This window comes from Artibeus jamaicensis, unplaced genomic scaffold, assembly GCF_021234435.1.
Source record: "Artibeus jamaicensis isolate MK-2021 breed Jamaican fruit bat unplaced genomic scaffold, CSHL_Jam_final scaffold_537, whole genome shotgun sequence".
NCBI lineage: Eukaryota > Metazoa > Chordata > Mammalia > Chiroptera > Phyllostomidae > Artibeus > Artibeus jamaicensis.
This window is the reverse complement of record NW_026522047.1, coordinates 1,036,598-1,153,601: the sequence shown is the minus strand read 5'-3', so window position 1 is coordinate 1,153,601 and position 117,004 is coordinate 1,036,598. Positions and strand designations below refer to the sequence as shown.

General features: G+C 64.7%; 3 protein-coding genes across 3 annotated transcripts; 2 read left to right on the top strand and 1 right to left on the bottom strand.

The window, feature by feature from the left end:
* The first annotated feature begins 4,960 nt into the window (after positions 1-4,960).
* MUC5AC (mucin 5AC, oligomeric mucus/gel-forming) lies at positions 4,961-28,156 on the top strand. The gene is made up of 50 exons (XM_053658244.1): positions 4,961-5,057; positions 6,629-6,688; positions 6,922-7,183; positions 7,475-7,589; positions 7,866-7,956; positions 8,732-8,847; positions 8,998-9,214; positions 9,312-9,437; positions 9,629-9,746; positions 9,889-10,027; positions 10,160-10,270; positions 10,675-10,744; positions 10,822-10,959; positions 11,054-11,218; positions 11,479-11,573; positions 11,921-12,047; positions 12,213-12,468; positions 12,547-12,599; positions 12,921-13,021; positions 13,209-13,360; positions 13,556-13,694; positions 13,795-13,908; positions 14,065-14,244; positions 14,797-15,036; positions 15,236-15,392; positions 15,800-15,928; positions 16,119-16,281; positions 16,639-16,682; positions 16,768-16,956; positions 17,521-19,271; positions 19,550-20,220; positions 20,270-21,492; positions 21,672-21,880; positions 22,224-22,398; positions 22,569-22,819; positions 22,918-23,101; positions 23,395-23,602; positions 23,837-24,015; positions 24,196-24,283; positions 24,386-24,489; positions 24,615-24,646; positions 25,196-25,367; positions 25,572-25,673; positions 25,838-25,875; positions 26,105-26,227; positions 26,310-26,408; positions 26,767-26,886; positions 27,047-27,110; positions 27,203-27,317; positions 27,563-28,156. Exons 1-50 carry the CDS (start codon positions 4,985-4,987, stop codon positions 27,825-27,827), a joined length of 10,113 nt encoding a protein of 3,370 aa, XP_053514219.1. The 5' UTR covers positions 4,961-4,984; the 3' UTR covers positions 27,828-28,156.
* A 2,363-nt stretch (positions 28,157-30,519) lies between these two features.
* Positions 30,520-80,237, top strand: MUC5B (mucin 5B, oligomeric mucus/gel-forming). Its single transcript, XM_053658243.1, is given in 56 exon segments — positions 30,520-30,646; positions 48,451-48,637; positions 48,915-48,985; positions 51,055-51,108; positions 51,586-51,642; positions 51,960-52,221; positions 52,321-52,435; positions 52,557-52,647; positions 52,751-52,857; positions 53,518-53,719; positions 54,109-54,234; positions 54,322-54,439; positions 54,541-54,679; positions 54,941-55,051; positions 55,177-55,246; positions 55,576-55,713; positions 56,028-56,192; positions 56,463-56,557; positions 57,415-57,541; positions 57,740-57,995; positions 58,444-58,499; positions 58,630-58,730; positions 58,838-58,989; positions 59,315-59,453; positions 59,545-59,658; positions 60,428-60,607; positions 61,102-61,341; positions 62,158-62,314; positions 62,525-62,653; positions 62,841-62,985; positions 63,274-63,317; positions 63,393-63,590; positions 63,803-67,290; positions 67,347-68,349; positions 68,390-70,067; positions 70,141-71,392; positions 71,394-71,477; positions 71,621-73,031; positions 73,191-73,372; positions 73,642-73,813; positions 74,391-74,647; positions 74,784-74,970; positions 75,166-75,382; positions 75,473-75,651; positions 75,722-75,791; positions 76,044-76,144; positions 76,477-76,508; positions 76,805-76,985; positions 77,308-77,412; positions 77,487-77,524; positions 78,055-78,171; positions 78,523-78,612; positions 78,723-78,845; positions 78,981-79,026; positions 79,157-79,259; positions 79,835-80,237. Coding segments are annotated over 56 exon segments (15,594 nt in total). The 3' UTR covers positions 80,040-80,237.
* Positions 80,238-83,006: 2,769 nt separating this feature from the next.
* TOLLIP (toll interacting protein) lies at positions 83,007-99,853 on the bottom strand. The gene is made up of 6 exons (XM_037146286.2): positions 99,678-99,853; positions 90,857-91,006; positions 89,575-89,757; positions 88,703-88,855; positions 88,225-88,315; positions 83,007-85,129 (listed from the first exon to the last, which is right to left on the bottom strand). The coding sequence occupies exons 1-6, from the start codon at positions 99,708-99,710 to the stop codon at positions 84,915-84,917; spliced, it is 825 nt and encodes a 274-aa protein (XP_037002181.2). The 5' UTR covers positions 99,711-99,853; the 3' UTR covers positions 83,007-84,914.
* Positions 99,854-117,004: the final 17,151 nt, after the last annotated feature.

Below are 117,004 nucleotides of genomic sequence, written 5' to 3'. Positions count from 1 at the left end.
AGCCCCCGGGTCCTTCAGGAAGCCACTGCCCGTGGCTCAGGGCCCCCTTAGCCACGTGAACGTCCCACTTGCATTTTGGCCCAACCAGGACACCTGGACGGAGCGAGGCCGCCGGGCAGGGCCATGGGAAGGACACAGAGAGGGGACCTCAGGAGACTACGCGGGGACCCCGCTTTAGTTTTTCCACTGAAAAGCGATTGTGGTAAAAATGCAAGTAACTGAATTTCCTACCGTAACCATCTTAGGCGCCCCACTCAGCGGGGTTAGAGCTCGTTCACATGGCTGCACCACCGGCACCACGACCATCGCCAGAACTTTCTGTCTTCCCAAACTGACGCTCTGGCCCCACCGAACACTCACCCCCCGCAGCCCCGGCTGCCACGGTCCTACACCCCGTCTCTGTGGCTCTGACTCCTCCAGGGACCTCCTGCGAGCGGGTCACACGGTGTCTGTCTGTCTGTCTGTGTCTGGCCCATCCACTCAGCAGCGGGGCTCAGAACGTCCTTCCCCTTTCAGCCGAGTGACACCATGTGGACGGACCACGTTCCGCGTGTCCGGCCTCCGTCCGTGGGCACTGGCTGCTGCCGCTGCGTCTCACCCCCTGAGTCTCTGCCGGGGACCTGGGTGCGCACACGCCTCATCGAACCCCGGCTTCTGGTCCTTTCGGAGATGTGCCCAGAGCGAACGTTTAGAGTATGGTTTTATGCTGAGAAAATACCTTTTAAACAAGCTGACAGGTGAGGCAGCCCCCCCCCCCCACTGATGTGCCTCCGGTGCTGGGGTGAGGGCACCGGTGGTGTCCCCTCCAAGGTCCACGCTGCCTGAGGGACAGGAGGGACGTTGGGACACGGAGCAGGCGCTGCCTTGACCTCCTCTCTCCCGAGGCTGGAGGGCGACGGCGGCCGCTCTCTGTCCCGATACAGGCGAGCGCCTGGCAGGCCCCCAGGTGACCGGGCTGCAGGGTGGGAGCGGAGGGACTCTGGGTGGCCTGAGAGCCACTCCCTGACCCCTCGGTGCCCTGACCGCGGGGCAGGCTGGAAGGACACACGTGTGCTCAGTGTTAGGGAACAATCCTGCAGACAGTGGCCCCCGTCGCAGAGCCTGGGGTCAGAGGGTCAGGGGTGAGAGGGCACTGGCCTCGTCTTGGGAGAGGGGTCTAGTCTGTGAACAGCCCCCCAGCTCCAAAATTAACAGCAGGTTAGGAGCACCTGTGGGGGGAGCTGTGGCCTCCTCAGGGGCCTGAGAGATGGGGGTGTCACAGCGGAAGGGGCCTGGGGGAGGGGCCGAGCAGCCTGTGAGCCCAGGCAGGGGAAGGGACGCAGCCCAGCGGCCCTCCCAGGCCTGGGCAGAGGCCAGCGGAGCCCGAGAGGAATCAGGCAGGGCCTCGCTGTGGCAGGGGGCGGCACAGGGGGTGGGGGGCGAGCCTCGGGGCCTGGGCCGGGGCCTGGGAAACCCAGCTGAGCCTGGGAGGACCCTGTTTGCCCAGTGACTCAGATGGGCAAACACACTCACGGAGGCCCCGCAGGTGCCCCACTCCCCTTCCCGGCAACTTGGGGAGCACCCCAGCCCGCGGCAGCACCGGGACAGAAGCCGGCCCCACCCGTGGGCAACGGGACGGCTCTCCCTCAGCCCAGAGCAAAGCGGAAGGGACCCAGGTGGCTCCCCCGTGGGGACGCTCTGGCTCAGAGACAGTGGCAGCCCTGTGTCAACAGAGGCCAGGCTTCCCGAATCTGTCCCCGCCCGCACGGAGCCCACCTCCTCCTGCTGGTGTGAGGGCCGGGGCCCCCGCTGTCCACACCCCTTTCCCCTCACACGGGGAGAAGCGAGGACCCCTCCCCAAACCTCCAAGTGGCCACAGGCAATTGCCGGGGGTGGAGATGCCGCCCCCGCCGCCCCTGCCCCTGGCCGGGCATCTCCCACCTGTGTCCCCCAGGCAGCGGGGGTGACCTGTTGCTACCACGCAGGGCTTTGGGGCTTTAAGGTCTGAACCGGTTGGACCATGAGAGGCTGCCCAGTGACACAAATAGCCCTGTGTCAGGGCCACTGCTGTGTCCAGAGACCAGAACAGAAGTGGGCACCAGTGGGGGGGAACTGGGCACCTCGGCCGGCAACAGGCCTGAATCAGGCTGGGGCCGGGGTCGGGGTCAGGCCAGCCAGGCCAGGGCTGGCTGAGCTGGGGCCTCGCTGCCCCCTTTCCTGGCGGCTGTCAGGGCAGCAGGAGGGCCGGGGTGGGGCACCCAGGGCTGGTGGGTGGCGGCCCCGTGGCTCTGCCTGCGCAGGGGAATCCCTGAGGGGTTGGGGGCCGCTTCTGTCCCCTCCGGAACCTGAGGAGAGAGCTCCGAGGACCCTGCTGCCCTCAGGGTCCCAGGGTCCAGGCCACATCTCGCCCTGTCCCTGAGAGGGGGCCCTGGAGGGACAGCAGCATGGGAGGCCCAGGGGAGCCCCGGGGCCCAGGCTGCGCCCCCACCACAGGGTCCGTGTCCCCTGCTCAGGCGCAGAGGTGGGCTGGGGGGCACCTCGTCCTCACAGGGCTGGCGTCCGTCCAGATGGGGCGCCTGGGGCCGTGTCCCATCCCGAGGCACAGCACCAGAGTGAGTCAGTGAGAATGTGACAGCAAGAGTGACACCCTGGGATGCCGCCAAGGCCTCCGCCCTGTCCCCACATCCCTCTGTCCTCCCGTCTCCACGGCAACGCCTGGGCGCTCCCGGAGGGTGGGACCCCAGCCCTCCCTCTCCCCACGGACTCCAGCAACCCACAAGCTGGTCAGATCCGGGAGGGGTCTGGCAGCCACCCAGGGACAAAGGTCTTCTTGGGCCGGTGTGCCCACATGTGCTCCCTGCACACAGCCCCCGACTGAGTCCCCTGCCAGGGTGACCTCCCTTCCAGATGAGGAAACTGAGGCTCAGAGAGGTGGTGGCTTGCCCCAGCCTCCCCCCCCCCCCACACACAACGCCCTTCCCTGAGCGCGAAGCCCCCGTGGGTGGGGGCAGGGTCACGGCCAGGCCACTTTAAGGGACCCCTTGTCCCCCACCTGCCACAGCCCCCACTGGGCTTGGGAGGTCACGGGAAGGACCCTGTTTTCTGACCCCAGACACTGGCCTCACACCAGCCCTGACTCTGGGCCCCTCCCGTGGGCCCCCCAGAGCTGGGAACCCTCAATGTGAGCACCAGGCCTGGGCCTCCGTGGGGTCCGGTCTGGGTCGGGTTTTCAGGGGGTTGGCGGGTGGCCCGGTGGCCTGTGTCAGGTGGTTCAAATGGAGCCTTGGGAGGAAGTCCGGTGCGGCTGCAGCTCCAAAGCCAGCGCACCCGGTGCCGGGCCGTTACAGCCGCGGTTACAGCCGCCCCGGAGGCCGGCAGGGGCCTGGGAGGCGTCCCATGAACGCGCTATGCCGGGCGAGCCCGGGGGGTCAGCTCTGTCTAACGTGCAGGGTGTGACCCCTCTGAGGGCCAGGCTGGTGACTCAGGTGGGTCAGGGGTTGTGGCATGGACACAGGCCAGTCCCTGTTCTGGGAGCGTGGGAGCGTGGACAGTGGCTGACCCGTCACCTCCTGGACTTTCTGGGGCAGGAGGAGGACTGGGCCTCATCACTCATGCTCCGGGCTGCCTGGGCCCTGGCCCCGCCTGAAGGCCCTTGAGCCTCCCCCAGGCACCGGTCCCCAACGTCCAGACCTGTCCACCTTGCCTGCCCCTTCCAACCCACCTCTGTGCTGCTCAGCACCAGGTGACCTGGGGCCCAGCTCTGAGGCCCGGCAGGGATTCCAGCTCAGGCCCCTGCCCCTGCATGTGCCCCTCCTCCTGCCCGCTCACTCATCATTCTCCTCATGCACTCACTCATTCATTCCCTCACTCACTCATTCATTCATTCATCCACTCACTCACTCATTCATTCATTCACTCACTCATTCATTCACTCATCCACTCATTCACCCATTCACTCACTCATTCATTCATTCACTCATCCACTCACTCATTCATTCATCACTCACTCATTAGCCGTTCATTCATTTTTGTTCATTCATTTGTTTATTCCCTTATTCACTTGCTCACTCATTCATTCTCTCCTGCACATGTGAGCAGTTCTGTCTCCCACGTACAATGACCAAGTCAGGCCATGGGGCAGGGACAGCTCAGATAAGGTAACCAGGTGACCAGGGACATTGGAAGAGGCCCTCGGAGAGCAGGAAGCAGATTCTCAGAACAGCTTTCGGGCCTCTCAGATCCCGGCCCCCAGCCCAGCCGCCCCCGCGGCCTGACTGCCCCCTCCCCAGGCAGGGCCTTCTGGTCAGGCCCACCCGTGGGCAGTCCACCTCCTCGGCAGGGTGTGCGTCTGCGCAGGAAGGGGAGGCCGGCTCCAGCCCCACGCAGCGCTCACACCTGGGGTGGGGGCCAGGCGACCCGCCCTTCCCTGCCGGGGCCCGTCAGGGCCAACCTGGGCAACGATGTGTGGGCCTCTCCCCACCACGTGGGCACAGACACTCCAGCCCCTCACAGCCACAGGCCCACATGTGGGCTGAGCTGCCTGTCACTCGCGTGGGGCCAGGGGCCAAAGCGGCACTGGGCCGGGGCTGCACGGCGGGGAGAGTCTGTCCCTGGGGGCCGCCCCCGGGCCCGTCTGCAGTGAGGCCGAAGTTGGCCCTCCACGAGGTGTGGAGCCCGTGGCCTCCCTGGGCACCAGGAACAATGGGGGCTGGCTGTACGGACACGTGCACAGAGAAAATCTGGGGGGGGAGGGGTCCAGCAGGAGGACACCTGGGACCAGGATGTGGGGAGCCCTCAGGAGGCCCGCCCCCACCTGGCACACAGGCTCCGGCTGCCGGCCAGCCCAAAGCCAGCACCCACTGTTTACCTGGACGAGGGGGGCCGGGCCTGCCCCTCCCACCCAGGTGAGGTCCGCAGGGCCACGGCTCTGGGGCTACAAAAGCCTCCTGCCGACTCCGGTCCGTCCTCAGAGGCGGCCGCCGGGCTTCTCCCCTTCCTCCACACCATGGGTGTCGGCCGCAGGGAGGTGGCTGCTCTCTGGGCCCTGGCCCTCGCCCTGGCCTGCGCCCAGCACGCAGGTGAGGCTCCTTCTCCCCGCTCTTCCCGCTGGCCGCGGGGCCCCTGCCCCTCTGAGTCCAGGGTGGCCCTGGTCTGGCCCCAGATAAGCTGAGTGTCCGAGAGCAGCTCCCGGGCCTGGGGCAGCCCTGCCCGGCTCCAGCCGCCCACACTTTCCCACTCCTGGGGTGGGGGTGGGGCGTCGGGCCGCAGGGGGCCTGAGGGGGTCAGCTGCAGTCCACCCTCCCTGCAGTGGGCGGCCTTCCCTGCTGCTCACAGCTCGCGGCCCCCACTCCCTGAGCCCCTCGCCTTCGGGGTCCCGGGCTGGGCCTGGTGCCTCTCCTGCGCCCCAGAGGTCAGCCTCGGGGTTCTCTGAGTGTTCTTGGGACCCACACAGCTGTCCCTTGGCCCTGCCCTGGCCTCCTGTGCCTGAGCCCCTGCTCAGTGGCCCTTAGCACCCCATTTAGAGAAAGCCCCTCCCCACTCTGGGCCCCCAGGCCCCCAACCTGCTCCGAGTGTCCCTGCAGAGCCCTGGCTGCCTCCTGACACCTGCCTGTTACCAAATGGCCCCTCGGAGGCCGTGGCACTGGGCGGCTGCTGCCCATTTTGTCCCTCGTTCCCAGCTGGGACCTGGGGCCTGGCCTGTGGTGGGCCCTCATTGTGAATGAGGGGCCGGCCCTGAGGAAAGCAGGTCGGGCCGGGGACCCCCAGATGCTCGTGGGCCCAGCTGAGGGGCTGCTGGAGGAGGGCCGTGGCTCAGCCACAGGCCTGGGCAGCACGCCCTGCACCCGCGGCTGCACTCGGGGGGCAGACCCCGGCCCTCCAGGTGCTGCCTGACCGCTCAGGCCCTGCTGGTCTTCCTCCCGAGGCAGAGCCCACACAGACCCTCGGGGCCGGGAGAGGAGCGGCGCCCCTTCCCTCCCGTCCCCTGGGCACCCTTGGGGACTCTGCCCCACCTATCGGAGTTGCCCCAGCGGGCGGTCCCTGAGGGGCCGCTCACCTTGGGTGCCCCCCAGCCAGCCCCACCGAGGCCGGGACACCCCCACATACACGGCGTGGCTGGTCACCCGCAGGCCTTTACTGTCTCCCCATCGTGCCGCAGACGGGGCCGGCTGAGCTCCCACGTCTCCCTGCTGAGCCTGGTCACCGAACTGCACCTGTGGCCCCTCGGCTGCAGGCGGGGCTGGCAGGCGGCCCCTCTGGGCATCTGTGCCCACCTGCACGGTGGTCCTCATGGCTCTGGGAGAGGCAGGGGGTGAGGGCGCCTCCCCCCACAGCTCCCCCAGGAGCTCGCCTGCCAGCCCTCTGCGCCCGCAGGACTGTCTCCAGCCGTGGGTGCTGATTCCGGCATCCTTGAGATTCTGGGTGCAAGGAGCCCCCACGTGCGAACGCCTCTGGGCCAGGCGGCCCGGGCAACGGCCGAGCAGAAAGGAAGGTTGGGGGGAGAGCTGCCTGCCGGGCCGGTGCCGCTGCTGCCCGAGCACAGGTGCCGGACAGGCCGGGAGGCGACATCTCTCGGGGCAGAGACTCCCCCCCTCAGCCGGAGCTCCGCCTGGCAGCAGGGGGCTGTGCCTCAACACCCCTGTTCCCCCAGGCGACCCGCTCCTCGGGGTGACCATCCTCCCGCCTCTGAAGACCACCGCCGTGGTGCGAGGTGAGTGAGACCACCCCCTAACCCGAGGCTGGGCTGAGGGCCCCGCGTTTAGGGTCCTCCTCCCTCAGGCCTGGGGGCGCCGTCTGGGTGGACATGGGCCAAGTGCTGGAAAGTGCCACCGGGTCCTGGCAGGACCTCCCCAGACACCTGCCCCGTGGCGGCAGCACGCCCGGGCTCAGGCACGTGGGGTGCGGGTGGGGGCGCCCTCAGCATGGCCGGTGCTCCCCCCGCAGCCCTGAACCCGGCCCACAACGGGCGGGTCTGCAGCACCTGGGGCGACTTCCACTACAAGACCTTCGACGGCGACATCTTCCGCTTCCCCGGCCGCTGCAACTACGTCTTCTCCGCGCACTGCGGGGCCGCCTACGAGGACTTCAACGTGCAGCTGCGCCGCGGCCAGGAGTCCAACGCCACCACACTGAGCAAGGTCACCATGAAGCTCAACGGCATGGTCCTCGAGCTGACCAAGGGCTCTGTCCTGGTGGACGGCCGCCTGTGAGTCTGGGCCCCTGGATGGCCTTGGGCGTTTCCAGGTGATCGTGGGAGGGACATGGGGTCACCCTGGGAGTGGAGCCGGGGAGGGTGCACCCCAGGCCCTGCACTTGGCCCCCCGGGCTCCTGGCCACCCCTGAGCGGTCCCCTCCCAGAGCTCCAGGGCCCGTCCTCGTCACGTCCACTGGCGTGCACTGTCCCTGGCATGGTGACCTCGTCCCGGCCGTGGCTGTGGGACCCGCTGCCGCTCTGCCCTCGCACATGCCTGGTGCCTGAGCCGGCCCCTCTCCGCAGGACCCAGCTGCCCTTCAGCCGGGCCGGCGTCCTCATCGAGCGCGGCGTCAGCTCCCTGAAGGTGGCGGCCAGGCTGGGCCTGGTCTTCATGTGGAACCAGGACGACAGCCTCCTGGTGGGTCTGGGGGCATCAGGGGCCTGCGGCCCGGCAGCCACCCCCGGGCGGGGGGCCCTGGGCGAGGGTGGGTGGGAAGGTCAGACCCCGTCCCGCACGGAGTCCCCCTCAGGACCAGGTCTTGCGTCCACGGACAGCGCGGAGACCTCCACGGCCCAGGTCTCCCCTGGGCAGCCCCGGCGCCCCCTCGGGGAGGTCCGGCATCCATGCCTCCCCTGCCCTTTCTGTCCTGGGCGTCCCTGGCGGGCCAGGCGTTGACGGGTCCTCTCGTTCCAGCTCGAGCTGGACCCCAAATACGCCAACCAGACCTGCGGGCTCTGCGGGGACTTCAACGGTGCCCCGGTCTTCAACGAGTTCCTCTCCCGCGGTGAGCCCCGGTGTGGCCGCCCCCCATCCGCTCCCGCCCCGGCCCCACAGCCCTGTGAGGCGGGTCCCAGTCAGATGTCCCCAGCGCGGGGGCACCTGCACCTGCACTCATCGGCCCCCACACGTGCCTGCACTCAGCTGTGCACACACCTGCCCAGACACACCCACTCACACACAGCGTGCACACTCGCTCGCCCACACACGCAGGGTCCTGGCAGGCAGCCTGCTCCCTGCAGGGCGGTGCAGGTCCTCCGTCTCGGCCAGGCCACTCTGACACGCACCCTCACCGGAAGTCACACCTGTCACTGCTCTGTCTTCCAGTCTCGGCCACCAGGCCTTGGTCTTTCGTGCACAACCCCCAGGTTCCCCCTGCTGGGCCCACGAATCCCACCCACCAGGGGTTTTCCCCTCAGGACAGGCCCTGCGTGAGGTCCAGGGCCCCGGCTCTGCGCTGTCCGTGGACACAAGACCTCGAGCAGGGCCTGTCTGAGGGGGACCCAGCCCGCCCAAGTGTCCAGTGGCCCTGGCCAGGGAGGCCAGGCCCCGAAGGCCGGCAGGAGCCCCGGGACACCCTCCTGCCCTCTGGGCTGTGGGCTGAGCTCAGCCCTGTGCCCGGAGGCTCCTCCCTTCCCCGCAGACCCCTGGACGTCCCGTGGAGCTGTGGCTTAGCCTGGCAGTGCGGGAGGGGGAGCAGGGCATAGCCGGGACACCTCAGGCTCCGGGGGCGGCGAGGGCGCCCGGGGGACCCGCGGGAGCCGGCACCGTGCTTCCCGCAGGCGTCAGGCTGAGCCCCGTCGAGTTTGGGAGGCTGCAGAAGATGGACGGGCCCACAGAGCAGTGCCAGGACCCCGACCCCGGCCCCACGCCTGTGACGGGCTGCTCCACCGACTCGGTAAGTCCCAGCACCGGCGCGGTGAGTCCCAGCGTGGACGGGCCGCGGTGGGGCGGGGGTCCTGCTCCCGGGCGTGGGGGGTCAGGATGGGGGAGACGGTGGACCCCGCAGCCTTGAGAGGCGGGACTCAGCCAGCCCCGCTCCACCCAGGGCCTGTGCCAGGAGGTGCTGCTCGGCGAGCAGTTCCAGGGCTGCCGCCCCCTGGTGGACGCCAGCAGCTACGTGCAGGCCTGCCAGCAGGACCTCTGCCTCTGCGGGGAAGCCGCCAACCTCACCGGCTGCGCCTGCCACACCATCGCCGAGTACTCCCGCCAGTGCGCCCACGCCGGGGGGCTGCCCCTGGACTGGAGGGGCCCGGGCCTCTGCCGTGAGTGTCCCCAGGGCCCCCACCCCACCCCGCTGTCCCACCGTGCGCCCCGGGGCCCGGGCAGCAGGTGACATGGGCCCCGCCCTCCTCCCTGCAGCCGAGACGTGCCCCCTGGACATGCAGTACCGGGAGTGCGGCTCACCCTGCACCGACACCTGCTCCAACCTGGAGCACTCCCAGGCCTGTGAGGACCACTGCGTGGCCGGCTGCTTCTGCCCCGAGGGTGAGTCGGAGCCCTGCCCCCGGCGCTGCCGCCCTCCACCCTGACCCCACCCAACGTGTCCCTGGGCCCCGGGGTCTGAGGAGCCCCCGCGGGGCAGGGCCGCCAGGGGCAGAAGGCCGGATCCTCCCGCACGCTCACACGGTGGACTCAGCCCACCCAGCAGCTGCCACACAGACCACCCACCTCTGCAGGGATGGTGCTTGATGACATCGGCCAGAAGGGCTGCGTTCCCGCATCTCAGTGTCCCTGTGTCCACAACGGAGCCACCTACGCTACGGGGGCCAGCTACTCCACAGAGTGCAGCACCTGGTAGGGCCCTGCTGTCCCCCAGATGAGCCCTGGGACGGCCCCCCAGGGGCTGCCCGGGCCTCCCGCGGTGCAGTGATGGGGGGCAGCCAAGTGGAGGAGGCGGGGGGGGGGGCTGGGACCCAGGGCCTCTCCCTGCTCTCAGCACCTGCTCTGGAGGCCGGTGGAGCTGCCAGGAGGTTGCCTGCCCCGGCACCTGCTCGGTGCTGGGAGGCGCCCACTTCTCCACGTTCGACGAGAAGCCCTACACGGTGCACGGGGACTGCAGCTACGTGCTGGCCAAGGTGCGGCTTCCGAGACGGCGTCCGCGTGGGTCCACCCCCAGCCGGCCCCCGCCGGCCCACAGTCTGGCCCTCCGCAGGGTTGCCAGGGTGGCGGGCAGAGGGGGCGGGGCCTGACCACCCTGTCTGCTGCAGCCCTGCAACGGCAGCGCCTTCACCGTGCTGGCCGAGCTGCGCAGGTGCGGGCTGACCGACAGCGAGAGCTGCCTGAGGAGCCTGACTCTGAGCCTGGGCGGCGGGCGGACGGTGAGTGTGGAGCCGGCGGCAGGGGGTGGCCTGGCGGCCAGTGACACGGCCCGGGTGTGGACAGCAAGCGCCAGGCGTGGCCCCAGGACCCTTCCACTCATGCTGTGTCCACCTCTGTGGGTCTCCCCGTGACTGTCCCAGAGAAGCCGCTCAGGCTGCAGGGCCTCCGTGCCCACCGGCCCATGAAGTGGGTGGGAGCTTCTCTGCTTCATGAATCGCATGGGCTTCTACATGATTGAAAAATTCCCCGTCCTTGGCCCTTGGAGGAGGGCTTGGGACGGACACGGCGCCCCAGGGATGCGGGTCCTCGGCTCCTCCTTCCGCGCGGGGTTCACAGCCTCTGGGGAAGGCGGGGGCACCGGCAGCTCTGCCCATCCAGCTGCCGACGCCCCCACTGCCCCCAGGTCGTCACGGTCCAGGCCGGGGGCGAGGTGTTTGTGGACCAGGTCTACGCACAGCTGCCCATCTCAGCAGGTGAGAGCGCTGGCCCCATGCCCCGCGCGCCCGTGCGCCCCGCCCCTAGGACGTCACTGAGACCCCCTTGTCCGCAGCCAACATCACAGTCTTCAGACCCTCGACCTTCTTCATCATCGCCCAGACCAACCTGGGCCTGCAGGTGGACGTGCAGCTGGTGCCCACCATGCAGGTCTTCCTGAGGCTGGCGCCCGAGCTCCGGGGGCTGACCTGCGGTAAGAGGCGCCGCGCCCCCCAAGGGGCTGGAGCCCGCCTTTGGCGGCCAGGCCTCCTGGGTCTCACGGGCGCTCCCTGTCCCCACGCCCCCAGGTCTCTGCGGGAACTTCAACCAGAACCAGGCGGATGACTTCCGGACCCTCAGCGGCGTGGTGGAGGGCACGGCCGCCGCCTTCGCCAACACCTGGAAGACACAGGCCGCCTGCCCCAACGTCAGGAACAGCTTTGAGGACCCCTGCGCCCTCAGCGTGGAGAATGGTACGTAGGCCCACCCGCCCACCGCCAGGGCCAGGAAGCTCTGGGCCTGGCCTCCAGACGTCCACCAGGTCCTGAGGGGGGTCAAACCTGCAACTCACCAGCAGGTGTGTATCTGTTTCGGCCGTGGAATTCTGGATAAAGAGAAATGGGAGTCTGGGGGTGTCCGGCAGGAGCCCGGGGGCCTGCTCGCAGCAGCAGGCAGGGAGTTCGGGGTGAAAGGGCCTTGGCTGCCCCCGACGCCCTCCGCCCTCTGTCCACAGAGAAGTACGCTCAGCACTGGTGCTCACGGCTGACGGACCCGCAAGGCCCCTTTGTCCAGTGCCACGCCGCCGTCAGCCCCGGCCCCTACTACTCGGTAACGCCTCCCACTGCCCCGCCCCTTGGCCACACAGCCGCCTGCAGGGTCCAGCAGGGCCCAGTGTGGTCCGCAGGGCCATGGCCGGTCTCCTGGTGTGCTTCCCCCGTCCTCCTTCCTTCAGTCTGACCCTCACCACGTGCGCCCGAGTCCCTTCAAGCCTCTGGCTGAGACTCAGCTGCGGCCCAGGTGCTTCGGCGTCTGAGGCTGCCGGGCAGGGCTAGACGCGCCAGGTGGCTTTGTGCGGGTTCTGCGGAGGGAGGGTCCCAGAGGAGGCCGGGGTGGCCGTGTGGGGGACGCCCCCTGACTCCGGACGCCCCGTTCCCCCTCCCTCCCCCCACCCACAGCACTGCCTGTTCGACACCTGCAACTGTGAGAACAGCGAGGACTGCCTGTGCGCCGCCCTGTCTTCCTATGTCCGCGCCTGCGCCGCCCGCGGCGTGGTGCTCCGCGGCTGGAGGGCCGGCGTCTGCGGTGAGTGTGTGGGGCAGGCGGCCTCTGTGGGCCCCTGACCCCTGCATAGAGGCCAGGGAGCCTCCGGACGCTGCCCAGGAGGGGGGGTCCACTGGAGACAGGGAGCCAGGGGCCCTGGAGATGCCACTCTGTCCTGAGAGCCACTCCCTTCCTGATGTCCCCCAGCAAAGCCCACAGAAAACTGCCCCAAGTCGATGACCTACCGCGACCACATCAGCACCTGCCAGCCCACCTGCCGGGCCCTGAGCAACAAGGACCCCACCTGTGGCATAAGCTTTGTGCCCGTGGACGGCTGCACCTGCCCCCAGGGCACCTTCCTGGACGACACTGGCAAGTGTGTGCCAGCCGCCAGCTGTCCCTGCTACCACGGCGCCTTGGTGATCCCCAGTGGGGAGTCTGTGCACCAGCAAGGGGCTGTCTGGTAGGAGCCCTGCAGGCAGGAGGGGCGGGTGGGAGGGGCAGGGCCGGGGCAGACCCCTCTGACCACACTACCCCACAGCACCTGCACCAAGGGAACACTGACTTGCATCGGAGGCCACACCCCTGACCCAGGTGAGCCGGGAAGTGGTGGGAAGTAAGGAAGGAGGGGGCTTAGTTATTTCCCTGTGACAGTTCGAAGGTAGACTCCCCTCAAGTTCGTGTGGGGGAGGGTGGAGATCAGTGTCTTCTTTCGGCAGCCTCCGCCCTCTGGGCTCAGCGAGGGGGGTCGGGGGGGGCTGTGGGCACGTGCACGGCACACACAAGCTGAACACACACACGGGTGCACAAACACACACATGAGCAGACTGGAGTGAAGTGAAACACACATGGGGAGCGGGCAGCAGTGTCCCTGAGAGCAGGACTGGGGCGGCCCTGAATGGCTCTCCTCCGCAGCCTGCGCCCCGCCCATGGTCTACGCGGACTGCCGCAACGCCTCGGCCGGGGCCGCCGGGGCCGGCTGCCAGAAGAGCTGCCACACCCTGGACATGGACTGTGTGAGTGACCCACGCCCCCCACGCCCCCGCTGACCGCTGGCGACCCCACGCCCACTCACCCCTCCTGGGCCCCTGTGGAGACCCCCGCCTGAAAGCTTGTCGGGCCCACTGTCCCTGGGGCCCCCCCCAGAGGCCACCGGCTGGGTGCGGGCCGCATCCACTGAGGCGTCTGTCTGTCCACCCCCAGTACAGCCCCCAGTGCCTGCCCGGCTGCGTGTGTCCTGACGGGTTGGTGGCTGACGGCGAAGGCGGCTGCATCGCCGCGGCTGACTGCCCCTGCGTGCACAATGAGGCCAGCTACCGGGCGGGCCAGACCATTCGGGTGGGCTGCAACACCTGGTACGTGGCGTCTCGGGGGGCCCCATCTGGGGGGGGAGTTCCTGCAGCAGGTGCTGCGCCCAAGCTGGCCAGGCCTCGGGCCTGAGACTGTGCCCCAGTCAGTGCCTGGAAGGCCCCTCGGAGCCCCTCGGAGGGTACCCTGCCCTGCCTGCCCCACCCTCCCGGCTCTGGCCTGACCGGCACCCCCCCTCTCAGCACCTGTCAGAGCAGGATGTGGAAGTGCACCGACGAGCCCTGCATGGCCACCTGTGCTGTGTACGGGGACGGCCACTACCTCACCTTTGACGGGCAGCGCTACAGCTTCAGTGGGAACTGCGAGTACACGCTGGTCCAGGTGCGGTCACCGCGGCCCCCAGCCCCCAGAGGTCCCACAGCGCCGCCCACCTCAGCCTGCCTTCTCTCGGGAAGGTGAGCGGGCCACCTTGTCCCCACAGGACCACTGTGGCGGGAACGGCAGTTCCCAGGACGCCCTCCGCGTGGTCACCGAGAACGTCCCCTGCGGCACCACAGGGACCACCTGCTCCAAGGCCATCAAGATCTTCCTGGGGGTGAGTGGGGGGCCAGGTGGGAGCGGAGCACGCCCTGGGAGGCCCCAAGGAAGGCCGTGTTCCCATGCCTCGGCCAGGGTGGCACCAAGGGGCCGGTGGACCCTCTTGGGAGGTCGCCTGGGGTCCCAGACTCTGAGGGCCCCCCTCCTTGTGAAGAGCTACGAGCTGAAGCTGAGTGACGGGAAAGTGGAGGTGCTCCAGAAGGCAGCGGGCCAGGAGGCGCCCTACACCATTCGCCAGGTGGGCATCTACCTGGTGGTGGACACTGAGCCCGGCCTGGTGCTGCTGTGGGACAAGAAGACCAGCATCTTCCTCAGACTCAGCCCTGAGTTCAAGGTGAGACTCCGCCCGCCTACCTCCACTCTCGCCCCGGACTCCGGGGGCAGCGTGGGGTGCAGGGCTGGGGAGAAGGACGGAGACAGGGAGAGGCAGAGAGAGATGAAGACCCAGAGGGACAGGCCGAGACGGTGGGGGGGGCAGCCCAGCAGCCTGCCGGGAGGAGGCCGGGAGGAGGCCAGGAGGAGGCGCTGTGCCGTGCTGCCAGGGTCTTGTGGCTGCCGGGACAACCTGACACACCATCTGGACCCAGAAGTCCAGTCCCGGTGCCACAGGGCTGGCTCCCCGGCGGCTCCTTCCAGGCTCGTCCAGCTTCTGGGGCCACCGGCACCTGGGCTGGTGGCTGCACCACCCCAACCTGTGCTCCCGTGACCACGTAACCTGCCGCCACGTGTGTCTCTGTGCTCCTGTCCTCATCCCAGAAGGACACCCACCCCCTGTCCCCTCCAGGAGAGGCGGGGGCACAGCACAGGTGTCCCGCACTCACCCCTCCCCAGCCAGGCTGCTCCCTGCAGCCCCAGCCCCACGGGCCCCCTGTCTCCGTGTCCACAGGGGAGGGTCTGCGGGCTGTGCGGGAACTTCGACGACAACGCCCTCAACGACTTCACCACTCGGAGCCAGTCCGTGGCGGGCGACGCTCTGGAGTTCGGCAACAGCTGGAAGTTCTCCCCGTCCTGCCCGGACGCCCCGGCCCCCAGGGACCCCTGCACCGCCAACCCCTACCGCAAGTCCTGGGCGCAGAAGCAGTGCAGCCTGCTCCACGGCGCCACGTTCCAGGCCTGCCACGCCCACGTACGCCGGACGCTCCCCTGGGTCCCTGGGGAGGAAGGGACGACCTCGGGGTGCAGGCGCCTCGCTGGGGCGGGGCCACCCCTGGGACTGGCCACGCGGGACCCAGCGCCTGCTGCTCCTAAGCCCCACGAGGCAGGCGCGGTTCCCCAGGAGCCTGCGGGGCTGGGGCCCCGGAATCTGAGGCCTGTCCCCCCCGCAGGTCGACCCCACCAAGTACTACGAAGCCTGCGTGAGCGACGCGTGCGCCTGCGACTCGGGCGGCGACTGCGAGTGTTTCTGCACGGCGGTGGCCGCCTACGCCCAGGCCTGCGGCGAGGCGGGCGTGTGCGTGGCCTGGCGCACCCCCGACGTCTGCCGTGAGTGCCCTTGCTCCCCCGCGGGGGGTGGGGTGGGGGGCAGCTTTGAAAGGAGAACGAAGGGGTGTGTTGCTGACAGACGCGTGGCAGGTGTGGTGGAACGTTCTGGAACTGAAGGGTCCGCAGAGCACCCGCCCCCATCCCCGTCCGGCACAGAGAGTCTCGCTAGAGGGCGGTGTAGCTGGGGGGCCGCTGCGGCCGGAGCCTGAGCCGGCCAACTGCCCCGCTGCCCACCCGAGCCCCAGAATTCTGGCCCCGCGCCCACCGAGGCCTCGTGCGGAGTCATGGCAGGGGCAGCCCACAGACTCGGCAAAGGATCGGGGCACACGGAAGCCTGCAGGGTTGGGGCCTGGGCCGCCCCTCCGGGGCGCTTTCCTGGGCCCGCTGAGTGTGTCCCTGTTCCACAGCCCTGTTCTGCGACTACTACAACCCCGAGGGCCAGTGCGAGTGGCACTACCAGCCCTGCGGGGCCCCCTGCCTGCGGACCTGCCGGAACCCCCGCGGCCAGTGCCCGCACGACACCCAAGGCCTGGAAGGTGGGCTGCGCCGGGGCCTGGGACCTGTGGCGGGCTGAGCTCCTCCTGACCTCTCGAGGCGCCTGTGGGGCTGCTTCCCGGCACTCCCCGTGGCGTGGCAGGGGGCCCAGGGCTGGGGGTGGCGGGGGGCTGTGGGGGCGAGGTGGCTGGCAGCCCGTCCGGCTGGGACTCAGGCCGCTCTGGCTGGCAGGCTGCTACCCCAGGTGCCCCGAGGAGGCCCCCATCTTCGATGAGGACGACATGCAGTGTGTGGCCGCATGCCCGTCCCCACCCCCGCCACCGCCCTGCCAAGTGCAGGGCAAGTCGTACAGGCTGGGTGCAGCGGTGCCCTCGGACAAGAACTGCTACTCCTGGTGAGCGACTCCGCGGCGGGGAGCCGGGGGCTCGGGGGCAGTCTCCTGGGCCACCACCCACTGCCACCTCCCGGGGATCCCTGTGGCCTGGGTTTCCTGAAGGGCCTCCCGGTTGCCGGGCAGGGTGGGGGCCTGGAAGGGGCGGGTGGGGCGGGGGCTGAGCCTGAGCCTCCGAGACTGCAGACAGCTGTCCCAGAGGGGAAGCTGTCATCAGCGTGGGGCTCGCTGGTCACGGAATGGGAAGGTGTGACCGCAGGTGCCCCAGGGCACCCCCGTGGGGCGGCTCCTGCCTGCCCCGGCCTCCGCCCCGGCCGGGACGCCCTGCAGACCAGACTCACCTCTCTCCTCCTGCCGCAGCACCTGCACCGAGAGCGGCGTGCAGTGCACATACGATGCAGACGGTGAGAGCTGGGGGCCCTCCTCGAGTCCGGGGTCTGGGGGTGCCCTCCGCGCCCTGGCCCCTGACAGGCCGCCCTCCCCCCACAGCCTGTGTCTGCACCTACGGCGGGCGGCGCTTCCGCCCGGGGGACATCATCTACCACACGACAGACGGCACAGGGGGGTGCATCTCCGCCCGCTGCGGGGCCAGTGGCTCCATCGAGAGGAGGGTCCGCGCCTGTGGCCCCAGCACCCCCGCCCCCAGCACCACCTTCTCCTTCTCCACACCGCCGATCGGTAGGCAGATGCGCTGGGGGCCGCCCAGGGCCGCCTCTGGCCCTGAGAACCGATGGGGGGCGCCCAGGACTGAGTGGAGGGCGGTCACCCCGCAGTTGCAAAGAGGCGGCCCCCCGGGTCTCCCCCGGGGGTCTGGGGTCCCCCAGGCAGCAGTGGCCAGCAGAGGTGCCCCGGGTTGGCTGGGAGGGGGGCACCTGGGGTTCTGCTGTCATCACTGCGGGCCTCGCCTGACTCCGGGTGTGTCCCAGGAACTTCTCTGAGGTCCCCCCCAGAGAAAAGAGTCCCCAGAACTCTGGCTCTCAGGGCCACACACCAGATTCCACTCCGGATGTGCGTGAGGGGCAGGATTCCCTTCAGTGGGACCCACTCGCCTATTTATTCAAGGCTGTGCCACGGCGGCCACGTGTGGGGCACACACCAGGGACGGGGCGCCCGTCAGAAAGACAGACCCCCGAGTGGCTGACAAATGGGGGGCAAGGACAGGGTCAAGGTGCAGGGCTCAAAGGCCCCAAGTGAAGGCCGGCCCCTGACACCCGGCCCCTCTGCCCCCTCCTCTGCACTCAGCCGCCAGCTCCACGGGGCGGTCCAGCACGCTTCCCAGCGCCGCCACGAGCCCTGCGCCCACCGGCACCGTGAGCAGGGCCCCGCCCACCGCTGCGGGCACGCCGTCCAGACCACAGCCTTCCACAGCCTCCATCGGCCCTCACCCGGGCTGCGGGGAGGACTGCCGGTGGTCGCCCTGGCTGGACATCAGCCGGCCAGGACGGGGCATCGACAGCGGTGACTTCGACACACTGGACAACCTCCGGGCCCACGGGCACCCCGTCTGCCGAGCGCCGAGGGCGGTGGAATGCCGAGCAGAGGATGCCCCGGAGTTGCCGCCCCAGGACCTGGGGCGTGTGGAGTGCTCGCCGACGGTGGGGCTGGCCTGTTACAACAGGGACCAGGCTTCCGGGCTCTGTGACAACTACCAGATCAGGGTCCTGTGCTGCACGCCCCGAGCCTGCCCCACCTCGAGCGGTGCAGCCCCGACCGCCCCACGGACAACCCGCAGCACCACCCCGGGGGCCACGTCCCTGCAGACAGGGGGCACGGCCCCGGTCCACACAGCCGGCCCGAGCGCCTCGGCGAGCACTCGCAGAAGCCCTGCCCCCGGCACCCCCACGCCTGGGGGAACAAGCCCCGGCGCCCCCGGCACAGTGCCGGTTTCAACGACCGCTGGGACGGCGACCTCCGGGGCCAGCACCGCGCCCGGGCCCTCCACGGGCCCCAGCCAGACCCCCTGCGCACAGGAGTTCTGCAGCTGGACGGCCTGGATCGACAGCAGCTACCCCGCGGCGAGTATTGACAGCGGAGACTTCGACACCTTTCAGAATCTGAGGTCCAAGGGCTATAAGTTCTGCGAGAGGCCCAGCCAGGTGGCGTGCAGGGCGGTGAGCTTCCCCAACACACCGCTGGCGGAGCTGGGCCAGAACGTGATCTGCAACAACAGCGTGGGCCTGGTGTGCCGCAACCGGGACCAGCTGCCCCCGATCTGCTACAACTACGAGGTGCGGATCCAGTGCTGCGCGTGGGTGGACGTGTGCACGGACAGGACCCCCACGGGGACACCAGAGGCCACACGGTCCTCTACACAGGAAGCCATGACCCGGCCAAAGACTGCTCTGACCGTGGGAACCCAAGTGGCCTCCACACAGCACAGGAGTGACAGCTCAGTACATGTGACCCGGGGAGCCACCGTCACAGCCGGCACACACCTTACATACGCCGGGACCACCTCCTGCCAGCCACAGTGCACCTGGACCAAGTGGTTCGACGTGGACTTCCCGTCCCCAGGGCCCCACGGAGGAGACCTGGAAACCTACAGCAACATCGTCAGGAGTGGAGAGAAGATTTGCCGCCGGCCAGAGTACATCACTCACCTGCAGTGCCGCGCCGAGAACCACCCCGAGCTCAGCATCGACAGGGTGGGCCAGGTGGTGCAGTGCAACCCCGACGTGGGCCTGGTGTGCCGCAACCGGGACCAGAGGGGCCCCTTCAAGGTGTGCCTCAACTACGAGGTGCGCGTCCTGTGCTGCGAGCCCCGAGAAGGCTGCCCCACCTACCAGCCCGTCACAGTTGCTAGCACCCAAAGTGTGAGGGTCACCAGTACAGCTGAGACCACCTCCTATGTGGTCACAACAAGGAAAACATCTCTGCCAGGAACCAGCTCAGCCCCTGTGCCAGGAACCAGCACGACCCCTGTGCCACGAACCAGCGAGACACCTGTGCCAGGAACCAGCACGACCCCTGTGCCAGGAACCAGCGAGACACCTGTGCCAGGAACCAGCACGACCCCTGTGCCAGGAACCAGCACGACCCCTGTGCCAGGAACCAGCACGACACCTGTGCCAGGAACCAGCACGACACCTGTGCCAGGAACCAGCGCGACCCCTGTGCCAGGAACCAGCACGACCCCTGTGCCAGGAACCAGCGCGACCCCTGTGCCAGGAACCAGCACGACCCCTGTGCCAGGAACCAGCGCGACCCCTGTGCCAGGAACCAGCACCACCCCTGTGCCAGGAACCAGCGCGACCCCTGTGCCAGGAACCAGCGCGACACCTGTGCCAGGAACCAGCACGACACCTGTGCCGGGAACCAGCACGACCCCTGTGCCGGGAACCAGCACGACCCCTGTGCCGGGAACCAGCGAGACACCTGTGCCGGGAACCAGCGCGACCCCTGTGCCAGGAACCAGCGCGACCCCTGTGCCAGGAACCAGCGAGACACCTGTGCCAGGAACCAGCACGACCCCTGTGCCGGGAACCAGCTCGACCCCTGTGCCGGGAACCAGCACGACACCTGTGCCGGGAACCAGCACGACCCCTGTGCCAGGAACCAGCGAGACACCTGTGCCGGGAACCAGCACGACACCTGTGCCGGGAACCAGCTCGACCCCTGTGCCGGGAACCAGCGTGACACCTGTGCCAGGAACCAGCACGACCCCTGTGCCAGGAACCAGCACGACACCTGTGCCGGGAACCAGCTCGACCCCTGTGCCGGGAACCAGCGTGACACCTGTGCCGGGAACCAGCACGACCCCTGTGCCGGGAACCAGCAGGACCCCTGTGCCGGGAACCAGCAGGACCCCTGTGCCGGGAACCAGCGCGACCCCTGTGCCAGGAACCAGCGCGACACCTGTGCCGGGAACCAGCGTGACACCTGTGCCGGGAACCAGCGTGACACCTGTGCCGGGAACCAGCACGACCCCTGTGCCGGGAACCAGCAGGACCCCTGTGCCGGGAACCAGCAGGACCCCTGTGCCGGGAACCAGCGCGACCCCTGTGCCAGGAACCAGCGCGACACCTGTGCCGGGAACCAGCGCGACACCTGTGCCGGGAACCAGCGTGACACCTGTGCCGGGAACCAGCACAACCCCTGTGCCGGGAACCAGCACGACCCCTGTGCCGGGAACCAGCACGACCCCTGTGCCGGGAACCAGCACGACCCCTGTGCCGGGAACCAGCTCGACCCCTGTGCCGGGAACCAGCGTGACACCTGTGCCGGGAACCAGCACGACCCCTGTGCCAGGAACCAGCACGACACCTGTGCCGGGAACCAGCTCGACCCCTGTGCCGGGAACCAGCGTGACACCTGTGCCGGGAACCAGCTCGACCCCTGTGCCGGGAACCAGCGTGACACCTGTGCCAGGAACCAGCACGACCCCTGTGCCGGGAACCAGCGTGACACCTGTGCCAGGAACCAGCACGACCCCTGTGCCAGGAACCAGCTCGACCCCTGTGCCAGGAACCAGCTCGACCCCTGTGCCGGGAACCAGCGCGACCCCTGTGCCGGGAACCAGCGAGACTCCTGTGCCGGGAACCAGCACGACCCCTGTGCCAGGAACCAGCGAGACACCTGTGCCAGGAACCAGCGCGACCCCTGTGCCAGGAACCAGCGCGACACCTGTGCCAGGAACCAGCGCGACCCCTGTGCCAGGAACCAGCACGACCCCTGTTCCAGGAACCAGCACGACCCCTGTTCCTACACCTGCTACCACCCACTCCACACCTGGGACCACCTCCTGCCAGCCACAGTGCACCTGGACCAAGTGGTTCGATGTGGACTTCCCGTCCCCAGGGCCCCACGGAGGAGACCTGGAAACCTACAGCAACATCGTCAGGAGTGGAGAGAAGATTTGCCGCCGGCCAGAGTACATCACTCACCTGCAGTGCCGCGCCGAGAACCACCCCGAGCTCAGCATCGACAGGGTGGGCCAGGTGGTGCAGTGCAACCCCGACGTGGGCCTGGTGTGCCGCAACCGGGACCAGAGGGGCCCCTTCAAGGTGTGCCTCAACTACGAGGTGCGCGTCCTGTGCTGCGAGCCCCGAGAAGGCTGCCTGCTGAGTCCTGCCACCCCCGGTATTCCTTCATCCATGACGTCCCCCCTCACCTCAGAGCCCACCTCCTGGGTTCCTGCTGTGACCACCCTCAGCCCGTCAGCCCCGCCCACCACAAAGTGCTACTGCAGCGTGTCGCACCAACTCTACCCTGCAGGTGGGTGGCATGTGTGTGGTGGTCTCTGGGTTAGTCTGGAGCGCCCCCTTCTCCTGGGGCAGAGGTCAAAGGGTAGGGTGTGTCTCTGATGGCGGCTGCGCCATGGACAACAGGGTCGTTCTGTGGACATCTGGCGGGGAGGCCCCTGCGCTGCCGACACCTGTCCCATTGCTGTGCAGGGTCCATCATATACCAGGAGGCTGACCTCGCTGGCCATTGCTACTACGCGGTGTGCAGCCTGGACTGCCACGTGGTGAGGCAGACTGACCACGCCTGTCCCACCAGCACGGTCCTGCCCACGCCCACGCCCTCGATGCCTGGGTCCTCCCCTTCGGCCCCCGTGCCTGTCACTACACAGGGATGCCCCAGCGCAGTCCCCCCAAGAATGGTAACATCCCCTTCCTGCCTTTCGTGGGGCTCCAGGACTAGTTGGGGACTCCAGCCTCCTTCCAATCAGTCGTGGCTTCAGTGAGCGACTACTGGGCTTTGCAGGCGGAACCCTGGGTTGTGGCCCGGTAGCCAGGAGAGTGGGGCCGGAGCTGAGACTCTCCTGGTTGTGAGTGACAGGGGACCAGTGTGCGTGGTCGATGCTCTGGACACGCAAGATAGCCAGAGTGGGTGTGTGACGTCAGAGCGTCAGAGGCCAGGGGCCCTGAGGGGCCCTGAGGGGCCCTGAGGGGCGTGCCCGGGATGCCGGTGGGCGGAGCCCCCAGCTGTCTTTGCTTCCACAGAGAGAGGAGACCTGGGCCATGCCCAACTGCTCGCAGGCCACCTGCGAGGGCAACAACGTCATCACCCTGCAGCGGCGCCCGTGCCCGCAGGTGCAGAAGCCCACCTGCGCCAACGGCTACCCTGCCCTGAAGGCGGCGGATGAGGACGGCTGCTGCCAGCACTACCAGTGCCAGTGTGAGCAGAGAATGGGGCGGGGCCCGGGCGGGGCGGGGACTCGGCAGGGGCGGGGCTAGGGGCGGGGACTCGGCTGGGACAGCCGGAAGGACCTCCCAACAGCGGGCACCCTCCGCCTGGTGCTGAGGCGGATGAGGAGCGGCCGGTCTGAGCCGCTGCGGTGCCCCCAGGTGTGTGCAGCGGCTGGGGCGACCCGCACTACATCACCTTTGACGGCACCTACTACACCTTCCTGGACAACTGCACCTACGTGCTGGTGCAGCAGATCGTGCCCGTGTACGGCCACTTCCGCGTGCTCATAGACAACTACTTCTGCCACTCGGAGGACGGGCTGTCCTGCCCGCAGTCCATCATCGTCGAGTACCGGCAGGACCGCGTTGTGCTGACCCGCAAGCCCGTCCGCGGGGTGATGACCAACGAGGTGGGGCGCCCCCGCCTGGGCTGCACAGGGGGGCAGGGGACGCGGGCGGCGGCTGACGGCCGCCCACCTGTTTGCTCCCGGCCTGCGGCTGCATCTAGATCCTCTTCAACAACCACGTGGTCCGGCCGGGCTTCGCAAAGGACGGCATCGTGGTCTCCCAGATCGGCATCAAGATGTACGTGAGCATCCCGGAGGTCGGCGTCCAGGTCATGTTCAGCGGCCTGATCTTCTCCGTGGACGTGCCCTTCAGCAAGTTCGCTAACAACACTGAGGGGCAGTGTGGTGAGCCCCACCCCAAGGCCCCTGTTCGGTCTCAAACGCCCGCCCTGTCCCTGGTGGCTAACTGTCACTTCGAGTGTCCATTGGGAGGAGGACTGCCTTGGCCAGTCCCTGGGTGGGGGGCTGGAGCCCCCAGCCTGCAGGGACGCCCAAGGCCCACACCTGTCAACCCTCCACGGGAATGGCCCCAGGGTCCAGCTTCCTGGGGGAAGGAAGCACAGGGAGGTCAGGGGACCCATGGAGTGCAGCCTGGGGACACCGCTGTCCCAGCTGCCCAACTCTCATACCCACCCCAGGCACCTGCACCAACGACCGGAAGGATGAGTGCCGTCTCCCCGGGGGGGCGGTGGTGGCCTCCTGCTCTGACATGTCCCGGTACTGGAAGGTGACCAACCCCGACCAGCCGACCTGCCACGGGCCGCCCGCAACGCCCCCCAAGGGCGGGCCCATGACCCTGCCCACCTCCTGCCCGCCCCCGCCCATCTGCCAGCTGATTCTGAGCGAGTGAGGTTCCAGGGGCGCTGGGCCCCGGGGAAGCAGGGAGACTGCTCTGCCAGAACCCAGGCAGGGGTTCTGGCAGAGTGGTCCTCACCCAGGCTGGGAGGGTGCAGGGAGACAGGGCCCTGCCTCTGCCAGAGGGGCAGGGCTCTCGAGTGGGCTCAGCGACTGCATCCCTCCCTGGGGACCCCCCGGGGGACTCCTGGGACACCCACGATACCGTGTGTGCCTGTGCCGCAGCACCTTCAAGCCCTGCCACACCACGATCCCCCCGAGGCCGTACTACGAAGGCTGCGTGTTCGACTGGTGCCACATGCCTGAGCCGGACGCAGCGTGCTCTGGCCTGGAGCTGTACGCCTCGCTGTGCGCGGCCCAGGGCCTGTGCATCGACTGGAGGGGCCGGACCAACCACACCTGCCGTGAGTGGCCGCCTCCTGGCAGCAGCCGGGGCAGCCTTCCTGGTGGGAAGAAGGGGGCGGACCCCAGGGCCGAGCACACTGGCTTTGGGACAGACAGGAGGGGCTTTCTGGCTGCAGGGACCAGGGGGCATCGCCCCAGGCTGGACCCCTCCCCTCAGGGGCGGTTTCTTTCTCCTGCAGCCTTCACCTGCCCCGCTGACAAGGAGTACCGGCCCTGCAGCCCCTCCAACCCCTCCTACTGCTACGGGGGCAACAGCACCAGTGTTGTGTGCGTGTCTGCCCCTCCTGCCTGTTGCCCCCAGAGCCACGGGGGGGCCCCTCCCTGCCCAGGAGGGCGCAGGGGCCAGGCTGACCCTCTGCTTCCCTGCAGGGCCCTCAAGGACATCAGCCCCATCACAGAAGGCTGCTTCTGTCCAGAGGACATGATGCTTTTCAGCGCGAGCACGGAAGTCTGTGTACCAGCAGGCTGCCCCAGTATGTCCCCTCGGGCTGGGCGGGGCCTTCCACCTGAGCTTTTTGTGGCTGCTGGGCCCATGGTCCTGGCCTGAAGGCCGGGTGGGCCATGGCTGCCCGCAGTGACCTTGGCTTCTGTCCCTTAGGGTGCCTGGGGCCCCACGGGGAGCCTGTGGAGGTGAGTGTGGCACTCTGGACGGCAGGGCTGCCTCTCGGCCTCGGGGATAGGGGCACGGCTATCCCAGCAGAACCGGTGACACTTCTGTGTGTGGGCACCCAGGAGGCCTGGCCCTGTACAGGGACCCCTCCTGCTCTGCTGGGACAGCGAAGTCGGAGCTGGTCATCCACAGAGCCACCTGCCCACCCTTCTGCTGGCCCCTGGGGGCCACAGGCCTCCCAACTGTTTTTTACATTTTTATTTATTTATTTTTACAGGGAGAGGGAGGGAGGGAGGAAGAGAGGGAGGGAAACATGAATGTGTGGTTGCCTCTAGCGCGCCCCCTACTGGAGACCAAGCCTGCAACCCAGGCATGTGCCCTGACTGGGAATCGTACCAGTGTCCCTTTGGTTTGCAGGCCGGCACCCAATCCGCTGAGCCACACTGGCCAGGGCGACCTCCCACCCTTTTAAAGCCCCTTCCCTCAGGTTCCCCTGCATCCCAGACTCTGGAGCTGCCTCTGGGACAGGCAAGTGACACAGGGCCGGGCTCCATGTGCCTCCCTTGCAGCCGGGCCACACAGTCACCTTCGACTGCCAGGAGTGTACCTGCGAGGGCACCACGTGGACCATGAGCTGCCGGCGCCAGCCCTGCCCCCTGCCCCCTGCCTGCCCGGAGCCTGGGTTTGTGCCTGTGCCTGTGGCCCCCCAGGCCGGCCAGTGCTGTCCCCAGTACACCTGCGGTGAGCCCCGGGCTGGGGGGTGGGGGATGGGCCACTGCGCTCACATCTGCCAAGGTCTACATACACGTCACCTCAGGGCTGGCAGCCGGGACATAACCAAGGGGGACAGGGCAGCCCCCGCCCCTGCGGTGGCCTCATGGGCGACTCCAGTGGGTCTGAGGATCTCTCTGTATGCTCCCTCCCCCTCGCCTCCCCCCCCGACAGCGTGCAATGCCAGCTACTGCCCAGCGCTCTCCGGCTGTCCTGAAGGCTCCCTCCAGACTGTGAACTATGAGGAGGGCGCCTGCTGCCCCAGCCAGAAATGCGGTGAGTGTCCCGCCGGGCGGCCCTGGGGACCCGGCCTCGCTCGAGGTACGGCTAGGAGGGGCCACTGGGAGCTGGGCACTGTCTGTGCACAGGAAGCCGGGCAGCGCGGCTGGGGGACGGCAGGGCAGAGGGTGGGTCTGCAGGTCTCCCCTCCTCCCGCACAGGCTGGACCGTCTGCAGTGTGAACGGCACCTTGTACCAGGTGAGGAGGGGCTGAGGGTCAGGGCCCCGCTCTGGTCTGAACATGACGAGGCCCCCAGCCTCAGTGTCTCCCAGCCGGGACCCCGGGGACATGACCCCCACAGAGGCTGTGCCCCTGAGACAGGGCCGCTGAAGGTCACGGGGTCTGGGGTGAGAAGGTCCCCGGGGAAGGAGGGGCGGCCCTGCCGGCACAACGCCCACTCGCTGACGCTGGCCGCCCGGACCCCCAGCCCGGTGCCGTGGTCTCCTCCAGCCTCTGCCAGAAGTGCCGCTGTGAGGTGCCCGGCCGCCCCCATGCGGTCGCCTTCAGGATCAGCTGTGAGACGGAGACCTGCAGCACGCACTGCCCCGCGGTGAGCGCCGGCTGCTGCCCCCACGCCCGAGCCCCCCACGCGGCGCACACAGAGCTCAGGCGCACGTCCACCCCTCCCCTAGGGCTTCGAGTACCAGGCGCAAAGTGGGCGCTGTTGCGGGTCCTGCGTGCAGGTGGCCTGTGTCATGAACGCCAGCGACGGCTCCGCCCACCTCTTCCAAGTGAGTGTTGTCAGCAGGGCCGGTGGGGGCCTCAGGGCCTTCGGGGAGTCCCAGGCTGGGCAGGACACTGCTGCCCACTGACTGGCTGGGGACCCAGGGATGCCAGGCTCAGGCCAGGCCCACCTCAGCCTGCGGGAGGGCCTCGTGAGGACAGCGACGGGGCTGAGCGGCGGGATCCCTGTGGGTGGGTGGGGTCAGGGCCCGGGAGCGACGTCACTGCAGCGTGTGCTCCTGGCAGAGGCTGCAAGTTGGGGGAGGGGGGCCCCTCGGGAAGCCGCAGAGTGGGGGCAGACAGGCAGAGGCGGCTCGCACCCCGGCTCTTGGGGAAGGACTCACCTGCTGGCCCGGCTCCCTGCAGCCTGGTGAGTCCTGGTCGGACCCTGGGGACCGCTGTGTGACACACCAGTGTGAGAAGCACCAGGACGGGCTCGTGGTGGTGACCGTGAAGAAGACATGCCCCTCACTCACCTGCCCGCGGGTGAGTCCCCAGAGCCCCGCCCAGCCTGGCCCACTGCCGACGGGGCCTGCAACACGCGGGGCTGGCAGTGGCGCCACTGTCTTGCCCCGGGCGGAGCCTGGCCCTGCGTGCTCTTCTGGGTGGGCTGCCTCAGCACTAACGGCTCCCCTTGTTGACCCAGGACCAGGCTGGGCTGAGTGAGGATGGCTGCTGCCTCTTCTGTCCTGCACCCGAAACCCAGAACAGTGAGTGGGCGTGTCAGGGGGCGGGGTGGGGGTCTTGGAGAGCACCGGCCAATCCTGACCACGCCCCCACCGCCTCCTGTGCCCCTCCCCAGGGTCGACCTGTGACATCTACCACAAGCTCGAGGTCATCCGCGTGCAGGGCTGCAGCTCCGCGGGGCCCGTGCCCCTGGCCTACTGCAAGGGCAACTGTGGGGACACCGCCTCTGTGTACGTGAGCCCCCCCCCCCCCCCCCGCCCCGCTGCCCGCCCGTGGGCTCCTGCGCGGCAGAAGGGGAGGGGCAGCAGCCCCCGAGTGCCCTAGGCGGGAAGGGGGCAGCGGGGGTCTCCCTGGGCTGAGAGGCTGGGCTGGCAGTGAAACGGGCCCTGTGCCTGTTCGGAATGACCGGCCTCGCCGGTGGTCTCCGCGGGGGGTGACCCGGGAGCACCCCGGTGCTGAGTGGCCCCGCCTGCAGGTTTTCCCTGGCGGCCGGGGAGCTCCAGCACAACTGCCGCTGCTGCCGGGAGCTGCGGGCCACGCCCAGGAATGTGACCCTGAGCTGCGCAGACGGCTCCCGCCGGGCCTTCAGCTACACCCAGGTGGAGGAGTGCGGCTGCGCCGGCCTGCAGTGTGACACCCGCAGCGGCCTCGACCAGGGTCTCGAGGAGGGGCCCCTGAGGAGCCAGAATGCCGCGCGCGGGGGTTGGAGCCGCGGAGCCCCCGCCACCCCCGCAGCCTGATGCGCCTCCCCTTCTGAAGATCCCCCTTCGTTCCCCGCAGTCCAGCTTCCAAGGCAGCAGCCTGAGCAGCTAGCTGGGAGCTGAGCCCCGGATGCACCGTCCAGCCCCCTTCCCTGTCCGGTGCCCAGGCGGGTGGGCAGGGACTCCTTTGGCCGTGGGTCCAGTCACCCCTCCCAGCCATCAGCATTGCGTGGGGTCCCGTCCATGCTGGTCACCTGGACAGGCAATTGGCTGCTGGCCAGCTGCAAGGAGGCAGAGCCCCACCTCTCCTCCTCCTGGGCCTCTGGAGAGGCCAGCTGTTCCAGAAATACATGTGTAGCATTTTGCAAGCCCTGGTCTCTGTGTGCTTTTTAAGCTTGTCCATAAAACCCAGGAACGGGGAGGGGCAGCCATTCATTCCCAGGAGGGAGGGAGGGAGTCGGGGAGGGAGTCCAGCCTTCCGGGCTCTCCCACCACCTGGAAACCCGGCTGTGTGCGTGTGCGTGCGCGTGCACCTGTGCACCCACGCAGGCACTTTGAGCCGCCCCCTGCAGAGGGGTGGCTGTGGCCCCAGAAGCCCCATCACGCTCCCAATTCAGCCCGCAAGCCTGGCGCTGCCCTGAGAAGGTCCATATCCTAAAGCCCACCCTCCTCCCATGGAGGCCCCAGGGGAGCCTCAGACACCCCCAGCCACTCGATGACAAAGGCTCACTGGGGAGGGTGCCCATCACCTAGACAGAGGGAGCGGAAGGTGGGGGCACAGGGAAACCCGAGGTCAGCCCCAGACCCGGGCTGGTCCTGTGCATGGGTCACGGTGGGGGCTTCCCGAGTGTGGGGAGGGCGGCCCCAGACCGCTGAGCCCTGCGCTGCTGGGGCGCCGCCCGGGCTGGACATGGATGGGACTGGGGGCCGGCAGGCTGGGCAGTGCTGGCCACAGGGCACATCCTGGGGCTCAGGGTCCTGTGGACACCGGGCAGGGGCCAAGGAATCAGGAGTGGACTCTGGGTGGAGGGCGATGTCCAAGTGCACGTCCTCCCCGGTCTCACAAAGGGAAACTGAGGACCGGGCACGGCAGTTGAAGGGAGGCCAGCGGCCCAGGGCAGGGCACTGGCCCTGTGTCCCTGTGTCTGATGGGGCTTCCCAGTCTCAGGCCCTGGACTTCGATGCCCAGGGCTCTGACCCCAGAGCCACACTGCCTCTGTGGCGAGGCCGGCCCCAGCCTGAGAGGCGCAACTGTGGCCACAGGGCCAACCTTCCACCCCCAGGATTCGGCTGCCTCAGGGGCAGCACCATGGCCCGCGCACCTCTGGCTTGGCCGGTGGCTCCGGGTGCTGTGTCAGGGGTCCTGGGGGTGCTGTGCGTCCATCCAGGCCAGCCCACCCCCTGACCTCAGGGCTGAGAGGCCCCAGGGTGAGGCCGGGGTTACTGGTGGCCTCCACCCCTGTCCACCCCATCCCTGAGTCCATGCCTGGGCAGGAAGGGCCATGTCCTGGCCCAGCTTCCAAGCCATCCCTCTGACAGACTGCACGCAGCAGAGCTGACCTCAAGCCTGACCCCTCTGGTCAGTGACCAGGTGGGGCCTGACCCTGGCCTCGCAGGAACAACCTGGGACCGGCAGCCCCTCGGGCCCCCGAAATGGCCGGAACTTGGGGGCCCATGGGGCCGCGGGACAGCAGGACACCTGGCCAGGAGCAGGGCATTCGCAGACCTCAGCTCTGGGGCTGCTGCCCCAGTGTCTGTGACCCCACAGCCTGGAAGGCACCCCATCAACGTCACTGTCCCCCGGAGGGGATCGGGTGTCTGAGGGCGCCGCCCCTTCCTCCTGGGCGGTGTGACCGCCACCCATGGGCACCTAATCCCCACCTCCCACTGAGCACACGGCCCCCCTGCATGGAACCAAGGCGGCAGGAAGTAACCAGATAGCACGCCCGCCCACCACGGCCGCGCGGCCCCTGGCCTGGTTGTGCAAGTCGCCTTTCCTTTCCGGAAAGGGCTGAGAAGCGGGCGGGGCCCACAGAGGCCCCCACGCGGCTCTGCCCGCAGGGGCGGCTCCTCCAGGCCCAGAACTGGGCCCTCACTGCGTCCCGGACACCAGGAGGGGTGGGGGGCGGCCTGTCAGCCCTGGGGTGTGGGCACAGGGCCAGAAGAGGCCCCAGAGCCCCAGGGCTGGCCTGGGCATCCCAGGAGCCCACTTGTCACGGCCCCCCTGGAAGGTGACCGGGGGCGTCCTTTGGAGGCCTGGCGAGAAGCTTGTGGGGTTCTGGGTGCTGTCTGTCTCCGATGGTGAAGGGGTGTCCCTCCCTCAAGCTTGGGGAGCCCAATTTGGGACGACATACGGCAGCTTCCAGAGAAGCCCATGACCATGGTGGGCAGGATGGGTTGCAGCCACCTCCTGACCTTTGCCCCTACCATTGGCCCCATACCCAAGACACTCGGAACTGCAGCCCCCACCCTGGCACCAATGCACTGAACGAGGTCGCTGGGCCCGAGGCCAGAGCTGGGCCCCGCACTCACACAGGCCGCAGACCGGGGCCCCGGGTGGGGGTGACTTCTCCGACAGAGCGGGGCCCTGGGCCCTGTGACCCAGGGCAGCTGGCCAAGCTCTGGGAGAGAGACCCAAGAAGAACGATTTGGGGGACACGTGAGGACTCCTGGACTTGGGGAAGGGGCAGGAGGGCAGCTGGCAGGTGCTGGCCGTGCCCCTCAGTGCCCGATGGCCTTCCTCGTGGGCGGGAAGACGAGGGACATCGTGAGAGGAAGCGGCCTGCAGATGAAGCCCGGGGTGGGGGCCGGGGGCCGGGGCCAGCAGAGGAATGAGCGCAGCCCCGAAATCAACAGGGGTCCGCAGCCCTAGCGCGACGGCGACCTCGGAACGCAGCCTGCTCTGAGGCCACATCCGAGCAGCCCAAGGCCCCGGCGCTACGGCCACACGCTGGGCAGGGGCAGGGGGAGTGCGCAGAGCAGGACCTGAACCCCGGAGGGCGAGGCGCAGCTGTGGGTGAACGCGGTCCCCACGGAGCGGCCGGGCGCGGTCTCCCGAGGAAGTTGGCAGACGCGCTGCGGGGCCCGCACGAACGTCAGCGTCCTCAAATACCCAGTCAACTGTGACAAGGAAGGACAGGGAGGGCGTTGCCCTGCCAGCGGGAGGGGACAGTGACTGTGGGACCGGGGCTGGGGGTGCAGCACGGTGCCGGGCGGACCCCAGGAGCCAGGAGCCAAGGTCAGGCCTGTGCCCGCTGCCCGCCGGGGCTCCGGGTGCTGAGTGCTCACGGCGTGAGCCGAGGGGACAGGCCACTGCCTGGGGAGTCAGCAGGAAAGGGGAACTAGGAGTCGGGTGGGGGTGGGAGTCTGCCCTCAGTGTCTGAAGGAGGGCCGCCACCAGGGCCCCACCCAGGCTGGTGGGGGATCGGGACCTTCAGTGCCTCCGGAGGGGGTGGAAAGGGCCAGGCGCACGGGGCACGGGCCTTGGCTCTGAGTGAGGGGATCCCAGCCTTGTCTGACAGCCCCTGGGTGACGGAAGAAGAATGAGACCAGCTGGGGAGGGGGACTGTCAGGAGGGGTCGGAAGTGAAGGCGGCAGGTGCCATGGCCCTGCCGTGGGGGTGGGTGGAGGGACGGGACCACGCCACAGAGAAGGAGATGGGCGCTGAGGGAGGGGCTCTGCACAGGGCCCCAGGGCCACTGTCCTGCAGAGGAAGGTGCAGACCGAGGCAGGCGGGTGGGGTCAGACGCCAGGGTCAGGGCCACAGGGGGCTCCCAGCTCTCGACAGGGGAGCCCACCTCAGGAGAGTCAGCAGAGTGTGGTCCTTGTCCAGCTTGGACGCCGGCTGACTCTGGAGCTGGGGCAGAACTGGACACCACGGGGAGGGCGAGGCTCTCGGCCGTGCAGGCGGGGAGGCCCCGCCCTCAGACTGAGCTGCGGCACCGCACTGTCCCAGAGGCCGGCCTGTCCCCTCTCGGTCCCCCCCTCCGAGCACCTCCCAGAGGGTCCCTCCAGGTTTCTATTCCTTTACAGAACGGAGTAAAAGCAAGACATAAAGTGTCGCTGTCACGCAACCCGTGAGTCCCCGGCCCGGGGGACAACGTCCTGTCGAGGAAAGCTCCGAAGAGCAAGGCCGGAATGGGATGCGCCCAGAGCCGAGAGTCGAAACCTCCCGGCCAGGCGGACAAAGGACCTGTAGGCTGTGGGGAGCAGCCCAGGGCCCAGGGCCCCCACCCAGGCCTCGGGGGCTGGCAGGAGGGTCCAGGGAGTGTCCTCCGGTGGCTCAGAGCCGACACAGCCAAACACAGGCCGGTCCTGGTCCACGGCGAGCGGCCCACGGGGTGCAGGGAACTTGGTGCCCTGAGCAGAGGGTGGGTGGCGGAGCCCACACCCTGTCCACAGGCCCCGAGGGGTGTACACGAACACCCCCGCCCCACATGCTGGGCACAGGGCCACCCTGTCCTTCGGTGAGCAACACGGCCCCTCCCGCACCTCAAAGAAGCGGGTGAGGCCTCCGGGGGCCCCCAGCTTGTCAGTGGGTACGGCCTACCTTGGAGGGCCCTGTCTAAGCAAGGGGACCCAGCCCACCAGGGAGGAGGAGCACGTTCCCTAAATACGAGAGGTTCAGAAAAAGCAGGCGGCCATGGGGGTGGGGGCGGAAGGAGGTGTGCACGCATGCACCTGAGCAAACAGGGAGGGCGAGGGCGGCCGACGCGGTGATCTGGCGGGGGGTGGACGCGAGCCCTCCGCGCCGTCCTCACCCTGGGAGTCACATGCATGTGCCGTGCTGGCTGGGGCTTGAGTGGACGAGAAGGAGTCTCAAGGCGGCGGCCCCAACGGGACATGGATGAGGGGGCACGGTAGTGCGTAGCAGGGGAAGGGAAAGGGAGGGACGTGGGGAAGGGGGTTGAGCAAGGGGAGAAGCTTGGGGGGGGGGCAGGGAGGACACAGGGAGGTCTGGGGATGGGCGCCCAGACCGCGTCCTGGGCAGAGCCAGCCTGAGTGGTCGGCAGAAGAGCGTGAGGTGGCAGTTACTGGGCGGGGCCCGAGGCGCCTCCTCTCCCGCTTTTTGCTTTGCCCGCTCCCCTCCGTCTTCCCCTCGCCCAGGTTTGGTGAAACAGCGCCCCGAAGCCTCCCAGGACCCCCCCATGGGGAGCAGAGCCAGGTCGGTGGGGACAGGCCCGGCCCAGGGAAGCCAAGAATGGCCCCCGCACGGGCAGGGCGGGTGTGGACCGAGGAGGAGGAGGTCAGGTGGGCCCCCGGGCCCTCATTTGCCCAGGATTAAGGTGGCTCCGGGCAGAGCAAACAGGAGCCAGGCCTCTGTGCCCTGAGGCCAGGGCAGAGATTAACCAAGTGTCGGCGGGCAAACAGACCCGCCCTTCCCTCCAGGAACCCCAGTGTGGACTCAGCACCCACAGAGCTGGCAGAGCGGCCCAGACACGGACCTTGTAGCCCCGGGCCACCCCCTCCCCACAGGGGCTGACAGAGCCGCCTGGCACCAAGGCCGGGCTCACACCCTGCCCTGCCTGCTGCCCGGCCCATCCTGCCAGCCGCAGGGCCCCAGCAGTGACCAGGAACTGGGACAGGGAGACTTTGGGACACAGCACCGACCTGGGCCACCCCCACCTTGACCCGGCCAGGCCCCAAGTCCGGGAGGCAGAGCGGCTGGGCACAGCCCCCCTGCAGGGCCTGTCCCTGGGGAGGGACTCGGGCCCAGGTGTGATCTCAAACACCCCAGCTTCACCCTGTTGTGTTTTGGGGGGATGGCCGGCAGGGGTTCCCTCGCACCAGATGCCTTGTTTGCGTCCTGTCAGGGGCCCGGCTGTGGATGCGGCCCCCCGCCCCCCCCCCCGACTCCGTAAGTGTGTGGGGCAAACAAGGAGCAGGGATGGGAGCCGACATCCCAGGTGCCGACCCACAGAACCACAGCCCCGCTTCGAGGCGCCCCTGGCCTGTGGTTGCGGAGCTGAATGCTGAACGGCAGCCCTGCTCTGGAGGGGCGGCCGCTGGTGCGGGGCAGGCGGGCAGGGAATGCCCGAGGGCCGCACACAGAAAGCGGACTCTGTGGGTGGGGGTGGGCCTCCATGCACAGCCCCCAGGCCGGCCAGAGGCTGTAAGCTCTGGAGCGGGGCCGCTGTCCATCCAGCTGCCCGGCCCTCCATCTCAGGACACCGCCGGGACCGCGAGTGACGCATCCCGAGTGCCAACGAGCGAGCGCTGCCCGCGCTTCCTCAGACACGGAGCTGGAGAGACTCGGTTTCCCTGAGGCCCCGTTGGCGGCGGCTGCCTGTGCTGCCCCTCGGACGAGAGGCCAGTCCCGGCGGATGCTCAGGTGGGCGCGAGCCCGAGTTCTGGCCTTGGGCTCCGGGCCTGGAGCTGGGTCTGCTCCTACGTGCGCCCGGGGACGGCTGTCCCGGGCCTCATGGCAGGGCCCCGGCAGGACCTGGGTTCTTCTCTCAGGGACCGCTCCCGGTCCTCCAGAGGGACTGAGGGACTGAGGGAGCCTGGGCCGAGGACAGCGGGAGGCAGGCCCAGGCCGGCGGGAAACACGGGCCCCACCCCCGATTTCTGCTGAGACCTCCTGCCACAGCAGGGGGGACCCCAGTTGGGTTTCGCGGGGCAGGAAGGGACCTGAACCTGGAGACTGGGTGGGAAGCCCCCACCATGACCCGGGAGGTTGGCAGGACGGCCCAGGGGGTGTTGGGACACAAGAGACTGAGCCTCGGGGTCGGGAGGCCCAGGCCGGTGCGCTCACCTGGGGACCGTCTTCCACGTCCAGCTGCCACAGGCCTCCTGGCTCCAGGCACAGCTGTGGGGCTCCCAGGGGGGCGCACGCCTCCTAGGAGGGCAGGGCTCACGCAGCTGAGTCAAGAACGACACCCTCGGCCTCTGTCCCCTGTTGTCCTGACCACGTTCCTGTCTCCCAGCCCAGGACCGCGTGTCCGTGCGCTGCGCCTCACCCCTCCTCTGACCTGGAGCCCGCCCTCTGCTTCTCGACCTGACCTTCGTGAGGGGCACGGGCAGCCAGCCCCAGCCCCACTGGGAGCAGGAGCTTCCCAGGGGCCTTCTCGGGGCGTTGCGTCCAAGGCCCGCGGAGGCGGGTGGACCCGACACCGGGTGTTCACCTCTGTGACTTATCTGCCAGGTTTCTCCCCCGGAGAGTGACCGTGCCCCCCCTTGAAATCGCTAAGGGTTTGGGGCGATGCCTGGGGACCCCGTGAGTGACCACTTGTCGGCCTGCTGCCACTGGCCCATCGAGAATTTTCCAGCCACTTCCGCTCCTCTCTGTCGGCACCCTGCGGTACGAAGGACTCCCGCCGATTTATTCTTCTGTATTCATTCACGTCAGTATGGCCTTGTGAAATTCTGTTTTTCAGAATAAATCCTTCTAGAAATATAAATCGATGAGTGACATGGTGGACCCGGAAGCGCTAAGGGCTTGTTTTGCCAGAAACATGTAGAAAAAACAGAGAGAGGAACTGTCTGAACCCACTTTTTCAGAACTGCAGAAGAAAGTCAAAGGTTTACAGCCACCAAGCTAATGTCCAGTCAGGAAAAGCCGTCTTCAACATGGTAGGAGAGCTTTGTGGCATTTTAAACAGTTGCTCAGCCTTGCACGCCCCCCCCCCCACCCCGTGCAGGGGTGGCTTCGGTCTTGGATTGCCCGGCCAGTTCCTATTCCACCGCCCACCACCCAGAGCTGCAGGCATAGACACCGTACTTGCACATCACCATTGCTTCTGTTCCAAATTGCTCAGCAGACCTCTGAAGGACTAACGCGAGGCACTCGCCTCTCCTTTGCTTTACTTGAAATTCGGGTGGCAAAGGCAGCAGGCACTTCCCATAAAAGCTACTAAGTGACTACAGACCCTCAGACTCCTGGGGCAAGAGGGGGGGGGCACACCATGAACCATCTAATGCCTGAAGCTGTCAGGCCTGTGGGCGGTTAGAACACTCTGAAGCAGCCATGTGTACACAGGAGTTTAGGAGGCCATGCTCATGCCCAACCACCTTGGGCTGACCTCCAGGCTCAGAGCAGGTCCACCACCTACGTGCTGTGGGGCTGCCTCTGCAGAGCCAGGCTGTAGGGGAAGCCCCCGGGATTTACATAAACTGCCCAAACATTAGCTAAATGTTTGGCTAAGTGACCTAAGGGAAGAGAGACTTCAGTGATCACATACAACAGGGAACAGTCTTTGTAAAAATTGTCTGGAAAAGTCTTAAAACACATGGACCAACACAGCCTTTGACAATAACAGCAACAACAAGGAAGGAAGGAAGGAAGGAAGGAAGGAAGGAAGGAAGGAAGGAAGGAAGGAGAACATTGGAAGAGGAAAATAATCTGATTTCCAGAGTTACTGCATTATAATAGTGAACTCTCCATTTTTCAACCAAAAAAAAAAAATCATGACTCACAAAGAAACAAAAAAGTATGGCCCATTCAAAGGAGTAAAACAAATGTACAAGTCTTCCCTGAGGAAGTGCAGGCATCAGTCTGACTAGACAAAGACTTCAAAACAACTGGCTTAACAGAGCTCGAAGCAGCAGGAAGAAGGTGGGCAGAGAACCAGAGGGAGTCAGGAGGAGCATGTGCAAAACAAGACACTGACGAGAAGATGTTACTAAAAGACAAACAGAAACTTCAGAGCTGGAAAGTATACACAGCTGAAATGAAAAGTTTGCTAGAGGGCTTCGACCACAGATGTGAGCAAGCAGAAGAAAGATTTAGCCAAGCTGAAGACAGGACAATTAAAACTATTATGTTTCAGGGGAAGAAAAAAGTATAAAGAAAAGTGAATAGAGCTGAAGAGATGTGTGGGGCACCACCAGCAGGCAAAGTCCCAGCAGAAAAGAGAGAGGGACAGAAATATTACTGAGGAAATAATGCCAAAAATTTCCAAGAAGCTCAACAAACTCCAAGTAGGATAAACTCCAAGAGACCCCTTCTGATGTACATTGTAACCACACTGTTGAAAGAAAAAGCAAAAATTGTAAAGGCACCAAGAAGGAAGCCAGTTGTCACTTACAAGACGTTCTCAAGAAGACTATGCACCCATCCATCATGAGAATTCTCAGAATCAGAGAGGCGGTGAGTGCCGTATTTGAAGCATGGAAAGAAAATACCATGAACAAAGAAGTCTATTCCTGGCAAAACTTTCCTTCAAAAATGAGAGAGAAATTAAGACACTTCCACATACACAAAAGCTGAGGGAGTTCATGACGACCAGCTCTACTTACTCTACAGGCAACGCTAAAGGAAAAAAGGTCCTTCAGGTTGAAATTAAACAACATTAGGCAGTAAATTAAAGTTGTGTGAAGAAGTCAAGTCCCAGTAAAGCTGAAGATGTGAGTAAATATAAAAGCCACTATCCTTGTAATTTTCAGTTGTAACTCTACTTTTTGTGTTCTACATGATTTAAAAATGCATAAAAATAATTATAAATCTGTTATTGGGAACCTAGGTATAATTATGTAATTTGTTACAGTGATATAAGGAAGAAGCAAAGCTGTATAAGATTAGAGTTTTTGTGCCACTGAACTTAGGTTGGTGTGAATTCACACGAGACCATTCTGACTTAGGGCATTATGAGTAATTGCATGAGAACCACAAAGAAAATATCTATAACATAAACACATAAAGAAGTGAAAAGAAAAGAAAAGTTGGTTACCACAAGGAATCAATTAAATATAAAAGACAGCAGTTCTGAAATAAATGAACAAAAACGTCAGGTAATATATAGAACCACACAGAAAAATGGCAAAAGTAAGTCCATCCTTATCAATACCTTTAAACGTAAATGGATTTAAACTCTCCAGGGAAAAGGCAGAGATTGGCAGAGTTGATTTAAAAAACACCGTAATCCAACTGTATGCTGTCTACAAGAGACTCACTTTAGAACTAAAGACACACAGGTTGAGAGTAAAATGATAGAGAAAGACATTTCTACAAAAAAATGTAACCAAAAGAGAGTGGGGGTGGCTACATTAATACCAGACAAAATAAACTTTAAGTTTAAAAAGTTTACAAGAAACAAAGAAGGATATGATTTATTGATAGAGAGTCAATTGAACAGGAAAATATAATAATTTTAAACAAATGCATCAAACAGCATAGCCCCAAAATATTTGAAGAAAACCCGGACAGAATTAAAGTGGGAGACAAATATTTCTAAAGTAAAAATTGGGGATTTCAATACCAAACTTTCAACAATGAATGGAACGACCAGACAGAAGATCAATAAGGAAATAGAAGACATGAAGAATATTGGAAACCAACTATACCTAACATCTATATACAGAATACTCCACCTAATTACAGAGGAATGCACATTTTTCTCAAGGACACATGAACCGTTCTTCATGATGAACTGTATGTTATACTTCAAAATAAGTTTTAATAAATTTTAAAAGATTAAAATCATGCAAAGTATTATTTTCCAACTGCAAAGGAATGAAGCTACAAATCAATAATAGAAGTAAAATTGTAAAATGCACAGATATGTAGAAATTAAACAGCACACTTTTAAGAAGGCAATAATTCAAAGAAGAAATTAGGAAACACTTAGAGATAAATTAAAAAAACGACATACCAAAACTTGTGAAATTCACTAAAGGAAGTGCTAAGAGGAAAATTTATGAATGTCAATACCTACGTTAAGAAAGAAGAAAGCTGTTAAATTACTAGCCTAACTGTACACCTTACAAAACTAGAAAAGAAGAGATAACTAAACCTACAGCTAAAAGGAAGGAAATACTTAGGTTAGAGCAGAGATAAATAAAATAGAGAATAGGAAGCAGTGGAGAAGGGCAAAGAAACCAAAAGTTGGTTGTTTGAACGATCAACAAAATTGATAAAACTTTAACTAGACTGACTCAAAAAAAAAAAAAAAAAGAAGACTCAGGTTTCTAAAGTCAGAAATGAAAGGGACATTACTGTTGATTACAGAAAACTATTATTATAAAAGAGTATTTTAAACAGTTTTGATAACCTAGGAGAAATGGACCCATTCATAAAACACACACAATCTAACAAAACTGACTCGTGAAGAAATAGACCAAAGGAATAGACCTGTAACTAGTGATGAGATTGAATCAGGATCCAAAATCCTCCCAACAAATAAAAGCCCAGGAAGAGGGCGTCAGGGGTGAAATCTATCACACATTTACAGAAGAGCTAATACAAGTACTCTCAAACTCTTCCACAGAACTGTAAAGGAAGGTACACCTAAGTCCCCTCTGTGGCCCTCTCGCCCTGGAACCAAACTGAGGGAAAGACACTCAAGGGCGCGGTGGACTCGCACCCCTTGTGAAGACCGATGCAGGAATCCTCAGCAGAAGGCCAGCAAACAAATTTGGGGGCTTAGTAAAGGGATTGTGCACCATGGCCAAGTGGGTTTTACTCCTGCAATGCAAGGATGGTTCAATGGACAAAATCAGCCAATTGCCACGTTAATGGAGTGAAGGGGAGGAACCTCACATAATTATCCGAACTCATGCAGAAGAAGAACATGCCAAAATCCAACACCCTTTCATGATTTAACAAAAGACACTCAGCAACCAACTAGTGCCACGTCCACTGCCGCGTCCACTGTTGGATCCCTCTCTCCGTGACAAGGTCCTGAGAGGGGGTGTAAGACTTCAAGGAAGCAGTTTCCAACCTGGTGGATGTGGCATGGAAGGCCCTGCAATACCTATTGTGATTGTGCTTGCTTTGGGGATCATGACCCTTTTTGCTTTAATCATTATGAATACCCTGGCAGTGATTCAGATAGTGTGCCTGGACCTTTCCCGGCTCAATGAACAGAATAATAATATCATACTAGAACGTCAGGGAATATAGGTACAAAGAAACAACCAGAACAATCTGAGAATTCAAGCTTAATCAATAACAGATCATTGGAAAAACACCCAAGATAAGATAGAATACTCTAGGAAATCAAGAGATAATCTCACTGCTTTCTTAGAAGGTATCAAAGTACAAAACATGTCTATAAAAGAACTCCTAGAGAAACTTAAAAGAAGTACTCTTAAAAGCCCCCTGCAACATAGGAATAGCCCCTCCTTTACCTTGAATAAGAATATATATCAACTAGACAGGCAAAGAAATAACAAAAGCTAGTTAGTTATTACAAACTAAACAGTCACTAGGGAGTCAGAATTTATAGTACACAGAAAAACATTTTAAGCAAAAAAAAAAAAGGTAGATAGCTAAGTTAGACATCACAAGGGCCTTATAATAAATCTCCTATTTTCTCTACTCAATTTAGCGTATCCTTATGCCCTATACCAAATTCTGAGAAACTTTAATATACAATAAGATATTTCTAATTGTCTGATTAATGGCTCTTCTAGTTAAAATAATCTTTAACTAAATCTATGGGAACTTTTGTACTTTTACTGATTACCTTTGTATTGATTTTTTTCTGCTTAAATGATCATGTTATAGTGCAAATATTAATCACTACCTGAAATGAAAATATAAAAACCTGCTTGTACTTGCAATAAACGGAACAGAGCTTCACTGTCCTTTGAGGCGTGTTGTCGTCTGTTACCCAGCGCCGACGCCTACCCTCACCTGTGGGACCCCTTGACCCGCTGCGGCTGGACCGCGGCAAACTAGGAACAGAACTAGACTATCTCAATACAATAAAGCCTTATAAGAAAAACCCCCATCAAACACGAGGTCAGTGGCGAACCACAAATGTTTTCCCTCCGAGAGGAGGAACGAGCCAATGATGCTGCTCTCACCACGGCTGCTCCGCACAGCCCTGGACAGTCTGGCCAGAGCCGCGGGGCAGGACAGAGAGGAAAGGCACCCGGCTGGAAGTGAAAAAGTAAACCTCATCACAGACAACACGGTCGTATACGTAGAAACCTTTAAAAGTTCCACCCCAAAACCCCACCTACTCAGGCCTGCTACAGTCTGAATGTGTTTCCCCTAAATCCACGTGTTAAAGTCCTAGCTCCAAAGGCAATGGTATAAGGGGGGGTCTTTGGGAGGGGCTGCAGAGTGAGCCCCCACCCTGCGGCCCAGGAGAGGGCCTTCCCCAGACCCTGACCACGCCGGCCCCCGACCCTGGATTTGCACCCCCCCAGAACTGTGAGAGATAAATTTCTGTTCTTTATAAGCTGCCGGGGCTGTGGTATTTTGACACAGCAGCCTGGACACAGTAAGGCTGAGCTAATAAGTGAATTCATCAAGTCGCTATATACTAGCAGTGTGAAAAGGAACATAGGAAAATAATTGCATTTACAGTAGCAAAAAAGTTACAAAATATTAGGAATAGATTTAACCAAAGAGGCAAAAAAAACCTCGTACATTGAGAAAAACAAAACATTGCTAAATCACAGAAGACATACATAAGTAGAAACATATCCCACGTTCATAGATTTGAAGACTCACTGTATTTCGCTGTGTCTAGTGCACCCCCACGTTTTTGGCCCAAAAGTTTAGGGTGAAGAGTCGTCTTAATTCTTAAATTCAATTATTTATTTATTTATCTTTTGATACTTGTTGTTTGTATTATGAAGGAATTTTAGCATTTATTTTTGAACATATTATAGTACAAGAAATGTTATGTAACAAATAGTTACAAAACACAAGACCAGACACAAGTTACAAGAAATTTTAAAAAAATTAAAAACATATATAGATACAGAATTAACCATTCATGACATGAATAAAGCGCATCCCTATCCCTGAAAAATGTCAGGTCAAAAAAGTACATTATACACAGCAAACTATGGTAATACTGATAAGAGAATAATATCCAAAGGTATCTACAGAGTTAATATCATTCCTATCAAAATTCCAATGGTGTTTTTTTGTAGGAATAAAAAAATCCATCCTTAAATTCATACAAACTATTCTTGAGAAAATGAGTAAAGTTGGAGACTTCTGGCCAAGATGGAGGTGTACGTAGATACTCTTTGCCTCCTTGCACAACCAAATGAAGGACAACAACAAAATTAAAAACAAAAAACAACTAGAACTGACAGAAAATCAAACTGTATGGAAGTCCAACCACCAAGGAGTTAAAGAGCAAACATTCATCCAGATGGTAGGAGGGGTGAAGATGGGAAGCCAGGGCACAGAGGACTCACGGCAAGGTGGCGGCTGGAGGACAGGGGTGGGTGAGGTGGCATGTGGCAGACTGGGAGGTTCCACATTCCAGTGTGGCTAAACCGGGAGGTGCAACTGGAGAGAGAGACAGACCACACAACCCAGGGCTCCAGTGCAGGGAAATGGAGCCTCAAAACCTCTGACTGTAAAAACCTGTGGGGGTTGCAGCAGTGGGAGGAACTCCCAGCCTCGCAGGAGAGTTTGTTGGAGAGACCCACAGGGTCCTAGAACTTACGCAAACCCACCCACCTGGGAATCAGCACCAGAAGGGCCCACTTTGCTTGTGGGCAGCAGGGGGAGTGACTGAAAGCCGGCTGAGAGTGGAGCAAGTGTCCTTGTTCCCTCTCGGACCCTCCCCCACACACAGCCTCACAATGCAGCCACATGGGCTGCCCCACCCTGGTGAACACCTGAGACTCTGCCCTTTACTATGTAACAGGTGCGCTGAGACAAAAAGAAAAAATGACCCAAATGAAAGAACAGGTCAAAGCTCCAGAAAAAAATACAACTAAGTGATGAAGTGATAGCCAACCTATCAGATACACAGTTCAAAACACTGGTAATCAGGATGCTCACAGAACTGGTTGAGCGGGGTCCCAACATAGAGGAAACAGTGAAGGCTATGAAAAGTGAAATAAAGGAAAATGAACAGGAAACCAACTGTGAAGGGAAGGAAACCAGGACTCACATCAACGATTTGGAGCAGAAGGAAGAAATAAACATTCAGCCAGAACAGAATGAAAAAACAATTCAAAAATAAGAGGGGACCAATTATGGACTTCTGTCAAGATGGAGGCATAGGTGGATAAGCTGTGCCTTCTCACACAACCAAGTTTAGAGACAACTTAATATTAGCAACAGAAAACACAGCCAGAACACAGAAAATTGAACTTTTCGGAAGTCTGTTAACAACAAATTCTTGAGCCTGACCGGTAAGGGGCAAAACCAGCAGCTGGTGGAGCGGGGTTGCACAGGAGGTCTCGGTCAGACAGACTCAGGCGCGCGGAATCCAGGCGCAGGGTTGGACGTAGTGAGCGACCGAGTGAGTGACCAAGGGGAAACAGCGAGAGAGCAGGGCTGCGGGTTGACTGTGGTCGCGCATTTGTGTGCGGATAGACAAGCGAGGGAGTGGGTGATTGGACCCGGACCCAGCCGGGCCCCGCGGCTAGCGGCAGCGGAGGGCACCACCATTTCCCTGCTCTGACCCCACCTCCACCTACAGCGTCATAACCCAGCGACTCTGAGTGGCCCAGCCCAGGTGAACCACCTAAGGTGCTGCTCCTCACCCAGTGCCAGGAAACAGCAGAGGGGGTCCCCATTTCCCCGCTCTGACCACGCCCCCACATACAGCCTCACAACCCAGCCACCTGGGAGTCCAAGGCTCCACTCCTCACACTTAAAGTGTGTGAACAGACCAAAAATGGCTCAAGAAGATCTCAAAGCCCCAGAGCCTATAAATCTAAGTGATGAAGAAATAGCAAAACTCTCAGACCCACAGTTTAAAACACTGGTCATCAGGATCCTCACAGAACTGGTTGATTATAGCCACAAATTAGACAAATACATGAAGCCGAAACTAATTGAAATGAATGGAATTGCACAGGAAACCAATAGCGATGAAAAGGAAATTTGGGACTCAAATCAATGGAGTGGACCAGAAGAAAGCAAATAATGGCCAAACAGAAAAGAGTCAAGAAGCAAGAATTCAAAGAAATGAGGAGAGTCTTAGGAACCTCCAGGACATCTTTAAACGCTCCAACATCCGAATGATAGGGGTACCAGAAGGGGGAAAGGCACAGCCACCAGTGGAAAACTTATTTGAACAAATAATAAAGGAGAATTTCCCCAATCTGGCAAAGGAAATAGACTTCCAGGAAATCCAGGAAGCTCAGAGAGTCCCAAAGAAGTTGGACCCAAGAAGAAACACACCAAGGCACATCATCATTACATTAGCCAAAATTAAAATGAAGGAGAGAATCCTAGAAGCAGCAAGAGCTAAGGGGACAGTCACCTACAAAGGAGTGCCCCATCAGACTGTCAGCTGATTTCTCAAAAGAGACCTTATAGGCAAGAAGGGGCTGGAAAGAGGTATTCCAAGTCATGAAATCCAAAGACCTACAACCAAGATTGCTCTATCCAGCAAAACCTTCATTTAGAATGGAAGGACAGATAAAGTGCTTCTCAGATATGATCAAATTCAAGAAGTTCATCATCACCAAGCCCTTATTCTATGAAATGTTAAAGGGACTTATCTAAGAAAAAGAAGTTAAAGAAACATGAACAGTGAAAGGACAACAAACTCACAGTTATTAACAACCACACCTAAAACAAAAGCAAACTAAAAGGACAGCCAGATCAGGAGTGGAAACATAGAAATGAAGATCTCAAGGAGGGTTAGCAACAGGGGAGTGGGAGGAGAAGGGGGAGAAGGTACAAAAAATAAATAGCATGGACAGTAGATAGGAAATAGATGTGGGGGCAAGAATAGCATGGGAAATATAGAATCTAAAGAACTTGAGACACATGGTCATAAACTAAAGGGGAGGTAATGGTGGGGATGGGGGGTAGGGTGGAGGGGAGTGAGGGGGGGAAGAGAACAACTGTAACAGCATAATCAATAAAAAAATAAAAAAAATAAGAGGAGAGCAATAGACAACTTTAAATGTTCCAACATCCGAATTACAGGAGTACCAGAAGGAGAAGAGGAAGAGCAACAAATTGAAAACTTATTTGAAAAAAATAATGAAGAACTTCCCCAATCTGGCAAAGGCAATAGACTCCCAGGAAGTCCAGAAAGCTCGGACAGTCCCTAAGAATTTGGACCCAAGGAAGCACACACCAAGGCCCATCATCATTACATTACCCAAGATTAAAGATAAGGAGAGAATCTTAAAATCAGCAAGAGAAAAGGAGGCAGTTACCTACAGAGGAGTTCCCATAAGACTATCAGCTGATTTCTCAAAATCAACCTTGAAGGCAAGAAGGGGATGGAAAGAAGTATTCCAAGTCATGAAAGGCAAGGACCTACATTCAAGATTGCTCTGTTCAGCAAAGCTTTCATTTAGAATGGAAGGGCAGATAAAGTGCTTCTCAGATGAGGTCAAGTTTAAGGAGTTCATCATCACCAAGCCCTTGTTATATGAAATGTTAGAGGGATTTATCTAAGGAAAAGAAGAAGAAGAAAACTATGAACCGTAAAATGACAACAAACTCACAATTATCAATAACCAAACTTAAAATAACAAAAACAAACTAAGCAAACAACTAGAACAGGAACAGAAGCACAGAAATGGAGATCACATGGAGGGTTACCAGTGGGGAGGGGAGGGAGGAGAGAGGGGGAGGTTAAGAATAGTGTGGGAAATGGAGAAGCCAAAGAACTTCTATGTACGCCCCAGGGGCACGAACTAAGGGGGAGATGTGGGTGGGATGGAAGGTGCAGGGCTGAGGTGCATAAACGGGGGTGGGGATGGGACAACTCTAATAGCATAATCAATAAAATATATTTTAAAGAAAGGAGTAAAGTTGGAAGACTCAAGGTAGCTGACTTCAAAACCTAGTACAAAGCTAGTACGAAGCCCTTGGAGGGTGCACAGGCTCCGGAGGGAGCAGGGCAGGCAAGACCTTGGAGTAAGCCACCAGAGGGACCCTACACGCAAGGCAGCATCAGCTGAGCCGCAGCCCGCTCAAGGCCAAGGGGAACACCTTGCCGCCTAGTCTGAGCTCCGAGTCTCCACCCCCAGGGCTGGTGCATTCCTCCACACCCGACCCTTTCCGCCTTTGGGAAAGTCCATAAAAACTGCTCTCTGCACTTTCTCCTCTTGGCAAATTCTTGTCCCCGACTCCCCTCAGAGGGGAAAGGGGCCAGGGAAGGGATCTATGCGAAGACCAGCCAATCAGAGATGTTAGGGGTGGGGTCACAGTCCACTCGTGGGGTGGAGGGCCTCTTGGGAGAAAGTCTGCTGCCCTGGGCAGGACCCATCTCACAGCAGAGCAGCCCCAGGATGGAACATGACCTGCCCATCCCCCACAGCCTCACTGCCCAGCAGGGCTGCCACAGCCCCCTCACTGCACCCCACATCCCAGCACAGGGGGGAGATGCTCGGTAATGTTGGAGGCTGTGGGGGGCCACGACGGCCCCACATGTCCTCCATCCATCTCTTCTGGACCAGGCTGGTGCTGATTCTCGCTGGGAACACCCCGAGTGTGTTCAGGGCAGGGGCTGGGCTGGGCCACCCCAAGGCCCAGGGCTGGGGCATTTCCCTGCCGGGACCACCCAGCCCTGAGCTTGTTTGTCTCATAGCCCACTGGTCACGCCACTGGGCCCTTCAGCTCACTGGGACTGTGGCCCTTGGCACAGAGCCCAGGGCTGCCGGGCCCCCAGGGCCACCCCCGTCCACGGGGGCAGCAGGTGTGGGAAGCCCCACCCTAGCACAGCTCCGAGCAGCCCAGCAGCCAGCCACACCTGTGACTCCCAGGGCTGTGCCCGGTCCTCCAGACCCTCTATGGTGCCCGAGTGACAGCTGGGCACACAGCCCGCACTTGTTAAATGCCGGAGGCTCGAGGCACCCAGGGACCCTTGTCCTGGAGTTCGCGCTGCACGGGGGAGTGGGGGGGGCGCGGCTGAGAGGCCCGGGAGAGGCCCTTTTCCACCGGGGCTGAGGGTGGGCTGGGAAGCCTGCCTCTGAGCCAGTGGGGGGTCTTCAGTCCAGTCACCCCTGGGCTCTGCGGGGGTCCAGTGAGGCCCCCCGTGCCGACCGCGCCTGGACTGAAGGAGGGGCAGGGCGTGCCCGCGGCAGGCGCTTCCTGGCACTTGGCGGAACTGCAGATCTGCCCCTGCAGCCAGCCCTGCTGCCTCTGTTCTGGGCTCCCTCAACTGTGAAGGGGTAAACTCGCTGAGCAAACAGGCTGGGCCGGGGCGCATCCGGGATGTCTCAATAGCCGGGACTCTGAGGCCGGCACGTCTCTGCCATCTGCGCCATGAGGCGCTCGTGGAGGTGTGAGCCGAGGGCCCCCACCCGCATGGAGCCCACCTGCCCGCTGCGGTGGGGGAGGCAGAGAGGTGCTGTGCCCCCGTGGACCCAGACGGGGCTGCCCGAATCGGGCCAGCGGGTCCCCCGGTGCTGGCCGTTGGCGGAGGCAGAGGCAGAGGCGTGTGCCAGTCCCCAGGGGTACGACCGGGAGTGGGAGCTGACCAGACAGGGAAGGAGGTGGGGGGCCCGGCTGCAGGCTGACCGAGCCCCTCCCCAGGCCTCCGCAGGTTCATAGACCACAGCTCCCGTGGGGGCCTAGTGGCTTTGCCACCAGCAGTCCAGGCGGCGTGCACCACGCTGACCCCCAGGGACTGGGCGTCACTGAGCGATGGCTATTCAGCAGGGGAAGGACAGGGTCTACCGGGGCCTGGGCACAGCCCCCAGGCCTGTCCCTGGAGGACTGCCCCGCCCTCCCCCAGAGGGCCCCCCTCTTGTGCCCTTCTGCCTGTGGGGGGACAGCAGGGCTGGATGTGACAGAGCTTTGGAGACCCCAGGCCCCAGCCCTGAACCCTCCACCTGGGGAAGGACAGCAGTGATGGGGCAGCTGTGGCCAGAGCACGCCCCCCGGCCCTGGGCTGCAGGGAGTGGGCGCCAGGTCTCACGGGGATGCCAGTGCCTCCCACCCCAGCCGAGGGCCCAGCTGGGCAGGCCCAGCAACTACACGGCAACAACTCTGGCCTTGGGGGTACCAGGTGCCCCCTTCTGCCCATCACACAAACCCGCCCAGAAACCACCCACCGGCTGCCCAGGGAGGGACCCTGTGCTTCCCGCCTGGTCCCTTCCGAGGGACAAGGCGTGTTGCGGGCTGTGGGGCGATAACCCTGTCATAACTGCCAGAGTGAGAAGGCTGGGGTGTTCGTTACCATATGACCCCGAAACCCGACCGGCCAGCTGGGAAGCCCGGCTGTTGTAGCTCGGACTTGGGGCAGGTCCTGGTGGAGAGATGCCCCTGGCCCTCCAAGGGGACCCCATCAGACCTGCTGGGGACTCGAGGGGCGCATCGGCATCACCCACGGATCCATGCGTGGCCTGCTGTGGGCCCAGAACCCCAGGCGGGTCCAGGAACCTCGACCTTGAGAGTGTGGTGGGGTCACCTGGGACCCTGGCTTGGAGCCCCCGCGCTGCCTGACCAGGCCGGCGCCGGACCGGTACCTACCTGCCAGTTCCGAGCAGCAGGGCCAGCGTGTCTACTCTCCAAGCCCTGTTTCCCCTTGAACTTGAGCTTGGGAACAAACAGGAGCCCAGAGACCTACAAAGGGCACTGGTCAGCATGTGGGTTCCTAGGCATGAGCTCCCTCCTAGGACCCCCAGAAGTGGCATTGACCAGGAACCCCGCCCTCCACATCTGACCGACCAGACCCCCAGCTGGGCCGCAGAGCCCAGGGCCCTCACCTGGCCAAGCGAGCAGTGAGCTCTCGGCCTCGAAGCCCCCTCCCCATCCTGGGACAGGTGGTGGGCCGAGGCCTGCTTCCCTCAGACCCCCTCAGACCCCCTCGGCCTCCACCAGGCTCACAGGAGGGGCTGGACATGGGGCTGAGTGTGAGGCTGCGTGCGAAGCTGCGTGCTGACCACCCTCCCCCACTGAGTGAGGGGCCGGCTGCGGCAGGCAGGACCCGCCTGGGTAGCTTTGCAGGAGCTCTGCCGGCCACGGGGGCTGCCAGCACCACTGCCCTGGTGTGGCTTCGGGTGGACAGGCACCCCTTTCCCTGCTTCCGATTCTCGGAAGCTGCGGGGGGCAGGGGTCCTGTGCTCCGGGGCCCGAGCCGAAACCCTTTCTCCTCCACACCACCTTCCTGCTTTGGCCCCTCCCCAAGAGCAAACACACGTGGCTGCCGAGGCGGACAGGACAGTGCCCCCGTGGCCAGGAGCCAGGCTCAGGGCCAAGCCCGGACGCTACATAAGCCCTGGGGCCCCCAAGGGAGCGAGCACCTTGACCTGCTCCCTCTTTACCGCCTGCCCACTGGTCCCCAGGATGGGCCCCCCAGGCGGGTGCCAGGCACTGGCATGGGCCCTCCTGGCCCTGCTCCTGGTGCAGAAGGCAGGTAAGGTGTAACCCTCACCCGTGGTCACAGCCTGGGCAGCCTCCGCGGGTCGCTCACCTGGGGCTTCTCCTGCTGAGAATGGAGGGGCAGGACTGCACCCCAAGTGTCCAGGAGATGCCGGGGACCCCGGGGAAAGTGCCAAGAGGGTCTGGGCCTCCAGGACCGGGCGGGGTGAGTGCTGGTGAGCGGGCTGAGGCTGGGGGTCTCCCTGCTGCCCCTGAGGCCCCCATCAGGGTGGGCAGGGGCAGCCACAGCACCGGCCCCTGCCTGGTGTCGCACCTGCATTCTGCCCCCAGGGAACGGAGGTCCCTCCTGGACCCAGGGCTGCCACCGGGTGGGCAGGAGGCCCAGCAGCGCCCCCACACCACACCTGCTGCTCAGCCTTCCTCAGCTGCCTCTGTCTGTCTGTCTGTCTGTCGTCCCTCCACCCCAAGGCCCCATGACCCCAGCTTCTCCAGAGCGGCAGGAGCCCTAATATTTACAGTCAGCGACAAAGATGCAGCCTCAGGGGCCGTCTGGGTGACACCTGTCCCCACCTGTCCCCAGCTGCACCAGCTCCCACAGGCTGTCCCCACAGTGCCTCCTCCTGAGCTGGGGGTCTGGGTGGGTGAAAGGGGGGTGGTGAAGGGGAGCGCTCGTCTCCCGGAACCCCTGCTCTCGGCCCCCTTTCCCAGGGTGAGCCAGGCTGGAGGCGAGGGGGCCTTTCCTACAGCACCTCCCGGCCGCAGTGCAAGTCTGGCCTGTGGCTCCATCTGGGGTGCCGGTGTGCACAGCTGTGGCCCCACACGGCAGGGCTCCTCCAGACTCCTGGGGGCCGCCAACCTTGGGCCCTGCACCTGAGGGGGGTCTGCAGCGAGCCCCACCCTCCTCTCCACTCACTGCCTTTTTCTCTGGGGCAAACCCCTTGAGGCAAGGAGAGGGCGCCGTGGTGGGTGGGGTCGCCGTGGGCCGAAGCCTCCGTAGGGGGTGGGTGCGGGTGGGCCCTGAGTGGAGGGCCTTCGTGCCTGGGGATGTGCAGTGACGGGGGGTTGGTAGGGTGTTTCTCTGGTGAGTGATGGAGCCCCAGGCTCCCTGGGCAGCCTGCCCGCCCCAGGAGGGCCCCGCGTGGAGCTGATTCTCCTGGAAAGGAGCTCAGAGGAGGGTGTGCCAGGTGACCGGGTTCTCTCGATGAGGCCAGGGACAGGCAGGAGGTGCGGCAGGTCAGGGGTCAGGTGGACTGACGGGTGGAGGGCGCAGCTGGACTCCCAGGTGAGGACAGGGGGACGTGGGCCGGTGCCGAGGGTGCCAGGTCTGGCCGGGAGAGCCGGGCAGGAAGCAGCCAGCGCTGTGATGGCCGCCTCGGGGACACTGGGGCCCCACCGTGTCCCGTCCCCACCCCCACGAAGCACAGGCTGGGGATGAGTGAGAAACTACTCTCAGGTTCGGGGAAAGGGTCCTGGGCCATGTAAAGGCTCCCCCCCCAGCCTGGTAGCAAGGGATCTGGGGCCTCAGGTCTGTCCACTGAGGCAGCAAGAGGTCACCGGGGCTCGGCCCAGGTCAGGCTGGCCAGGGAGGCCCTGCCTGGAGGTGGTGGACACAGGCCATCCCAGCCACCCCCGCTCTGGGGCTCCAGGCCTCGCCCCGGTCTTGGGTTTTGCTAAGTCGCGCCTGGAAGCCTGCCCAGCTGCGTGCGCCCTTCTCCCCAACAAAGCCTGCCTTTGTCCTTCCCCAGGGGTGTGGGATGGGGCTGCGCCCTCCCCCTGAGGGGGCTGGGGTCAGCGGGGCCAACGCCCCTTCCTGATTCCACTCTCCTGCCCCGTCACCTGCGAGATGAGGGATGAGGCGCCACCTGAATTCGCAGCCAAGTGGGGGGGGGGGTCAGCACAAGGACACTGAAGAGGTGCAGTCCCTGCCAGAAACTCCCACCCTGGGGGGGCCTTGCGTCTGTCTCTCTGAGAGACCTGGAGACCAGAGCCCGCTCCCGCAGCTGCCAGCCTGCAGCCCTCGGAGACCGGCCCCTGGGCCCCCAGGCAGGCCTGGGGTGGGGGGACAGGCCCACTTCTCACCGATCTCATCCCCTTTTCCCACAGAGATGCAGGACAGCGGGGAGCTGAGCTGGGCCAGCGCAGAGGCCACCAAGAACGGTCAGAGGGTGGACACTGGCACTCGGCCTGAGCGGTGGAAGGGCCGGGGTGGCGGGGACAGGCCCTTTCCCACATCAGCTCCGTGACGCATGGCGACGCTTCCCAGGCCCCATCTGCCCAGGGGAGGGGACAGTGGAGGGGGCTGAGCGAGAAAAGGAAATGGAAGATTCAAAGCAGATGCTCAAATGCTCACACACACTCACACCCACCCACATGCTCACACATGCATGCACACACTCACATGCACACACGTGTGTACACACTCAGGGCCATGCACACACAGAAAAGTGCAGGGCGGGAGCCTGCCTCAGGTGCACAGGAGGCTCCAGGGGGGGTCACCATTAGTCCTGGGCTCCCTGGGCTGGGTCAGGGTGGGCGAGAGGCTCCTACCACTCTCGGGTGGCTGTGAGGAGGTGAGGCCCCAGGCAGGGCGACACAGCTCAACAGTTCCTGCTGTGACCCTCGCTCCCCCTGCAGCCCGGCCCATGGTCTTCCTCCCACCTGTCACCATCGCTGGCTTCCCCACCATAAGCCGTAAGTGGACACCTCTGCCGATGGGGTGGGGGGGTTGCTAGCCCTGGGGGTCGCCGATCTAGGGTGAAACTGGGACAGTGAGGGGCAGCTGGGCAGCTGGATGGCCTCAGGTGCAGGTGGGGGCACCCCCTGGGGACAGCTCCCCGGGGCCTGCTGGGGCGCTGGGCCCTGTGTCAGGTCAGGAGGGTCAGAGGCAGGTGCCGCGGCTGCAGGGTGGCCACCCTCTGGGCTTCCCGTTCCCCCGTGGCATTGCCCCTCCTGTGGGGGCTGGGTGCCTGCAGCCGTGTCCCGGGGGCCCTACCACGCTCCCCCCGCAGCCCTGAACCCGGCCCACAACGGGCGGGTCTGCAGCACCTGGGGCGACTTCCACTACAAGACCTTCGACGGCGACATCTTCCGCTTCCCCGGCCGCTGCAACTACGTCTTCTCCGCGCACTGCGGGGCCGCCTACGAGGACTTCAACGTGCAGCTCCGCCGCGGCCAGGCCGGCTCCAGGCCCGTCATCACCCGTGTCGTCCTCAAGACCCAGGGGCTGGTGCTGGAGGTCTCCAACGGCTCCATCCTCATCGACGGACAGCGGTGAGCCCGGCGTGGGTGGGTGCAGGGGTCAGAACCACAGGGGGCACTGGACCTGGCCCTGAGCCAGGGCCCAGCGGGGACCGGATCTTTGCGCCGCAGGGAGGAGCTGCCCTACAGCCGGGCTGGCCTCCTGGTGGAGCAGAGCAGCAGCTACATCAAGATCACCGTCAGGCTGGTGCTGACCTTCATGTGGAACGGAGAGGACAGTGCCCTGGTGAGAGGCCGGCTCCCTGCCCCTCCCGCCCTGGCCGCAGGGGCCCCAGCAGGTGGGCTGGGGATCGGCGGGGGTCCTGGCAGGCCTGCAGAGGCTGGAGCTGCCCCTCCCTCCCCGGCAGCTGGAGCTGGACCCAAAGTACGCCAACCAGACCTGCGGCCTCTGTGGGGATTTCAACGGGCTGCGTGCCGTCAGCGAGTTCTACAGCCACAGTGAGCACCGCCGGGGCAGGGCTGGGGGCTGGTCGCCGCGGGGCCTGGGCACGAACAGCCGCCCCAGGGGAGCCCCCACCCACGGAGCACCCCCTCTCTGCAGACGCCAGGCTGACCCCGCTTCAGTTCGGGAACCTGCAGAAGCTGGATGGGCCCACGGAGCAGTGTGAGGACCCCCAACCCTCCCCAGCCGACAACTGCACTGTGGAGGTGGGTGCCTCTCGGGGCCCGGCCCCCTGCAGCCCCTGCCTCCCGGGGCGCTGGGATGGCCAGGGGACAGTCTCAGGCTTCTGGGGTGGAGGGACGGGGGGGGGGGCAGGTGGGGGAGGGTCTCGTGGACTGGGGGCACCCTCCGTGCCACCCAGGCCCGCGCACATCTGAGTGGGTGAGCATCCCCATCTCCGTGAGCATGTGCGTGTGCAGACACGCCCCCACCGTGCTGCCGAGCGCAGGGCGCACCGGGAGCCCTTCCGCTGAGCTGGGAGAGCTGCAGCTTCGGCAGAGGCGTGGGAGCTCGGGCACCCTCAGAACCAGCTGAAACTCTGAGCGTTTAATCGGGACATTGCCGGTCGGGGTGTGGCTGGGGAAGGAGGGTGTTCTGCTCGTGGGGGGCCAGGCACTGCACCTTTCTGGGGAGCCTCACGTGTGTCCTGCAGCACCAGGTGGAGATGGGACAGCGAGCGGGAATCTCTCCAGAGCCCAGTAGGGCTCTGCCCCAAGGTCCACACATTCAGCGACTGAGCAGGGCGGGGGGGGGGGGGGGACGGGGGGGGGGGACAGGCAGATGGCAGACTAGGTGGGAGGAGCCACAAGGGAAGAAGGGATGAAGGCTGCAGGGCGGGGACCCCACGCAGCCCCTGTGCTCCTCAGGACGGCGTCTGCCGCCGCACCCTGTGGGGCCCAGGCTTCGAATCCTGCAACCAGCTGGTGGACGCCGAGGCCTATGTGGTGGCCTGCGCCCAGGACCTGTGCCGCTGCCCCAGCTGCCCGTGCGCCACCTTCGCCGAGTACTCCCGCCAGTGCGCCCACGCCGGGGGCCGGCCGCAGAGCTGGAGGGGCCCGGACCTCTGCCGTGAGTGCCAGCACGGGGCCTGGGCTAGGGGCCACCTCTGGGCAGCCTGGGCCCTGCGCCCACCCTGAGGAGGGGGTGATGCAGGGGGCACACCTGGCATCTGTGGACACAGGACAGGCGAAGCCCCTTGGGGGCCACAGAGCAAGGGCGGGCGGAGAGCTGAGGGGAGTGCGCCAGGCGGAGGGGGCAGGGACACCCCAGGGAGGGCCTGACTGGGGCACGGCCAGCTAAGCTCACGGGAACCCAGGAGACTAGACAAGCAGAGCCGTGGCTGCTGAGACCCGGCAGTGGCTCTAGGGCACCCTCGCTGGAAGGTGGGAGTGCAGGTGGCCCTTCTGTGCACCCGGCCACCTGACATGCCCCCCTCCGACCCCCCCCCCCCCACACAGCCCGGACATGCCCTCTCAACATGCAGCACCAGGAGTGCGGCTCGCCCTGTGTGGACACCTGCTCCAACCCCCAGCGCTCCCAGCTGTGTGAGGACCACTGCATAGACGGCTGCTTCTGCCCCCCAGGCAGGTGCCCCGGCCCTCAGGGGCAGCCCCGCCCGGACACTTGGCCCCCATCCCCCACACCAGCCTGACCTGCTCACCCACCCCCAGGCACGGTGCTGGATGACGTCACGAACACCGGCTGCCTGACCCTGGACCAGTGCCCCTGCAGCCACGGCGGCCGTACCTACACCCCGGGGGCCTCCTTCACCACCAGCTGCAGCTCCTGGTAGGAACCCCCGTCCCCGCCCCGTCCCAGCTGGGGTGTGGTGCGTGGGGTGGGCCCGCCTGCCCCTCACGCCTCACTGGCTCTCTGCTTGTGGCCCCCAGCACCTGCTCCGGGGGGCTGTGGTGGTGCCAGGACCTCCCGTGCCCCGGCACCTGCTCTGTCGAGGGCGGCTCCCACATCTCCACCTATGACGAGAGGCTCTACGACCTGCACGGGGACTGCGGCTACGTCCTGTCGAAGGTGCGGCCAGACCCTCAGCTCCCCCGTCCCAGGAAGGGTCCCTGGTGGCCGTGGGAGGGGGCGAAGCCCCCACAGCCCCCTCCTGGGTCTCATCCCAAAAGGGATGCCCCCAGGCTCATACTCACAGGGCACTGAGGGGCTCCCAGACCCCAAGATAAGCTCCTGGGGGCGACAGCAGGTGCAGAGACCCCGAGAGCCCGTGGCCTGTGGGGGGCACCACCCACAGGCGCACACTCAGCCCCCCGACCCGGTCGGCCCTAGAAATGTGGGGACAGCGACTTCGCCGTGCTGGCCGAGCTACGGAAGTGCGGCCTGACGGACAACGAGAACTGCCTCAAAACTGTGACACTGAGCCTGAACGGCGGGAACACGGTGAGGGTCCCGCCCCCACGCCTGCGAGAGCAGTGGGGCCGGGTGCGAGGGGAACAGCCTCCAACTCCCTCCCCAAACCCCAAGGCCGCTGCCCACGCTGACCGTGGCCCCACCTCCCTTCCCAGACCATCCGGATCCAGGCCAACGGCGGGGTCTTCATGAATTCCATCTACACCCAGCTGCCCCTGTCAGCAGGTGCGGGCCCCCGGGGACAGCGGGGCCCTGGGGACGGCGGGGCCATGTCCAGGGGGAGCCTGTACGGGGCCCGCTGGGCCCCCTACTGGCTCTCTGTGGCCTGAGGCAGTTCCGGAACATCCCGGGGCTGGTTTGCCGGGGTGGGGCGGCGTGTCAGGGGTCTTCGGTCATGACTCGTGCCAGCATGGGAGCTCCTGCCCAGCTCCCGGAGGACAGGACGCCTGTCCCAGCCTGTCCAGCCTCCCGGGCTGTCCCAGGAGTGCGAAGCCTCAGGTGCTGGTGGTCAGTTTGGCTGGGCCTGGCCTCGGACTGTGCCCCTCTCCCTGCAGCAAACATCGTGGTCTTCAAGCCCTCGACCTTCTTCATCCTGGTGCACACTGGCCTCGGGCTGCAGCTGGAGGTGCAGCTGGTGCCCCTTATGCAGGTGTTCCTCAGGCTGGACCCTGCCCACCAAGGCCAGATGTGCGGTGAGGCTGGGCGGGGCCCGGAGGGGCTGGGGCAGTGGGGGCTGCAAGCAGGGAGGGCAGAGGGTGGCAGGAGGTGGGGACTGGGGAGGCGGGGGCTGAATGGGCACCGGATGACCGCTCGGTCTGACCCGTGGCGGGGCGTGGGGCGGGGGGATAGAGAGCAAGCCAGGCCGCCTTCACTCAGGGGGCTTCACACAGGCACAGACCCCCACCGGAGCTGCAGCTGCAATCATCGGGTGGGAGAGCCCACTGGGAGGGGAGCGGTGGCTGGCTGGGCTGGGAGGCCTGCCGACTGGTGGCCCTCCGACCCCCAGGTCTCTGCGGGAACTTCAACCAGAACCAGGCGGACGACTTCCGGACCCTCAGCGGCGTGGTGGAGGGCACGGCCGCCGCCTTCGCCAACACCTGGAAGACGCAGGCCGCCTGCCCCAACGTCAGGAACAGCTTTGAGGACCCCTGCGCCCTCAGCGTGGAGAATGGTACCCTGCCCCTGGGGCCCGTCTGCACAGGGCACTGCTGGCGGGGTGGGGGAACCCTGATATCTGCCTGCAGGCGGCGGGGACTCGGGTGAGCAGGCTGGGGTGCTGGGACGTGTCTCTGGACAGAGTCTCCGGCTGCCCATGCAGTGGTAGGTGAGCCCCACGGCCAAGGCAGGGCCTGCGTGGGGTGGGGCAGAAGCTGGGGCCCAGGTGCTGGGGCCGCGGCAGCGAGCCGTGCCCGGTGACAGTCCCCTGTGTCCCTTCTCACAGAGAAATACGCCCAGCACTGGTGCTCCCTGCTGACCGACCCCGCCGGCCCCTTCTCGCCCTGCCACTCCGTCGTCAGCCCCGGGCCTTTCCACTCAGTGAGACCCCGACCCCGCTGGGCCTGGGCCCAGCAGGCCTGCAGCTGCCCCCCCCCCCACCTGAGCCTCCCTTCTGGGTTCTTCTGTCAAGGGCCAGCTCCTGTGGAGGGGTCCGGGGGGGTCTTTCCTGCCCCTCCCAGCTTCTTGGGCCCCAGGCCTGGGCTTCCCGGGCTTGTGGACACCTTACCCCAGCCTTGGCATCTGTGCGTCGCCTGGGGACCCTCTGTCCCCTGGGTCTGTGTGCAAGTCTCCTCACGGGGGTGCCGGTCGTGTCGGGCCAGGGCCCGCGCTAGAGACCTCCTCTTTGCTTAGTCCCACTGCCAGGCCAGGCCACCGTTACAGGCCCTAGGGGCTACCTTTCAGGGGGACACAGTCCAGCCCCCAACCACTGGCTCCCCAACAGCTTTCAGGAAGCTCAAAGCTCTGAAACCCACAGGACTCCGCCCCCCGGGGGGCATGCACACAAGGAGGACGGGCCTGCCTCTGGAGTGGGGGGGCCCCACCCTGCCACACTCTCCCACCCCATCCAGGACCCCCAGGAGAAACAGCCAGAGCCACGCCAGGGGTTCTCACTGGACCTTGTCCCGGTCCTGCAGAGACCCCTCCTGCAGACCCCCGCTCAGCCCAGCAGCACGCCTTTTTCCTGATCCCCCCTCCATGGCCTGTCGGGTCCCTGACTGGCAGGAGGTCCCCAGCTTCTTTAGTCTGTGCCGTGGGTCCTTCTTGGGGGCGGAGCTTGGGGCTGGCAGGGTGTCCCTCCCCCATGGGGTGGGGGTGGGGCCCTGGCGGGCGGGGCGCCGGTGGGCGGGGCCCTGACTCCGGACGCCCCGTTCCCCCCTCCCTCCCCCCACCCACAGCACTGCCTGTTCGACACCTGCAACTGTGAGAACAGCGAGGACTGCCTGTGCGCCGCCCTGTCTTCCTACGTCCGCGCCTGCGCCGCCCGTGGCGTGCTGCTCCGCGGCTGGAGGGCCGGCGTCTGCGGTGAGTGTGCGGGGCACCAGCTTCCCAGGCTGGGTGGGGTGCTGGGGACCCCAGCCACCCCCACCCAGGGTCCTCAGCAGGATCTTGGCACTTCCTTTCCCTTGGTGCCCGTAGCACCCCACTTCCAGGGGGGAAACTGAGTCCCGGGCCACTTACACCCCAGCCCAGCCACTGACCTGAGTGTTGCCCCGCCCCCAGCCAAGTACATGAGCTCCTGCCCCAAGTCCCAGAACTACTCCTACGTGGTGAGCAGCTGCCAGCCCACCTGCCGGGCCCTGAGCGAGACTGATGTCACCTGTGGTGTCACCTTTGTGCCCATGGACGGCTGCGCCTGCCCCCAAGGCACCTTCCTGGACGACACGGGCAGCTGTGTGTCTGCCGAGGCCTGTCCCTGCTACTTCCACGGCTCCATGGTAGCCCCCGGGGAAGTGGTGCACGACCACGGCGTGGTGTGGTAAGGGCGCGGCCCAGCTCCCTGAGCACTCCCTCCCTCCCGGCGTCCCGCCCCCACCGGGACGGCAGGGGGTCCTCGCCTGCCTGCCCCACACTTAGGGGATAGAGCCCCCAGGGGAGGGAACTTCCTGCCCACCACCCAGCCCTTCGGTAAAGAAGGGCCCCTCCCCGGGCCCAGAGCCCACGGAGGGGGCTGGATGGGTGCAGCACCCTCCCCAACTGGGCACCTTCACCGGCCCGGGCCAGGTCCTCCACATCCCGAGGCGGGCTGTCTCCTGCCTCTTTGCTCACATCCTCGAGAGCCTCTTTGCGAAGTTTGGGGCCTCTGCCACAACCCCACCAGTAGGCAACACCCTCTCCTGGGGACCAGGCCCCCGCCCTGCACCCTCCTGGCCGGGGTCAGCTGGCCAGTGGGCAGCAGCCCAGGTTGGTCACCATCTCTCTCACAGCTCGTGCACCCGGGGGAAGCTGAGCTGCCTGGGCACCGCGGAGCAGACCAGAACGGGTACTGCCCCCTGCCCCCCGTGCCAGTTGCCAGCCAGGGGCCCTACTCAAGGGGGAGCGGGAGGAGCCTCCGGCGGTCTGGGGCGGGGTCCCAGCTGCGAGACGAAACCCAGCGAGCTGTCCCTGCACAGGCTGCGTGGCCCCCATGGTGTACCTGAACTGCAGCAACGCCTCGGCTGGCGCACTCGGGGCCGAGTGCCTCCGGAGCTGCCACATGCTGGACGTGGACTGCGTGAGTCAGCTGGGGGGGCGGCCACGTCACTGCCCTGAGGCTGTGCACCCCAGGGCTGCAGCGGGGGTGGGGCATCGCCGACCAGCTCCCTTCCCTTCTGCCCACAGTTCAGTGCACACTGCGTGTCCGGCTGCGTCTGCCCCCCGGGGCTGCTGTCCGATGGCACCGGGGGCTGCGTGGCCAAGGAGGACTGCCCCTGTCTGCACAACGAGGCCTCCTACCGGCCCGGGGACACCATCAGGGTGGACTGTAACACCTGGTGGGTCCGGGGCCTCTCAGAGGGGGGGCTGCGGGTGGTGGGCAGAGAGTGGCAGCGGAGAGGCCTCAGGGACAGTGGCCCGGTGGTCCTCAGCAGGGGGCAGAGAGAGGCTCAGGCCTGGCACCGCCCCCACACTGGGAAAGCCCCGCTCGGTCCGATTTGTCCTCTGGAAGGTGCCCCAGGGGCCCAGCGAGTGGCAGGGCGGCCAGTGCCGAGAGCTGCCGAAGAGGCTTCCTCTGACTTCTCACCATGCGCGGCAGCCGGGTCCCCGTCACTGCTCCTGCTGCAGCCCAGTGAGCAGGGCCTCCCTCTCTGCCCCTTGCAGCACCTGCCGGAACCGCCGATGGGACTGCAGCCACAGGCCCTGCCTGGGCACCTGTGTGGCCTATGGGGACAGCCACTTCATCACCTTCGACGGCGAGCGGTACAGCTTCGAGGGCAGCTGCGAGTACACGCTGGCCCAGGTGCGCGGTCCGCCCTCACTCCCCCCTCGCTCCCCCCTGCAGGGCCACCGGGCTCTGGGCCTGACCAGGGTGGCGTCTCTCCCCGTCCCAGGACCACTGCGGCGGCAACGGCAGCACCAACGGCACCTTCCGCATTGTCACCGAGAACGTTCCCTGTGGGAGCACGGGTGTCACCTGCTCCAAGGCCATCAAGCTCTTCCTGGAGGTGAGAGGGTGACGACGAACCTTCTCCTTCTCTCAGCAGCTGACTGGCTCACCCTGTCGGGGTCCCCAGCCCTGGGGCCCCTGGCCCTTCCGCTGCGTTGTGACCTGGGGTGGCTGTAACAAGTGGCCACAGCCACTGAGACCGGGGAGATTGACTCCCTCATAGTTCCGAGGCCAGGACTCTGACATCCAGGTGTGGCACTGCTGTGCTGGCTCCGGGCTCCTGGGGCTCCAGGCGTCATTCCTGGCCTCGGGCCGTGTCCCACTCCTCTCTGACAGGGACTCCCGCCACTGGGCCCAGGTGCCCCCAAACCCAGGTTATCTGCAGACCCAGTCACGTCTGCAAAGTGCTCTAGACCAGGCCTGGCGCCGTTTCCAGGGTTAGAACAGGGACTGTGTTCTGGGGGCCTCCATTCCGCCCACCACAGCCAGGCCACCCCCTTCCCGTGGAGGGAGGCCGGCACTCACAGGGCGGGGAGCAGAGCTGAGGACTGGGGGCTGCTTCCTGAAGGGGCAGCGGGAAGAAGGGCAGGGAGGCAGCCCGAGTGGGCATGAGGCGAGTGGGGGGGGGCGGAGCGCTGGTCAGAGGGGCAGGGCCTCGGCTGGGCCCAAGGCCTCCCACCGTCCGCCCCGCACACCCTGCCCAGCTTCTCGCCAGAAGGTCACTGGCGAGTCAGAGCCTGGTGCCTCGGGCCCCTGCCCACCCGTGGGCCCTGCCCTGGGCCATGGGGTGGGCCCTGGCCCCTCAGCCCCCTTGTGCCCCTCCACAGAACTATGAGGTGATACTCCATGAAGGCACCTACAAGGTGGTGCAGAGGGGGCTGGGCGGAGACCTGCCCTACAGGATCCGATACATGGGCACCCATCTGGCCATCGAGACCCGCAGAGGCCTGGTCGTGTCCTGGGACCGGAAGACCAGCGTGTTCATCCGGCTGCACCAGGATTACAAGGTGAGGGCAGGCAGGCTGCGGGACCCTCGGGCAGAGACAGAGCCCCTCACAGGCCTGGCCTCCAGGACCCTCTGCTGAGGGCCAGGGCTCTGGAAATGGGTGTGGAGACCAGACGGACCAGCATGGGAGTCACCGTCCTGTCGGACGGCCGCTCCGCTCCCAGGACTCCCCGCTCAGCGGTCCCACACCCACCAGGCTGAGGTGCGGGGGAGAAGCGCGTGCCTGCCCACCTGCTCACCTGTCCACCTGCCCCTCTGCCTGCTCTGTCCACATACCCACCTGCCCGCCTGTTCACTCACCCATCTGACTACCTGTCTACCAGCCTGCCTGCTTGCCTGGCTTCCTGCCTGTCTTCCTATCTACCTGTGCACCTGTCCTCTTGCAAGGTCACTGGGTGCCGCCTGAGTGGACTGAGTGCCCCACACTCACCCCTCCCCAGCCAGGCTGCTCCCTGCAGCCCCAGCCCCACGGGCCCCCTGTCTCCGTATCCACAGGGGAGGGTCTGCGGGCTGTGCGGGAACTTCGACGACAACGCCCTCAATGACTTCACCACTCGGAGCCAGTCCGTGGTGGGGGACGCTCTGGAGTTCGGCAACAGCTGGAAGTTCTCCCCGTCCTGCCCGGACGCCCCGGCCCCCAGGGACCCCTGCACCGCCAACCCCTACCGCAAGTCCTGGGCGCAGAAGCAGTGCAGCCTCCTCAACAGCGCCACATTCGAGACCTGCCACTCTCAGGTGTGGGGTGGGCAGTGGCTCTGGGCGTGGGGGCCAGGGGCTGAGGGATGGTGCGTGGGGTGGCCCCCTTCCCTCCGGGAGGAAGCTGAATGTGGCCGGGCTGGGCCTCAGTGGACAGACGGTTTTCTCCCCACTGACCATCCAGCATGAGCAGGGCACACCGTCTGGACCTCCCACCGGGCAGGCGCTGGGGTGCCCACTTCCAGCACAGAGCGGCCTCCCTGTCCCTCCGCCCCTGGAAGCGGAAACAGGGCTGCTGGTCCTACAGCCCTGGGGTGACCCCTGCTCTGCCCTGGCCCCCCACATTCTCTGACCTGCCAACGCACGTGGTGCGAAGGGCGGGGATCAGCCTCAGAGCCTGCCCAGGGGGCCTTCCTGTGACAAGGACACCGGCTGTTTGCCCACTCACCGGCTGTTTCCTGACCCGGGACCCACACAAGGACAAGCGGGCCTGCTGTGCTGATGCCCCCACACCCGCCCTCTGACTCAGAAAGTCCTTGGAGCCTGCCCCCCGACCCCACCTGACTGGGGTTCCCTGGGCTCTGCCATCTGGGAGGGAAGAGTGTGGTTGGGGGGTGGCTCCCTCACCCCAAAGAGACAGCAGTCTCCCATTCGTCAGGACAGCACCCCAGGGAGATGCTGAGCAGGGCAACAAATATCAGAGGGGACCAGGGGAGGCGCCTGGTGGGCGGAGCCTCCCTGCTGCCTCCCGCCCCAGTCACAGGTCTCAGCGGTGGGCTGCTGCCCACCCCCCCAGCCGGTGTGTGTTGGTTGGTTCTTCCCACCACTAAGTGCCCACCTGCCCTCGGACCGCAGGTCGACCCCACCAAGTACTACGAAGCCTGCGTGAGCGACGCGTGCGCCTGCGACTCGGGCGGCGACTGCGAGTGTTTCTGCACGGCGGTGGCCGCCTACGCCCAGGCCTGCCGCGAGGTGGGCGTGTGCGTGGCCTGGCGCACCCCCGACGTCTGCCGTGAGTCGGGCTCCGTCGCGGTGTGAAGGGCGGGTGCGCGGCGGCGGGAGGAGGCAGGCTCACCGGGCTCAGGCCGTGAAGACCGGGCACCCAGGTCACCCCCAAGTGGGACGGCTCCGGGGAAAGGCTGCCTCCCAGGACAGGCGGGCTGGCGGCGTGGCCCTGGAGCCTTAGCCTCTGCCGGCCTCGGCCTCTGTCCCCCACGCGCAGCCCTGTTCTGCGACTACTACAACCCCCGCGGTGAGTGCGAGTGGCACTACCAGCCCTGCGGGGTCCCCTGCCTGCGGACCTGCCGGAACCCCAGTGGGCGCTGCCTGATGGACCTGCCCGGCCAGGAAGGTGAGGGGCAGGCGTCCTGGGGAGCCCCGCCTCCTCATCCCGGGACACTGCGCAGGCGTCGGGGGGCAGGGTGGGCGCCGCGGGGCTCGCGGCCTGCTGCTCCCAGCACAGGGCGCCCCCGGGGGGCCTGGCGGCGCGGACCCCTGGCCCGGAGGGTGAGTCTTCTCCCGCCCCGTGCCTGCCCCAGGCTGCTACCCTAAGTGTCCGCCCAACAAGCCGTTCTTCAGCGAGGATCAGATGAGGTGTGTGGCCCAGTGTGGCTGTTACGATGACGACGAGAACTACCACGAAGTTGGTACCAGGGTCCCCACGGAGGAGAACTGCCAGAGCTGGTGAGGAGGCGACTCGGGCGGGGCCCAGAGAGCTGGGCGGGGCCCAGAGAGCTGGGCGGGGCCCAGAGAGCTGGGCGGGGCCCAGAGAGCTGGGCGGGGCCCAGGGAGCTGGGCGGCGCCGGAACTGCTGAGAAGGCTGGGCCGAGGGCGGGGAGGGGCCAGAGTTGGTGAGGGGTGAAGAGGGGTGGGGCAGGACCGGAGCTAGTGAGGGGCGTGGTGGGGCGGGGCCTGGAGGGATGGGGGCGGGGCGGGGCCGGTTAGGGCCTCAGCTTCTTTCTCTCCTCCCAGTAACTGCACCCCAGACGGCATCCGGTGCACACACAGCCTCGCGGGTAAGGATGGGCTTGGTTGGTTAGGACGCTGGGGGCTGGGGCTCCTCTGAGCACCGTATCTACCTTGACTCCCAGCCTGTAAGTGCACCTACGAGGGTAAGACCTACAGCTACGGGGACGTCATCTACAACACGACCGACGGGCTGGGTGCCTGCCTGACTGCTGTCTGCGGAACCAACGGCACAATCACCCGGAAGACCACGGAATGTCCGGGAACACCCTCCACCACACCCTTCACCTTCACCTCCACTGCGGCTCCACCCTCCACAACAGGTAAGGTGACCTTGGGGAAGCCACTGTCTGGGAGAGGGAAAGAGACCCGACAGTTGCTCAGTGCAGAAGTCCCGGGGCCAGGGACGGACCGAGATTCTGCAGGGACCCTCGGGTCCACCCTGGGGCAAGGCGACATGGGTCACCCTACCTCCGGGGCATGCTGACGAGAACGCGGAGGAGGGTAACGAGGTCTCCTGCCCTCACCCCCACAGGCTCGGTCCCCACCCTCTCCACCGTGTGCGTGCATGAGCTGTGCCACTGGTCAGCCTGGTATGATGGCAGCCGTCCAGAGCCTGGCATGGGAGGTGGAGACTTCGAGACATTTGCGAACCTGAGGCAGAGGGGCCACCACATCTGCCCAGACCCCAGTCGCATTGAGTGCAGGGCGCAGCTGCTGCCCAACACGCCCCTGGAGCAGCTGGGCCAGAAGGTGGAGTGCGACCCAGCGCGGGGGCTCACGTGCCTCAACAGCGAGCAGAGCCCCCCACTCTGCCACAACTACGAACTGCGGGTGCTCTGCTGTGACTACGTGCCCTGCAGCACCTCCCCAGGCCCGGCCCCCAGGCCCTCGTCCACCTCCGCCGTCCAGACATCAACACCCTGGGCCACAGAGACCCGGGGGGCCAGCAGCTCCCAGGCTCCAAGCACCACCTGCCAGCCCCGGTGTCAGTGGACGCAGTGGTTCGACGAGGATTACCCGCAGTCCGAGGAGGCCGGCGGGGACGTCGAGTCCTTCGACAGGATCAGGAGTGCGGGTGGTGCCGTGTGCGCGCGGCCTCTGGACATAGAGTGCCGGGCCGAGGGTTTCCCCGACAGGCGCCCGGAGGAGCTGGGGCAGCGAGTGCACTGCGACCCCGGCTTCGGCCTGGTCTGCAGGAACTCGGAGCAGCAGGGCCTGTTCAAGATGTGTTACAACTACAGAATCCGCCTGCTGTGCTGCACCTACAGCCACTGTGAGGGGCACGGGCCTGTCACCACCAGCACCGCTGCCACCACCGGCACCGCGGCCTCGAGGAGCCCCACGCCTCCTCCAGCCTCCACAAAGTACACACCCGTGCTGTGGACCAGCGGGGGCCCCTCACAGGGAAGCACCAAGGAGCCAGAGACCACGCATACACACACAGCTCACCCCAAAACGAGAACACCAGGGGGCTCTTCTGGCACGGTCTCCACCCGCCCGCTGTCTCCATCACACACTGGGACCAGCACACCCAGCACAGGGACCCAGGTGCCCACGACCACCGCAGAGGCCACCACCAGTCGTCCCGTGCCCGGCTGTGAACCCAAGTGCGAGTGGACAGAATGGTTTGACGTGGACTTCCCCACTTCTGGGGTTGCAGGCGGGGACATGGAGACCTACGACAACATCAGAGCCGCAGGTGGCAAGATGTGCCCAAAGCCGCGAAAGATTGAGTGCCGGGCAGAGAACTACCCGGAGGTCAGCCTGGACCAGATCGGCCAGGTGGTCAGCTGCAGCCTGCAGGCCGGCCTGGTGTGCAGGAATCAGGACCAGAAGGGTCAGTTTAACATGTGCTTCAATTACAATGTCCGCCTGCTCTGCTGCCAGGAGGCACTTCACTGCCCCACTGCTGGGACACTGACGTCTCAGGGCCTCTCATCCACCCAAAACTCACCCACCCCCTCCCAGACGCCCGCCACCACAGAGCAGGCCCCATCAAGTGCCCCAGAAACAGCCCCGCTGCACACAGCCACCCCCAGGGTCCTCACCAGCAGTGCCATCTTTGGTACCACCCTGGTCTACAGCACCCAGAGAACCAGCCCCCTCTTGACCACCTCAACCTCTGTGACTGGGGTATCCAAGGGCACCACCCGGGTCCCAGGGCCCACCCAACAGACCCGAGGCCCCGGCACCTCAGCCAGCACAACCCGGGCCACCTCCAGCCCAGGGCCCAGCACCTGGGAATCACCGTCGCCCCCCGGTCCTCTGACCACCAGCCCCTTGCCGGGAACCACCCAGGGCCCTTCATCGGCGGCCCCCACTCCCACGGTGACTCCGGTGGAGACCCGGACCTCACCCAGGCTGTCCTCGGCCACCGCCACCACACCGGGCAAGGCCCCTGAGTGTGTGCCGCGCTGTGTCTGGACAGACTGGCTGGACCAGAGCTACCCCATGCCGGGGCCCTCGGGCGGCGACTTTGAGACCTTCGACAACATCCGAGCGGCCGGCAGGCTTCCGATGTGCGCGGCCCGCGGGCCTGGAGTGCCGGGCCCAGTCCGAGCCCCGAGGTGCCCCTGCAGCAGCTGGGCCAGGTGGTGCTGTGCAGCCTGGCGGAGGGCCTGGTGTGCCGCAATCGCGACCAGAGCGGCAGGTTCACGCTGTGCCTCAACTACGAGGTCCGCCTGCTCTGCTGTGACGCACTACCGTCACTGCCCCTCAACTCCGGCCACCAGCACGGCCCCTTCCTCGCCTCCCGGGAGCACCGGCACCTCCGGGCTGCCCTCCACAACGGCCACCACCCTAAGCGGATCCTCCCGGGGCACCACCCGGGTCCCAGGGCCCACCCAACAGACCCGAGGCCCCGGCACCTCAGCCAGCACAACCCGGGCCACCTCCAGCCCAGGGCCCAGCACCTGGGAATCACCGTCGCCCCCCGGTCCTCTGACCACCAGCCCCTTGCCGGGAACCACCCAGGGCCCTTCATCGGCGGCCCCCACTCCCACGGTGACTCCGGTGGAGACCCGGACCTCACCCAGGCTGTCCTCGGCCACCGCCACCACACCGGGCAAGGCCCCTGAGTGTGTGCCGCGCTGTGTCTGGACAGACTGGCTGGACCAGAGCTACCCCATGCCGGGGCCCTCGGGCGGCGACTTTGAGACCTTCGACAACCTCCGGGCGGCCGGCAGGCTTCCGTGTGCGCGGCCCGCGGGCCTGGAGTGCCGGGCCCAGTCCGAGCCCCAGGTGCCCCTGCAGCAGCTGGGCCAGGTGGTGCTGTGCAGCCTGGCGGAGGGCCTGGTGTGCCGCAACCGCGACCAGAGCGGCAAGTTCCCGCTGTGCCTCAACTACGAGGTCCGCCTGCTCTGCTGTGACGACTACCGTCACTGCCCCTCAACTCCGGCCACCAGCACGGCCCCTTCCTCGCCTCCCGGGAACACCGGCACCTCCGGGCTGCCCTCCACAACGGCCACCACCCTACGCGGATCCTCCCGGGGCACCACCCGGGGCTCAGAGGGCACCCGCCAGACCCCAGGCCCCGGCACCTCAGCCAGCACAACCCGGGCCACCTCCAGCCCAGGGCCCAGCACCTGGGAATCACCGTCGCCCCCCGGTCCTCTGACCACCAGCCCCTTGCCGGGAACCACCCAGGGCCCTTCATCGGCGGCCCCCACTCCCACGGTGACTCCGGTGGAGACCCGGACCTCACCCAGGCTGTCCTCGGCCACCGCCACCACACCGGGCAAGGCCCCTGAGTGTGTGCCGCGCTGTGTCTGGACAGACTGGCTGGACCAGAGCTACCCCATGCCGGGGCCCTCGGGCGGCGACTTTGAGACCTTCGACAACCTCCGGGCGGCCGGCAGGCTTCCGTGTGCGCGGCCCGCGGGCCTGGAGTGCCGGGCCCAGTCCGAGCCCCAGGTGCCCCTGCAGCAGCTGGGCCAGGTGGTGCTGTGCAGCCTGGCGGAGGGCCTGGTGTGCCGCAACCGCGACCAGAGCGGCAGGTTCCCGCTGTGCCTCAACTACGAGGTCCGCCTGCTCTGCTGTGACGACTACCGTCACTGCCCCTCAACTCCGGCCACCAGCACGGCCCCTTCCTCGCCTGCGGGGAGCACCGGCACCTCCGGGCTGCCCTCCACAACGGCCACCACCCTAAGCGGATCCTCCCGGGGCACCACCCGGGTCCCAGGGCCCACCCAACAGACCCGAGGCCCCGGCACCTCAGCCAGCACAACCCGGGCCACCTCCAGCCCAGGGCCCAGCACCTGGGAATCACCGTCGCCCCCGGTCCTCTGACCACCAGCCCCTTGCCGGGAACCACCCAGGGCCCTTCATCGGCGGCCCCCACTCCCACGGTGACTCCGGTGGAGACCCGGACCTCACCCAGGCTGTCCTCGGCCACCGCCACCACACCGGGCAAGGCCCCTGAGTGTGTGCCGCGCTGTGTCTGGACAGACTGGCTGGACCAGAGCTACCCCATGCCGGGGCCCTCGGGCGGCGACTTTGAGACCTTCGACAACCTCCGGGCGGCCGGCAGGCTTCCGTGTGCGCGGCCCGCGGGCCTGGAGTGCCGGGCCCAGTCCGAGCCCCAGGTGCCCCTGCAGCAGCTGGGCCAGGTGGTGCTGTGCAGCCTGGCGGAGGGCCTGGTGTGCCGCAACCGCGACCAGAGCGGCAAGTTCCCGCTGTGCCTCAACTACGAGGTCCGCCTGCTCTGCTGTGACGACTACCGTCACTGCCCCTCAACTCCGGCCACCAGCACGGCCCCTTCCTCGCCTCCCGGGAGCACCGGCACCTCCGGGCTGCCCTCCACAACGGCCACCACCCTAAGCGGATCCTCCCGGGGCACCACCCGGGTCCCAGGGCCCACCCAACAGACCCCAGGCCCCGGCACCTCAGCCAGCACAACCCGGGCCACCTCCAGCCCAGGGCCCAGCACCTGGGAATCACCGTCGCCCCCCGGTCCTCTGACCACCAGCCCCTTGCCGGGAACCACCCAGGGCCCTTCATCGGCGGCCCCCACTCCCACGGTGACTCCGGTGGAGACCCGGACCTCACCCAGGCTGTCCTCGGCCACCGCCACCACACCGGGCAAGGCCCCCTGAGTGTGTGCCGCGCTGTGTCTGGACAGACTGGCTGGACCAGAGCTACCCCATGCCGGGGCCCTCGGGCGGCGACTTTGAGACCTTCGACAACCTCCGGGCGGCCGGCAGGCTTCCGTGTGCGCGGCCCGTGGGCCTGGAGTGCCGGGCCCAGTCCGAGCCCCAGGTGCCCCTGCAGCAGCTGGGCCAGGTGGTGCTGTGCAGCCTGGCGGAGGGCCTGGTGTGCCGCAACCGCGACCAGAGCGGCAAGTTCCCGCTGTGCCTCAACTACGAGGTCCGCCTGCTCTGCTGTGACGACTACCGTCACTGCCCCTCAACTCCGGCCACCAGCACGGCCCCTTCCTCGCCTCCCGGGAGCACCGGCACCTCCGGGCTGCCCTCCACAATGGCCACCACCCTAAGCGGATCCTCCCGGGGCACCACCCGGGTCCCAGGGCCCACCCAACAGACCCGAGGCCCCGGCACCTCAGCCAGCACAACCCGGGCCACCTCCAGCCCAGGGGCCAGCACCTGGGAATCACCGTCGCCCCCCGGTCCTCTGACCACCAGCCCCTTGCCGGGAACCACCCAGGGCCCTTCATCGGCGGCCCCCACTCCCACGGTGACTCCGGTGGAGACCCGGACCTCACCCAGGCTGTCCTCGGCCACCGCCACCACACCGGGCAAGGCCCCTGAGTGTGTGCCGCGCTGTGTCTGGACAGACTGGCTGGACCAGAGCTACCCCATGCCGGGGCCCTCGGGCGGCGACTTTGAGACCTTCGACAACCTCCGGGCGGCCGGCAGGCTTCCGTGTGCGCGGCCCGCGGGCCTGGAGTGCCGGGCCCAGTCCGAGCCCCAGGTGCCCCTGCAGCAGCTGGGCCAGGTGGTGCTGTGCAGCCTGGCCGAGGGCCTGGTGTGCCGCAACCGCGACCAGAGCGGCAAGTTCCCGCTGTGCCTCAACTACGAGGTCCGCCTGCTCTGCTGTGACGACTACCGTCACTGCCCCTCAACTCCGGCCACCAGCACGGCCCCTTCCCTCGCCTCCCGGGAACACCGGCACCTCCGGGCTGCCCTCCACAACGGCCACCACCCTACGCGGATCCTCCCGGGGCACCACCCGGGTCCCAGGGCCCACCCGACAGACCCGAGGCCCCGGCACCTCAGCCAGCACAACCCGGGCCACCTCCAGCCCAGGGGCCAGCACCTGGGAATCACCGTCGCCCCCGGTCCTCTGACCACCAGCCCCTTGCCGGGAACCACCCAGGGCCCTTCATCGGCGGCCCCCACTCCCACGGTGACTCCGGTGGAGACCCGGACCTCACCCAGGCTGTCCTCGGCCACCGCCACCACACCGGGCAAGGCCCCTGAGTGTGTGCCGCGCTGTGTCTGGACAGACTGGCTGGACCAGAGCTACCCCATGCCGGGGCCCTCGGGCGGCGACTTTGAGACCTTCGACAACCTCCGGGCGGCCGGCAGGCTTCCGTGTGCGCGGCCCGCGGGCCTGGAGTGCCGGGCCCAGTCCGAGCCCCAGGTGCCCCTGCAGCAGCTGGGCCAGGTGGTGCTGTGCAGCCTGGCGGAGGGCCTGGTGTGCCGCAACCGCGACCAGAGCGGCAAGTTCCCGCTGTGCCTCAACTACGAGGTCCGCCTGCTCTGCTGTGACGACTACCGTCACTGCCCCTCAACTCCGGCCACCAGCACGGCCCCTTCCCTCGCCTCCCGGGAGCACCGGCACCTCCGGGGCTGCCCTCCACAATGGCCACCACCCTAAGCGGATCCTCCCGGGGCACCACCCGGGTCCCAGGGCCCACCCAACAGACCCGAGGCCCCGGCACCTCAGCCAGCACAACCCGGGCCACCTCCAGCCCAGGGGCCAGCACCTGGGAATCACCGTCGCCCCCGGTCCTCTGACCACCAGCCCCTTGCCGGGAACCACCCAGGGCCCTTCATCGGCGGCCCCCACTCCCACGGTGACTCCGGTGGAGACCCGGACCTCACCCAGGCTGTCCTCGGCCACCGCCACCACACCGGGCAAGGCCCCTGAGTGTGTGCCGCGCTGTGTCTGGACAGACTGGCTGGACCAGAGCTACCCCATGCCGGGGCCCTCGGGCGGCGACTTTGAGACCTTCGACAACCTCCGGGCGGCCGGCAGGCTTCCGTGTGCGCGGCCCGCGGGCCTGGAGTGCCGGGCCCAGTCCGAGCCCCAGGTGCCCCTGCAGCAGCTGGGCCAGGTGGTGCTGTGCAGCCTGGCGGAGGGCCTGGTGTGCCGCAACCGCGACCAGAGCGGCAAGTTCCCGCTGTGCCTCAACTACGAGGTCCGCCTGCTCTGCTGTGACGACTACCGTCACTGCCCCTCCACTCCGGCCACCAGCACGGCCCCTTCCTCGCCTGCGGGGAGCACCGGCACCTCCGGGCTGCCCTCCACAACGGCCACCACCCTACGCGGATCCTCCCGGGGCACCACCCGGGGCCCAGGGCCCACCCGCCAGACCCCAGGCCCCGGCACCTCAGCCAGCACAACCCGGGCCACCTCCAGCCCAGGGCCCAGCACCTGGGAATCACCGTCGCCCCCCGGTCCTCTGACCACCAGCCCCTTGCCGGGAACCACCCAGGGCCCTTCATCGGCGGCCCCCACTCCCACGGTGACTCCGGTGGAGACCCGGACCTCACCCAGGCTGTCCTCGGCCACCGCCACCACACCGGGCAAGGCCCCTGAGTGTGTGCCGCGCTGTGTCTGGACAGACTGGCTGGACCAGAGCTACCCCATGCCGGGGCCCTCGGGCGGCGACTTTGAGACCTTCGACAACCTCCGGGCGGCCGGCAGGCTTCCGTGTGCGCGGCCCGCGGGCCTGGAGTGCCGGGCCCAGTCCGAGCCCCAGGTGCCCCTGCAGCAGCTGGGCCAGGTGGTGCTGTGCAGCCTGGCGGAGGGCCTGGTGTGCCGCAACCGCGACCAGAGCGGCAAGTTCCCGCTGTGCCTCAACTACGAGGTCCGCCTGCTCTGCTGTGACGACTACCGTCACTGCCCCTCAACTCCGGCCACCAGCACGGCCCCTTCCCTCGCCTCCCGGGAGCACCGGCACCTCCGGGCTGCCCTCCACAACGGCCACCACCCTACGCGGATCCTCCCGGGGCACCACCCGGGTCTCAGAGGGCACCCGACAGACCCCAGGCCCCGGCACCTCAGCCAGCACAACCCGGGCCACCTCCAGCCCAGGGCCCAGCACCTGGGAATCACCGTCGCCCCCGGTCCTCTGACCACCAGCCCCTTGCCGGGAACCACCCAGGGCCCTTCATCGGCGGCCCCCACTCCCACGGTGACTCCGGTGGAGACCCGGACCTCACCCAGGCTGTCCTCGGCCACCGCCACCACACCGGGCAAGGCCCCTGAGTGTGTGCCGCGCTGTGTCTGGACAGACTGGCTGGACCAGAGCTACCCCATGCCGGGGCCCTCGGGCGGCGACTTTGAGACCTTCGACAACCTCCGGGCGGCCGGCAGGCTTCCGTGTGCGCGGCCCGTGGGCCTGGAGTGCCGGGCCCAGTCCGAGCCCCAGGTGCCCCTGCAGCAGCTGGGCCAGGTGGTGCTGTGCAGCCTGGCGGAGGGCCTGGTGTGCCGCAACCGCGACCAGAGCGGCAGGTTCCCGCTGTGCCTCAACTACGAGGTCCGCCTGCTCTGCTGTGACGACTACCGTCACTGCCCCTCAACTCCGGCCACCAGCACGGCCCCTTCCTCGCCTCCCGGGAGCACCGGCACCTCCGGGCTGCCCTCCACAACGGCCACCACCCTAAGCGGATCCTCCCGGGGCACCACCCGGGTCCCAGGGCCCACCCAACAGACCCCAGGCCCCGGCACCTCAGCCAGCACAACCCGGGCCACCTCCAGCCCAGGGCCCAGCACCTGGGAATCACCGTCGCCCCCCGGTCCTCTGACCACCAGCCCCTTGCCGGGAACCACCCAGGGCCCTTCATCGGCGGCCCCCACTCCCACGGTGACTCCGGTGGAGACCCGGACCTCACCCAGGCTGTCCTCGGCCACCGCCACCACACCGGGCAAGGCCCCTGAGTGTGTGCCGCGCTGTGTCTGGACAGACTGGCTGGACCAGAGCTACCCCATGCCGGGGCCCTCGGGCGGCGACTTTGAGACCTTCGACAACCTCCGGGCGGCCGGCAGGCTTCCGTGTGCGCGGCCCGCGGGCCTGGAGTGCCGGGCCCAGTCCGAGCCCCAGGTGCCCCTGCAGCAGCTGGGCCAGGTGGTGCTGTGCAGCCTGGCGGAGGGCCTGGTGTGCCGCAACCGCGACCAGAGCGGCAAGTTCCCGCTGTGCCTCAACTACGAGGTCCGCCTGCTCTGCTGTGACGACTACCGTCACTGCCCCTCCACTCCGGCCACCAGCACGGCCCCTTCCTCGCCTGCGGGGAGCACCGGCACCTCCGGGCTGCCCTCCACAACGGCCACCACCCTAAGCGGATCCTCCCGGGGCACCACCCGGGTCCCAGGGCCCACCCAACAGACCCCAGGCCCCGGCACCTCAGCCAGCACAACCCGGGCCACCTCCAGCCCAGGGCCCAGCACCTGGGAATCACCGTCGCCCCCCGGTCCTCTGACCACCAGCCCCTTGCCGGGAACCACCCAGGGCCCTTTTTCACCGTCCTTCACCACCTCCTGCTTGTGCCGGGCGTTTGGGCAGCTTTTCTCACCAGGTCAGTGAGGGTCCATCCCCTACCGCTGCACTCCGGGGCCTGAATCTTGATTCCGCTGGTCAGTGCCCCCAGGTCATTCTTTGGGCGGTTACATGTGCTTCTGGGGAGCCCTCCTTTGCTGGCCTGGGTGTCTTATATTTGTACTTTTGTCGTTGGCAGGGGACATCGTCTACAACAGGACTGACCAAGCCGGCTGCCAGTTCTACGCCGTCTGCAACCAGCACTGTGAACTGGACCGCTTCCAGGGCCACTGCCCCCTCCCCACTTCCGCCCAGTCCCCGACTGCCGCCCACGTTAGCCCCCTGCCCCCCGGCTGCAACCTCATCAACCCTCCCCGGCAGGTGGGCGCCCTGCTTCCTCGCTGTCTGTCCTCGTTGTGTGCTTGGGGTCAGGGGCTGCTGCTGCGTCCATCTGGGCCACAACCCCCAGCCCTGAGTGCGCCCTCATGGGGGGTCCAGCAGGAGGGCAGCACAGCGTTGGGGACGTGTCAGGTCGGAGGACAGCCCTATGCTGGGCCACAGGGGCCGAGGCTGCAGCAGTGTCGGGGGGGGCAGGTGCCCAGCGAGGTGTCCTGCACCTGCCCAGCGAGCTGGTGTCCACTGTCCACCAGGTGAACGAGACCTGGACGCTGGAGAACTGCACCGTGGCCCGGTGCGAGGGCGACAATCACATCTCCCTGCTGAAGCCGAAGCCGGTGGACAAGGGCACCTGCGTGAACGGGCACCCGCCGGTGAAGGTGCAAAGCCCACTGGACCCCTGCGATTTCCACTATGAGTGCGAGTGTGAGTGGTGGCAGGGAGGGCGGGGGCGGGGCCGGGTATGGGAGCTTCCGCCTGCTTGAAGGGCGAGTGGCCATGGCAGTGGGTTCGCGGGGGGCGCATTTCCCGAGGTCTTGAGCGACCTTCTGTGGCATTGGTCCCAGGAACTAGCCCACAATAGGTGCTTTAATGGCTGACCTCGGCCTGGAGGCCCGCGGCGACAGTGTCACGGGTCCACTCTTCCCCAGAACGGGAGGGGAGGGCCCTTCCTGCCTCATCCAGTTGCTCCTGGGTGGTGGCTGTGCCCCCCCACCCCGTTCACGGTGCCCCTCCGGTCTCTGCATCTTCTCTAAGGACACTCGTCATTGGGTTCAGGGCCACCTAGCTGGTAACCTGGGGGACTTCATCTCATGACCCTTCACTTAGCAAGAGCTGTGAAGACCCTTCCTGACGAGGCCGCACCTGCAGGGTCTCAGTGGGCAAGTCATTGAGGCCGGGAGCCTGCACGCTCGCCCGTTTCATAAGTGCAGCCGCTGATGCCCCAGGGGCCCCCCAGGCGGCCTCGGGAGGCACTGGGTGAGGGCGCGGTCTGTGCCCACAGGCTCCTGCAGCAGCTGGGGGGGCTCCAAGTACCTCACCTTCGACGGCACCCCCTACACCTTCCACGACACCTGCACCCACGTGCTGGTGAGGGAGATCCACCCCCGCCGCGGGAACCTCTCCATCCTGCTCGACAGCCACTACTGCGGGGCGGCTGCGGCCGCGGCCTCGTGTCCCCGCGCCCTCATCGTGCACTACGCGTCCGTGGAGGTGGTCCTCACCACCACCGCCAGCGCCAGCGGGCAGGAGGAGAGCCTGGTGGGTGCAGGGCAGCAAGCGGCACCCAGGCAGTGGGGGACAGGGACCCAGCCACCAGGGGCGTGTCAGCACCGAGGGGTGAGTGCAGAGGTGGGGCCCCCGGGCCCCTGCGACAGGTCCCCCGATGTGTCCCCAGGTCCTCTTTGACCAGGTCCCGGTGAGCCATGGCTTCAGCAAGGACGGCGTGAATGTGTCCGTGACCGGAAGCACCACGGTGCGTGTCGACATTCCCGCCATCGGCGTCAGCGTCACCTTAGATGGGCACGTCTTCCAGATCCAGCTGTCCTACAGCCACTTCGGCAACAACACAGAGGGCCAGTGCGGTGAGTGGGGAACGCTCCGCCCTCCGCGCCCGCAGCCAGACGTGGCCACGCCCCCGGTCGTCTGCCCCGGGCTGTGATTGGTGGTTCGAAACCAATAACTCCAGTGGGGCGAAGGGAAGGTGAGAGGCCTGTGGCCGGGCAGCCGGGTGCCCAGCCTGGTCCCCAGGGTGACCCTCCCGGCCCTTGACTCCCCAGGCACTTGCACCAACAACAGGACGGATGACTGCCGCCGGCCAGACGGCACCGTGGCCCCCACCTGTCAGGACATGGCCAAGGACTGGCTGGTCCCCGGGAGCTGCGGGGCACCAACAGGCCCCCCCACGACCACCGCCCACTCCCCGGCCCCGTGGCCCACTGCTCCCTCTGCTTCCTCGTGCCCCCCTGCGCCCCTGTGTGAGCTGCTGCTGAGCCAGTGAGCCCCTGCCCCCTGCCCCCGGGCGGGTGGGCCTGCTGGGGCCCAGCTCCCCACGCTGGTGCCAACCTCTGACCGCCCTGCCCACAGTGTCTTCAAAGAGTGCCACAGCCTCATCCCGCCCGGCCTGTTCTTCAGCACCTGCGTCAGTGACACCTGCCACAGCAGCCACCCCCAGGCACCCTGCCAGAGCCTGGAGGCCTATGCGGCGCTCTGCCGTGTCCGGGGCGCGTGCAGCGACTGGCGGAATGCCACCGGCGGGCTGTGCGGTGAGTCTGGGGCCGCCGCCAGGGGCCCTGGCCACTTTGGCCCACCTGACACCCTTCTCTGTGCCCCCAGACCTCACCTGCCCACCTGGAAAGGTGTACGAGGCGTGTGGACCTGCGCAGCCCAGGTCCTGTGACTCCAGGTGAGCGCCAGCTGGGGGGTGGGAGCTGTGGGGACCGTGTCCAAAGGGCCTGGGAGCAGCCTGGAGGGGCCAGAAGGCGGGGCCACAACTTCTGGGGTGCTCTTCCCCCACCCAGACCTCCGACCTGGATCCCACGGGGTGTTCAGGGCAGCTGACCAGCCCAGCACCCCACCCATGCCTGCGGCCCTTCTCCCTCCTGCTGCCTGTCCCCTTGGACGGAGGGTCCTAGGGCCACCCCCCCTCACCTTGCAGGAGACAGTTCCCAGAGAGCAAGAGGCTGGTGGAGGGCTGCTTCTGTCCCGACAGCCACATCCTCTTCAACTCCTACACGGACATCTGTGTGCCCGAGTGCCGTAAGCACCGCCCGGGACCAGGGCTGCAGAGGGGGCAGAGGGCACATAGGGTGGGGTGGTACCCGACGGACACCTCCGTCCTGGGCCCGTCCTGCCTCGGCCTCAGACCGCCCGCGGTCCCAGTCCAGCGCCGGCCTGTCCTGCGGGCAGCAGTGCGGCCGCCCCCCGAGCTCTCCAGGGGTCTCTATTCCAGGTGGGAGGGCAGTGGCCTTGGCTGGGGGTGTGGCTGGGCGTGGCCAGGCCTGAGAGGACCTGTCCCTGCGGCCGGGGCCCCTGCCAGCAGGCCACAAACCCCAGGACCTCCAGTGACCGCCTTTCCCCTCTCCTTCTAGCCTGCGTGGGACCAGACGGGTTTCCCAAATTCGTGAGTGGTTCTGCCCCCACCTGGCCCCACCCCACTCAAGCGGAAGGAGGGAGGGAGTGTTCTCTGGTTGGAGCAGCCGGCTCTGCCCGGGCGGCTGTGGTGGGGCTGGTTGGGGGAGGTACCTGGGTGTGTAACACGTCTGTTACGATGGCTGCTCCCGAGACGGGGCTGGAAAGAGAGGCCAAGTGCTGACCAGGCCAAGCTGAGGGCCAGGGTCTGGCCTGCGGCGGGGCACAGCCCAGGAGGCGGGGGCACCGTCCGGGAGCCCTCGGGGACCCTGGCCTGCTCTGTTCCAGCCTGGGGAGCAGTGGATCAGCAACTGCCAAACCTGCGTGTGTGACGAAGGCTCCGTGTCGGTGCGGTGCGTCCCGGTGCGGTGTGAGGCCCAGGCCCAGCCCCCGGACTGTGGCCGGCCTGGCTTCGTGCCTGTGATCAGGCCCCAGGCTGGCAGCCCGTGCTGCAAGGAGATGCTGTGCGGTGAGCCCCGCTCCCCAGTGGGCTGGGGGGTGGGGCAGCCAAGGGGGGGCACAGCATGCCCAGCCAGCAGGGCCCGTGGGCAGGTCTGACCACCGCTGGACCCCTGAGGCGGGGTCGTTTTTCCTCCTAAAAGTGAGGCTGGTGACCTCTGGCCTGTCCAGGGACATGGGAAGGACCAGGGAGGTGACAGTGAGGGGACCTGAAGAAAACGCAGAAGGGCCAGAGAAAAAAACCACTTCACTGGCTCCTGTGTGGGGACCCCCGGGCGCGGGCGCCGCGGGGAGCGCAGGGTCACCGCAACGGCGCCGTGCTTCTCCCGCAGTCTGCAACACGAGCGCCTGCCACCAGAGCCCCCCGCAGTGTGGGCCCCGAGAGGAGCTGGTGCGCACCCAGCAGGAGGACCAGTGCTGCCCCACCTACTCCTGCAGTGAGTGCCCTGGGGACGTGCCTGGGGCGCCCTCCCACTGTCCGGCAGGTCCTCAGCCCCCCCTTCCCTTCCAGGGCCCAAGCTGTGCGCCTACAACGGCACCTCCTACGGGGTAAGGAAGGGCTCGGCGGCCCGGGGGGGGGGGGGGCGGGGCCGATCGGCTCTGCGCATGCACCGAGGGGCACCCGGGGCCCTGGGGACCTCCGCTTCTCGGTGCCACACACTCAGCCATCTGCCCCTCCAGCCCTGGGAGCAGAGTTGGTGGGGATGCAGGGACCCATGGGTGGGGCACCCTGTGTGGAGTGCTCAGCAGGGCTGTGGCCCCACACCTGGCAGCCTCCCAGACGCCCCCTCCCGGAAGGTTGCTGGGGCGTCACACACCCTCCTAGTCCCCTCTGTCTGTCTGCCCAGGACCCTGCCACTCAGGGTCCTGCCTCTGCCTGGGCTCCTGCTGCTCTCCCAGCCTGCCCCCGGCCAGGGGCACACCGTGACTGCGTCTGCAGAAGGAAGAGCGCCGCTGTGGGCCTCGCTGTCCCCTGGCCCCCCCCAGCCCAGGCAGAAGCCCCAGCCCTGGGCCCTGCCTGGTGCCCTCACCACCAGGCCATCCACCCACGCCCTCCTGTCCCCTCCCCTCCCCTGCAGATCGGGGCGACGTTCCCAGCGGCCATTCCCTGCCACACATGCACCTGCCGGTCTGTGGACAACCAGGAGCCAACCGTGCACTGTGAGGAGGACACCTGCAACACCACCTGTCCCCAGGTGAGCGACCCCTGGCTGGCACACCTGGTTGCATCTCCGTCACTGGCATCCAGACCCCAGGGCAGATTCTTTAGCTCAACCTTTGCATAGGCCTTGTTTTTCCCTGAAAAGAGGTCACAAAGCAGGAAGAGAGAGAGAGTGAGAGTGTGTGTGTGTGTGTGTGTGTGTGTGTGTGTGTGGAGGGGACAGGGCCAGGCGGGGCTTGCAGGCTGCCGGGGACTGGGGTCGGATTCTAGGAAGGCAGAAGTAGGTGGAGAGGGGGCTGGAGGAAGGGGTGAGGCTAAGGAAGGACTAGGGGGCGCCCTCCTCCCCTCAGCGCCAGGCCCGGACAAGTTCCTGTCTGACCCCCAGGGTTACCAGTATTCGGTGGCGGCGGCCGGGCAGTGCTGTGGGAAGTGCTTGCAGACAGCCTGCCTCACACCTGATGGCCGGGTACTGCAGGTAAGGCGGGGCTGGGTCTCAGCCCTCCACCAGGGAGACCCTCCCCTCCGGCCCTTCCGGACCACGAGATAACCCTCACCCCGGTCTCCACTCGCCCCCGTGCATTTCAGCCCAACGAGACCTGGGTCAACAGCCTCGTGGACAACTGCACCCACTACCACTGCCAGGTCGAGAGCGGGGTCCACGTGCTGATCCCGAGGCCCGAGGCCTGCCCAGACCTGTCCAGTTGCAGGGTGTGTGCCAGGGGTATCTGACAGCTTGGGGCCGCCTTTCCCGGGAGGCCCCGCCCACCTGCCCTGGAATCCCCGCCCAGGAGGCCCTCTGGAGCTCACGCCCACCCCCAGCCCTCTCTCTGTCCCCTGCTGCAGGGCCTGCTCCGGAAAACAGGCTGCTGCTACTCCTGCGAGGAAGAGGGTGAGTTGGGGCTGCCCTCCCGCCCCTGCCCTCCAGCTCCGTCCAGCCTCCGCCCATTGGCTCAGTGGCCAGCTCCCCAGGGTCGGGCCCACTGAGGTGCCCCCGCCTCCACCGCCTCTCCTCTCTCCAGACTCCTGCCGGGTCCGCATCAACAGGACGGTGCTGCGACACCGGGGCTGCGAGGCCCCGGTGAACATGACCTTCTGCGAGGGCCCCTGCCCAGGAGTGTCCAAGTGAGTGGGCTGCGGCCACGCCTGCCCACCCCGCTGCGGGCCCGCAGGCCAGTGGGAAGGTGCCCTGGCTGCACAGATCGCCACCCGGTGACCCCGTGCGGCCCGCCCTGGGCCCGACAGCCTGCGCTGGGTCCTGGGTGGTCCGGAAGGGGAGGGGGCGACCACGGAGGAACGCCCCTCTGTCCACATCCATCCGTCCATCTACACAGCGCCCCTCAGAGCCGGGCACAGACGGCCAGCTGCGCTCCCGGGCAGACGCAGGGCCCTCCACCTGCCGGGCTCTCCGGGCAGAGCCCGCCCCCTGGCCTGGGCTGTGACCAGCTGTGAGCCCTTGGCCAGAAGAGGCGGGTGGACTGGCCCAGGGCCGGCTCCCGGAGGAGGGGTCTGTGGGGTCCGAAAGTTCAGTGCAGTGAGAGAGGGTGCCCGGCCGGAAAAGCTAGGGGTCCAATATGACCTGGACGGCCCACAGGGCCGCCCCGGCCGGGGCCGTGAAGCCCGAGCATGCAGACGAGCACAGGGCTGCTCGGGGCGGTGAGGCTGTGTCTGAGGGTCTCTGAGGGGTCGTGTGTCTGCAGGTACTCCCCCGAGGCCCAGGCCATGCAGCGGCGGTGCACCTGCTGCCGGGAGACCAGGGCCCGCGAGGAGGTGGTGGCCCTGCGGTGCCCCGATGGGACCTCCGTGCAGCACTCCTACACCCACGTGGAGCAGTGCAGCTGCAACCCCGCCTGCGTGCCCTCGCCGGCCGCTCCCACGGACCCCGCCTCTGTTGTGCTGTCCTAGGGGGCCACCACCGTCTGCTGCCATTCTGCCCCACCCACCTTCCCACCTTCCCACCTTCCACCTGCCCTGGGTGGAACCCACAGCCCGGCGGGGGACAGTGCAGTGGGGGTCCAGCTGAGGAAGGCACAAGCCAGGGAGGCCCTCCTCCGCCCCCCCATCCAGGTCGCCCGACTGGCCCCGCCCCTGCATCAGAGGGGCGGGGCGGTGCTGCCCTCACCGCAGGCCTGTGGGCCCTGGGAGTGTGGCCCGCCCCCCACAGCTCTGACACCTGCCTGGGCGGGGCCTGCTGCCTCCCCGCAGCGGCGGTGCAGGCTGGGTGGCTGCCTGCCTGCGTTTGGATCTGGGGCTGAGCAGCCCCGGCCACAGGGCGGCCGGGGGGGGGGGGCGGAGGGGAGGGGTCAGGGCCGAAACACCACCTTTGCTCCCCCAGCCCCGACCTCGGAAATAAACGCTGAGCATCGTGTACACGTGGTGGTCCTGCTGCCTCTTTAGCCGACTGGGCCCCCTGACCCCCTGGGGACTGGGCTGTGCAGGGGCCCCCCGGGCTGTGCAGCACCGGGGGCCTGTGCGGCACCTGCTGGGAGGGGCAGCAGGGCAGGGGGCACGGAGGCCGGGGTCAGTCACCAGCCGGCTGTGGGGGCCCTGGCAGGAGCCAGGGGTCAAAGTCTCAGGTACACTCTCCCCGTTACTTCAAACGCAGGGGGTTCGAGACTCTTTAGGGAACGGGCTGCAGGTGGAGGCTGGGGGTGGGGCAGCATGTGGATCCGGCCCTGAGGGAGCCACTCCCACCGCCGGCAGGGCGCCCCCCCTCCCTCCTCGGGGTGCCCTTTCCTCAGGGAACCAGGCACACACCAACTTGCGGACTTGTCCTCTCTCCCGGGCAGGGACTCCCCTCTCCTTTCTGGGCTGCACCTGAGCAGGGCTCCCTGTCTGCACCAGCCAGGGGTACAGGCTGTGAACGTGCCAGTCAGGAGCAGGCGAGGGCCCCGAGATGCGGGGGCTTGGCCCTCGGAGGAAGGAGAAATGACTCCAAGGGGACAGGACAGCCAGGGGCAGCAGGCCGGTGGGGTAGAGGCCCGGGCTCTTCAGTGACAGCCTGTCCTCAGGGAGCCTGGTCGGGACAGGCCCCCTGGAGCTGGCCCTGCAGGTTGCCGAGGTTGTAGGTTTGTTGCAGGTGAGGCCACGCCCCCTGGGTCGCCCCTGAGGCCACTCCTGTAAGCTCGCCCTGTGTCTGTCTGAATGTCCTCGTCTCCCATGTCCACCCCCTAAAGGGGTGCAACGGGGAAGGTCAAGGAGGATGGGCAATGGCCTGAAGTCGCCTCAGGCGGGGGCAACGGCCGCCCCCGCCTTGTACCCCCAAGAGGAAGCCCCGGGTCTGGAGCACGGCACCCTGCTCCCACGCCAGCTCCCACACGCTGTGCCGGGGCTCCAGGAGGGCGGGCGCCATGGTGGGGCGGGGGAGACAGGCAGCAGCTGCCGCGCTGAGAGCTGACCTCCCCTCACCGTCCAGGTCTCCCCGAAGCTGCCAGTCTTCACCCAAGAGACGCGGCTCCAAAGCAGGTCGGCCAGGAGAGGCTGCCGGCCACTCCTGCTCCTGCACCCCCCACGATTCCCACCCACCCAGGACTGATGAGCCCGAGCGGCACAGAGCCGGGGTCTGCCTCCACTCCTCCCCAGTGTCACCTACCCCTGCACTGTCACCCCGAGCCCTGCTCTCTGCTCGGTCCCCTGGGCTCAGTCTGTCACCTTACTATAGACCCGGGGTGTCAAACTCATTGTCACCGGGCCACATCCGTCTCGTGGTTGCCTTCAAAGGGTTGAGTGTAATGTTCGGACTGTACAGTTGTAACTGCTCCCTAGCAGTTCAAACGCGAGCTCGGCGCTGCCCCAGGTAGAAACGAGCTGCCAGGCCGGACAAGGGGGCGGCTGACGCGGCCACGGGCCTCGGGTCTGCTGCCTGTGCTGCAGACGACAGTCCTTTGCGCCCTGGCTCGTTGTTTAGTTTTTAACAGCATTTATCTTCAGAGAGGAGAAGGAAGGGTGAAGGAGAAACAGTGTGTGGCTGCCTCTCCTGCACACCCCGCCCGGGACCCGGCCCACAGCCCGGGCGCGTGCCCTGACCCGGAACGAACCCCCGCTCAGTGCCCTGGTCTCTACCGAGCGCGTCTGGGCAGCTGTGCCGCCCCCACGGTGGTGTCACGGGGTTTCCTCGCCGGCCGGGCTTCCCGAGAACCGACGGGGACGCCGCCTGCACTGCCAGTCCTGTGACTCCCGTCCCTGCTCTCCAAACGAGGGCCACTGCTTTGGTGCTGCTGACGCCTCACAGCTCAGGGCCACGAAGGCACTCATCTCGGGGGTGTTCTGGGGGGTGTTCAAACTCAACTGAACACTAAGACCGCGTCTCCCACCACTGCGCCAGCGGCGGGGAGGCCAGCCCAGCAGGCCCCTCCCCTTCGCTGGCAGAAACGTGGGGCCCGCCTTTTCGTGGGGGACTTAAAACCCTAAGGATGCCAGGGGCCTTGCTCCGTGCTGGGGGAGGGAGTCCTTCTGGGGCTCCCTACTTACAAACCCCAAGTTTCAAAGGAAGCCCAGCTGCAGCTCCGTGCTCCCCCAGAACCCGCTGGCCAGAAGCCCACGGCTCCCACAGGCGCGTCAAGACCAGCTCTGAATGTGGAACCAGAGAGGCCACGAGGGCACAGGGCGGTCTCCTCCAGACAGGGGCGGCGGCAGTGGCCCCGGGGTCTGCGTGGGCCTGTGCTGCGGGGATGGCAGGGGCTGTGCTCCCAAGTGGCTGCCGCTTGGTCTGGGCCGTGGCGGGGGCCTGGCCCAGGGCCCCAACGGCCCACTGGACGTGAGCCTTGTTCACGTGAGCCTGCCGCGAGTCCACTGCAGGGCGCTTGTCCCAACCCGGTCGCCAGCCATGTGGCTATGAGCTGCTCAGTTACAGACAGTCAGGGACAACAACAATCAATTTCCCTGAAGGACTTTAATTCTCTATCTTTATATAGATCATTTGTTAAATTAGAAGGCTGAAAAGTAAAAATATATTTTACAATCAAAGAAAAATCTGGACACTGGACCCACGAGAAGAGCCAGACACATGAGGCCTCGCCTGCGCCGACGCGGAAGGAAGCTGGGGATGGGGGTGGGGGGGCCGCTCAGGAGACCCGAAGAGAAGGTGGGAAGGACCGCGGCCTGCACACAGGTGGGCCCTGAGGCCCGTGTCTGCAGGGACCTGCTGTGCCTACGGCAGGCCTGGCGCAGCGGGGCCTTTCTCGGATCAACAGGAGGTGTCCGTGGGAAAGGAGAGCGGGATGTGCCAAGCGCAGGCCCCTAAATCATCGTGCCGACACACCGGGATCACACCGGGTCACCTTCTGGCCGAGCGCGGCCTCCCCGGGACCTGGCTGCGGGAAGACAGGGCGCAGTGCTGGTCTCAGCCTGGGCCCGGCACACTCACGAGCCGCAGGCGGCCTAGTGCTTCACCGGCTGGGGAGCACCCGGCGTCACGGGCACAAGCCCCACCGCTGACCTGTGCTGGTGGGAGCAGGAGAGGGCGGCGTTCACCGGGCTCCGGCCAGGGGTCAGGACCTCTTGGGTGGCGGTGGGCCTGCGTGGACGCCCCCTCGCCAGTGCCACCCAGACCCCACTTTCTCTAGACTCACGGGAACACACCGCCAGCAGGGCCCCTGACCGGACACAGCCCCAGGTGGCAGTCTTCTCAACGAGGACCCGCCCGCACGGGCAGGGGGGGCAGGAGCCTGGAGCCCAGACCTAACTTCCTCCTGCCGACCCTGCCGACACCCCCACCAGGAAGGCCGCGCGGCTGCAGGCCGGGGCCGGGGCAGCTCCTGGGGGAGGGAGGTGACTGCAGCTGGACACAAACTGAACCCCCAAACGCGCGGACACGAGAGGCCAGCTCGCGGGTGTGAGTTAAAGTGCGTTGTTTCTGGGAAACCTCCAACATCACTAGACTTCACCCAAACTGTCCCTGCCCTGTATCCACGGCCGGAGCAGGGCCAGGGTGCAGGCCGCCTCGTGCGCCTCCCGCAGGTCAGGGGCCCCCGCAGACCCTGCTCTGCCACCAGGCTGAGCTCCCAGGACAGCGGTGCTCCCAGAACCAGCGTCGGCAGGCAGCCAGCAGCCCCGACGCCCCTCGCTCAGCAGAGCCCCCTGCCCACCCCTTCTCACCCCGGCGTCAGCTTCTGGTGCACACGGCAAACCAGGGCAGGCGGTGCAGCCCCACGGGGAAGGGCAGAAGGGACCTCTGAGCTCAGGACCGCTCTGGCCCGACACCACCTGGGACTGGGACAGGGCCGGGCAGCTGGCTGTGCTCAGGCAGTCATCGTGGTTGAGGCCTGGCCGAGCCATGTCACCCCAGGACCCGTGGAGCAGCCAGGCACACAGAGAACACCCAGGGAGGGAGGGAGGGAGGGAGGAAGGGAGGGAGGGAGGCTTCCAGCTGGCGAGATCCGGCACAGCCCTCCAGGGAGCATGTCCGACCCTGCAGGTCACAGGGCTGCAGGCCGTTCACCAAGCCAGGGGCTGCTCGGCCTCTGGCTGCAGCCGAGGCAGCTGCTCCAACAACACCCTCAGGGACAGCGGGGGGAGGGGTGGGTGGCAGTGGAGCACGCACGTCCTGGCGGGAAGGCAAGTGGCTGGCGCGCAGGGCACTGCTCGTCCCCCCCCAGAGGACAGCCCGAGAGTGGCCTTCAGGGGCCAAAAACCCACATGCATCCCCAACGGGTATGGACTTGGGCAACACGGGCTTCCAAGGCCGGGCTGCACAGGGCTCTGGACAGGAATCTCACGGGGAACCCTGGGCAGGCGAGTCCAAAGGGCTGGCGGCGCGGAGGGCGGGGCGGGGGGCGGAGTCTAGGACTCTTCGCCCATCTGGAGCAGTGAGTTGACGGCCGCGTCCTTGTTCCCTCTCTGGGCTTCCAGCACGGAGCGGATCACCTCGCGGTCCATGTTGGGGAACATGTCCTGCACAGCTCTCAGGTCCTCCTCGCTCCAGCGGGGCGTGGTGCTCACAGTGGCCGGGGGCAGGGCCATGGGCACCACGCCGGGGCCACACACGGCAGGCACTCCTGCAGGCACGAGACAGGATCAGGGGACAGGGTCAGGGGACGGCTGCTCTGAGGCACGGCACAGAGGGGGCGAGGCGAGGCCCCCTCCAGACCCTGCCGGGCTCCGCCCTGTGGGGCACGAGCCTCCACAGCTGTCCCCACCCCCGGGGCGGCCGACCGCAGGTGGGTCACCTCAGCCTGGAGGTGAGGGGTGCCCTCACCCCTCCTCACAGTGGCATCTGGCAGGAGCAGGGTCACCCAGGTGGCACCAGAGCAGAAGGAAACTGACCTTGGCTGGTGGTGATGAGGACACTGTGGGGGCGCCGTGACCCCTCTTTCCTCGTCAGAGGACCCAGGATCGAGGGGCTGCCTGTCCCATCACTGAGGCATGTGCCCCCAACAGGAGTGACCTCTCCTGGGGTTCTGAGCCCACCAGACAGCTGTGCCGCAGCTGCAGCTGCCTCCTGGAGGCCCCCCAGACCGCCCTCTCCCCCGGTGGGCCGGTGGACAGTGGAGGAGAGAGCGCTTCCGCGGCCTGTGAGGACCACTGCAGTGTGACCAGTGCAGAGTGACAGCGTTGCACTCTTGACCGAGGGAACAGCCTCCGCCAGCCTGGCTGGGAGTCGGACAGGCCAAGCCCGTGTGCCCGAGCGCAAGGGCTGTGTGCTGCTGGGCCGGCGTCCCCCAGCTCCCGGGGGCCTGCACTGCTGTGGGAGACACTGACCAGACCACTGGAGTGGGCACTGCGGGGTCCCAGCAGGAGACTCCGGGGGAGCCACCCCTTCACTCTCGGCCACACAGATGCTGGGACCACACGGGCACCGGCAGGGCTGTGCACAAAGCAACGCCCAGGACAGGGCTCAGAGATGCTGAGGGCGCAGGCCCCTCGGGAAGGGCACCTGACGGAGGAGAACCTGTGGGCGTCGGAGCCTCCCCCTCACCGGCTCACACCCGGCGCTGCCCCATACCATGGGCGGCCTTCAGAGTCGGACGTCTGTCTTTGGGAACTCCACTGGAGGGAGCCAGGACGGGGTGGCACTTTGACCCCACTTTTGAGCGTGGTTTGATGCTGTCGGCCAAGCCAGAAGTCTCGGGGCCGGCCCAGGCGGACACGCAGCGGCTTCACTCTGACCTCAGCCCAAGGTGTCGGCACTGCCGCTCCTCACGCAGGGAGACCAGGTCCGACAGCACGGCCGTGCCCGGGTGCACAGGGGTGGCCGGGTCAGCCGCAGGCTAGGGACGCGCCGCCCTGGAAGGACCCACAGGACTTGGGCCCGCCCTGCCGCTCAGGACAGCGAGAGACAGCGGACACTCAGAGGGCACCGGGCTCGACACTGGCCTCCACTGCGACAGCAGCTGAGGACCTGGGGGCGGGGCACCAGGCATCACACGGGCGACTTGGTGGCAAAATTTCGTCCCCCTCTTTGTAACTTTTCTGTTAGTTTGGGATTGTTTCAAAACTTACAAAGGGCGGCAAAAGAGCCTCCGTTTAAGGAATCTACTCCCCCCGAAACACACGCTCCAGGGCAAACTTTAAAGGCAGGCACGAGCGCCGAGGACGGCAACCACAGGCACACGACACACAGTCCGCCTCTGGCTCGGAAAGCGGACGCCCCACTACCCAGCCCGCTGGCGTCGGTGACCTCGAGGGTGGAGCTGCCGGCCCGGCAGATGGGAGTGGGACTTCACTGGGCACAGGGTCTTCGCAGACGCAATCCAGGGACACAAGTCACACTGGGAGGGGCTCAACCCACCAACGGGTCTCCTTGCAAGCGGGCAGGCACGGGCGCACCGAGGGACATGTGAGGACAGAGGGGACCCCAGGGACTCGGCCCCCAGTCCAGCAGCACCTGCACCCAGAAGCTGGACGAGAGGAAGAACCGTCCTCCCCTCAGCCCATGACACAGTGCTTTTGGGCTCTGATCTCCAGAACGGAGGGCGGGGCTTCCGTCAGTGTGAAGCCCAGCTCCTGGGGACTCGGTGGTCACAGGGCACTGCTGGTGCCCCTAGCAGGCCACCGGCTCCTCCTCAGACCCCCAGCTCAAGGCGATGGAAGGACACAGCGAATCCAGACCCCCAGCTGGGCGGGCACCACTGAAGCCCAGGACGGAGGCCCTCGGCTGTGCTGGCCACTGACCGGAGCTTGTGGCAGGCCCACCCTGGCCAGCCCAGGTCGTCCGACCACTGTGTGTCCCAGGCCGACAGCTCCTGCTTGGTGCCTTTAAGTCTCTACTTCCCTGCTGAGGTCCCCTCTCTGGTCACTTAGGACACTGCTCTTCACTTCTGAAACGTGGTACAGCTGCTCGACGTTTCTGGTCCCCTCGGTCACTTCCTACGGGCGGGCTCTGCCCTGACTGTGGCCTGCACTGCCCAGTGTCTCTGGCAGATGGTGCCCTCCGAAGAGCGCCGGGCCTGGTCCCCAGGCCTCCTGACCCCGGAGCAGCACCCCTGCATGAGTGCCGCCCGCTCCCCAAAGCCCCCACGCAGTGCTCACCGCCTCCGCCTAGCTGGCGCAGTGGGCGGCCTGCTCTGCCTAGACCCCGGCCCCGGCCCCGCGCTGAGAGGCTGGGGCTCCCCCACAGCCCTGCTCTCGGGGTCACGGTCCCGCATCGCCTGCGCCGACACCTGGAAAGAGCGGCTGCCTCAGCTATGTTTCCCCCCAGTCCAGATGCTGTCCTGGCCGGAAGTGAGTGTTAGTCCACAGGCTAAGGATCCGGAAGTGCGCAGACCCGACAGCTGCAGTGCAGCTCGGTTCTGCTGCACCCACGAAGGGCTCCTCTGTGGGGGTGAACGGCTTACAAAGATGAACGTGACCCGACAGACCGTCGACGAGCAGCGCACTGCACACGGCCTGCGGGAGCCCTGTCACCGCGGCTCACGTGCTGCAAAGACCCCGTCTGCCCTCCCACAGGCTTGGGCCGCCCTGATCCATGCCAGCAGCTGGGGAGAACTCCGCCTGCGTAAAGATTCCAGGGGTCACCTCTGACCCTTGCTTCTGGAAGGGTCCTTGTGCCTCTCTGGGGACCAGGCTGTCTCGGGGCCATGCGCCAACCACTACAGCACCCTGACGTTTAACGGCACCTCAGAAAGGCCCCCGGGGGGGCAGCAGCACTCACCCGTGAGGGGCACGTAGCCGACACCCTGCTGGTACACGGTGGGCATCAGGACCACGGGCTGCGGGGGCATCACCATGGCGGCCGGCACTGACTGCAACACACCGGAGACCACCGGTCACGGGGGCGCGCACTCACGGGCGCACTCACGGGCCTCCTCCCGGCCGGCTCACCAGGACGTCCTGGGGGGGGCAGGGCCCAAGACAGGCCCTGCTGCACTGAAGGGTCCCCAGGGCCGTAAGAGAAGCCCCCCTCAGAAAATGGGCTGTGACCCCGTGACTCAGCCTCCACCCAACATGGTCCCTCCCTGCAGCCAGCCCGGTCTGAACAGGGCAGGGGGGCTCTCCCCGTGACCACGCCGTGGCTGGGTGAGGCCCCTGGGCGTCTGATGGAGACCCAGCCCCCCAGGGGCCGAGGGCTCCACCTTGTTGGCCAGTGCCGCTGCCCGGGCCCCCCGCCCCCCGCCCCCCGCCGCACTCACCGAGTAGGACATGACCAGGTTGATCACGCCCTCCTTGTCGTCACCCTGCCGCCCGCTCAGGCAGTGCCACTTGTCCTCCACCTCGCCCTGCCGCAGGGCCTCCGAGATCGTGATGTGTGTCCAGGCGATGCGGTCGTCCATGGAGAAGGCGCGCTGAGGGGCGTGGCGGGGGGGGGGACCAGCACTGAGGACTTCGCCCCACCCCCAGACCACCTCCCGAAGCCCTGCCCCTTCAAGGAGCCCCCTCCCCTGGGGTCGGGCTCCTCCGCAGCCCCAGACAGCACGTCAGTGGAGACGGCTCCCTGGCACCAAGGGCCCCCACGTGCCCGGAGCCCAGGTGCAGGGCCGTACAGGTGGAGGAAAGGCGGTGCTCTCCGAGCTAACCTCTCCAGAGGGAGCGGAGGCTAGGACAGAGGGGAGGGGCCCCTCCTGCCTCGCTGCCCACCCTCACGCACTTACCTGCTGAGGCACCTGGCTGGGCCGCAGGAGGGGCGGGGGCTCCTAGCCCGGTGCCTGGAGGACCGGGCAGAGGAAGAGCCCCCGTCTCCACCTGCCACATCCCAGGGCCACTCAGAGGGGCCACCTGCAACGTGCACCCCCAAGAAGCGCAGTCCCACCCGGCACAGGAGTGACCCCTCACACCTGCCCTGCTCACATGGTCTGGGGGGACAGGTGCCAGGGATCCTCCGGTGACGGCGTGTATGGGCCTGGCACGCAGGCAGCGTGCCTGGTGGACCCGGAGGAGCTTGCCCGGCACGCTCGCCCTGCACCCCTGCTAGGGAGGTGACGGTCTCAAACGGCAGTCTCCCGCCCCCCGCCGACTCGGCGGGGTGGGGCTTGCACCCAGGGCCCAGGGCGGAGCAGCCCCTCACCTCGTCGAAGATCTCCAGGTAGAAGGAGTCCACGCCGGGCGGCACGGTGCAGTGGATGACTTTGTTCCAGCGCGGGTTCTTCGCGCCATTGTGGGCCGTGGGCGTCTCGTACACCGCGTAGCCCAGGCGCAGCCGGCAGTACGGGTCCATGCGGGTCATGCCGTAGTTCTTCGCCAGCTTGGCCTGAAACACAGCCCACGTCAGAACCAGGGGGCGGAGCCCGATGGCTGCTTGGGACTGGGGCGCATTCACAGGGAGAGAACGCAAGAGTCTGGATGGGTAAGATGGAGGCTTTGGTAGACCAGGTTGCTGTGAACAGGTGTCTCTTCCAGGTGGACCACAGTCTTACATGCAAACACCACGCTGCAGAGACCCCGGCCCAGGCAGGCCCAGCCCACAGCAGAACACAGCTGCCCTGGGCCTCGGGGAAGGCGAGGAGGCCTGCTCTCAGAGACTGGAGGCTGGCCCCTCGGGCTGGCTCTGCAGATGCCATGTGGAGGGATGCTCCCATCTCCAGTCCCCAGAGAGGGCGGCCCCACCCCGACGGAGACCAGCCACAACCCAGTGGAAAGGCCGGACCCACCCCACCCCCGTGAGCAGAGCGGGGCACTGGCCAGCCCTGGGCCGCCCGGCAGGAAGCACCCAGAGCAGCCAGGGATAGCTAACCCGCTCCCCGGCACCTGACCGAGGCCGACAATGGGCGAATGCAGAGCCCTGAGGGGCTGGGCGGTGGCGTGGCAGGGACGGGCCGACAGAGAGGACCGAGGATGAACCTTTGTCCCAAAGACTGCCTACTGATGCCGCCAGCACGCCACACCCGAGAAGCCAACCTTCTGAAGGACCGTGGAGACACAGCCCCTGCTGCCTGCCCTGTGCGTCCAGGCCACGGCCTGCTCCCCCTCCCCTTCCAAAAGACTCCCCAGGAGCCTCCCCTGCCCGGCCTGTCTGCTCACGCTCACCCTCTAGGGGCCGTGCCACACGGCTGCCGCCATGTGGCTCCTGCCAGTCCCTGGCCCCCCGCAGGCGAGTGCAGAGGCAGCCCTGGAGACTCGCAGGCAGGGCAATGCCGAGGGCCTAGAGGAGGACCCGAGCCCTGCAGGCCCCTCTGCTGGGGAGCGCACCCCGCTGCCTCGGCACTTGGGGCAGAGCCCTGGGGACATGTCCACATCGGTCACATCCCCTCCTGGGGCACGTGTGTAAGGACGGCCTGGAATCCGGAGCAGCTCCCTGCGCTGACACACAACCTGGCCCCCGACCCGGCCACCCCCCCACCCGCACCCACCTGCACCACGGTGATGTTGAGGCGGTCCACTGTGCCCACCGCCCCTCCGTACTGCAGCTGCTGGGCCGCCTGCGCGTCCAGCTGCACCTGCTGCTGCTGCTGCGTGGGCGAGATGCGGAGGAAGTCCTGCGGGAGGTCGCCGATGTACACCTGGGGCCGGAAAGACACGTTAGCACTGCGGGCCCGGGCGGGCCGGGGCCCAGACGCCCAGGCTGCACTGGGCCTCAGTTTCTTCATCCGCACAAGGTGAGGTCACGAGGTCAGGCATCCAGCCTGGGGCCCCTGTCACTCGGCAGGTGCTGGGACCCTCAGCAGCTCTAGGAAGGTCACGCTGCTGTCCCTAAGGGAGGGGCACACTCAAATGGGCTTGCTGGGCGGTGCCTCACACCCTCTGCCTACTGTCCAGGACCCACCCCCCAGGGCCTCAGCTGCGGGCCAGGCCTGCCGATGGCCGGGCCTGCTTGTGCGGACGACCGGGGGGAACCTTGCCCTCAGCAGGACTGCTGTCCACGCTCCGCACAGGATAACTAGCCTTCAAAACGCTCCGCCAGCTGCCTGCGGCCAGCAGGGAGCCACAGGGACCCCGCCCCGTCCCTCACGGCGCCCAGGCCGCCCACTCCCAACCGGGGAGAAGGAGCCCAGGGGGGAGTGGCTCCTGGCCGGACGACACATTCCAGGGACACGCTGGGGGGTGAACCCAAAGGGCTCCCGGAGAGCAGTGCGCCCAGAAACAGCAGGGGAGACAAAAGCCAGAATTGGTGGGGACCCGCGGCAGCACCCTCGTCAAGGCCCCCGGACGGAGTGGAGCGAGACGCGGACGCCTGTGTCCCTGAGCCCAAGCCAAGGGCTGCGCGGCAGGGCACACCAGCTGAGGGGGCATGCGTTCCTAATGTGCGCCGACAGGCGCGCCTTTGCCACGTCACGGTGACAGAAATGCTCCAACAGGCGGCCAAAGCACGGGCGCTGCTGGCTCAGACTCGGGAGCACAGGGCTCCCAGCCCCAACGAGCCGCGAGCAGAGGCTCGGCTGGTGCTCACGGGGGGGCACCCACTCCAGCACCAACGACCCCCACCCCGCACCAAGACCCGGTCTCCCACCTTGGGAACTCCCTGCCACGGCACCGGCCACTCAGGCAGGACATTGCTGCCTCGGTGCTGTGCTGACGCCCAGTCCCCTCGGACCAGGCAGCGCCACAGGACAGGGACCCAAGCAGCCTCCAAAAGGCAGAAGCTGTCCCTGCGCCTCCCACCTTGTGGCGCCTGGAGGAGGGGTAGCATTGCCCCCTGAGCCAAAAACACGAAGGACGTTTGATGCCTAAAAACATTAAGAAATTAATGTTCCAGTTTGGGATTTGGTTTTGGGGGTATTCATTTTAATTTCTTTACTTTTCTCCCCTGATGTTTTTTTTTTAAACCAAGAAGATACGCTCAAAGATGTTAGAGAGAGAGTGCTGGAGAGGGAGCGAGAGAGAGAACCGCCACTGCCTGTCTGCCAGCCCCGCCCACCCGAGGACCGATCCTGCAACCCTGGTGCAGAGCTCCATGCTCCAAACAAGCCAGCCACCCGGCCGGCCACTGGCCACTTTCGACATACGCACGGGCCCACCCACCCCACCGCACCCCACAGATACACAGCCACGGGTTGGTTCCACACCGGAGCAGCACAGAGCCCTCAGTCTCTGGACTCTGGAGACCAAAGGCTACTTTTATAAACGCCAGTCTGTTTCAAGACAGTAACTTTGTGCTCCCTAAAGCCACTGGTCCTCTCCCACCCGCCCTCGCCCGGGAGAGAAGCACAGGCAGCAGGCTTACTCCTGATAACCGCCCCCGCCTGAGCAAGGCCAGAGCTCCCCTCCCCCCAGGCGTACGTTTCCTAGAGAGATAAAAGGACTTGAGAATCTGTCTGTTTAAAATAAACACTCTTCCCAAGTCCGAATGGTGTGCCTGTTCTTGCTGTGCAGTGCAGGTGCTTGCCCCACACTGGTGAGGACAGCAGCACTGGGAGCTGGTCACCAGTCTGACAGGAAGGACCAAGGCCACCAAGGCCACTCCTCCCGCCGCCACGGCTGCCCACAGGGACCCCGGCCGGGGCGAGGCTTGGCCTGCAACAGCCTCTCCCTCCCCGAGCGAAGCCCCGCGCCGGCCCAGCCCCTGGGCCACCTGGGCCCTGCATGGGTCACCCCTCCAAGGAGCCTTGGTCAGCTGTCCTCCTCCCCGCTGCCCACACGCCTGCCCACCTCGGTGTGCTAACGCCGCAGCTACACCGGGTCTGTCGCGTCCCCGCGTCCGCCCGCACTTTCTCCGGGGAGGGGCAAGGAGAACAGTCTCCACGTGGCGCAGCTCGGCCTTGGGGGTGGCAGCCGAGCAAATGTCCGCGGCACAAGTTAGACTGGAAACCGAAAATCGCCCAGCGCGGGGCTACGCGTAAACCGTCGTACGGCAGGTTACATGGGACTCAGCAGCAGTGAGACAAAACTAGGGAACTCTTCAGTTTCCAAGAAAAGTAAAACACTTGTAAAATTTCTTCAACACTTTCAGCGAACTTAACTTTAACTTCATTTTTGTTTGCTATCAGAAAACACTTTTTAAAAAACTAGCTCTGACGCTCTTTCCAGCACTTGAAATGAACAGCAAACGTTTCCACTCCACTTTCCGAGCACCCCCGCACACACGGGCACCGGGAGGTGGCCGACCTGCCGTTCCACCCCCAAGCTCCGAGTCCCTGCCGTCCGTGAACTCGACGGCAACACGACGCCCACGGTGCCACGATGCCCTGCAGAAGTGACGTCTGTGCTGCCTCCTCCGAGAGCCAGCCCTCACACAACGTCAGCCTGGGCTGAGAGCGGGCGCGCTAAGGGCCCTGGAGCCCCCACACCTGGCCCCAGGAGGCCCCCCACACCCTCACCACACCCCCAAAGCTGGTCACCTGGCTCTGGGTCAATCTGCCCTTCACAGCCGGTGCAGTGGTGAGGACAGCGGGGTCAGGCTGAGGCCCAGAGGGACAGGGAAACACAAAGCAGAAGCTCCCTCGCGGGCAGGTCAGGGGCTGCCCGGGGAGGCGACGCCCCACCCTGGGGACCACGCCTGCTGCGCCTGGAGGAGAGCGGCCCCTGGGGCCTCGGGTGCACCCAGGAACCCACCACACCGGAAGGCCTGTGAGAGGATGCTGGCTGCTAGTCATCCGGGCCAGAGATCAGTGTGACCCAGAATCTGTCCCCCACGGTGCTGAGGGGCTGGGGACGGACGTGCAGGCTGAGGCGGAAGACCGCGGGGACCAGGACAGAGCAGGTGAGGCCGGCTGGCTCACTGTGTGGCGGCCCGTGGTGAGCAGGTGCGGGCGCCCACCCCGGGGCTGGTGAGGGCCGGAAGGTCTCCCGCAGCTCTGCTCGCTCAGCCCTACACGCCCCAGGCGTGCAGCCCAGACGGAAGACAGGCCTGTGCAGCCCCAGGAGACACCCGGCAGCAGCCCAGGCGAGGTGAGAGCTGCACCGTGGTCGCTGCGGGGGTCACCAAGGCTTTGCTGGACGTCCAGCACCTTCCCAAATCAGGTCGGGAGAAAACCTAACTCCCCACCAACACTCAACGCCACAACTCCACGGGGGCCTGCGTGGCACCAGCAGTCCCCGGTCTCCAGGGCCTGCTCGCCTCTGCTGGCATCCTTGTTCCTTGAAACAGGAAGAAGAGGGGACAGGCCCAAAAGCAATGGGGGCAGAGGTCTGCGTGCCCCTCCGCCCACCCTCCCACCGTGTGGGCGCTCACTGCCCGCTTCCCTCCAGGCCACGGAGGGCTCTCCCTGTCCCACCCTCTCTAGTCTCCTGGCAAAGACCGGCTCTTGTCCCCTTCCTAGCACCCATGCCGTCCCCAACTTTTTTAGTTACTCCAGACAGGCCAGGCACTTCCAGGCCACAACGCCCGGCTGTCCTAACCCTGCTGGAGTCCACAGCAGACGCCAGAACCCGGGCTGTCGAGGGAACAGAGAGACGGCCTCGTGCCCGCAGGGGCTCAGAGCGGAAGAGAGGAGGCACATGCGGCCGTGGCCGGTGCCGGGCTCCCCAGACCGGGGGGCCCCACGGCGCATGGCCTCTCGTCCAGGTGCTGGGACGGCGAGCCAGCCTGCAGCCTGGGGTGGCACTCCCTCTCCTCACTCCAATGGAGCAAGCCCTGGCCGGGTGGCTCAGCTGGTTGGAGCATCGTCCCACGTGCCAGAACGATGCGGGTTTGATTCCTGGTCAGGGCGCATATGGGAGATGGCTGATTGATGTCTCTATCACTCTCTAGAATCGATAAAAACATATTCCTGGGTGAAAATTATCTTAAAAAGCCACAACAAACAACCAGCCAACCAGAGGGCTGAGGGGGTGCCCAGGGCCTGGATGAGGTGGGGGGCACGGTGCTGGTGGCAGGTGGTGGGCACCCGGCAGGTGGTGAGGCCTTGCAGCGGGTGTGCGGGCGCCATCGCTGCTCTCCTGGCGCCTGCGTGTCAGTGGAGGACGAGGAGGGTTGCAGGCGCCGTGGGCAGAGCCCGCACTGGGTGGGGCTGGGGCTGGCCGAGCAGGAGGGGCCATCAAAGTCCAAGAGACACGAGGGTATCAGCTGCGGAAGCTGAGGGGAGGCCAAGGCGGGCGGAGGAGACCCCTGTGCTGAGACTCCAGGCCACCCAGGGGCCCCTCTGGCAGGTGGAGGGGGGGAGGGCGGTGCCTGAGACAGCGGAGGGACAGCAGGTCAGAGGTGGAGGACGGGCAGCAGGAACCTTGACATAGGCGAGGCGCCCAGCGTGCCTGGGGCCGACCAGACGGACCAGGCAGGCCGGTGGGGCAGGGTGTGGGGCGGGGCAGAGGTGGGAAGAACCTGAGCTGAGAGCGGCTCTGTGGGCAGCGCCGCAGGACGTCCGAGGGGTCCAGAGGGGCAGGGCCACCCCGAGGTTCTGGCCTGAACAACGTGAAGGGTAGAGCCGGCTCCAAACGGAGGGCAGACCCACCGGGCCCACACGCACAGGCAGTGGGGGCGTCCGAGGGGAGGAGAGGCTGCCCTGGCACAGCCAGAACGTTCTAGGCGATGGCAGCAGTGGCAGGACACGCGGACGTGGAGTCGGGGACAAAGGCGGGGGCGGGGTGCTGAAGCCCCGAGACCTCTGGACAAGCGAGGACAGACTGAGCCGAGGAGCAGCAGGGGCCAAGGAAGGGAGCCCGAGGGGCGACGGTGACTCAGAGCAGGGACCCCGCTGTCCCTGCTGTGCCCGTGCCCACCGGCGGCAGCCCGTCTCCCAGAGTCCTAGAACCCACACGAGACGTCTTCCGAACACAGAAGGCAGGCCGCTGCTCCGTCCCTGGCCTAGAGCCCTGGCCCGCCATCTGCGGTCACCTCCCTCGGTCCCCGAAAGCACAGGTGGTGGCGCAGGAACGGAGGACAAAGAGCGGCGAGTGGGAACTGGAGAGGGGGCCGGTGGCCGTGAGGAGCAGCCCAGCCAGCTCTGAGACAGGAAACAAGTCCGAGGGCCGGCGGCCCGCATGGCGAGAAAGGGTCACACCCAAGGGCACAAGACTCAGAGGCGCCAAGCGCCTGCCCCAGGGTAGAGCCGAAACTCGCTCGGACAGTCCACACCAAAGTCCTGGCCCGGCTTCACGGAGCCACCTGCAGAGCAGTGGCAAACAGAAGAGGGTGTCACGTGCAGCGTGGACGGGAGGTCCAGAAGAGGGGCCGAGTGAGACCCTCACTCAATGCAAGAAGTGACCGCCACCCTGGCACGCTCCCTCCGGAGCTCTGATGGCAGCTGCCCTGGGGGACGCCCTGAAGGACCAGCTGGGAGCAGGGCCGGGCCACTGAGGGCCTGTGAGGCTGGGGATTCCGGACAGAGCGGGGGCGGCGCACCCCACACGGCAGGAGAGAGAGCGACACTCGAGGGCTGGCCCCGCCATGGGGCACGGCCGCCTGAGCAGCGGCCGGTCCGGTAGGAAGCAGAGGTCAGGCATGGATCCTGACCTGTCCACACATCAAAACCTGGAGGGTGACGGTGAAGAGAACAGGGACGCAACCCTGCATACATTTTCCAAACCAGCAAAAAACAAAAGCTTGAATTTTTAAAAAACTATTTACTCAATTCAAAACAAGGCAAGGGGAGAAAAAGAAAAACAAAAAATAAGACAAATAAAAGTATGAAATGCCAGGGCTGGCGTGGCTCACTGGACTGCGTGCCAGACTATGAATGGAAAGGTCGCCGGTTTGACTCCCGGTCAGGGCACACACCTGGGTCGAGGGCCAGGTCCCGTGTCGGGAGCGTGAGAGGCAGTGCATGAACATATCTGCCAAATGTGGATGTTTCTCGCCCTGTCTTCCCCTCTCCCTTCTCCTTGCCCTAAAAGTAAACAAATAAAACCTTAAAACAAAACCCCACAAAACCTTCTTTTTAAAAGAAATGTGTATGTTTATCAAGGACACACGAACAGAACCCAGGGGGAGGGTAGAAGCAAGGGAGGGAGGTGGGCTGGGCTGGGATGGGGGAGCCGGGTGGGGGGGGATGCAGACAACTGTGATTGAACGATAAAATAATTTATAAAAGAAAAGAAGAAAAGAAATGTGTATGTTTAACAACGCACTTGACCCTGGGCCCCACCGGCCAGACCCCAGGGAGACCTGCTGAGTCAGAGCTGCCTCTGACTGGGCCTGACAGCTGCCCCCCAGGCAGACGGGCCCCACACAGCTCCCAGGTGCCGGTGTGCACGGCAGGGGCCCCCAGAGTCTCGGTCCTTGCAGGCGCCTGCCGGGTGCTTTCTGAGAGTTTGTGAACTAGACAGGAACACAGGGCAAAGGAAGGGCTGCCAATACAAATACACCAAGGGTGCTGCTGAAATCGGGGTGCATGGCACAGGGTGGGGCAGCCTCTGCGGCTGCGCACGGAACCCGCAGTCCTGGAAACACAAACAGCATGTCCCCTGAGCCCCGGCAGAGAGCCGCAGGGGTGCTGCTGCAGGGGGACACAACACTCGACTGAAGGCGAGGGACCAGGGCTCCTGGTCTCACGCACGCTACACATGGCCCCTCACCCAGCTCCTTGGCGCCACGGACCCAGAGACCCTTGGAGAAGACCTCCTAGACCTGCCCCCCACCTCCTGCACACTCTTGGGGACCCTGCCTGTCACTCCTGATTATGGAGGCAGTGGGCAACAGTCAGACTTCGGAGTCCGTCGCGAACAGAACCCATTCCCGGGTGGGCAGAGATGGGGCCTGGGAAGAGCCCGCTGCCCAGGCGATGCGGCATGGCGAGCACTGGCCCAAAGCTGCCTTCACAAGCACACACGGGCCCATGGCTTTTCTCTGTGGACGGGCCGAGCCCCTGGACTCCCAGCACCTCCCCGGCACCCAGAGCGTCGCTCGGCGCCCACTGCTGAGGGAGAGCCCATCCACCAGGCTCTGCTCGCTGGCCAAAGGTCCTGGCAAGCCCCGGTCTGCCGGAGGAGCGGGCATCAGGAGGGGGGGGCAGAAGCTACAGAGGGCATGTGCCAGGAACAACTGGCAATGCAGTCACCAGACAAAACTCAAGGGCCAAATCCGTGGGCCCCCGGCAGCCCTGCCTCCAGCAGCGCCCCTCAGCAGGCAGCCACTTGCACCTGTCAAACCCCCCACTCAGCCACCCAGTGTCAGGCTCCTCCAGCACCTGACTCACCCCAACCCCTGCCCTGGCTGGCCACCACAGACACCCATCTCCGAGTTCAGACCCACAGAACCACCTCGGCCACCCCAAGGGCTCCTCTGTGTGGTTCACAGGACATGTGGTCAGCTCCGCTGCAAGAGCTGCACCTGCTCATTCGCCTCACAGAGCTGCCACAAGGCAGCGACCAGCCAAACTGGCAGAGTGGGGTGCACGGCCATGCGGGACCCCGGCCGCGAGGTCGCCTCCTGCAGCCCAGCAGCCCTGCCCGCCCACGGGTCCCAGAGTCTGGTCTACGGGGACACGAACACAGGGCCGCTCCACCACCATCTGGAGAACCGTGGAGTCAGACAGCATGCGGGCGCCTTCTCAGCACGGCCGGTCTGAACACTGACGCCCGTTTCCCCACCCCCCACTTCCGCGCCCAAGTGTCAGCTGCTTCAGCTGCTCGACGTTGCCTAGCTGAACGCCCCTTGGGGAAGTGCACAGAGGAGGCCGGGGACCGGGAACTGAGGACGCCAATGGCCCAGGGGCGGGCCGCCTGACCTCGGGGGCCTCTGCTCTAGGCAGGGCCCCGAGAGTGCTGCCAGCAGCCTGGCTTTCCCCGCGGCCTAGGCGCGTATAGGGGAGACTGGGGCCACCACTCGCTGCGAAGAGGTGGGGGTCCCGACACCTGTTTGCCTCGGGCTGTTCCCGCCCGGACGCCGGCGCAGCCCGCGCAGCCTCAGCAGGCCTACGTCCCAAGGGGGCTCCCTCGGGCTCTGAGAGCAGATGACGTGGAAAGGCTTCCTCTCTCCAGGCAGGGGGCCGGCGAGATGGCCCCCGCGTAGTCCGAGGGTGAGCTGCCCGGCCGGCTCGCCCTCACTCACGCCAGTTAGAGACAGGGCCGCGCCCGGGAGCTTCCCTTTGCCCGGAGAGGGAGGGCGACGGCCCGTGCGGGGCTCGGGGCCTCGCCCATCTCCGGGACAGGCGAGGAGTCTAGATACTCGTTGGCCAGGGGACCCGCAGGAGCGCTTCCTCCATTCCCGGACCCTCAAGATACGGGGCCCTCGGCATCAGGGGACTGCCCCGCCAACCCCGCCGGCGGCCCACTAGCTCGCCGGGAGCCCAGGAGCCAGACGCGCCTGAGCGGGGAGCCAGCCCGCTGCGCCCCGCCGCGCCCGGCCCGGAGTCTCACCGGCCCGCGCTGTGTGCTGACGGTGGTCGCCATGGTGCTCCGCCGGCCGGCCTCGCCCACTGAGAACTGACGAGCCTGCGACCCTCCCTACGGAGCCTGCGACACTGTCAACGGCTGTCCCAGCGAGGCTGCGGCCACCACAGTCAGCTGACGGCCGCTCCGCCCTGGCAGCGTAAGTGCGCGCGGCCCTGCCCCTTCCGGCGCTGCGCACGCACACACGCGTGCTCCTGGCCGGCGCCTGCGCGGTCGCCGGGCGGCCCCGCCCGGCCCGCTACTGGTGGCTGCTGGCTCCTGGGTTTCCCCTGAGTAGGTCGCTTGGCTGGTGGAGCCCGGAGCTGCCCCGTGGAGGTGGGGACCCGCGGTGCCCTTCCCGCTCGGGGCCTCCGCAAGGCTCATAGGGAACTCGAGAGTCAAAGATTTTAGCTGTAGCTATGGTCAATTGTCGCAAATGACTAATGCCCGTGGAAAATTGTTGTTCCCGGAGCCGGGACCCATGAACATGTGACTCCGGCAGGTGGACAAGCCGGTGAAACCTTCGCGCCCCAGGTGGGTCTTGCAGGCCCCGAGATGGTGCCAGAGCCACTGTGTCCCAGGGAGCGGCACAGTGGGGCACATAAAGAAATACTAGGAAAATCTCGGACTGCAGCTCCAACCTGATTAACCTTTCTTCCAACCCTCTTACCTACCCTTTTTTTTTCCTAAGGTCGGCTTCAAATGAGATGTTAAGACAGTTTTTAGGGTACATTACCCGTCGTCTTCGCAGATCCCAGGCATCTGAATAAAGCACTGATCAAGATTCTATTCTTGTCTCTACTTACTGGTTCTAGTAGCCACGGTTAGTACCAATGCCGCCCTTCCCGGTTTCGGAACCTGCTCCCAATGGCCCCATGCTGTTTGTAAGAAAATACTGAGTCACTTTTCAGAGACAAGAACCAAAACCCCAAGTCATGTGCCAGAAGCAGCACTCAGGAGAGCTTTGACCTCTACCTGCACCCAGGACCATCCCTCCCATGGAGCAAACAGGCCAGCTGGAGGGAAACTTGAACTCCAAACACTCGGGGTCCATTGTCCTGAAGGATATCCTGTACTGAAGGCCCTTACCATATACGGCCAAGGGCCAAGGTCCTCCACTTGAAACGACCTGCCACACCTCTGCACCCCTCCCCCAACCCTGTAAGCCTGCCCTGAACCCTGGATTGGGACCTGTGTACTTCGGATAGCCAACCCTGTTAGGTGACAGCAGTCCCCAGTGTCTCAGGGAGGAAAGTCTCCGCCTCGGAGTCCCGTCCTGCATGGGCAGAGTGGAGGGTCCTGATCCCAGACATCTGTGGACAGCCTCCTGCAGCTGTGCGAACCTCCTGGTGGGGGGCAGGGGGGTCGAGGGCCAGGAGAACAACACACAGACAGCATTAGGCACTTGATTTACCCCCCCAAATCATCTGAGAGGCAGAGCACTTACATGTAAAATTTTAAAACTAGGAGTCAAGGGAAGGGAGAGGTGAGTGTGGGCTGGAGTGCTTCAGCAGGCCACAGAAAGATGGGGGTCCCTGTGTAGGAGGAACAGCGCCATCCATTACCTGGTCTCCGTGGGAGATGGCGCCTAAGCCTCCCACCACCCACAGCAGGAATTGAAGCTGCCAGCAGCGTCTGGTCAGGGGAAATCACCAATATAACCAGGAAATGGGGTTGTGGCTTCCCCACTCCTGAGTCTGTGATTGGGCCTGAGGTGGTCACATCAGAGCTTCCTCTCCCCACCTCTGGTCTCACGCTCCCCTCCTTCTCTGCCAAGCATTGCAGCCATGTCAGCCTTAGAACTGCTGGGGACAAGGGGTTCTTTCGGAGTCCCTGACGGAGAAGGAAGGGGAAGAGGCCTGCCTTCAGCTGGGCCTGCCGCCCCCTGCGGGGCACGGGCAGGTACACAGACCATCGAGATGAGACAAGGCCACCCCGCCCACAAGGCATCCAGAACACCAGGACTGCCCGGCCAGCGCGTGTGAGCACAGGCAGAGCCGAGTGGCCAGCACCTCGCTTCCTGGCTGGTGTGACTGCCGCTGCTTGCCCCTGGTCTCCCCTCCTTCTTTCTAGATTAGAATTGTTAAGAAGCCTAATTATAGAATGACCCCAGCTTCCGACAGCATCCGCTCCAGAGGAGAACCCCTCTGTGTCAACCCCGCCACCCCCGACAGAATCCCAGGCCCTGTCACAGGTCTTTTCTAAAACCCTCCAGCTGAGTCGCCCTGTGTGTCCCCGCGGTGCCCTCTCGTGAGCTCCACCGGTAACAGCCCTGCCCTGCTGAGCTGCGGGTGTGTTCCTGGTGGGCTGATGGGGGGCACTGACACACCCAAGGCTTGAATCATCCTTTTCCTCTGCGTGCACTTTCCAGAGCCTTCCACAGTAGGCGGCCCACAGCAAACTCTCCGTGTCACCGTCAAAGCGGCCAAGTGCCTCAGCCCCTCGGCCTCCTGTCTCCCCACCCTCCACGTGCAGCGCACCCCAGAACCTCGATGACGCTGTGTGACGCAGATCCCAGGGCCCGATTCCCCCCGGCAAGGAGTTTGTTCACGTGCTTATCAAATACACGAGCAGCCCAAGCCTAGAATCCCATTTGGATGGGGGGTGGGGGGGCTGTGCTCTGGGGACTCTTCTGGTGGCAATCACTGTATCCGTCAGGGTCCCAGCAAGAAACAGATGGCATGCTTAGAAAGGTAATTGGAGGGATTTTCGGAAGTGACCATTTACCAAGGAAGGGCAGAGTTAAGGAACCAGCAAGGCACAGTGAGGGAGGAATTTCAGGTCCAGGAAGCTTCTCCCTCCCCTCGAAAGGACGAAGAATAGTAGCCAGGGCCCCTGCAGAGGGGCGACTGGCCGCTGCCCAGCACAGGCCTGCGCGGAGGGCCCCAGCACTGACCTCCACCAGGTCTCCCTCCGCCCAGCCAGGTGATGGCAGCTCCCCGGGGCCAGGGGAAGGTGAGGGGTGGAGCAGGGAGGGCGGGAGGACATTGTCCTCCCCGAGCACCCAAACATCAGCAATAACCAGAGGACACGGTTCTGTAAAATCCCATTGAAAATGTTATATACACCAGACGCGAGAATAATTTTCGAAGACCTCTCAGGGTTTTGATCTTATTTTATTGGCCAAGCTTAACCTGCGCAGGGGCGAACTCTCGGGGTGTCCGGAGACACGGTGCCCAAAAGGGCTGCAGATGAGAGACACGCCGAACACTTACAGCTAAGTCCTTATATAGGGGCGAGCAAGCAAGCGTTGAACAGAAGCAGACGTGGCAGTTGGCTGTTTGCTGACAGAGACCGCACGCGGGAACAGGGTGGGGGTTCAAAATTCAAAGCTAAGCAGATTACAATCAGCCTGTTTTGCTGTGGTCAGGCTATGTTCTCAATTTCCCAGATCTCCACAAAAATAGCAACAAAAGGATAGAAGGGGCACAAATAAAACTTGCGAAAAAGTGAGCCAAAGGGTTAAGGAAGGGCCGAAAACGTCGAGAGGCGAGAAGGCCTGGGCGCCACACTCGCAGACGGGAAGCCACAGACCCACCCGAAACCGGCCAGCTCTCCCCCTGCCACCCGGTGGTCCTACAAAACAGCAATTCCCGTTAAAATGCCAAAGGGTGTTGTTGTTTTTTTAAAAAGAAATTCAACGAACGGACCCTAAAAGGAATAGGAAAGAAGGCGGCCGAGTAGTAGGAGGCTGCAGGGGAAGGAGGCGGCGCGGAGGGGAGCGAAGGGCCGTGTCCGCCCGGGCGGCGGTGACCGAGACAAGATGCGGGAGCTGGACTGCGGACAGCGCTGGCCCTGCCGAGCGGCGGGGAAGGGACACGCTTTTCAGTGAATGGGCTAGAACAATCGGCCAGCCTTACGGAAAGACTCCCCTCAGACCCTTGACTCGTGCCAAACCGAAAAGCAGCTCCCGATGGAACTGGTCCGAACCAGCCCGTTCCCAGTTGAGGGAGTCAGGGCCGGTTACCAAGGAGAAGGCGAGACCCGCAGGAGCTGCACTGTCTCGAGGTCTGTGCAGGAGGCAGGGTCGGGGGGAACTGGGGGTCTGAGCACCCGGGAGCCTAGCGTGGCACCAAGGCGTCCAGCAGAGGCAGACGACCCAGCGGCCAGGGTGCCGGCCACGCGTCCCCGAGAAAGGCGGAGGGGGCTGAGGCAGAAGCGGCTGTGGGGGTGGGGGGCCCAGAGAACGGGGCTTCCAACCCAGAGGGGGTCTGAGGAGCTGTCACCAGGTGAGATAATAATGAGCGGCCGCTACGGGGCTTTGGGGAGGTTCACGATGTGGCCACAGAGCCGGGCAGAGAAGACGCCTTAGGCAGGACGTGTAGGGAAGGGACAGCGCTGCAGGCCAGGGGTCCAGCCAGTGTGTTTCTGTCTTAAGCGTGGCCTGCGAAGGGGGCTCTGACTTGCCCATCGGCCCCCCAACTAGCAGCTTCCATTCGGAGATTGGGGGCGGAGCCCGAGAGCCTAGGCCACGTGTCACCTGAACAATGTCTCCGCTCCTGCCATCCTCCCCCAGCCCAGCCCACATTGTCACGGGTGTTTTCCCCCCCTTTCTGGGTCCGGGTTCCACCTGCTCCTGGGGCACCCGGGTCCCCGTATCCACGGGACCCGATAGGTGGCACCTGGGAGGCCGAGTCTGCGCCCCGTGTGGCTCCAGGTGCTTCATGTGTGTCCTCTCACTCACGTCCTTTAAATCTCACCCAGCAGTTTATCCTTCGACTTTTCCTTCTTTGTTTTTAGAGAGAGGGGAAGAGAGGGTGACAAACCAGGAGAAAAGCATTGACGGGTTTCCTGCATGTGCCCACCACCAGGGACCCGGCCCACAGCCCAGGCATGTGCCCTGACTGGGAATCGAACCGGCAACCCCTTGGCCCGCAGGCCGGCACTCAATCCACCGAGCCTCACCAGCCGGGGCTATCTTGTCTCCTGTGGCTCGCACGGCAAACCCATGGCGAGCCCTCTGTTGCTGCCGCATGAGAGATGAAGGTGACGGGCAGGTGAAGGGCGAGACACTTACAGCGTCTGACACTGAGGAGTGGCCACAGTGTACCTGTACTTCCTGTAAACCCCAAGGAGAAGGGAAACCAGAGGGACGAGCAGGTGCTGTCGCCTGGCGGTTTGAGCAGGGGAAGCCCTCAGCTTGACGATGAGACACCCCTTTCGGTCTTCAGAACAGTCCAAACGAGGACGGCAGTGCGGCAGGTGTGGGCGGGGCCTCAGGGGGCAGGGCTCTGGGTGGCGCAGGGAGAGGCCCAGCTGTGCGCCCCCCCCCCCCACGCACCTGGGATGCACGCACCTGCGAGTGGCCCAGGTGTTTGCAGCCGTCCGCAGAGGCGCAAACGGTGAAATCTGGTGGGCCCCCGTTGCGGGGCCCTACGTAACCGCGGGGGACAAAGCAGGTCAGCCTGGCTACGAATCCTCACCGGAGGACTACAAGCGTTCTTGTGATTGCAGAGAGAGGAAGGCGGGCGGAGGGAGAGGAGCACCCCTGCGGGAGAGAAACATGGATCGCCCGCCTCCATCTGGGCCTTGACTGGGGACCCAGGCCTCAGCCCTCAGGTGCACGGGACAAGGCTCCAACCACCTGAGCCACACCCGGCCAGGGCCAGCTGTGCGCCTGTCAGATCCACACAGACTCTACCAAGCAGCCATTTTCAGAACACTGGGTTCCAGGCACGGAGGCCGGCAGTCCCTCGGAGACAGGAAACAAGTGGGGCCCAAGCGCCCTCTGCTCACTGCCCGGGGGTGTCCAGGCGGCGGGCAGGGGCCGCAGTCCAGGCCAAGAGCAGCGTCCCCCTGAGCAAGGACCCTGCGGGCAGCACAGAGGCCTTGGGGCTCGTGTCCCAGGAGGGCCACCGACGGCACGGAGCTGTGCAGAGATGCGCTGGCCCCCGCAGAGGCTCCGCCTGGGGTCTCGGGCGAGTGCAGACCAGTGGACACGCGGGAGAAAGCTGCCCAGGGCTGGAGAGACTCCCGGAAACAAGCCGGCTCCTGCCTGTGGGGCGAGAAGGAGTCCCTACTCCCAGTGGCCGAGGAAAACCCCACTCCCCCAGCAGGACCCAGGTGTTCCACGGGCCGGCTTCCTGTTGCCAGGGATAAGGTGGGGCAGCTGAAACTGAGCAAGGGCCCTCGGAGACCCCAGCAGGGCCTCAGCCGTACAGACCACGCGTGTGGCTGGGGAGCGCCACGCCCTTCTCTCGACATCCCTGGGACCTGTGGACACTCCAGGGTGTCAGGCACTGGAACGAGACCACAGAGAACTGAATCTGGCCACCGTGTGCAGGGACACCACCCAAACCTCAGGACACACACCGCACAGGTCGGCACTGGACGTGTCCCCAGGCAGACCGGACTCCGGGCAGCGACAGGCTGCGGCACAGGCGCCTGTTGAACTGTTCTCGGCCCAGTGAAGCTGCGTTGTGGTGCAGTATGTGGCGAGTGGGCTGACTCATCCCCAGATATTTTGGGGCGCCTCCTACGAGCCAGGCTCTGGCGTAGGTGCCGGCGTTAGAGCCGGGGACGGACAGACAGACAGGGACCCTGCCCTAGGGGTGCTCATTTTCTAACAGGACTCATGAGAGGCGGAAAACCAGAACCATGACCAAGAAAACCTAAGAGGGGGCTGTCCCCACGCCACTGACACTGGGGAGGCCCCCAGAGCAGGCCCCGTGTGTCGCCAAGCAGCATCTGATGTCTCCCGTATGGTCGCTCCCTGCACACCAAAACCGGTGGCCAGCCGTCCCCGACCTAGGAGCAGAGGCGGGAGGGCCAGCCCCCTGCAGCCCACACAGTCACACACACCCAGACGTGTGCAGAGACAGACACACGGACACGCCGACAAGCAGACACACCCGGTGACGCACACCCACTCACACTGTCTCACAGACACACTCGGGTGTCTGGCAGGTTGAAGGGACAGCACAGGACAGCATCACACAGGACATGGACAGCAGCGCCCCAGGCCCGGGGCTCGCAGTTTACTTCAGTCACTCAAACCACCACCAACGCACCTGACAGACCGCCCACTGGCGCGCCTCCCGCCCGGGGGGTCCTGGGTGCTTTCTGGCCGCAGTCCGGTTCTGTGCACCTGAGAGCAACGGTCCTGCGTTCGCCTGAATGGAGCGGCAGCTAACAGGCCGCTGTGGGGGGTGAGAACGGCAGCCCCTCGTGGCCGGGGCCAGGCCGGGAACACAGCCCGTGTGCGTGCGAGAACTTGCCGGCAGCGCGAGTCGCCTAACAGCTTCCGAATTCCATTCCCGTGGTTCATCTGCTGGCGTGCAGACAGCGGACGCCTGCGCGTGGATGTTCGTTACGGGGGCAAATGCGCCTCGGACAGAGGACCCTCTGAACCGTTTTAGGGGCCCAGCTCGGGGACACCAGGCACATGCACACCTGTGCAGCTGCCACCACCATCGTCCTCCCCAGTAGAAACCCGTCCCCTGTGTACTGACCACCTCCGGTCAAGGTCGCATTAGTCTCCGGAGCTGCTGTGACAAGCATCACAGACAGGGTGGCTTAGACCAGAGACACATCCCCATGCTGGAGGCTGGGGTCTGAGACTCCGGCCTCTCGGGGCTGGTTCCCCGAGGCCTCTCTCCTGGGCGTGCAGACGGCCGTCCTCTCCCTGTGCCCCATGCGGTTGTCCCTCTGTGTGTGTCTGCGTCCTGATGTCCTCTTCTGATAAGGACGCCAGTCAAATTGGATTGAGACCCACCCTGGTGACCACATTTTACCTTCATCCCCTCATTAAGGACCCATCTCAAAACACAGCCACGTTCTGAGGTGCTGGGGCTCAGGCACCAGCATGTGGATTTGGGGGCTACGGTCCAGGCCACAGCGGGGGAGGCAGCGGCACATCAAGCTCCCTCCCCGTTCCCTGGATGGCGACTGTCTCCCGCCCGACCGGTCAGCCCCAGCCATTGGTTCATTCACAGAGGGGCCCCGAGTGGGGAGAGACCGAGGCCAGGCACTGGGGCAGGAGACAAATCAGTGGGGGCAGGGACGGGCCCTTTAGGGTCAGGGGGCCCAGAACCGGGTCAGGCTGGAGTCTTCACAGAGCGGGGACCAGTGGGCTGGGGACCCATGAGAGAAAGGCCAGGAGCCTGGGACCAGAGGCCCCCACAACACCCCCAGGACAGGGCAGGTCACGGAGGAGAGACATGAAGGAGCCTGAGAAGGGTGGGTGTGGGAGGTAGAAAGGGCCACGGGGCTGGGAGCTTGGAGCCTGGTGGGCGCGGGTGGCATCCAGGCTGCCCAGCCCTGCAGCAGGGCGGGAGGGGGGACAAAGGGCTGAGGGAGCTTCAGCCACCATCCCCTGGCCACCACCTGTGAACGGGGCAAGGACAGCTGAGGGGCCCCAAACATGCAGAAGGGTGGACGGCAGCCCCCCGAGCCCACCTGGGTCCCAGCGAAGCCGCCTGCCCCACCCCAGTGCACCTGCGGCCGCTGCACCAGCACCCCATCTGTCCTGGGACCCCACCGGCAGCCCAGAAAGTGCGTCCGGATTTCACACGCACCTCCGACAGCTTCACCCAAGGGTACCCGCTTCGCCTTCAGGTGAGCAGCAAGGATTCCCTCCCCCTCGCCCTGCTCCAGCACCCCCCAGCTCTCACTGCTGAGTCGCTTCCAGGAAGCGTGGTCCTGGGGGCTCAGGCCCCCCTGGCCCTTGGGGAGCAAGCAGGAGGGCCCAGTGGTGCAGCTCCTTCCCAGAGGGCCTGGGGACCCAGAGGTCATGGCTCTCAAAGAGGTGGCACAGGACTGAAGTGCTTCCAGTGAGCGTGTGTGTGTGCACGCATGTGAGCGTGTGTGTGCACCTGAGCATCTGCATGGTGATTGCATGTGAGTGCATGAGACTGCCTGTGAGCATGTATGGGTGCATGTGAGCACATGGTAATGAGTGTGTGAACCCATGTGAGCTTGTGCGGGAGCATGATGGCATGGTGTGCACACCAGGCGCACCAGGTTGTGGAGACAAACACGCATGGCCTCGCCGCCTCACGCAGGACTCGGGGAAGGCACCACGTCCACACCAAGCAACCGGTCGCGATGTTGAAGGGACCCTCAAATAAACAAGAAAAAAATCCCTCATTAAACCCGAGTTTCATGGGAAACACTAACGTTGCAAAAATGCCAATCTAGGACTTCCGGCCAAGATGGAGGCGTAGGCAGACACACTGTGCCTCCTTGCACAACCAGAAGAAGGACAACCACAATTTAAAAACAAAAACAACCAGAACCGACAGAAAATTGAACTGTATGGAAGTTTGACAACCAAGGAGTTACGGAAGAAACACTCACCCAGACCAATAGGAGGGGCGGAGAAGGGCAGCTGGGCGGAGAGGACTGGAGCTGAGCAGCAGCTGGTGGAGAGGGCGGTCCCACATGCACGAGCAGATCAACCAGGAGGAGCAACTGGGGAGCCAGACAGACTCACAACCCAGAGCCCCAGTGGGGAAGTAAAGCCTCAGACTTCTGACTGAAAGAACCTGTGGGGGTTGAGGCAGCAGGAGAAACTCCCAGCCTCACAGGAGAGTTCATTGGAGAGACCCACGGGGCCTAGAATGTACACAAGCCCACCCACCCGGGAACCAGCACCAGAAAGGCCCTGTTTGCTTGTGGGTCGTGGGGGAAGTGACTGCAATCAGGGAGAGAGTGGAGCAAGCGTCTGAGTTTCCTCTCGGACCCTCCCCCACACACAGCCTCACAAAGCAGCAACCTGGGTTGCCCACCCTGGTGAACACCTAAGGCTCCGCCCCTCGTATGTAACAGGTGCGCAGAGACAAAAATGGCTCAAATGAAAGAAAGGATCTAAGCTCCAGGAGAAATACAACTAAGCGACAAAGAGATGACCAACCTATCGGATGCACAGTTTAAAACACTGGTAATCAGGATGCTCACAGAATTGGTTGAATTTGGTTGCAAGTTAGATGAAAAAATGAAGGCTACACTAAGTGAAATGAAGGAAAATATACAGGGAACCAATAGTGATGGGAAGGAAACTGGAACTCAGATTGACAGTGTGGACCAGAAGGAATAAAGAAACAACCAAACAGAAAAGAATGAAGAGACAAGAATTCAAAAAGGAGAGGCTTAGGAACCTCCAGGACATCTTTAAATGTTCCAACATCTGAATTATAGGGGTACCAAAGGGGAAGAGGAAGAGCAACAAATTGAAAACTTATTTGAACAAATAATGAAGGAGAACTTCCCCAATCTGGCAAAGGAAATAGACTTCCAGGAAATCCAGGAAGCTCAGAGAGTCTCAAAGAAGTTGGACCCAAGGAAGCACACACCAAGGCCCATCATCATTACATTACCCAAGATGAGATAGAAGGAGAGAATCTTAAAATCAGCAAGAGAAAAGGGGACAGTCACCTACAGAGGAGTTCCCATAAGACTATCAGCGGATTTCTCAAAAGAAACCTTGAAGGCAAGAAGGGGCTGGAAAGAAGTATTCCAAGTCATGAAAGGCAAGGACCTACATCCAAGATTGTTCTATCCAGCAAATCTATCATTTAGAATAGAAGGGCAGATAAATTGCTCCCCAGATAAGGTCAAGTTCAAGGAGTTCATCATCGCCAAGCCCTTATTATATGAAGCATTAAAGAGACTTGTTTAAAAAAAAAGAAGATAAAAAATATGGACAGCGAAAGGACAGCAAACTCACAGTTATTAAGAACCATACCTAAAACAAAAGCAAACTAAGGGGACAGCTAGATCAGGAGCAGAACCATAGAAATAAAGATCACATGGAGGGTTAGCAACAGAGGAGTGGGAGGAGGAGAAGGTACAGAAAATAAGTAGCATAGACGCAGGTAGAAAATAGAAAGGGGGGGGGCTAAGAATAGCACAGGAAGTGTAGAAGCCAAAGCACTTGTATGTAGGACCCATGGACATGAACTAAAGGCGGGGAATGAGGGTGGGAGGGGTGTGCAGGGCGGAGGGGAGTGAAGGGGGGAAATGAGACAACTGTAATAGCACAATCAATAAAATACATTCTTGGAAAAAGGTAAAGAAAATGCCAATCTACCAGCTACTCCCGTGTGGCGAATTCCGGAGGCACTGGCTGAAGCCACGGAGCCGCATTAACTTTAATTATTAACGTTCGACGTCGTCATTCGAGGTTTTTCTCCCGCCCGCGTGAGGACGGTGCCCTGCCTGCGCGGCGGGGACATGTGACCGGCTCTGGGGGCGAGAGGATGTTTGGTGTGCCTCTCTGAATGCCGAAAACAAATAATAATGGTCGTAAAAACCAAATTGAAAACATAAATAAAGGGTCTCATTACGAGGCGGGAGTGGGGTGGGGGCCGGGCGGGTCCCCGCCGGGGTCTCCAGAGCTGTCCGTTATCGAACGAGTCAGCACCCAGACAGCCCCACGGAGGTGGAGCCGGGGCCGGGGCAGCCCCAGCCCAGTGGGCACGGGCGTGGTCACCAGACGGGGCGATGCCCCCGCAGGGCTCTCTGCTCGGGGCTCTGGGCCCCTGACCCCCACCCGCACCCCAGGAGTTCCACGTCTGGGGGGACGGAGGAGCAGGAAGCCCTGACCCACACTCGGGTTCCTCTCCGCTGGTCTCTTGTCCTGTTTCCCTCCCTTCGCCTCACTCTAAAAATAAATAAATAACATATTTTTTAAAAAAGACTATGCCCCCCCATCCTGCTCTATCCCGTGTTTAACCTTCTCAGTCGTGGTGAAAATACGCACAGAGCGGCCCTCCTGACCCCCGGAGCGCACTCGGTGGGCTCCTGGGTGCTGTCGAGCCACCGGGTGGCTGGTGCCCCCGCTGGACGTTTCTCTCTGGGCTCAACACCAGTGAGGATGCGCAGGGGGGGGGAGCATGGCGGTGCCTCTGCCTCCCCAGCGTCACCCCAGATGGGCTGGGGAGCAAGGCCAGGGGCCCTGGACCTTGACCCCTCAGGCCAGAGGTGCCAACGTTCTCCAGACCCCTCGGCCCCTCCCAGCGACTTGTGGAAGCCTCGCCAAGCTGGGGGGCACTCCGGGCCTCCTGGGGTTGCAGGACAGTGAGTCCCACCTCTGAGTCACTGGAAGGTCCTCTGTGCCATGAAGCCCTCTGTCTGGGAGTTGCCAGGCACAGGCTCCTGAGCACCCCGTGCTGCCCCTGCCCTGCTCAGGTCCCCCTCCCCACACCCAGTGCTGACCAGCCAGCTGAGCCAGGAAGGAGTGGACCCGCTGTTGGGGTGGCCCCCAGGCTGACCCGAGGGGGAGGGGCAACGGGTGGCAGGGCCCGGCTGTTCACAGCAGTTTTCATTATGAACAGCCCGGCTGTTCATAGGCCGTGAGGCTGCAGCCCAGCATTTGAGCCCCTAGAGGGGGGTGGTCAGGGCTTCGCTGTGGCAAGTGGCCCCCAGGGCAGGCATTGACCTTAAGGACAGAGGACCGTGGGCCTCCAGCGCCTGGGTCAGGCCTGAGGAGACCGCAGGGCCTGGGGTGCTCCCTGGGTCCCCACCCACTCTGCACTCTCCGGCCCCTGCCGCCCGGAGCTCCTCCCTCTGCCCTGTGATCCCACGGCCCCACCTTGAGGCCAAGGAGGTGGGCCCACCCTCCGGGCTCCAGGCCTCTCTGTCCTCAGGTCCAATGGGCAGCATTGCCCGGTGGATCCCAAACTACCAGGAGGGGGACCCAGTTGGCCCAAGTAGGCAAGGTTGGGCGTCACTGGGCCTCTCATCCCGACTCAGAGATCAGGGGGTCGACCCAGACAGACACCCCACAGGTCTCCGCCACGCTGGGGCTGAGAGACGGACAGTGGCACAGACATGGACAATGTGTGGAGCCCCCAAAACACCACGGCCAGCATCGAAAGCCGAGCCGCGGGCCCAGCAGGGGGACTGGCCACACGCCCGCCCGAGAGGTGCTGACGTCGGTGGGAGAGGGCGGCTCCGAGGGACAGCCCCACGCCCCTGGAGACACACGAGCGAAGGCACCGGCAAGCAGGTCACGGAAGAAACAGGCGCGTCGTCACCAAATACGTGCACAGACGTCAGCCTTGCAGTCTGTGGAGCCCAGCGCCCCCGTGTATCAGAGCCACCTCCCATGAGCCAGTGCCGCCAGGACACACACAGCAGTCTGGTCCCAGGCGTGACAGGGGCGCGGGACCCGTAGGAGCTGTCGGGTCACCCGACTGTCAGAGGGCGGGCGGTGGCCCGTGAGACCGAGGGCCCCTGCCCCCGAGCCCCGTGTGGGGAAGCCGATCACAGGAGGGTGGTCGGACAGGCGTGAAAACGAGCAAGTTCAAATGGACAGAAGCGAGCGTCCTGCCCATGCGGGCGTTCGCCGCCTGGCACAGCGTGAGGGTTGATTCAGGGGTCGACCTGACTGGCCACTGGGTCCAGGCTGTTGGTCAGCCCTTGGGGCGTGCCTGTGAGGTTCCGGATGGGATGGGCGGTGGAGAAGGGGGTGGGGGCTGAGTGAAGCCACCGTGCAGTGGGCCTCGTCAGACCAGCGAAGGCCAGGGTGGACCCGCAGGCCGACCCTCCGGAGCACGAGGCGGAGCCTCAGCCAGGCCAGGGAGCTGGGGTGCGGTCCTCTGCGGCAGTGCCCCGGGCGCGGCCCCTTCCGCCCCCAGGCTTCCCGCCTGCTGACTGCGCATCCTCCATCGCCAGCCCCATGTTCCCGAGATCGTTCCTCGAAGTAACCACCTTTCTCTTCCTCCTCCCTCTGTCTGGTTGGTCCTGTTTCCCCGGAGAACCCTGGTCACACACGCAGGCCCCGGTGCCTGCACCTGCCCGGGCCTGGAGGACGAGGCCGCGGGAAGCCCATGACCAGCAGTGACGGTCACCCTGGAGTGGCAGCTGAGAGCCAGGTGGGGCCCGGCCCCGAGGATCCCCGACAAGCTCAGCACCCGCCTGGGGTCTGACCTCCGGGTGGACGGACCAGAGGCCGTCAGCAGTGGCGGCGTAGATCAGAGGTTTGGAGATGCCCGCCACAGACGAAAGAAAAGGCAGAGCCCAGTACTCGCTGGGGTCCAGCTGGGGCAGGTGGCCACTGTCAGGAAGGGGGGCGCCAAGAGGCCTCCGGAGGAGCCAGCCCTGCGGACGCCTGGGTCTCAGACCTCCAGCCTCCGGCGCGGGGACACCGGGTGTCCGTGGTCTGAGCCGCCAGCCTGAGGGACTTCAGTACAGCCGCCCTGGCCAGCAGGTCCCCTGACTTTGGCGGGAGCCCGCCGCACGTTGGAGGAGGGCCCTCCAGCCTGAGAGGACAGCGGTTCGGGGCCTGGGGGGGCAGGTGCCTGGCCCGCAGCACCTGAGAAGGACCAGGTGTGGGAGCCGTGGAAGACAAGGGCAGAGGTCGGGTGAAGGGAGCCACCGAGGTTCTCTCCCTGAGGGAGGCGGTGGTGGGGAGCAAGGACGGGCGGGCTGACCCATTCTGAGAGGGTCCCTAGCGGGCAGCAGTGACCCCATGAGAGGCCAAGGGGAAAGTCAGCCGAATCCGTGTGGACCCTGTCAAGCCAGGTAAGTCAGATGTGACGGAGACACTCCTGGAAAGACACGAACCGCCAAACCCAGCTCAGCCCAAGTTTTAAATCAGGTTTTCTCCTTGCAGGTTGTTAAGGGTGGATTGCCCACTGCTTATTCTACATACAAATAAATCTCTGGCAGCAGAGACGCACGTTCCGGATGCGCTCCCTCCACCGGTGGGTGGCTTTCCGCTTTCTTTACAGTGGCGTTTGCAGCTCCAAACTTTCTCATTCTGATAGTGTTCAAGTTCGTGCTGTTTTTATTGTGTGGTTTGGGCTCTTTAGCATCTAACAGGACACAGTTTCGCCTTACCCAAGGACACCAGGGTTTCCCCTGTGACTTTTCTCTAGAAGGCTTATACTTACGGCTCTTACACACTGAGCAGATGGCACCTTCTGTTGAAATGACCCTGCTCCCCTGCAGATAACCTTGGCCTCTGCACCTTTGGGAAAGCCCATGGCCGTGGACCTCAGGGCGGACCCCAGGGCTCCGAGGTCATTCTGTAGCGTCTCTCCGTAAGCTGTCAGCGTTCTGTCCCGGTGGCTGCTTCAGACTGAGACCAAACTGGGCCCCGTGACTCTTCCGGCTCCATTCTCCTTCATCATTGTTTGGGGTTTCCTGGTGCCTTGCACTTCTTTTAGATTTTAGAATCAGGCCCTGGCTGGTGTAGCTCAGTGAATTGAGCGCGGGCCTGTGAACCAGACAATCGCGGTTCGATTCCCAGTCAGGGCACATGCCTGGGTTGCAGGCTGGTTTCCTGCAGGCCAGTTCCCAGCAGGGGATGCACGAAAGGCAACCGTACATTGATGTTTCTCTCCCTCTCTCCTTCCCCCCTTCCCCTCTAAAGATAAATAAATTAATAAATATTTTTTAAAAATTTTAGAATCAGCTTGTCAGTCTCAAAAAAAAAAGATGGTGATGGTTTGGCTTAAAACAGTGTTGACGTCATAGATGAGCGTGGAGAGAATCGACACGCCACCGAGGGTGAGTTGGCACGCATGAGCGTGGCATACGCTCGTGCACTTGGGTCCTTGGGCGTCCCTGCGGCCATGGGTGGTCCTCTGTGCACCGCTTTCCACACGTCACGTGCAATTTGCCTGTAAGCGTGTCCTGGTTATTGAATCTGTTTGTGAGTGGCGTTTGTTTTTGCAATGTCGATTTCCAATTACCTGTTGCTAGGTTGGCCGACCTCACTTATGAGTCCTAGACTCTTAGAAGTTAGGGTTTTCTACAGCTGGGATTGTTTTAGTCCTTCCCTTCCAGTCCTGTAAAAATATAGTGTAACTTTCGTTCCCTTGCTGCAGTGCACGGGCTGGGCCTCCAGCGAGGTCTCAAGGGCAGTGCCCAGAGTGGCTGTTGGTCTGCGTCACTGCGAGAGCGGAGTACCCAGCCGCGGCGGGCGCAGGAGCCACCTGCCAGTCCTGGCCTACTGAGGTTGGTACCGTTTTCGGTCTTGAATGGACCTGGAATCTTGCCAAGGGCTTTTGTCTTTGAATCTGTTGAAATGCTCACGTGCCCTTTATGCTCCAGACTGCCAGCTCGGTGACCTTAAACTCCACATCCGGGAATGAACCCTGCTTGGTCCTGTGTGCCGTGACCCCCAGGACACTCCACCAGGGAATTCTGTGTCTGGGCTCAGGACGTACAAGGGGGGACCCCCAAAACCCGGAGTGTATTTATTAAAGACTGTGTATTTATTCTTACGGGTTGAAACCTCAGTCATCTTCAAACCGCTCTCCATTGGATGCAATAATCCTGTCAAGATGTTCGGTTTGTGAACACGTCAATTCTGATGCCTTTTAGTGCTTCTGCCATTTTTTGGTTTCACCTCTTCCACATCGGCCAAATGTTTCCCTTTGAGGACTTTTTTCATCCAGAGAAAGAAAAAGAAAAGTCGCTCAGGGCAAGATCTGATGAATACAGAGGGTGGGGCACAGAGGTCATGCAATTTTTGGTTAAAAACTGCTGAGCACTCAGTACGGGGTGGGCAGGTGTGCTCTACTCTAAATCACCGATCTTGAAAGGGGCAAACATGTTCCTTTGAACACGTCTTCCAAAAAAACTCACTGAGGCCGAACGCAGCCTCTCACAGCGACGTCAGCCGGTGCACTGATGGGCTCCTAGAACACTCACCTAGCAGAGGGAGCCTGTCCTACAAGGGCCCAGCCCTGCAGAAGGTAACTGTTTTTCTCAGGTCTCCCTCTTTCACTGGACTTTAACTTTCTTTCCTTGTCCAGCCCTGTGTCAGGAGCAAGATCACACCGGTCTCACATGAAGAGCTAGGGAGTGTCCCCTCCTCCTCTGTGTTCTGAAACTCCTAGTGTCCTTGTTACTTCTTAAGGGGCTGGTGTCACTCCAGCCAGGCCCCTGGCCTGGGCGCTCTCGGCACTGAAGCCAGCACTGGCCCGGAAAGGGCGTGCTCCTGAGCTCCACAAAGATGGGGAGACGAGACACTCTGCTGTGAACTGTTGAGTTTGGGAGTTTATGCAACAGACACCAGGAAAGGTGCAGGAGGGAGGTGGCCTGAGGCCCTGGTGCGAGGGCAGGCTGGTGGCGGGCTGCAGGACTGGGCTCAGAGCAGACGCCTGGAGGACTGGGGGTGGGGGGGGCACGCAGAGCCGCCTCCCACTAGGCCCCGACAAATGCCAGCAGTATGGGCTTCACACATGCAGAGCAGGCTGAGTGGTGGCCAGAGAGGGAAGACAAGACCCCAGCAGCCCAGGGGCAGGGTGGGGGTCTTGCAAACCAAGAGGGTCAGCCCAGGGGTGTCCAGATGAGAATGGGCCATAAGGCCAAACACTGCTGAGGGCACAGAGAGGTGGCAAGTCCTGCAGGCTTTGGAG

Coding starts and splice junctions, on each gene's coding strand:
- MUC5AC (XM_053658244.1), top strand. CDS start 4,985: ATGGGTGTCGGCCGCAGGGAGGTGGCTGCTCTCTGGGCCCTGGCCCTC. Junction 10,271..10,674: donor GCCTGGGCGGCGGGCGGACG/GTGAGTGTGGAG, acceptor CACTGCCCCCAG/GTCGTCACGGTCCAGGCCGG. Junction 13,909..14,064: donor CCATCAAGATCTTCCTGGGG/GTGAGTGGGGGG, acceptor CTCCTTGTGAAG/AGCTACGAGCTGAAGCTGAG.
- TOLLIP (XM_037146286.2), bottom strand. CDS start 99,710: ATGGCGACCACCGTCAGCACACAGCGCGGGCCG. Junction 89,758..90,856: donor TCAACATCACCGTGGTGCAG/GTGGGTGCGGGT, acceptor GCTGTGTTTCAG/GCCAAGCTGGCGAAGAACTA. Junction 88,316..88,702: donor ACCTGGTCATGTCCTACTCG/GTGAGTGCGGCG, acceptor GGTGTGTTGCAG/TCAGTGCCGGCCGCCATGGT.